Consider the following 133501-nt stretch of genomic DNA (forward strand, 5'->3'; position numbering starts at 1 on the left):
GTATCATCCGCGGCAATTATCTTGTCTATTTGCTCATTGAGGGTTTTAGTGTTATTTGTGGGGATTTTGTTGACAACGCCTGCTATTATCAGTTTTATTGTTTCACAACCATTTTTGAATGCTATTTTGACTTTTTTTACTATATTTATTGCCGGTTCATAAACGTTATTGTCAGTTTTTATTTCTTTTTCTCTGCTACTTGCAGATTCAACATTCTCTACTTTCCTTTTGGTCGAACTTTTCATGTTGAACTCTCATAATAAAAGAAAAACGGGACTTACCGAATGTGGTTCTAATAAGAAATAAATCAGTAGAGTTACCTCCGCACGTGTCAAACGTGCAGACAAAAATATAACACCTCCATACGCAACCTTATACAGGTTCCTCCTTCCCAATGCAACACTTCGCCACGCACCCACCGACAGGATACGAACAATCTGATCTATTTCGCCAAATAAATCAAAACAAAAGGGCTCGTCAAACGTTGCCAAAACAAGGTTGTTGATGTTTTAAATTAACAATTAAATTTCTAACCAAAATGGGGCTTTAAACGATACTTTAAATTCCGCTAAAATGAAAAACGATCCATCAAATAATTAAAATTACAAATTTTAGAGCTAAGCCTTTAAAATCAAAAATAACCATCTTTAAAATTTATAAAATCTTTAGATCTCAATTAAATGCAAAATTTCACAGGAGGAGCAAAAATGGCAGCAATAATTTAGACAATTGAGAAATATTTTCGCCAATTCTGCATATTTTACGATCTACGTTATGATTATCCCCCTGAACAATGAATTCCAGACAGATTTTGAGATGAGTCAACAATTTTCCTAATTGTCGACAAATTTGAGGACGTCAAAGACCAAGAACTAATGTACTTTGGCCTTGCTGATAAATGGGAAAAACAGACGATTACTGCCTAAGATTGGCGATCGCGCCAAGTCCCCAGCTATCGAAATATCTTCAAAACTTCTAATAAAGAGAAATCGCAAACCAGTGAACCGTAAAAGCAATGGGAAAAAAAGGAAATCGTATAGTTCTATACGCTTTTGCATTTATGATTGTCTGAATTAGAATATAACCTTTGATTTAGCTTTTCAAAAAGTAATGATATCCCAACAAAACATAAATGTGAAAAAGAAGTCAAGTTCGGTCGAAATGAGGTTCGGGGTAGACGGTGTCACCGACAAAAATAGTTCAGATCTAAACGGTTACCAAGTTCCATAGCAGTTCCACATAGATGTTGGATTTTCCCGTGTTCTTCAATTCATTTAGAAAACAATTTTTTACTTTCTTTGATACTGGATTTTAAACTTGCGCAAGTTCTAGTCATCGCTATTTTTTTCCCAAACTTGCCAAGTTTTAAATCCAATATCAAAGAAAGTAAAAAATTGTTTTCTAAATGAATTGAAGAACACGGGAAAATCCAACATCTATGTGGAACTGCTATGGAACTTGGTAACCGTTTAGATCTGAACTATTTTTGTCGGTGACACCGTCTACCCCGAACCTCATTTCGACCGAACTTGGCTTCTTTTTTACATTTATGTTTTGTTGGGATTTTACTTACCAGTTGTTGGCGCTCTGAGTTTCAATGAAATGACATCTACTCACTGTTCCAGAGTGATGTCTTCTAATAACAACGAAAACGTAGCTTCCGGATGTGATAACCGGGCTGTCTGGTAAATTGCATGCTATTGCAAAGCACAGTCGGACCTCAATTTAACGAACCTCCTTTTAACGAATTTTGCGAATTTTTCTTTTTAACCGAATAAAATAAAGGCATAAACCTCTATTTATCGAATAATAAACCCCGAATTAACAAATTATTTTAACAACCGATTTTTTTTTTTTTTTTTGAGCAATCACGATTGTTTATTGCTTTCATTTCCCCCTCCTTGGCGTTGTGGTTCCTTTTTCAGCTTAGACCAGGCACACCATCACCACCGCCCACCGGCCTCTGCTTTTCGCGGCTGTTCCCCGGTCCTGAGCTATCCGCTTCAACTGGTAGGAGGCGTCCATGTCCTACACACACGCACGCTCACACACATACAAACACATGACTTCACACACACATACACTCACACACGCCTACGTGCATACACACAGGTCCACGCACACACACAAGCCTACACACACACACAAACCTACACACAACTATGCACACGTAACCGTCCAGGAGGAGACGCAGGTTTAAGGGGACAGGAGCCGTTTCTAGAAACAATAACTCCAATGAGTAGGGTTCTGTAGCAGTTCGTGATTGCGAAAAATATAATTTGAATTCAAAATTTCAGAATTCAATTAATTTTTTTTTTGTTTAATTTAAGTTTGGAAATATTGGATTGTTTTCCAAATTATCTATCCATCTTTTCCGAAGCAGAAAAAGACGTTTCTTGGAATCAGTAATTTTCGACGGACGAAGGGGCAACCAATGAATAGCGATTCTAATGCAGAAAGCGATCATGAAACTACCATTAAAACTTATTTTTTCTAATGCTTTACATAACCTGAAAACTGCCAAATCATATCTCATGCAGCAGGATGTAGGCTGTAAATGACACAGTATTTTTTTCTTTCCATAAAGTGGAAAGAGAACTATTTCGAGTCAAGTATCAAGGAAATTGTCAAACACCTATTACTCAGCACTGTCAAATTTCGAATTAGCTGCGAGTTTTAAGTCGTGGAATGCTGAATAAAAAAGTGCACACTTCCTAATTGTGGCTATACAGTTACATATTAGGAACTTCAGATAAGGTAATTGCAATTTTTTTTACACCCCGATATTACGAATAATCCCGATTTAACGTATAAAAGTTTCGGCCTCTTATGATTTCGTTAAATATAGGTACTGTTGTTTCTTCAAAGCAACAATACTCGGAGACTACATTTCAACTTCGATTGGGGATCGTTGAGTTAGGAAGGGCTACTATCAAGTGGAAGGAGAAACACCTAACAAAGAAGCCGAATAGATTTTTACACTGGTAACTAAAAATGTTTTCCATCACAGTGCAAAACTGGCATTCATAGAACTTGTTGCGATTCAGAAAACTTGTTTCGCACTGGAAACTGATGTAAACTCTTGAAATCGCCGAATGTTGCCTGGAAGTAATCACTAACGGATTTTTTTTTTTTACAGTGAACAGCATGATTATTTACTGAGAATTCTAAGAACCATTCAACGTATTTTGCAACATAATTTCTTTTTAATGACTGATAAATTACACGGTAATAAAAAACGCATTAAATTCATAAAAATCAAGGAGGAGTAATGAAAATTAAATTATCCAATCAAGCAGTCAAGGTCATTACCACGTTCATCCATTATGCAAGACAACTGGTTTTTAGTATATTCAGAAACATCGCGTGATCAAGTGAGCTTTAATTCGTGAAAAAATGTGACTCATCAAGGAATATGGAGACAAGCGTTGTCGTCCGGAGCGTTAATGATGGTTTTACCTGCGGTTTTTCTGCGCAAAATATTAGGAAATAAATCAGCTTTTAAGGAGCGTTGGTACACTAAAACCTTAAATAAAATTAATTTTTCAGTTTATGTTCAAAATCTTCAAATCATTGAGAAGAGATAAAATGGGGGGAGTGAAGACTTTCATTCATGAAGCAAAGACACCACGTCACGTGATAAATTTTAAAGCAAAGTATTGGAATAAATCATGTTTCTTTCGCTTGTTTCACGCAAAACGTGTCAGCCATTCGTCGTTGTTGAGTCACGTGACTTGAGGTCTTTGCTTCCACTTTTTCTGAGCCAGTGATTGGACTTACTCCCTCCACTTACTAATTCCTGCTCTAAGGTTCAAATCAGGAGCTTTCAAGCGACACAGAATTCATGTTTATATGTAGATTAAAAGTAACTGAATTCAAATATGAAGCAAAACGCCAAATTTAAAAACTCATGCTCCTTTTTCTAGAAAACTACATTACATATTACTTTGAACTTTTCACCATAATTTGTTTATATGTTCAAAGTTATACTGAAGTGAAATTTTTGTTTTAAGACTCACAATTTTTCGTAAACAGCTGTTTTTATGGTCAAAAACGGTGTTTTTTTTTTCCTTTGATTTGAAAAGTGACTTTTGGTTTAAATTTAATAAATTATGAAATAAGCAATCCCACTATAGTGCAGCTGTGGTTAGTTGAGCTGTGACCTTGACTTTGTTTACCTGTTTTAGAGGAATTTAGTGAAAAATAGACGCGTTATTGGCTCGGATTTTAGTAGGAATATTTTTGAAAAACTACTAAGAAAGTTTCTCAACTCAATTTAGCACCAATTACCCCTCCCTATTTACCGAAAGAGAGGTAAACATTGTAAGAGTCGGAGCTCAACTTCTTAGAGCCTCACAATACATACAAATAGGAGAAACAATGCTACAAACTTTTGCTCAATAGTAAAATTAATTAGAGCAGAAGTGCGAAACTTACAGATTTAAAAATAATAATAACAATCTGGATCGTTCATAAATGAATGCTTTGGTTGTGTGAACCTGATTACCAATTTTAAAACTATAACGCATAAAATTACCCAAAATATGCGCAAAATGCAACACACATCAGTGTTGAACTGTAGTTGGAAAGAAGTTTGAAGAAAAAATAAAATGTTATTTGATTATGCCAGTGGCGTCCCCAAAGAGGAACTGCAAGTTTTTTAAATTTGAGAAGCTAAAATGCATTTTTATTAATACTACAAATATGAAAATTTTCCGGGGGAAGATTCCCGGACCTCCCCTCTTTTCCCATCCCACAACATGTAGTTAGTGAATACTAGGCTCAGGATTTGGTTCGTATATTCAATAATTAGACCTAGTAGTGACTTCCTCTTATACCTAAAATCTGAACCCCTTTATCTTTCCCTGTGTTTGATATACGTTTGAAATAATTAAGGGGTCATTGATTGATTTCACGCACCCCTTTACTTTTTTTTTTTTTTTCAACTACTCTTTTGTGTCGACGGCCTGTACATTTGCGTCTATGGCTAGCGTTCATAGTTTTTACTTGTCGTTTGTACATTAACCTATTTAAAATTTCGTAAAACTCAAATGTAGTTTCTTCATGTTTACGTAGAACATTAAAACCCTTTTCTTTCCGTCCGTAGAGGGGGGGGGGGGTCGACACGACAAATTGCCGTCTCGGGTGTAACCCATGCTAGGTTCGCCATTGGATTATGTATGTAAGTGTCTTGGATTTTTTTTGTAGAAAAATACAGTGAAACTTCGAGAAGTCGAACTGCGACGAGCCGAAAACTTCCATTAGCTGAGGTGAAACTTTATTTCCGTTTACCTGAATGGGAAATTAATGTTATTTATTTTCGATTAGGCGAATTTCGTTGAGTAGAAATATTTAATAAGCCGAATTTTATCTCAAGACCGTCGTTAGATTTTCCATGTTAAAGTAACTCCCAAAGTCGAAGTCGTTTTCTCCTTCAATTGTATGGGCAAAAAGAAAGGCTAAATTCAAATTGAGTGGAGTTTTGCTACAAAAAAAGACTAACATTCAATAAAACACAGATTTTATGGATTTTGTTGCAGTTGAAGACGGAATTCAAGTCACAGAGTGCTCTTCTGGTGAGGATATATTTTTATGCGTTAGTGAAAATAACGAAAACGTTTCTGGCGTTGAAGAGAAATAAAAACTTGAGATAGTATTAAGAGGAATTAGAAAGGCAGAACTTAGCAAGCATTTAATTCAAAACTTTACATCCCCTTTCCTTCTTACATCCTGAATATCAAACAGCAAAAGTAAGAATTAAAACTCCTTTTTACTCAAAATGGTACAAAACAGACATCAGCAACAAAGCATACAAATTGCAATTTATTAAACACACGTGCTTCGAGGTTGCAAGGAACCCATTTTCATTACGGAAGACATCAACTTACGGATGAAAGAGGATTTTCGCGTATGGTATTTCATCCATGAGCTCACATTTTCTGCATTGGAAAAAGGTTTCCTTGCAACCCTGGAACACGTGTATGCAAAAACCTGAAATTGTTGTGCTTTATTGAAATAACTTTTCAATTTACACCAAGAATAGTTGACGCAAAATGTTTTAAAAAATTAATGCACGTGAACAGATTTACGAAATAAAATTTGAAGAAACAACAAAAATACATTCATTACGAAAGACATGAACTTACGGATGAAAGAGGATTTTAGTGCATGGGTATTTCATCCATAAGCTCACATTTTCTGCATTGGAAAAGGGTTTCCTTGCAACCCTGGAACACGTGTATGCAAAAACCTGAAATTGTTGTGCTTTATTGAAATAATTTTTCAATTTACACCAAAAATAGTTGGCGCAAAATGTTTTAAAAAGTTAATGCGCGTGAACAGATTTACGAAGTAAAATTTGATGAAACAACAAAAATACATTCATTACGAAAGACTTCTTCATTCGGATGGCGTACCCGCCGCAGGCGGGCGTCATTAGGAGTAGAGGGGATACCTCTTTTACCTGGTCTCAGATAGGAACTTCATAGATAGGTTTTATAATATTAAACTGTACAGTCCAATACTTAAAGATCATCATAGCACGTGTTAGGCCCATGTTTAAGAACAAACCATCATGAGAAGGCAAAGCCGGAAGAAAAGTGCAAATGCAAAGACATTCGACAAAGTGGCCCAGAACATCCGTATCAATAAGCATAATTAACAAATTAAGAACTTAAAGGGGGAGAACGCTCATTGGAGCAATCAGCAGTGGGAAAATGCTCTCATTGGTCAAGGCGGGAGGAAAGAGAAATTTGCTCCCGATCGTCGCGCCGCCGTGCGGCGATTGAAGTCAATAGTTGCATAGTTCAGTATCATAGTGTTACTAGGATTTGATCTTTGAATATCGTTGGATATATAATCAATTTGATTTGCAATTTCGGGATTCTGATGAGGATATAATTTCGTAAAGAAATTAGTAGCAGAGGTAACGATGAACGTGGAAATTGGTTCAATTGCAAGATCTTTATGAAATGAGCTGTTTCTGACAAAATTAGGGAGATCGGTCATAGCCCGAAGTACTCTATTCTGAAAGAGTTGAAGTTTAAGAATATGCGTCTTAGCGGCGCATCCCCAAATTTCAATAGCGTAGAGAAGCTTTGGTCGGATTAGGGATAAGTAGATGAGTCTTTTATTATTCAGTGACAGGGAAGGATTTTTGAGTAGTGGGTAATTCGTAATAAAGGAGGTCTGGGAGTCCTTCAAAACATTTGATGCTTGCGTATGAAAGCGCAGCGAGGTGTCGAGAGTAATACCCAGATACTTTACAGAGTCTGAGTTTAGGATGGTATCCCCGTATAATTTAAGGGGGGGGGGAGGAATTCCAGAAGTGCATTTTCCTTTTGCCAAAGAAAATGGCTTTCGTCTTATCGGTGTTAACATCAAACTTCCAATACGTAAACCAACGCTGGAGTAAGTCAATGTGCTCATTAATCTGAGAATTTGTGGCTAAGATAGCAGTATCATCGGCGAACATAGAGATTAACGTGCATGGGTGGGTGGGCACATCATACGTGTAGATGTTATACAGTGTCGGTGAAATGGAACTGCCTTGTGGAGTACCAGCTAGAACAGGCTCTTTCGAGGAGAGGGACTTTCCCACTCTAACTTCGAAAGTTCTTTTCGTAGGATAAGACTTGATTATCTTAATCATGTGAGCAGGGAAATTCAATTTGATTAGTTTAAAGTACAAGCCGTGGTGCCAAACTTTATCGAAGGCTTTACTAATGTCGAGAAACAATCCGATCGTGCGCTCCCCATCACGAAAGCCTCTGGAGATATCGTTAACAACTCTGAGTAATTGGTGTTGGGTTGAGTGTTTTGATCTAAAACCAAATTGGAAATTTGGAATGAGATTATTATTTTCAAGGTGTGCTATGATCCTTTTGTTGAGGATCTTTTAAAAAATTTTGGAGAGTGAGCAGAGTAAGCTGATTGGTCGACAGTTCTGAGGAAAATTGGGGGCGGAGCCAGACTTGTGAATGACATTACGAAAGACATGAACTTACGGATGAAAGAGGATTTTCAAGCATGGTATTTCATCCATAAGCTCACATTTTCTGCATTGGAAAAGGGTTTCCTTGCAACCCTGGAACATGTGTATGCAAAAACCTGAAATTGTTGTGCTTTATTGAAATAACTTTTCAGTTTGCACCAAGAATAGTTGGCGCAAAATGTTTAAAAAAATTAATGCACGTAAACAGATTTACGAAATAAAATTTGAAGAAACAACAAAAATACAAACATTAAGAATCGTTTTCAATCAAAAAACAAAACTTCAGCACACAATACTTCACCAAAAATAAAAATATTTCTGGGCTCTTTCCAACATTCTAAAAAAAATCTATATCCATGCAAAACTGCTAAAGATCTAAAAATGCGAAAGCGCCATTTTTATATTAAGAAAATTAATTTCCATTCTTCATCGAAAACACTGAAGCTATTAACTCTTTTCTTTTCGCTTCATTCTGCTGCAGCAACGAAAAAAGTTGCATACTTCTAAATCATTTTGGAGCTACGCTAACAGCAAAGAAACAAGCAAGCGTAATCCAAAAATACTCACGAAATCAATAGCGATTATCTACAAATAGCATGAGAGCTTAAGTTGTTTTCGACCGATATTATCTCGATGAAGTTTTCTTAACTCCAATAACACGAATTTAGTCCGACGATACGCTTTCGAGATAATGGGTACAAACATCACAACGATTAGAAATAAAATCAGGCGAAATTTACATGATGCTCTTTTAATTTTTTTGAATTTCGCCTAATGTCATGCAAAGTGAACATGATTCTTTTATTTATTTATTTTTTTAACCCGCTGAGATGACACAAATCAATGGTCAGGGTGCAATTTCTTGAAAAGGAAAAAAAAAAAAGCGCAGGAACCCAAAAATTGTTTAGAATTATACTTAAAAAGTCAGGATGAGAGCTTGATGGGTAAAAATTCAACATTGAAAATTTTTGAACAGCAGCTGAGATCTTGTTAGAGACTGTCCATCAATGTCGCCCTTTTTCAACATTTTTAACCCCTCTCCCCCAAGTCCTTCGTTTCAAAATTTTCCGGGGGAGGGGGCAAAGTGTTGTTTTTGATACATTTTATAGGGAAAAAGCAACAAAATCTGCGTACAAAACTGACAAAATTTCATCATGTTTCTAAAATCCACGGGGGCGGGAGAAGGCCCCCACTACTGATCGTTCCATTGCAGAAAGTGTTTAGAAGGAATGTTACACGGATGAGGACGCAGTACGAGTAACAAATACTTTGTCTAAAATTCAACTTTATGTACTGCTTGACCACGCGATGGGTTGCGACTGTATAAATATATTTAGTACAGAGTGTAGAAAACGTCTTCAGAGGGAAAAAACCAAAATATGGTACTGATATAAAAATAGAGCTATAATGGATACCAGGAGACACAGAATAAACAAAAATTTTAAAACGATGTAAATATCAAACAGAGCTCACTTGTTCCTTCAGTGCTAGTTATAATTATTGATGGTAAAGGAAACAAAATTACAAAATACTATTCCCTACTCTGATAGATTTTGTCGACACATACGAGTATGCTGCCGTGCTAAGAAGCACAGATGTGGTATCTGCAGTAGAACTCAAAATGAGAAATTGACGATTAAAGTTTTACAACTCATTTCTTTGATTTATGACTTAATTAAATGCTCAACTTGCGGCAGTTGTTTCGTAAATAACTTATCTGAAAACTGTAAGAGAGTATTTTTGTAAAAATCTTAATTTAAAATTAATAAACGTAGTTACGACAAATTTTCTTTTCAAAACCTTTTTATATACTAAGCTATTTTCACCGCAAGTGACAATTACTTAGCATTTTTAGGGGTATCTGCACAGATACGATAAAAATAGCTTAATAAAACGTGCTCAAAGTATCATTAAATAATACTGAAAACATCTGCTTTCTTTAGACTTAGCTGTTTCCCTTTATTTTGTTAATACAATTCTAACAGAATCTACCTTCTGAAAGATACAATTTTCAAAACTCCGGACAGTTAAAACTGTAATCCATAACAATTTTCTGTTTTTTTATATTAGAAGAATGTGTTTTTTATAATGTTTTACTTTCTAGATTCATTTTTACCGAGCATGAAGATAATTTAGACAGCAGACGATACTCAAATAAAAATATTACTGGCCGTAGAATGAAATGCATTTTTTTTTTTGCATGAAAGAATTTGATATGAATATTTTACATGCATTTCATTTTTAAAAATTTGAATTTTAAATAAACATTTAAATAGAAAAAGCTGAAAATTTACTTAAACAATTATGCAAAGTTGTATTAGTTTTTATTATCAACCTGTATCAACTATTCAACGGTAAACTAATTTTAATATTCTGTGTTACAATAAACTGCTACATTATTAAATAGGCTGCTTTACTAAGGTATAAAAGTCGTATCTACAAAAAATACTAAGGAAAAAAGTGGTAACTGCGCAGATACCATTTTAAAGGCTTAGTATTTGTCATTTACGTTCAAATTGCCTTAGCAAACTCCGCAAACTGTGCAGTTACGACTTTTTTTCTTAAAGTGTTTTTTAATATTTCTCGTTCACAAATCGCCAAAAAACTTGACATTTAGGTAAATTAAATTACTAACGACCACCTGGTGACAATAACTTAATTTTGGTAAAATGTGCAGATACCACATCTGTGCTTAGCACGGCAGTATGGTTATCATCCTTTGCCTAAAAGTATTTTTAAGTTTTTGATGCCGGGTGCTGAAGTTGAACTCTTAAGCAATCCAACCAATTGTTCAGTTTTCAGAGAAGGCTCAGAGAGGGCTTATTGTCAGTGTTGCCAGATCGTCAAATCCAGATTTCCCCAATTCCCTTTCAACTTTTCCCCAAAAAGCAATGTTTTCTATAAAAATTCCCCAAATTCAAAAATTATTTTTCCACTAATATTTTCATAAAATGAATCGACTTCTTCTAATATTTTTGTCTCTTAAAATTTTTTTTCCCCCAAAATAGCCAAATTTTCTTATAAAATTCCACAACTTTTTTTCCTTCCCATTCCCCCCCCCCCCCCCCTTTTTTTGTCTTCTTTATCTTTATGTTTCTTATCTTTACTAATAATAAAGCTAAAAGTCTCTCTGTCTGGATATCGTCAGGGGCTCTGTGACGCGCATAGCGCCTAGATCGTTCGGCCGATTTTCATGAAATTTGGCATCGTAGCATGGGGGTGTGCACCTTTAAGCAATTTTTCAAAAATTCGATTTTGTTCTTTTTCTATTCCAATTTTAAGAACATTTTCCCGAGCAAAATTATCATAAGATGAACGAGTAAATTACCAAGTTATCATAACGTGGAACAGTAACGTGGGCAATTCAATTGGCGAGAAATTTATCGTACCTCTTTTGTAAATATACAGGGGAACCAATAGCCTTTTTAATTTTCTACTACGGGCAAAGCTGTGCGGTTGCCACAAGTCATAAATACAAGCGTCTGACCGAAAGATAAGAAATAACCAAATATTTTTTTTTCTACTCGCATTTACTACTCTGCTTCTGTATGTACATTTAAACTATGATTTTTGTATATATTTATCCCAGAACATTCTTCATCACACTTATTTTTACCTTTTCACCTATCAACTAGTTACTCACACAGAACAATAATGTGAATTCCGTAGCATAATATTCCACATAATGCGAATTCTATAAAGTTGAGCAAAGCTAAACCAACGCTGTTTGATACAAACAATGTAACTACTACTTCATGACGCGAATTTAAACACGAAAAAATAATCCTTTTTCCCGAGATTTTTTTTTCCCCCAGGATTTCCCAAAGAAAAAAAATTTTCCCCATAGATATTCCACTCAAAACCCATTTCCCCAGAGAGCCCTCCATCTGGCAACACTGCTTATTGTAAGCCGAAAAAAGCCCTCGCAGAATCACCGATTACATTTTTCACGAGTGGATTGTAACACATGTATACTACACAGATACTTACGAAATTCTTACCCCTACTTGAGAAGTAGTGGTCGTAGTAGACCCAGGCAGCTCTAAAAATCAAAGTCGCTTTCTCTAGAAGCAGTAAATAGGATGGTCGCAAGACGCAAGAACGCAGCAATAAATACTAGATGAGCAATCGTTTAATTACAATAAGTGTATGGAAGAGAAAAATGATAATTTTCTAAGAAACATCTCTTTTTCTTCAAATAAACACCGTATTTTGATCGAGTAGCCAGTTTCAATGCATTATATGAGAAAAAATCGTATCATAAAATGTTGTCCGGTTTTTTTGATGCAAATACGCAACGTGCGTTGTTGCAAATTCGTGTTTGAAGCATGTTGCCCTTTTCTCTAAAATGAAAAAGGATTCCTTAACATCCCCGTATCACGTGTTTGGAACGTTGTTGTAAATTCGTGTTCAAACATGTTGCCTTTTTCTTTAAAATGAAAAGGGATTCCTTAACGTCCCGTAACACGTGTTTGGAACGCTGTTGCAAATTCGTGTTTTAAGCATGCTGCCCTTTTCTAATTGATGACCCATTCTGCAATTCAAATACCAATTCCGTTCAGCATCATGCCATGCAGAGCTAGTAATTTTATAGCAATTACTAGCTTTTGCCCGCGGCTTCGTTCACGTTGATGTAGTTTTTTTTCAATTGATTCAAGTTAATGGTCATTACAGGCAGAGGTCAAATAGTGAAACAGTTCCCTTATAATCCCGATCTCCATCAAATACATAATATCCAGCGCTACACCGGCAATCTAAGTTATTGTATAATGTGTAACTTCTTACCGTAGAAATCGTCCCAAAATAGGGTCAACAATGATGCTACCCAAAATGTTTCCAATAAACAGTAAAAATTTGGCAATTGTTTGAAATTGTGTGCAAAGACAAAGTAATGGAAGTTTTTGCGCTGATTATGAATTTGCGAATTAGTTGGCGAATTATTTTACGTGTTAACAAATTTAAAGAAAGAAATATTAGAGAAATGGCGATATTTGGTTACATGGTGAAAGCGGAGAAACAGTATTGCGTAGTATTTAGCTTCAAAAACAGCGACAGTTGAAAAAAATGCCAAATGCCTTAGCTATTGAAATGATTCCACAAAAAAGGTTTGGCTAGATTCCAGCTGATCGACCCAGTCAATACAAATAAATAAAAAAAAACATTAATTGCCTCAAAGTTGCATTAAAATGGAAAAAAATCAGCCAAATCCATGTATTATTTGCCAATCTTGTGCAAAAATCTTACTTCAAGATTTGACTTGAGAAAAGCCTTGAACAATCACGAAAAGCAAAGAAAGTCAACAATACAACAATTGTCGCTATCGACAGGGAGTTGAGATGATACACTAAATATTGTATTGAGTTAAGGAAAGCCTTCGAACATGGATCTAAAAAGCTCATAACTCGTTTTTTATTCTACTTAGAAATTTCAAACAGGTGCCATCTTCAGCAGAAAAATCAGAGCTTTCGATGGACATATAATGTTAATATGTGCAAGTATTTTTTCATCCCCATATTAGAGAATTTATACGAAAATTGTGTTTTATTGCCCCCTAAGGGGGTTTTGCCCCCCATAATGGGACGAAAACTACCCTATGTGTTATTCTGATGCATAAGCTATATTATTGTAAAGTTTCGTCAAAATCCATTCAGTACTTTTTGCGTGAAACAGTAACAAACATCCATACATCCATACAGACAAACTTTCGCATATATAATAGTAGTAAGATACAAAAGAATGGCATTCCGTCCAAAAAAAGTTACTATGCTGAACAATAGCAGAAAAAGACTAAGATAAAATACGCTACCATTTCGAATACTCGCCTCGGGAAACGGGTCAACTTTTATTTGTCTCCGGGGATATTAATATGCATTAAAAGATATTTCATAAAAATATAATCTTACGGAAAGTTTGGCGGAAAAAATGGTGTCATACTTTCTCCAACCTTTCAAAAAGCCGATTTAATTTGATGCATGAAGAAATGAAGTGCACGCTAGCGTGAGGTTTTCTAGCACGAAAGAGCACGTGAAAAGGATACATAGGCACGTATTTTTCAAAACTCTTGGTTCATACTAAAGCCCAGCGCCACGGCTGAGCATGATAAACTCGATTTTTGTTCTTGCTTTGATTTCGTTAATAATGGGTCATTCGATAAAAAAGTCAACTGCTTTTCTCGCACAAGACGATTCATATATTTCATCTTTATCTTTATCAATAATAAAGCTGAAAGTCTGGATGTCTGTTACTCGTATAGCACCCAGACCGTTCGGCCGATTTTCATGAAATTTGGCACAGAATTAGTTCGCGGCATAGGGGTGAGCGCATCGAACCGATTTTTCGAAAATTCGATTTTGTTCTTTTTCTATTCCAATTTTAAGAACGTTTTACCGAGCAAATTATCATAACGTGAACGAGTAAATTACCAAATTATCATAACATGGAACGTAACATGGGTGAGCAAACCAATATAGCAAATTGGCGAGAAATTCATCTTCCATTATTTGTATACAGGCGAACCGAATGACCTTTTAACTTTCTACTTCGGGCAAAGCCGTACTGGTACCGCTAGTTAAAAATAAAAAGTATGTCATGATTTTAAAGGGTAATGACGAATTTTTTTGCACAAGATATCACACATTTTGTAATTTCGTAAGCAGAAAACATTTCTTCTTTAATATTTTAAAGTATTTTTAATGACTTACATGACACGTCACCTGCCGTTTTCCGTGGACAGGCCCAAATGAGTCATGCTTTACCAGGTTATTAACCAGACTTTTGTTTCGGGGAGGGTTTTGCCAAACATATTTTTCGTGAAATCCATACATGATCAGTTAAATTTGATTTCAGTCATATATACTATTGATTTTTGTTTCAATTTTCTGCAAGAGTAAAAGATGATGTGTCTATTTAATTAAGAAATAATCTGATGCGTTCAGTGCATAACTTTTTTGAACCAGTTTAAGTAACCGACGTCTTTTCGATAACTCAAAAGAATAGATGCGCATTCGAAGTAATGCATTACTTAGACGAAGTAATAATTGCTAAATTTCATATTTTTTCACAATAATAAAAATATGTTAAAAATAGAAATTGGCCCTTTAAAATTTCAAGAATTTCGATGCCTTTTGAATCTGAAGAAAAAACGCTATATTGTTTCGCAAAAAATAATACCTGCAATAACTACAAATAAATAAATAAATGATGCAGATACAAAACTCAGTCTAAGAAAAAACGCTGTATTGGTGTGTTGTTTTGTAAGAAATGATACCCGCTATAACTACAAATAAATAAATGATTCAGTTACAAAACTAAGTTTGTTCAATTTTTTACGAATAAAATTTCATTTTTCAAATGAAATTAGGGGGAAAAAAAAAGAAATTAACCACTAGTAATATTTTCAGCAAAAAAAATGTATGATTAAAAGTACTTTCGGGAATGCTTTTCAAAAAATTCGGAGGGTGTTCAAACACTAAAAACCCACCCGTGAATACTGTCTGTGCTTTACTGAGTCAAGTTTAAAGAAAAATGTATTCATTACTAATTGATGCGGCCGACTAATTTCTAATTGGGTTGTTTCCAAAATTTTAAAAGTTTTTTTTTTCGGAAAGAGCATGTTTAAAAACATAGGATCTGACCATTTTTTAAATAATTTGTTTAATTTTAATATTTTTAAAAAAATACTTAAATCGGAGCGCTTTCATTGTTTACGGCTTCTTCCGATGACATCACAAATGATGAAATGCCATTCACAGTGAAAAATATTTAATTCGCATCTTTACTCACGTGTATTGGCATTGATATGGTTGATAGCAAGCGTAGAGCGCAATATTTAATTCGCTACTTGAGTATCATAAGGTAAAAACGTTGTAGAAAGATGCGGCACACACAAAGTGCATCATTTGTGACGTCATCAAGACCACGCCTTGTTTGAAAAATCGGAAATTTTAAAAAATTAATTGAAAAAAAAAAACTGTTGGGAAAATGAAAATACTAAAAGTAGTACTTTTGACTGAAGGAAACCACTCCATTGAATTAAGAGAAAAGATTTAGAGAAGCTTAAACTGAACAAAAATATGAAAGAATGTCCTTAGTCTCTTGTATTTCAACCTTACATGTGTTTTATTTGCTGAACTGACGTAAAATTGACAGAGGAAAAAAAGAAACATCTAAATGCGAAACCAGGTCTTTTATTCGCAGAATTATACATCTAAGTATATAATAACAATGCACTTATACATGGAACGAAAATTTTTTCTTCACGAATGTAATGATTCTCACTCAAAATAAGAAAAACTAAAATCCCACAGAAAGCTTTATGTAAGTTTAAACAAAACAATCAGCACACAGAACCACTTTATACTCATTCACACAGAAAAATCAGTAACTCTCTTTAAAACAACATCCGCAAATGCTTCACTTACACAAAATAATGGGAAACAGATCTCGCTTCTAAATGCCCTTTTGATAAAAGACACAATATGAAGCCAGTATTGCAGAAAAACAAAATTCACACACATGTTTAAGACAAAAAACTAAACTTTATATCTTTCATAAACATATCTGGAGAAAAAATATTTTGCGAAAATGATAATATTAAAAAAAACCTCTTGCTGAAAATGAAATTGCTAACGAACAGTTTTGTTCAAAAAAACCCTGAACTATCAGCTAAAAATTATAGAGTGGCTCGGTCAGATTGAGCTATGACCTTGAAAATGTTTACTTCTTTTGGGGGTAATAAGGAAGGGCAATTGGCGTTGATTTAAGCTATGTTACTTTCGTAGTGGTTTCAAAAGTATCCCTCCTCAAATCCGCCCGAAAACACATCTCCTTTCCACTGAACTCCTTAAAAACAAAAAGTAAACAATACCAAGGTCATAGCTCAACTAACCAGAGCCGCATTATACACACTATAATAGTTCTAAGAAAGCAAAAGCCAATATAATGGGGTCGTTTCCAAAATTCTAAAAGTATTTTTTCTGAAAGAACATGCTTAAAAACGTAGGGTCTGACCATTTTTTTAAATAATTCGACTAAGTTTACTATTTATTAAAAAAAAAATATTTTAATCGGTGCGCTTTCATTGTTTACACTTCTGCCGATGACATCAAAAATGATGAAATACTATTCACTGATGCCATGCACAGATCACAATATTTAATTCGCTTCTTTACTCACATGTGTTGGCAACGATCTAGTTGATAGCAAGCGTAGAGCGGAATATTTAATTCGCTTCTGGATTATCATAACGTGGAAACGCGGAAGTGAGTACATCATGTGTAATGTCATTAAGATCATGCCTTATTTTCAAAATCGGACATTTTAAAAAATTAATCGTTGGGAAAATGAAAGTTTTTTCTCGCTCCATGTTATTATTATTATTATTGTTATTATTATTTTTGCTTATTCTATCAATTTCAGTGACTAAAAGTAGTACTTTTGACTGAAGGAAACAACCCTATTATTTAACAGAAAAACAATATGTCAATGAAGTATTAGACATAGACATAAATTGCATCCTTAACTAAGAAGGTTTGGCAATTTTTGTAGAAATGATAAAATATGAGACAGGGAGAGGCAAAGGGATGAAGTGTACGTTTTGAAGTTTCAAGTAAAACGCGTTCAAAGTTCAGATCCTAGGTAAGCTTTCATTGATTTCTTTTTCTAAATCACGTTCTTATAGCAGTACCGACCAGAGCTACTACTCCTGCCCTAAAACAGGGAAGAGGTTCTTATTCTTGTACCATTTGAACTGTTTATCTCCTAATTTTTCTTTTTGGCACTTGCATCCCTTTGCTACACACTGCATCATATATTAGAGCGAAATTAATTTGCTGAAATGTTTGTACGTTGGTTTTACAATTTGTGCAATACCTCCAAGCACAAATAAGTAAAAGAACATTCCGAATTTATTTTCAATCAAAAACGTTTTAAGTTTCGGAAAATAAATAAATAAACAAAAAATCCCATAATTGTCAAACGTTCAGCAATTGAAAGCTTCATATTTAGTCCTTGATCAAACATAGGTACTAAAACAGAAATTTTTTGTTCAATAAAATAAATCTTTAAAGAAAACACACACACACACATATATATACACTAAAAATAACTTTAACAAAATATAGGCATTTTTAGACACCAAATCAGGAAAGTTAACAAATGATTTCAATAAATATTTAAAATAAAAAACAACAGTTCAACAGCATGTGGTAGAACTTCATCAAAACATCAACAGAAGTTATGTACACATAGTTTATCACAAAATATTTTTGGAAAGTAAAGGTCCAATCAGAAGATTTTACACCTTCCATATTAAAGCGTGACTTACATATTGTTTAAGCATTTTGAGCGTTTTTATACAGTTTTATACACATAAGAAAGGAAAGAGCATAAGATATGGTTTTACAGATTGTTCGGTAATTGCAACACTTCAAAACTATTTAATTCATTAAATTCAGTACAGAAATCATTCAACTTTAAGCAGTTGTATTTTTATAATTTGCAATAAGGTAATCAAAAATAGATATTCGGGCCTTAGATATGTCATTTACTTTGCAAGAGCTCTGTCATGTTGGTAATGTAACAAAATGCAAAATTTAATAAAGCAGGTCTCAACTTCTAAAGCTTACTTTGAGGAATAAAACTTGATTTAGGGTCAAGGTCGCAAAAAGCCGAGGCGGGCCTCTAGTCAATTATGTCACTGCCCCCTCCCCCATAAAAAAAGAGGGAAAAGAAAAAAGAGGGGAAAAAAACAAAACTGCTTACTAGAAAACAATTAACTCTATTTTAAGTGCCACAACAGAAAATATCAAAAGGGTAAACTGAATTTTATCTTTATGTTTTCTCTAATTCAGAGGGTTACCTCCCCCCCCCCTTTTCTTCTTCTTCTTCTTCTTTTTTTTTTTTTTTTTTGCGTTTTTGCGTCAGTGTCACCGGGTCCATCCAAGGCCCGGGTACCTAGCCGCTGACTAGGCTGACATGGCCTCTCGTCAGGCCTGTTTATGGTTAATGAATCAACGAAAATCAAATTCCCTCGACTTCTCAAAGAAAGATAAGCAAGTTTCAAAGTTGTTTCAGGGCCATTCCACGAAAAAGTCGCAACTTCGCCCCGCACGAGACAGGTCATACATATCATTAAAAATAATAGTTCTAACAGGAAATTAACAAAAACTTTTGCTTAAGAAATTCCACGTATGTTTTTCAATTCCTCCAGCACAAAATTATCTCTGTTGCCCTTTAAAATTATTATTTCTAATGAAATATATGAGCTGTCACGTGCCAGACAAAATGCCCGTTTTCTCCGGGGAGTGGCCCTTTATATTTAATAACTTAATACAAATCGAATTCCGCAACCTTCCTAATGAAACTCAAATATATACTTTATGTGTTTCACTTAATTCGCGCCAGTAACACGTTCCTTTTTCACCGAACTCCCCAAAAAGGTTTGAACATTGTCTACGCCGCGGCTAAACCTATCAAAGTCACACTATAAAATGAATACTTTTAGAAATAGCAGCAACGATTCGTCTGAGCACCATGTGATTTAAGGAGTATAGTTTAAGAAACTGTGGTCCTGAAATTCCACATCAAAAGAGGTAAAATGCACCGCATAAACATAAGATCCGTTTTTCAGTGGCATGGCCAGAAAAAAAAAATGGAACGGTACATAGTTAAATTTCAGAGAAGGGTTTAAGTTTAAATTACCTTTTATGGTCAAGAAAGAAAAGTTTCTGAGTTTCAGGGAGGCGAAATTCTCGAATCTTACTAGACCCCTTGGATGCACCCTAGACCCACCAAAAAAAAACACGAAGTATTTCTTGAAAATTTACTCCATTTATGCATGCTAAGGTGTTATCATCAGTCATGTCATAATCATCTCAGAGCAGTTCAAGCAAAACAATCACTCAGTTGCATGCATAGTCGGCAACTCAAAGGTTTCTGCACACAGGGCCTGGGTTTGAATAGCAGCTGAGGCATGGCTTGAAGCCCTGGATCGTAGCATAAAAGTAGCGAAACGTCCGCCATCTTGAGGTTAAACACCGCTTTTTTCCTGTGTCTTATGTCTGCTATGGTGAAGTAGCGTGTTTGGCTTTTTAATTGTAATTTCCTATAGACTCCATGTCAATCTACTGTCAAGAAGTACCCACTTCATCATAGCAGACATAGAAAGAAAGCGGCGTTTAGCCCCAAGATGGTGGACGCAACGCTACTTAAGCTACGATCTAGACTAGGGCTTTAGCATTGATGAAGGATGATCATTATAACACTTCTGCTAATCATGGCTTAGTGGTTCAGATCCCACTTAAAGTTGCAGTTCCCTCAAAGAGTTTAGGGGCACATTTACTCGGTATTTTAAGCAACAGATACGCGCACTATATGGCTGATCTTTTGGATTGTACACTTGAGTTGTTGCCACATTGAAGAAAAGCAAAAATTGGTAACCCTAATATTTAGTCCATAACAAAGATCTACTGATTATTTTTTAAACTTCTTATTTTTCAGAAAAAAAGCGGGATGTAACAGCAGCGAAAAGCAAAATAAGAAACATATAACATTTAAAAGAAATATGTCTCAAAAATTCAAGCGCTTCAGAACACAAATGAGACGAAACGACAGTTAGACATTTTGTCTGTCCTCGATAATAATAATAAAAAAAGCCCTTTAAATAAAGTTACCAAACTTTTCTTTTTAGTTGTTTCGAACTTGATGATGCATAAAATGTCCACTGTTCACATTATGTAGTAGTATAGTGCCTAATAGTAGTAGCGCGCACAAATATCTCTCATGTTTTCAATGTGCCTACGAATAAAATCTGAAAGATAGGATTTTTTCCGCTGTTGCACCTGATCAGTAGCTTAGCATAAGATTTTCTGGAATAAATACTTGGTGTTTAATTTATCAATAAAAAATCAAGATTACGGCAAGCTTTCAAAAGATTTCAGTACTTAGAAATTATTTTTCACAAAATGTTGATAGCATGTTTCGATAAGCAATACAAGGAAATTAAGTTTTTGGAACGAAATTAAATATCACAGTGTTTTGATTAATGTATTCTCACTGGTTTTGCACAAAAAAAGAAAAGTTTTCTTGTACAAAAGCATTTGCTGATTGAATGTTCTTTTGTCAATACAACCAACAAATATGAAAATTTAATTTCAGAGAAACTGCGAAGCTTATAAAAAAACACTCGAATAGGCCTTCAAGTTAACCAATATGTGCAGAGAGAATATAGTATATAGATCGCAGTTGTTTATGAACTTTTAAGAGGAAGATTCTAAACTCCGAAATGAAACTTAGAATTTTACTGATTTATAAAGAGCATGCTTGGGAAACGTATCGAATGAAAAGAGTTGGTATTGGAGCAGCAGACGACTTACCACTCCAGTTATTTAGTTACTCAATAGTAAGCGCCACTTAAGCTACATAAAACCGCAAGCGATTTCAATTGTGCCATCTATTGAGTAACTTGATGACTAGAGCGATAGAACGCTTGCTGCACTAATACCAAGGATACATTAGGTTTTATTTATTTTTTTTAATTGCAATATGTCTTCAAACTTGCCGAATTTTCCGGCAAAATTTTCCAAGTAAGGAAATGTTCTGGGAGATCACAGCGATCTTACATCAGAACGCATTGGGTAGTATATTCAAGAAGTGAGAACAATTTTTTAACAAAAAGTTTACATCAACTTTGACAGTTCTGCAAAAGTGACCACAAGTAGAATTATAAGGGCAACAGCTAGATATTTATCATACTACATTGCAGTACACATTCTAAAAAAATCTACAGTAAATATTACTTTATACCACACAGATCCAACAACACCAATGTACCAAACTACAATTGTACTAACTGAACATATTTAAGTAATTGAAGGTATCTATGCAATTGTACATGACTAGTAAGGTTCAATAATGTTCTTCACTCCTAGAATATACGTTTGTTAAGTACATATTATTGCGAAATTTTTCATAAGTCATAAATACTGCTATAATTTAGTGGCATTTGATTAAAGTAAAATTTTTCACTTGCATTCTTGAACCAACTAAAGCCTAAAAGATTATAAATTATCTCAAAGGTAAATATTTTATTTGTAATTCTATGATAATCTATAGCCGATACGCTTAAATTTCAGACTTGATTCTGAATACAATTCCCTGCCGCGACCTAGTGACAGCATCTAAATTACTAATTCGACAATCATCTTTTGAGGTTGAAATTTTAAACTTATGAAGGGAAGTAGGGTAGTTTGACCAAAGATTGAACACATTTCAGTGAACGATTTTTTTTAAAATAAGGTTAAAAAGTTTTTTTCCCTTAGATTAATTGGCAACCGTAACTTTCTTCTACACAGTTCCATAAAGAAATGAAAAGGGAAAGTCAAAGAAAAAGAATCTACAAAAGAGAATAATTTTGAAATAGTGAAGAGAAAAAACAATAAATCACAGAAAGCAATGAAAACAAAAATAGGAGTAAAGTTGAAGCTCTAATAAATTGAAGCTTGACCTTGACAATGTTTATTTCCTTTTGGGGAGTTCAGTGAAAGAGAAAAAGGTTATTGGCGCGGATTTAAGTTGGAACATTTTCGCAAAACTACTATTGCAAATGCTACGTATGTCAACTTTGGGGAAATCAACCTTCCATGTTACCCTCAAAAGCAACCAGTTCAACTCACAGTGCCAATTATATTTCTTTGTTACCCCTAAAGAGAAGTCGTAAGCACTGTCAAGGTCATGGCTCAACTTATCAGAGCCGCACTTAAGTTTTTGAAAATGAAACTGTTATTAGCTTAGTTGTTCTTTTACTGGTCAGACTACACAAAGTTTTATTTGAAAGTGCAAGGGAATCTAAAAACTGGTGTTCAGTGGAAATTCTTATATATGTACAACTATTGATTACTTTAATGAAACTTATTTGCATGAAAATAATTTTTCTTGAAAACTAATTTTCAATAAATTTTTTCCTTGAAAATATATATTTTCCCTACGTGAACTTAGGAGCACTGTTCACTTAAAAATACAGTTGAACTTCGATTATCCGAGACTCTTTTAACCGAAACCTCGTTTGACCGAAGTCGGTTGACTGAAGTTTCAATTATGAATTCATTTTTTTGGCAAGTAAACAACATCATTTCAAAGTCACTGGAGGCAGCCATTTCTACAACAGATACAATTATTCAGGCATTTATATCACTTCTTTTTTCGCACACCCAGCAGCCACCAGTAAATTTTTAGAACACTTCTGCTTAAACTTAATAAACAAAAAATACAGTTTTAATTTTACATTGTATTTTCTGACTTCTGTGACATTCACTAAACAAATTTGGGTATCCTTACAAAGTGCAATTTACCACTCAAGTAGCATCATCTATTGAGTAATTAGACTAATTGAGCGGCGAATCGCACATTTGAAGAATGTCTACGTTTGTTTATTTTTTTAGCAAAATAGCAAAAAACACTCCCTTTAGCAGTCATTTTGAAATTGCGAATATGTTTAAAGCCAGAGTTAAATTTTTTTGTCTCTTGAGAGTCATTTTTCTTTATTCGGAACTTTCGATTTACTGAAGGTAGCCCTGTCCCTATCACGTTCGTTAATCGAGGTTCTACTCTATACAGAATTATACTTTAAGAACAAATACTTAACAGATTTCTCGTTTAAAGTAATTAAAATAAATGCAAACAAGTTTTAGGAGATAGTATTGTGTACTCCGTAAATTTTCTGGTACTAAATTTCAATACAGTATTACTGCAACTATAACTCTTTAAAAACTTCCTGTCTACCAAAATATGCAGCCCTGGAAACAAACAGATCTTTTGACATAAATGCAAACGTCAGAGATGTCTACCAATTTTCAAAAAAAAAAAAAAAAAATCATTCATCATTTGTTAAAAGTAGATTGTCTCTAAACCAGTAAATTTCCAACCAACGGTTCACATCCTAGTTCGTGAAAGGGGGGGGAGGGAAGTGCCAATCAAGGTTTACCAACATTTAAAGTTTTGAATACTGGATGTTAAAGATAATGGTAAAAAATGACAGCAGTATGGAACTTGTAACGAATAAGTTTTCTTTTTAAATCAACAGGGGCGCTACTCTACATATGCACATTAGCGCAGCCAGAATTTATCTTGGTCATTACAGACCTTACATATGAAAAATTATCATGCTCGGACTAGCAACATTTGTTAAAACCTGGGCTTCTTTTTTTTTTGGGGGGGGGGGGGGGAGACCCTGTTTAATTCACAAATAACTTTTGCTAGTCCGCAAGGGTGAATCCTGTTACGAAAAAAAAAAAATCCCTACAACAATCCTCGGCATACGTGATGCGAGCACAAACTAGAATAACCATGATTTTAGACCCGGATAAGTGTGGGAAACTGAAGTTTAAAAACGTAGTTCTAGGTTACTTTTCATCATGTTTAGAGGAAATGGGTGTTCATCACTACGGTCATGAGGTCTTTTTAAATCTGCATTTGAAGGGGGGGGGGGGGGGGTGACCTCTAAAATTGGAAATAATTTTGCTGTCCAATGGGATTATTTGAAAATAATGAAATGTTGATAGCTATAAAGATTGCGAACCGCTGGTTATAAAACTCGGCAAATGCAACAAGAATGTTACTCAAAAGGGAAAAAATTTAAAAATTAAAAAAAATAAAATAATAAAGGCCACACTTCGAAATATTAAACTACAAATAAATTTACTTTAGTAAATATCTTTTAAACTTAGGATCTCGAGAATAAAAATTTTAGTATCTAAGGGCAATATTACATGATTACAATATGTGCTAACAGCGTCTGAGCTTTTTGTGAACTTTTGCGAATGAGACATCTTTAGAACTACATACCATACTGAAATTCTGCAAAAAATTACACGTTCTGAGATTCTGTAAGTAACTATAAATCATCAGGTATATCCAATGACGTGGTGTAATTGTTGGACAGATACGAATGGATGCTTCGAGTAGAAACATGCACGATCACCATATATCACTTTGAATGACACATTAAAAAACTAGAAAAGCATCTATGTACACATTGACACCGAAGATCGAAATCCGAATATTAAAATTGAAGCGATTATGCAAAAGGTAACTAATGTTTTTGGACCTAAAATTGTTGACAATTCGGGGACGAACTATAGTGTGTATGACTCGCTTCATGAAATATTGCTTTTTCGACATGACTTTCAGATCTGCCAATCCCTTCGCATTTTGCGGAAGCTTTCCGCATTTCCCATCCAATTTAGAACAAATTTTCATATTTCCAATGGTTTCAAAAGACAAGATGGGCTGTTTTCGTCGTGAACAGAGGCACTTCTGGGAGTGCGGAAGTTCTCAATTTTTTGAATGGAACTCCAAATTTTGTTGAAGGATGATAATTTTGCCAAATCGTCAGAAAAAAAATTGTCGAGTAAGGAAATTTTATGAGGGTCAAAGTGACCTCCCGGTCGGGGTACCCCTGGTTGTGAGGCGATGACGTCTTAGTGGGAGTGGGCCTCCCTAGAGCCTCTTGAAAAGGACAGGCCGACTTATCCGACATTTTGGTTCCAGCCTTGTTTTTAGTATTTATAAATACGTTATAATATTCACTGGTTGCTATGTCGTAAAAAAAATGGATGATAAGTAAAATGCCACTTAAGGTAAATTCTAAAAAGTTAACTTAGTTTACAAATTGAACCAAAGTATATCTGGAAATGTTTACTGTAATGAACCTTATTTTCATCCCTTAATTGTTTTTAATTTGTTTTCATTGAATGTTCTTCATTTACAGAATAAATAATCAAACATCATTCAGGCAACACATCTAAAGCTTGGGCACCAGTTTTCTGCAACGAGGCTTTTGTACAAATACTAATTTTGTCCCCTGACAAATTTGGAACCAAAATGTCGGATAAATCAGCTCCCCTTATGTCGTCGCCTCAGAGCAACAGTAAGATATGTAATACCAGAAATAACACTAAGATATCTTACTGTTGCTCTGAGGTGACGATATAGTATCATTACGCCTCCCGTGAAATATTGTTGATGTACAATGAGATCACAGATCCCAATTCAATAAAATGTACATGTATGTGAACTATCCTGTTTCAAAACTTAACAAACATCAGTTAATCACGTAATTGAGAAAACAATTCTCACTTTACATAAATGCATATGAGTAAAAACAAAAAGCTTGAAATAAACTTCAACGAACCTTAATTGAAAATGCATAACATAAATAAAACACACACTAGATTTCAATTAAAAAACAAGAAAACGAAAAATCAGATCAAGGAAATTATGCAGTCAGAATGTTTCTTCCTTCAAATGAGATTATAGGGACGATTTGTTACTTGGACATACGGGGATGGCAAGTTTACTACTCCTTAAAAATGCATCTTCTTGGTGAAGGACGAGTGAATTAATCAAGGAAGTTTGAGTATTGCACAGTAGAAACTTTTTCCTTCCTCAACACTTTGCTAAATTAATAAATAAATTGCCATCTATGATTGGCCAATTCGGTAAACTTTATGGAACCCATAATATGAATTCCATTGCTCACCGAGTGACCAATCGCAGAAGTTACAATCGACCGCTTTTTCAAAAAAAAAAAAAAAAATCTAAATAAAGCACACTTAGGGATTTGCTAAAGAAAATTTTACAAGGCAACTTATCTATTCTGAAATAAGTACGAAGCTATGGAATTTAATGAAGGAACAATTTCCTTGCTGTTATTTCTAATAACAATGAGATCTTTTTTTTTTTTTTTGGTTAAAACATTTTCTGTATATGAAAGCAATTTCTTTGACACACATGAACGAGTTTTCTCAAATAAGTTGCTACTTCAAACTTCTTCACTCGAAAATAATTTCTTTTAGCATTGAATTTACAAAATATAGTATGGCTGTATATTCAAGACTACCAGCAAAGAAACAGTAACAAGTACGGATTTAAATTAAATACAAATAATTATCACTCCTTGAAAATCTTAGCTTGGACTACTTACTTATTTCCCTTTCTGACTACTTGCCGGGACGAATATTTTCATTTAAAACCAGATTTTCTCAAATGACTACAATAGTATGACTAAACAAAAATAAATAAATTATCGCCACATTCAGGTTCCGATCTTTGGCAAAAGCGGCTGGTTCAACTGACTGACTGCTGAACACAACAAATCAACAAGAGCTCTCAGGACTTGCACTTGATGGACGGATTATGGAGATTCTTCCACATCTGGATCAGCTCGCCGGGCTTCATCTTGTGGGCAGTAATCAGAGTTTTAAACACACAGGTATTGTTTTTTCCTCTTGTAAAATTTAAAACCCTCGTTATTCACTGCCTTCAGACCAGCCCTGCTGGCACAGATCCCGGTTATAAAAATATCCTCTAAGTAAAAAAACGCAGTGTTCAGCGCAGTCCGGTACAGAACGGACGCAGATTCCCTGGACATGACATACCCCGTCCCGGACAGATAGGGCGGGTAGACACGGCCCGGATACACCACCTCCGGAACATACCACTTGGAATTCCAGTCCTTTACTGGGACGGCTCCCCTGATGAGGCAACCGAGCAAAAGCCATTTTCGGCCCTTCACCTTCAGAAGCCGGAACAGGTTGGGAAGATGGACAAACATGTCGTCGTCCGTCTTCATGATGTACTGGGCGTTGGCACAGTTCTGATTGACCCACTTCAGGAGCATCACAGACTTGAGAGTGAGGTTGTTGTAGGTGTCAAGGAAATCCTCCTGGATGATGTCCGAGAACTTCTGACTCTCGTTGTAGACGGCATTGTTGAGAGACTCGTTCGAAGATTTACCCAACAGGAAAAAGACCTGAAACGGTGAAAAATTAGCCTGTTTAATTTTGGCATGTAGATACAGCTGAACATTGTTGATTTGAAAAGCTGTATAAAAAAATGTATTTCTTGTCTTTCCTTTTTTGTTTCCTCTTCAAAAATGTGTTTTCATCTTGTAACCTACACAAGTGCTAACAATAGTTGCGAAATTTTGTGCTTATACCCCTTCCACTGGAAATACGTGCCCAGCACATCAAGATGCTCTTGTCACAAAATTACCATTTTTCGCTTTACATAGTAAAATAAATTACGTGGAACACTAACGCTCGTATTCAAATGACAATTTGACCTTCGGTCAGATAGCCAAACCACCAGTCGAAATCCTCTTCAACCAATGAGAAGGCCTCAATCTGCAATTCAGGTATCCGACCGAAATTCAAATGTAGTATGGTGAATAAGGGCTTTAAAGATTCGTAGTAAGCCAGCTGGTGGCGTAATGGTTAGGCGCTGGCCTTCTACGCCTGTGGACCCAGGTTCTGACCTGGAGTGGCCAGTCAGTGGATTTTCGAGATGCAGAAAACCATCAGCGCCCATATCGTATGATTATGCGGCATGTAAAAGATCCCTTGGGTATTCGTTTGGCTTAGAATTCCCTAGGCAAAATTAAAATTCCTATTGCAAGTTTCGCATCAGAGCAGCACAGGTGCCTCCATCTGCTGGAAACTGGGCGTCGAAATTATCCATGCCATAGACACCCTCACCTTAATGGTGGCACACGAAAGACTGGATTATTGGAGGATCGCATTAGATCTGCTAAATAGCCTAAAACGAAACCCCCTTTCGACGAAAAAAAAGTTTCGTAGTGAATTGCAGAGAGTTTTGTCACGCTCACTTGTAAATTTCTTGACAGCTCAAGTGGGTAATATCTTTATTATTTGGTGATCCATATTTCCTACGCTGTAGCAAACCCTTTTCACCTCTTAAAAGATGCATGCATATGCTTACCCGCATGTTGTTGAGCTTGGCCGCGTCCTGCGCCCAAGTGTCTCTGATGGCCTGTCGCGCGTCGAAATTAGGAACTGAAGAGCAGACGAGCACCACGACAAAGACGCTGCCGTTGCAGGCGTTACGAGGCATCAGCGCCTGGGATCCGTTCTCGGGCAGGATGTAACGCCGCATGTCGCGCTGCGCTTCCATCCAGCTGAGGTGTTCCGGCAGGGGCATGGGTGTGCCGGGCCTGTAGGGCATATACACCAGGCCCCAGATCACGAACACGCTGACCAGCATGAGGCAAATCCGGCCCACCGTCCGGCAGTCCTCGATCGTCTTCTCTGTCTCGTCTCTCTGGAAGAATTGAATTAAACATAAGAGGCTGTCCATAAATAAAATCGAACTTTTCTTCAACATATTTAACCCAGTCTCCCCAGGTGTACCCCGTACCTAAGTTTTCAGGTTCGGGAAAATTCTCGATTTGCCGTACGAAACTCCAAAATTTACCGAATGATAAAATACGAACATATAACTACATCTAATGAGACAATATAAGCATGAGAAAAAAAAAAAAAAAAAAACCCGCAGTACTACACTAGTATCTCCCAATTTTGCGAATTGTAGGACAAAAAGTTTTGAATGAGAAATCTTTTGGAAGGTTTCACTGATAACTGCCTGTCGGCACAGGGTTGATCGTAGATCCGTGCATGAATTAGAATGAGGTTGAAATTAATTTCTGATGGTGTGAATACAAATCACAAAAAAAAAAAGATGACTTTTTTCACATTTGCCCTCGACGACTCACATCTTATTACTAAGGATCAACGTTCTTGAGCATTTTTGTACTTGTCGCGGGTGTGACGGAAAAATACACAGCCACAACATGAACAAATAATTATTTTTAAATACAATTTCAAAAAAAAAAATAGATAGTTGATATTTTATATTGAGATACATAATGGTTGCTTATACACAAATATAAACAAAAATTAAAAATTCAGGGGCGCAACAGTCCTACTGTACCCATCTCAGTTTACGAGACCGCAACAGTCCAACTGTACCCATCGCAGTTTACGAGACTGATGGCTCTGGGGTGCAAGGCAGATATTCTGATCGGGTGGTCAACCGAACGCAGAACGTCCAGAGTTTAGTTTCCAAGCACGCTTGGCACTCATTTTATCGAAAAGCAGAGGAAATGAGTGAAAAAAGAAAATTGAAAGTTTGAGTCGTTCGTATCCAATCCGGGTCTGCGGTGTGGAAGCGCAATGCGCTACCACTAAGCCACTGGGCTTCATACTTAAAAAAAGAAAAAAAAAAAAAAAAACAAAGTTTGAAGTTTCAAATTCTTGGATTAAAGTGCAACTATATACGTACACATGCCACACCCGCAAAAATGGACAGCGTGTATAACATTTGAGAGCCGGACCGAAGTTTGCGATTATAATTGCGAGCTGGCTCTGGTCTACAAACACACTCAGTGTTACCCTGGGTCAACATTTTATGGCACGTGAATATCCCGAAACTACAGAAACAAAACAGGGTTGGGGTTCCACTTTCGATGACATTACTTCAGTCACGTACCTGGTGCATTCATCCTTCTACTGTCAAATAATATACGAATTCTTGAGAGCTATAATCACTTACCGAAAAACATGGAAAATGTCACATCGATTTTTCAACGAAATATCTACAATTCCAAAATTGTTTTGACCCGATGACAGGAGGAGTAAAATAAATTACAGGAATAGCATACTTTGATGTTTGCACGTGTGAATGTCATTACATGTTTAAAATAGAACTTCTTGTACTTGAAGCTGCAGTAATACCTGTAAAGTTGATCATCCGCCTAAGTTAACCGGTTTTGTCAGGTACAAAATCTGTATCTCAGAGCCAGAAGGACTAAAGTCCAAAAATTACAATTTTCTGTTTATTAGTGCATTGTATGCAGGAGCCTATCCCGCATCGAGCAATGTGAACGTAATTCTTGAAAAAAAAAAAAAAAATCCTTTTCAAATTTTTTTTTTCAGGGTCAAAAGACACGATAATGTAAAAATGGAAAAAATTAAGTAAGTAGCAATCAAAATAGCATTGTAAAACATATTCATGGACGCATAAATTATTTGCCCTAGTGTCCTCGTTATCGAATTCTAAGAAAAGTCGCCAAATTTAGCGAGTTTCAGTGAGTAATGGAAGACATCTTTTTACACGATGTGCAGACGGTGAAATTGCATGCTAAATTTTTCGCTAAGACTTAAAATTTGGCGCTTTTCTTAAAATTTCTGCAAACTGAAATACCTTTTATCTCGATATCGGGAGGATTAAGGAAAATAATTTTTGCGTTAAAAATGTAACTCAATATGATCTTTCGATTGCTACCTACTTCAACTTTTTTTTCGTTATTGCACTATTCGTGTGGTTCCAGAGCCAGGACGAAAATTTAGTTGACAGTCAGATTATTTCTCAGAGTTTATTGGTAAATTCAAAGTAACAAGTCCTGAAAAATCATTGTTCTGAAAAATCTAGTGGACAAGGTTTTGTTATGCAATTATTTCTTAACTACGTATACTGTATCGTACAATTCATGAAGAATTTGGGTTTCAGAAGTTTTTTTTTAAATAGTTTAGTCACCCCCTCCGTTTTCGACAATACGCAAATAAAAAAAAAACTCTGAAACTTTCATATTAAATTTAAGTTAAATATTTATTTACAGCAAAAAAAAAAAGAAAAAAAAGAATCCATTGATTAAATCAATTTCCGAAAAGTCCCTCTAGCTGCTACACAATAAATGTATGTTATTGAAAGGGGGTAAGTGGGGGGTACAAATAAAAATTTAAAACGGCTCTTTTTGTTTCCCATTTAGATAAATTGTCATCACGTGCTTCAAAGTTCACCTGACGAGGAGAATTTCTTTTCATGTCGCCCGACGAAAGTTGCCTCTTAAGGAAGCCAAGAGTGCCAAACAAACTGATAGCTAATATAGAATTAGCACAGACCAGACGAGTGATCGAAGCAATGTTTCGGTTCAACTCGAAGATTGAAGGCAAGGCATGAAATATTCAGTAAATTACCGGCCCATTAGCCAGGGCTACAGCAGAAATACATGAAATACACCGACAGCTCAGTCATTTCCAGCCGAGGACTGCATTTTCGTGATTGCTAATTCTATATTAGCTACCACTTTGTTTGACACTCTTGGTTTCCTTAAGAGGTTTTCCATCTCCAGCTCAATCACTTTCCTATGCCGGGCTGATGAGTGCTAATAAGCACGAAACTGCAGTCCTCGGCTGGAAATGAATGAGCTGGCGGTGTATTTCACGTATTTCTGCTTTAGCCCTGGCTATTGGGCGGTAATTTACTGAATATACCTTGCCTCGCGTTCAATCTTCGAGTTGAACCGAGCCATTGCTTCGGTCACTCGTCTGGTCTGCTAATTCTATGTTAGCTACCAGTTTGTTTCGCACTCTTGGCTTCCTTAAGAGGTTTTCCATCTCCAGCACAATCACTTTACCTCTCCCCCTATTCTTACTTAACTTGCCTCGCATCCCAGCCAATAACAAAATATATCAAGAAGATTTCCTGGGATACTTTGACATTAAAGTCGAATCCCTCAGAATAAAATCATCTCCTACCCAATGCTATCGGTGCCAAGGCTTCGGTCATTCAAGTACCCACTGCAACAAGGCATTTAAATGCCTCAAATGCGCTTTAAACCATCCAACTAAAGAATGTAAAAAACCAAAAGACACTGCTGCAAAATGTGCTAACTGCAATGGTGAGCACACGGCAAACTTCAGAGGCTGCCCTAAGAGACCCCCCGACAGGGAAGTGAGAGTAAATCCTACTCATGAACAACAAAATGTGGTCAGTAATGTCACTGACTTTCCCACTTATGCTGAAGCAATACAATCTGATAACATTGTCACCGTTAATGACACTGATGCTACCCCTACCCCCTCCAATGAAATTGCTGACCTCACTCAGCTCCTAAAAAACTTTGGCAAAATCCCACAACTAATTACCAAAATCCTTCATGGCATGCAGGCCTTAATGAAGGATCTATCCTCTCTCAGCTCTGCTTTCCGTCATGATTGACACGCCCTTACTTAGAGTTTGCTCTTGGAATGCCAATGGCATCTTCCACAAAAAAGGGGAATTTGAGCACTTCCTCAGGGAGCATGACCCAGATATTTTTTGCCTTCAAGAAACACACTTATCTGGCTCCCATAAACTGTTTTTCTCAAACTATAAAATCTATCGCAATGACCGAACGCACACCAGAGGCGGTGGCACGGCCATACTTGTCAAATATTGCATTCCCCATTTCGAACGCCCCGTTCAAACTCAAAATATTGAAAACACTACCATTGTCTGTGTAATTAATGGTTCTCCGTATACTATATCTTCAATCTACCTGCCTCCGAGCTCCAAGTTAATAAACAATGACCTCAATTCTTTATTCTCCATAAATAGACAGTCCCTTGTTATTGGTGACTTTAACTGTAAGCATGAAATTTGGAGCAATGGTCTCCCTAACAAAAATGGCAAAATTCTCACCAACTACATCATTGATAATGATATTGCACTAGTTGCCCCTGACTCCCCAACCCACTACACCAAGTTCGCAAATACCACCCTTGACTTGGCTCTCCTGAATAACCTCACCAACAACTGTCGAATCGAAGCTATCACTGCTTTAAGCTCGGATCACTGCCCTATCGTACTAGACATTGGTCTCAAGACTGCACTTCCCAAAAAATTCAACACCACTATTACCATTAACTGGAATTATTTCACCCAAGTGCTACATGACAGATCAAAGGACAATCCTGTTATCAATAATCCCAAGGACATTGATACCTGCATCACTAAAATAACCGACGACATAAATTTTGCTCTTCAGAGGGCAAAATGCACCAGAATTCTTCCTGACGATTATGTCCGTCTTCCCAAAACAATTACCAACCAAATCAAGGAAAAGAACAAAATCAAAAAACTTTGGCACCTCACCAGAGACCCTAACTTGAAAAATACACTAAATAGTATGACTAATAACATCAAAAAACTCATTTCGGACCACAAGACCAAGACATTCAACAATTACCTAGAGTCTCTTGAAAACAATTCTAAAGCTTTCTACACACTGGTTCGCAAATTTTCCAAAAAGACTCAGCCTATTCCCTCTCTCCGCAACAAACAAGGGGACCTGGTCTACTCAGTCAATGATAAGACCAGTGTACTTGCTGGAGCTCTCGAAGATAACTTCCAGCTAAATGCTGACGCCTATGATGACCAAACTATCTCTATTGTTAACAAGGAGGTCAGTGACTTCTTCACTCACCCCTCTCCCTCCACCCCCCCTCCTGCTGTCTCCTCACTTGAGATAATGATTGAGATCAAAAAATTAAAAGAAAGAAAAGCGGGTGGTGAGGACAACATCAAGAACATTCATTTAAAACATCTCCCACTCAGCTCCATCTTTACAATCACTAAAATTATTAATAAGATTATGGCTTACGGCTACTTTCCCACTCTCTGGAAAAATGCGATCGTAATCCCTATCCCCAAACCAAATGCTGACCTCTCACAGCCCATCAACTACAGGCCTATCAGCCTCCTCAGCTCCCTTTCTAAGCTCACTGAGCGGATCATCCTAAACCAGATTAAAAACCACATTACTCAGCACCAACTGATTCCTAAATTTCAATTTGGGTTTAAGGAAGCTCATGCCACTACCCACCAATTACTTAGGATGGTTAACTACATCACAAAAAATATGCAAGAAGGAAAAATCACCATCGGCATTTTCTTTGATATCAGTAAGGCATTCGATCGCGTATGGCACGAAGGTCTTATCTACAAACTCATTAAACTAAATTTCCCCAGTTACATAATCCAAATTATTCACCACTATCTCCACAAACGCACGTTTCAAGTGCGCATTGGTGATTATCTCTCCAGCAAACACAACATCTTGGCCGGAGTGCCCCAGGGCTCTGCTATTGGCCCAACATTGTATAACATTTATATTAGTGATTTCCCCAATATTGATCCACACTTAACTTGCTTATTTGCAGATGACACCAGTCTCATGGCTAGTGACTGGAATAGGAACTTTGCCCAGTTAAGATTACAAAAATACGTTAATAGTGTCACGTCTTATCTCAACAAATGGAGAATTGCTATCAATCCTAGTAAAACACAGGCCATTTATTTCTCCAAAAACGACCTCAATAATGCTCCCAAACCCCTCTCTGTCAACAACGAAAACATCAAGTACTCTAAATATGTAAAGTACTTGGGCGTGAGCCTAGACAGAAAACTCACTTTCAAATATCACATTCGTGAAACCATTAAAAAAGCAAAAACAAAAATCGGCTACATGTACGGTCTATTAAGCAAGACCAACTCATTAAGCACCAAGAACAAACTCGCCATATATACTACCATCATCCGCCCAGCAATGGTTTACAGCATCCCGGTTTGGGGGCATGCTGCTAAAACCAACATGATGGGGCTCCAAGCAGGGCCGATCCTAGGGTGTCGGCCGCCCGTGTGCAAAGACCTAATGTGCCGCCCCTCAAGTGTAATTTGCATATTTTGACTAATCTTTAACGTCTATATAAATCTTTCTTTAAATTTCTATGCCAAGTTCGAATTTAAAAAGAGGAGAGGGGGAACAGAAGAATGATCTTATAAAAACGAAGAAATTTTTTATAATAAGAAACTTCTTAGGTACAATTTATATCTTTGAAGAAAGTAATAGATACCAAAATTTACTAGTCGTAAAAACGCATTTTATGGTTTTTCTTCGGTGACATCAGAGAAGGGACGGAGGAAGGGGAAGCGTGGGAGGAGGTGTCAGGGGTTCAGGGGAGGAGGATTGCTCTAAGAAAATTGTCGAAATTGGCGTATGAAAAATATTTTTAGTTAATCTTTAGTTGTGTTTGGTTGCAAGGACAAAAGAGTCAAGTATATTCGAGGTGCATGGAGAAATTTTCGAAATTGACGTCAAATATCGCAATTTTAGGAACTTTTTCGACACTTTAGGTGAAAGTAATGTTGCAGTTCTTTCCTAAAATTCTTTCAAAATTGAAATCAATTTGAAGCTATTTTTTAAGACCGTAGCTTAGGAAGGATCGGCGTTCTTCCCGAAAAATCTCCGAAACTGAAATTTTAAACCCATAATTTTGGGTTACCTTTGTTGACGTTGCAAGAAGGAGGGAGATTCAACAGTCTCCCATTGAAAGATTTTGAAATATAAGTTTAAAACGCAAATTTAGGCCGTCTTTGGTGACGGTAGGGGATCTGGCGGCTATCCTCCAGTAATTTCTCGGCACTATTTTTTCAAAAACCCGTTTTTGGCTAGATTTGAAAACAATAGGGGTAACGTGAAAATATTCCGAAACAAAATATTTTTCGGAGCTGAAATCCATTATAGGTCTTTTTCGGGAAGAAAGGGTTTTGGAGCTCTTAAGCTTTTTATATTATCTTTGGTGACGTTAACAAAATAGGGAAGCTTCTACGGTTCGGATGTTTTTCAACATCAATATCTGAAAAATATAACTATAGACTTTTGTCCACCTCACCTCGACGATTGATGGATATGCCCTAGCACCGTAAAAAATTACATAAGCCTGACAGTTCTCCTCCTGAATTCTTTAGAAAAATAAGTCCCAAAATCGTATTTTAAGCATTGTTTGATAACGATGGGACGAAGAGCGGGCGGGGGTTCGATGTGCCCTCACGAACTGTGTTTTTGAAACTGAAGTCAATTTCAGGCTAGTTTAGACAGAAAGCTGTAGTTCCACGGAACCGTCTAAAAACGAAATTTACAGGTATAGTGATTGCGTTGGAGAAAAGGGGGATCCGGGGTCTTTCCCCAAAAGTTCTTGAAACTGATGTTTGAAAGACGCAATTTTCGTTTGTTTTTCAATACTTTAAGTGAGAGGGGGTGGAATTAGAAGCTTCTCTAAAGACGCTAATTGAGACTGTCTTTGGTAGTAATGCTTGCGAATGGATTTCTGGGTCCTCCACCGCAAAAATTTCGAAAAATGCCAAAGCAATTTTATATGACTTTTGATGACAGGAAGGGCTGCCGTCTGAAAACACGTTTTGGATTTTGGAGCCAACATTTTTAGGCTATGTTTGATTAAGTTAAGGTGGAAGAGGTGAATCAGGGATTTAATTGGGTTTTTAAGATCGATGGTTCAACCAGCGAAATTTTCTGAAAGTGAAGTCCTAGAAACGCAATTTTAAGCCTTCTTTAGTTTCGTCAAGGAGGTTACGGCATTCTTTTGGATCTTCGTTTTGGAGCTACATTTAAATTTGCTTCCCAGGGCAAGGGCCCTGTCCTCCTACCTGATCTGAAACCGGGCAGTTCATTCAAGGTTTTAATCAGAAAAATTGTCGTAAAGGGGGAAAAGTACAACATTTTTGTTCGTCATTCATATATGTTACTCTCAAGGGAGTCGCAATTTTCCTTTCTCTCCACGCATCCTCGATTGTTAAACACAGAGTTTGTTACATACGGGGGCGGCAAATAGGGGGGTCAAGAGGGGGCGGTCGCACCCCCAAATTTTTTAAGCAGAATGATAGAAGTAAGTCGAGATATGTAAGTCGGAAATCAATGTTCATTAAAAAAATCTCGCTGGTTCTCAGTAACTATTTGATGAAGCTTGACACATTCCCAGACTAGAAAAAGTGTTTTTCGTTATTTGGATGATAACTTAGAAATTCACGAAATATTTTTCGGCCTTTTCACGGCTAAATGTTTCATACTTGTGTGCCCATTGTAACTATGGTATGTCCAATATGAGAGGCTCGTGCAAAGTGGTGTGGCTGCATGGTTTTCTCAAGAAAATTCCTTGATATTTTACATTCACTTTTACGCTCATTTTTTAAGCGTATATTTATTTAATGAGTGTTCATCGCTTTCTTTTGCTAGAAACACGTTTCAGCTGCTCAATGCATTATCTGCTTTCATAGAAACTTCTTAAAAATGCATATGCTTATTGAATTTAAAAAAAAAAACATATCAACAAATACCTTTTATGGGACTCTATAGTTATGCAATCTCGAAGTGACACAAGATGGTCTTCAAGAGTTAAAATCATAAAAACCTTCCTCTATAACTTCAAAGCAGTGATTTGACGACTGTGAGAATTATTGCAAAACGATTCTTTCAAAAGCTCATTCCCTTCAGCATGTATGACTTCGTTTGAATTTTTATTCAATTTGTTTCTATTGCGGAAAGTGTTTTAAAAATGCTTTACTCTATCAAAACATCTTCAATCCGCCACACTTAATTTTCGGACTATTCAAGCCACAGTTCAATCTACAATTGATCTGTGCGTTCATACTACCATAGTTCAATCTGCAATTGAAATTGAAAATAGATTTTACATAGATGCATATTTCAATCAATGGTGAAACGTTTTCAAAAAAATTCTTCCTCCGAGCCAATTTGAAAAAGGCGCTAAAAAAAGAAAAATCCACATGATGATGTGTAGTCAAACACTGATTTTTTAATATTTTGTATGAAGTAATAGATTGTTTTTCGAATAAAATTAACACAAGATTTGATGATAATTATTTTTCTGCATGGTTGGCTCTATATTATCTGGATTGGATTTTTTGAAAACGAAAAATAAAATGTTTCAATTATGAGTAAAATTTTTAGCACTAGGCAAGAAAAATTACAGGCAATATACCGACAGACCAGTTATCACATCCAGAGACTCCGTCCTTGTTGTGGACTCTTCAGTCTGGAATAGTGAATAACAGAGCTGGTGGTAGATGACATCTCATTGAAGCTGAGAGCGCCCACGAGACTAGATTATTCAATGATGAAAAATTAAGCTCCTTGCATTTTTTTACGTTGCCTGTGTGATTTTGAAGAGCAAGACATAAAAAGTGTTTTCATACATAACTTTGTTACTTCAATTATTTTTTAACTATTCCAATCAGCTCAGCTGGTAGAGAAATTTTTTTTGTTAGGTTAGAGAAATATTTTCGAAGCACAATGAGCAAAAGAAAAAAAAAAAGAAAGAAAAAACCTTTTCTATTTAGCTGTACTGGCAAAACAGCACGACACTGGGTACTAAAAGTAAGACGATTCCCTGCTCTTCTGAATTCCAAAAAACATGCATTAAAACTTTTCCAAAAGGTATAAAAACTTCAGTATCGAGATGTTTTGTATGATAACTTATTAGAAAATGAATCAGAATTTTAATTGCGTCTAAGCACTAATTTTTATTCATATTAAACCGATTTTATGACCACTTCTTGTTAGCTAATGTGTGTTTGTTACCGCACTGTGGTAATACATATTTAAGAAACTCGACCCCCCAAATGAAATGTTGAAATGCCGCCCCTGGTTACATAGTTTGTTGTTTGAAATACTTGCGAGAGTATCTAATCAGTATAGCTTTTTTTTAAATAATTTAAATAAAATATGTCTTCATTGTTTAGGTCTATAAAAGCTTGTGGGTAAACATTAGTGGCCGCCCTCGGAGCTCCTTTTAGACGGCACCATTTCATGCTTCAGAAGGGGGCCTTTCCCCTCCCCTGTATCCATGCCTGATTACCGGTTCTGTCACAAACTTTGCAACCAAATGAAGCATGTTGTTAAGAGTAGACAATAAACCAACACAATGTTCCCTAACATTCTATTTTTCTTAAACTATGCTATGCTGTCGGGAAATCGACACATCCTTTGACAATTGAACATTTAAAAATCAGAATATTTATTCTACTTATTATAAGTTATCTTGTGAGAAATTCTTGAGGAATTTTGCTTGATTATAAGAACTATATGATGCGACCTGCGGCCGCCCCTTGCTTTGGCCGCCCTTGTGCGGTGCACACTCTGCACACCTGCTAGGATCGGCCCTGGCTCCAAGTCATCCAAAACAAAATACTGAGAAAAGTCTTTAATGCACCTTGGTTTGTCTCCAATGATACGATCCATAATGATTCCCACATTGTGTATCTAACAGATTTCATTATTGACATCGCAACAAATTTCTTCACTCGACTCACCTACCACCCCAACCCACTGATACATGACCAAATACATTACACATATAATGAGGGAAATACAGGTTTCCCTTCGGACACAATGTTCATTACTTACCAACTCAAGGGGAAAAAGCGCCCCAGGCGCATTCCCCCTGCCGTCTCAGACGGCTAAATCTCTTCTCTGCCATTCCGGCAGATGGTTCGGCTCCCGAACCCTCCTTGCGGGTAGGACAGGCCTTACCCGCACTGATCTTCCATTGGATTTTCGATGTACATATTGTAAATAGTCCTTATTTATCCACTTATATTTATCCTTCGTTCTTCATACTTGTCTATTATTTCACATGTGCTTGTAAATATTGTATATACACAAGTGGCCCTGAAAAGATTCCTTTTTTTCTTTTTTTTTACATATTCCTCCCCCTCATACCTTCAATGATCTGTTCCATGCCATGACCCTATACCCTCACACCCGGCAAAAGAGCTCACGCTCTCCACCGAAGAAAAATCATGATCCGTATCCGTATCCACAATCACTTTCCTATGCCGGGCTGAAGAGTGCTAATAAGCACGAAACTGCAGTCCTCGGCTGGAAATAACTGAGCTGGCGTTGTATTTCATGTATTTGTCATCAATGTATGATGTATGTGGTATTGAAGAAACTGAGCCTGGTTAAATGTATAATTGGTGTTGATTTATGGCTGTGAATGATTTTATCTATCATTTTGGGCCAACTCCAAAAATTCCGTTTAAAAGTATTATCGATGATGTTCAATTAATTTATTTTTAATTTTTAGAGCAATTTTTTAAGTCGGTTCTATTTTTTTTTTCTTTTTTTCAAAATTATTTTATTTCATTCCTTTTAGTGTAAATGTATTTCAAAAATAGTAAGAAGTCACCATCACAAAACTTCACCTTATTTTTTCATAAAAATGTTCCATACGGAAAAAAAAGAAAAAAAAACCCCTATAAACACGCGTTAAACTTTAAGCGATTGGCACTAAAATTTATCTTGGTTACTCTCTGGGATTCATTTGTGTGCTAATTTAATTATAACCATTTAAATATTAACGTTTTCTCAAACTAACTTACATTTCACAACATACAAGATGCTTGTGATGCAATCCTACATCTCCTTACGTAGCCCCGATTATCTATTATTGGCATAGATAATAACGATAAAAATCTTAATATATAAAAATCTTCTGTGCCGGACGTTTGTCACCATAAGGCTTTTTAACGGCTGGTTCGATTTTGATCAAATTTTTTGTGTGTAATTAAGTTGTGGCATGCATGGTTTCGAAGCGCGATGGATCGAATCGGAAACGCTTTTTGTTAATTAATTAATTTAAACATTGGATGGTTATATCTCCCAAATGATTAACATTTATTTTAACCTATTGTTAAGCGAGAATTGAAATAAATGTTTAACCCGTTGCCAAAGGACAATACGAAAGCCAGCTCCGCTTATAGTAATGAAATTTCCTACTGTAATATGTCACTGAGAATAGATAAAACGTAGAGAGTGAGAGTGAAGCCTTCATTTCTTGAAAGCAATGATTTTAGGTCCAGTGATATATTTTCAAGTAAAGTACTGCAAGGTTCACGCAAAACGTGTATTCTGTCTGCGTAGTTGAACCATGTGACCGGATCTGTGCTTTAGGTTTTCCTAACCAAATGATCAGAAAGTACCGTACCTAGCAACATTTGTTTCTCAGCTGAAATCCATCTGAGTTTTTGCATCAATGTCAGGAATACTTCAAAGATTATCTAACTAATCAGTACATTATTAAAGGAAAAAATGATAGAATTTAAAGACCAAACAAATTTTATTTTCGTCCAGATAAATTACAACACTGTAGTTCAGTACACAAAAGATCAGTGCAGTGGAAGATCTTTATCTTTGTTGGAAAGAACACAAATCAGGCAATATATAAAGCTTAAAAAAATTTTGGTTCAAAAGATCGGACCACTAATCGGTCGGAGTTGGCTTCTCTTACTGATCGGCTGAATTACAGTAACGTGGTGGCTTGGCGCCTTTGGCAATAAACAATAGAGTTGCGCGATCATTTGTTTACATTTTTAACCGACTTCAAAAAGGAGGCGGTTATCAGTTCATACCGTATGTATGTTTTTCTTTTTGTTTGTCCACTCACAGCGTCTCACCTAGTGAACCGATTTTGATGATTATTTTTTTAATGGATAGAGAATGGCTCAACTTAGGTCCCATTACTTTGTTTGACCATATATGTTCTTTAGAAAAAAGGTTATGGGCAAAAAAACAGTAAATTTCATGCAATTTCCCTATTAAATGATTAAATATGAAATCCATTGTTATAAAAGTCTGGTGCCATATAACAGTAACATTAATAGTAATTGTAACGATAATTTTAAACAAAGGCTTCTCTGAAGCAAGCATCAAGTTTCTTCAGTGTCATTACTCCATAGTGGTGGTAAAGCTAACCTGGAAGCGAGGTGATGCAGTGATCAGGATCTGCTTATCCTTCACAATACTACCTAGTTATGTTTGCCTCAACTATACAGGATTGCATCACAAGCAACTGGTACGCTGTGAAATGCTAATTAGTTAGGGATATTTAAATGGTTATAATTGAATTAACACACAAATGAATTCCAGAGAGGAACAAAGATAAATTTTTAGTGCCAATCGCTTAAAGTTTAAGGCGTGCTTATCGTTTTTTTTAGTATGGAGCAGTTTTATGAAAAAAATAAGGTAAAGTTTCGTGATGGTAACTTCTTACTTTTGCTGAAATATCTACATTTACACTAAAAAGAATGAAATAAAAAAAATTAAAAAAAAAAAAAAATAGAACCGACTTTAAAATTGCTCTAAAAAGTGAAAAATAATTTTATTCTTTAAACACCATCGATAATACTTTTAAACATAATTTTTGAAGTTGGCGCAAAAACGATAGATAAGATCATTCACAACCATAACTCAACTACAACTATAAATTAACCAGGCCTAGTTTCTTCACTAACACATACATTATGCATTGATAACAGCATATTTGAGCAACGATATAAATGTTTCGTTCCTAACTTTGGATGATTTTCTGAAAAAAAATATGAAGGACGCATGGTTACACTGGATTTTACTTTTTGTTTTTGCGCCAACTTCAAAAATCATGTTTAAAAGTATTATCGATGGTGTTTAAAGAATAAAATTATTTTTCACTTTTTAGAGCAATTTTGAAGTCGGTTCTATTTTTTTTCAAAAATTTTTTATAAAGCTACTGTTAATGTAATTTATTGTATTTTTTTTATTTGGCGAAATATTTCAAATTGCAAAGAATTGTTTTTCGTTTTTAAAGAGCTTTTAGTCATTTTAGTTGAAGAATGTGTTTATTTTACATCGGGAGGGGGGGGGGGGGATGAGTGATTTTCGCTTATTCAGAGAACTGTATTGAACTTTATCGTTTTTCTAACCGATATCTTTTACATATGGGGGATGTTGTAGCGGGATTTCCCGTTTGTTTTAGATGGGTAGTTAATTTTACACTTAATATCTGAGGACGCTTTTTATCTTTTAAGTATGGCTGAAAGAACAAACCATCAAGTACGAGAGAAAAAATAGTTAATAAAACAACTGCTCAGTGGGCTTTAGATAAACCAGGTTGTAATAGATATACGCATTCTGACACCAAGCAACTTAAAACATTTTCCTTTTACTAATTTTTTTCGACAAGACGGTTCAACCACTTGATAGTTCATTGAAACTTTTTAACTTTTCAATTTATGAAGTTTGAACAGAACAACGTCTGTCGGGTCCTCTAGTACTACTATATAATTGGGGCAAAACTAACCTGGCAGCATCGTGAAGGTTGCGCAGATCCTAATCTCAGCATTACCTCGCTTGCAAGTCAGCTTTAACATCACCGTACTAGACTCTAGTGTGGTGATGCTTTAGCCCCACTATTCGCAACTCCAACGAACTATAGGGGGCACTGAAGTCACTGTCTAATGGCGGACTTAAAAACTAAAACAAACGCACATGGTAACGAAGAAAATGCTAAAAGTGTTGTGATTTTTGTTCGTACGTATGATTTTTTCGCTTTATTCTTTTAAAATTAATTTTCAAAGTCTTGTGGATATTCTGGCCCACGTAGAAAGAAATGAGAATTCAAGAAGCATTACTAAACGTCAAAGATTAATGCAAACTACGTAGTTCGTAGTTCTAAGCAGCTATTTCCACGATGTTGGATTCGATATTTATCAATTCTTGATAAAACTAAATAATAATTGTGGCCTGACAAGAATAACAATTAATGCTAGAAAATTCAATATGACATTACAAATTGTTATCGAAAGAAGATGATACTTTTTTGCCTTGCTTGGCTAGCGCTTATTGTTTCCCATTTGTAGCTGAGTTATTTCTCTCGAATTCCCGAATCGGTTAATTTAAAAATTTTCTGTTTCGATTTTTCTAATTTCTGAGTTACGATTTAATTGTGTCATGTTATGCAAATCATCAACAAAATTCTCACGGATATATGGTGGTAGTTTTCTTTTCAGTTGATTGACCATTATTTCTTTTCACTTATCGAATTCTGTAATCTTACTACCATTTTATTCCACTCATGATAAAAATTAAAAATGGTTTAACTAAAAACGGGAAATCTCGCCAAGGCTACTTTGCTCGCACTATACTAAAACTATAACCCTAAACAAATTTGGCGAAACCTTTCAGCTGAGAATAAAAGGAATAAAGTAAATTCTTTCTCGGTTATTCATTTTGTTCTACGATAATATATTCAAGAAAATATTTTGCATGCTGTCCATTCCAACTAAATGCTGCTGTAAAATATGGTAAGTTTAATTAATTTAAGATTAAAAAAACCCCCATATTCTTACAAATTCATACAAAACAATAAAAATTTTTACCTTGTATAACGTTATCTAAGTTTGTTAATCCAGAATTTTCGCTTTCACCAATTATTAAGGAAATAAGGAAAACTAACATTATTTTGAGAAGCTCGAGAATACTACTAAGGGACGAATTAATTTCTGTAGCTGAAAGCAAACTAAGACACTTCGATTGCGTTAATAAATACTCAGAACAAACTGCCTGTGTTTACGTCAACAGACACACGTGGAACGCAACGTGGCAATGTTTTAGTTTCATTTGCAGTTTTGTAAATCACCGCAAGATAGCGTATTCGAGCGCTGGAGTTCCGAATTGAGCAATGACTGAAGAAACTTGATGCTTGCTTCAGAGAAGCCTTCATGCAAAATTCGCATGAAAATTTCTTTTAATATTACTGTTGTATGGCAACAAACGTTTGTAACAATGGGTTTTATATTTAATCATTTAATAGGGAAATTGCATGAAATTTGCTGTTGTTTACCATTAAGTTTTTTTTCTAAAGAACAAATATGGTCAAACAAAGTAATGGGACCTAAGTTGAGCCATCTCCTATCCATTAAAAAAAGAATCATCAAAATCGGTTTACTAGGTGAGACGCTGTGAGTGAATAAAAAAAAAAAAAAAAAAACATACATACGGTATGAACTGATAACCGCCTCCTTTTTGAAGTCGGTTAATAAAAATAATTCAGGTTTCAACTTCAAAACGCCTAAAGCAAGCCATTACCATCGTAGCTCCTCCCCCCACATCTACACGTATCACTGTGACCAGCGCATCTACCATTGACTTTGGGGATGGTCAAATTGTTTCCCTACATTTGTGAGGTGACTTCGCTTGCAAAGCTTTCCTCGTATCACAACCCAGTCAAATTTGTCTTTGACACGGGTACAGTGCATACCGCACTTCCACACGCCTCGAAACCTGATTGGCCCAGGTTTCGTAAACATCTGAACTCCATTCACTTTGATTTTCAGGACATCAATACTGGGACTGAGCTCTATTCTTTAGTTCACAATTTAACTAATACCATTATTAATATCCATTCCAAAACCTCCAACCCCGTTTTAAAGCAAAGCTATGCTAAGGAGCTTCCCCTCCACATCAGAAATTTAATTAGGTCAAAAAAACAGTTACGAAAAACCTATCAACTCTGCAGGGATCCTGCTTCCAAGTCCGACCTCAACAGGGCACAGGAGCTAGTTAAACAAGCAATTAAAAGACACAAAAACCACTCATAGACTCAATATGTTTCCTCCCTTACAGCAGATGACACTTCCATTTGGAAAGCAGTCAAGCGGCATCGGGGGACGTACAGACACATTCCGCCCATAAAAGGCAAAACCCTTCCGGGAGGCCAAACTGTAACCGCAGTGACTGATGTTGAAAAAGCGGAACTTTTTGCCGATCATTTCGAATTGCAGTTTACACCTAACAACACCAGACATGACGATATAGAATCACTTATCAATATCACACTGCACAACTGCTTCACAATTCCACATTCTAGCTTCAGACGCTCTTCAGATTCTGCCCTCAGATGTTCTAAGCTATGCCAAAAAGTGTAAGAAAAAGAAAAGCTCAGGCCTTGATAGAATCACCAACTCTCTAATTAAAAACCTGCCAATTCGTACTAATTTCTATATTACCCAACTCATCAACAAAATACTTGAGTTGGGTCACTTTCCGCAGGAGTGGAAAATTGCTATAATAATCACTATTCCAAAAAATTAAAAAGGAACAGCAGAGCCGTCGGAATACCGACCAATCAGCTCGCTCCCTGCTCTCGCCAAAATTACTGAATTCTGCATTCTCAATAAACTTCTTGATTTTCTTGCGGATCACAACATCCTACAAGCCGAACAGTTCGGCTTCCGCAGAAAGTACTCTAAAAAACCACCAACTACTTAGAGTCACAGAACTAATCAGAGAGGCTGAAAAAAATCATCAGAAAACCATGGGGCTTTTCCAAGACATAGCGAAGGCATTCGATAGGGTTTGGATTGATACCCTAATTTACAAACTAATACGCCTTGGGTTACCTCATGCACTCAGAAACATTATCAGCTCCTACCTTATGAATAGGCACTTTATCGTTCGAGTGAGAGAAAGTCTCTCAACACCTAGACGCATACAGGCCGGGGTGCCTCAGGGCCGCCTCTTAGGCCTCAATTGACTCTTTACTCAATTTTCTCGAACGATATCTCACACATGAACAACACGCATCTTGCCATTTATACAGATGACACCTGCATACTAGCCTCCGCTCAGGGACTTTATCAAGCCTTTTCAGCAATGCAAAACCACCTAACACATCTAGATATCTGGCTAAGTGCTTGGAAAATCAAAGTTAATGCAAACAAAAAGCATAGCTACCTGCTTCTTTACAAGAACAACTGAGCTCCCTCCCATTAAACTGCATCTCTATACCGACCCGATTGATTGGTCTCAGCGGGCGAAATATTTAGGCGTAACGTTCGACCGTAATTTAACCTGGCGACCTCACATTAAAAAGGTACGCCAGAAGTACCTCCACCTCCAAAAAACCACTAAATTGTCTTCTGCACAAAAAAAGCGTTTTATCAACGGATAATAAAATAAACTGCTCATTTATAAGTCCTGCCTAAGACCCATTATTACCTATGCGGCGCCCGTATGGGTGACTTCTGCAATCTCTAACTTTAACCGAGTTGAGAACTTGCAGAGAGTGGTGGTTGGACAGGCGTGTGACCCTCCCTGGTATGTCCGTACGGACAAGCTGATGGAAGAGGTTGGCATCCCGACGCTCCACAACTTTTGTAAAAAGTTTGCCAAGAGATCCCACAGCAACATCCCCCGTGTGAGCAATCCACTACTTAACAACCTTCCAAATTACCATATATTGGATCCGGCGAATTCTCGCAGGCCTTGCGCTCTGACTAGCTTAGTTTCAAATTCGTTATCCCTTCTAGGGTTCACTTACCTCGTCTCGACACTAGTTATTGTACTGCACTCTGGCTAGAAGCAAGGTACTTTCTATTTCTATTTCACTATATTTATTTCTAAACAACATGTTGACATTGTCTTTATTTTATTTTATTATTTTTATTCATTCAAATAGCCTAGAAATCCCCAAAGGGGAAAAAAGGATAAAACTTAAAATATGTAGGAAGGGGAAAAAAAAAAAATCTTGAACTAATTTCCAAAAAAAAAACTATTTAAAATTTACATTGAAGAGCCCTTGGCTAACCATTATGGTACTCCCGTTAGAGGAAGCCACACCCCTCGTATATCCATGCAACCATCTTCTGCGTCAAAATAAAGCCATGTCCCCAACCGGGAAAATATCAACATAGCACACCAGAGGATAAGGGGCAGGGTCAGAGGTGCCTCAAGCAACGAACTTATATTTCCGTGGCATTCTTCGCTGCAAGCAAATTCAACAGTAGATCGCCCGACATACAATGACATCAGATTCTCAGAACAAGTGGATGGAGGGCGGGGAGGTAACAGACGAGAATGTCTGTTACTTCCCCGCTACTGTTTTATCTACACGCCAAAAACACCCAAAACTCGAGACGAGACACACTTGCTAAAAGATAAACTCGAACTCGCACGGCACTTTTCTCGAGTCAACCTCCCGATTCAGCCAGTGGCGTAACGTACGCAATAGAGCGGACGTCGTGCGCCACAGCCACAATTTGTTCACCGGCCAAGTCACGCAAGCACGCGAGGAAACAATCGGTGGGCTTCGTTATAAGTGCGTTCAAAAGCAAAAGCTTTACACGCATAATTAAAGAAGAGGCACAGCAACTACATTAACTAGAGCCTCTTTCGAGGGCAGGCCGACCTAATCGGCATTTTAGTTCCGAAAGAATTTTGGAAGATGATGATAATCTTGCCAAATCGTCAGACAAAATTTGCCAGATAAGGAATTTTTTGGAAAGTCCCAGTGACCTCCCATGACTCTCGTTTTAAATACAATAGAACAACAAAAATCCGAGCTAACTGCGACCATAGGCAGCTCGAATTTTCAAAGATAACCGAGAAAATAGGGTTTAGAAAATAGTATACAGGGTGTTTCAGTTAATTGTTTCACAACTCGTAAGAGGGGTAGGGCGCAACGTGAAGACTCGAAATCATATAGCAATGTGGGGGTGGTAAATGCTTTTTCGACCCGAGAAATTTGAGATACAGGGTCTATTCCAAAACTAATGCAATTATTTTTTAGTAAAGTAATTTATTGAATAGATTTGCACAAACACTTAAAATTCTTCAAAGTAATGTTCTTGGACCTCTACACATTTTTTCTAGTGTCTCTATCATGACTAGTAAGCGTCCTGAAAGACGTTTTTGGGGACCTCTCCCAAGGTCTTCGTCACGGCTGATTGAATCTCTTCTATGGATGAAAAACGGGTTCCTTTCAGGTCTGCCTTAATCCAAGGGAACAAAAAGAAGTCTGCCGGGGCGACGTCACGACTATAGGGGGTTGGCACAGCGTTCTCATCCGGTATTTAGCCAGGAACTCGCGGATTCGCATCGCATTGTGGCAAGGTGCTTCGGCACGATCTTGGCGCACAGTTTCTCATCGCTAAATCTTGACTAACAATGCGAAACACAGCAGTAGACGACATGTTCAGTTCATTGGCAACCATCTTGATAGTCAATCGACGGTCAAAGTCCAACAATTGATGAACACGAGCCACATTGTTGCCGGTTTCGCTTGTTGACGGCCGCCCAGAGCGGTGTTCGTCTTGAACCTCTTCCGGCCCTCTCTAAAGTTCTTTACCTTGTGGCGTTTTGGTAGTACGTGTGGCATGCTGAGTGGTAAAGCAAGAAGTTACCAGGGGTAAACTTAACATTTTTTTATTTACTCAGCTATTTACAAGATTTAGACAAATACTATTGATTCGTAGTTAGACAGATATCTGGAGAGCCAGAAAGCATGACTGACCTCTCCAAAGTTTTTGATCGTTCTCCTCGTTTCCAAGTCAACCGCGCCCCAGCCCCGCAAAATTCATCTCCTTTTCTTGGAAAACAAACGGAGATTCTCTCTCTCCTTTCCCAAGGATGCAGCTGGTCCGTGGATGCAGGTGGCCATCCTGGGAACGGAATGTTAAACTTGAGCCAAAACGGCCAAAGGTCAGCTTGGGGGCGGAACATAGTATTTTATGGATTTGAAAGAATTCGATGCAGCTGGCTTCGAAGCGTGGGAATGAGTAAAAAGTGTGGGAAACAGTGGCATCCGTTGACAGAAAGCATACTATGCCACAACCTACCTCAAAACTTGTGAGTAGAACAGAGAAGAGTCCCCGTAAGCCTCACGAATCATTTTGTTTATCTCCTAAATAGATTTTGTTGGTTTAGCAACAAAACTTAATCGTGTACCATTTTTTCCGTGACACGATCGGTGCTCAGAGGTTAACATTAACTGACGTCCGGCCATTTCCACAGCTCGGAGAATACCGAGACCGGTTTTCCGGAAAACCTTAGGGTCGCCCCCACCGAACCCAAGTAGTTCGATTCCACTCCGACGAATAAAAGCGGCCCGGGAAATTCAATTGCATTACTTTCGGAATACATCTTTTATGCCGGAAGCATCCAGACTCTTTCGAGTTCCATGCGCCGAAGATGTGAGGTGTGCATTGTAGCCGGTTGAAAAAACTTCGAACACTTACTTTTGGATCCAGGTACCTTTTACTTCTTTACATGTATTTAAATTTCACTTACAGTCTCTTTTCTTTGTGGTGCTTATATATACAGCACGTGGTGCTTATATATACATCACCGCTTCAGAAAAGCATTTCCGATCGCTCATTGCTATATGATTTCGCGTCGTAAAGATGCACCCTACCCCTCTTAGGAGTTCTGAAACAGTTAACTGAAAAACCCTGTACAAGTCATTTAATTGGATAAAGTGGTTATCTATACAAATATAACATAGAAAGAGAGCGAATTTTTTATGTGTATGTTCAATTCTGTATGTTTCAGGAAATCTCCTGAAATACTGCACCTATTTGAAGTATTCTTTCTTTATTTGAAAGGGTACATTCTCACAGAGTGACATAGGCTATAAATTGTGCATTGAAGTTAAAATAGTTTTTTTTAATTAATAAATTGCCTTGACTACCAGTTTCATGTTTTGTATTGTTCTCTTCTTCTATACGTGAGGGCAGAAACGATTGCTTTGTCTTTGAAATCTGTTGAAGACCCTTTTTAAACTGTATGATGCGGGTGTAGAAAAAAAAGAAGACAAATCGTCATCAGCATAAGAACCGCCAAAGTGTGTAACTTACACGCGTTTGAGGTAGCAGAGTATTGTTACAAATTCTGTAAATAGTAATTATTGTAGGAACGTAACCTGTAAATAGTTTCCCGTAATGAATATACAACCCCTTTTTCATTCGGCTAAATTATACGACCCCTATTTTCTTTCTTTTCATTGATAACGGTCTACGCATTTCGCGAAGAGGTAAGAATGTTGTGGAAAATTCTTTTCGGTGTATTTAAGCCGTTAGCGATGGATAAACAGTTTAGTTTCGATTGAGATTTTCGAACTGAGTGCATTTTTGCTCTGTTTATAGCGAGGCATTTCGCTGTGTTGTTTTCGCATTTGGAAGTAAATGCGTGTGTAAACGTTGAGTTTACGGTGTTGTGTGATAATTGCTTAATTGCTGATGAATAATTTAGCAGTTGTTGAAGATCTTTCCTGTACATAGTGTAAATAAATTTCCTGTGTTTTTATCAAGAACTGTGTCTTCATTTCAAGAAAGTGGAAGTCGCACCGAATCCGTTACAACTTGGCGCCCAACGTGGGGCTACTTCAGGACTTTCTTGCAGTAAGTGTGACTTTGGACATTTTTTCATAAAGACTTTTTAAATTTGGACTTTATTTTTATGGTGATTACTCGCGCAATGGATGAACAATTAAAACAACTGCTTGATGCAATCAACTCTGTGAAGAGTGATATGGCGGCTAATCAAGAACAATTAAAAAGTGACTTGACTGCAAGTTTTACAGCTAATCAAGAACAATTAAAAAATGATATGGCAGCTAATCAAGAACAATTAAAAAATGATATGGCAGCTAATCAAGAGCAATTAAAAAATGAATTGGCGACTAACCAGGAACAGTTAAATAGTGATTTAACTGCTAAAATTACTACAAGTCAAAATGAAATAAAAAGTGACCTAACGTCGATGAAAACCATGATGGAGAATCAACTAACCGCCATGGGAGATAAAGTTGATGCTCTGGAAGAAAAATTTGATACTGTGGAAGAGCGTATCGCCAGTGTGGAAAATAAGTTGGAAGAAGAAGACAAGAAATTTACTTCATTTAAGGAAGAAATAATTAAAGACATGGAACGGAGATTGGCGACCGCGGAAAGCAGCTCTGTACAGTTTGGCGCTCCCACATCTGTTGCTCGACCGTCCATTAAACTGGCCACATTCGATGGGAAAAGTTCGTGGCAGGTATACAAGACCCAATTCATGATAGTGGCCAGTGGCGTAGCTAGACCCGACTTTCGGGGGGGGTTACTTCTTTTATATATATATATATATATATATATATATATATATATATATATATATATATATATATATATATATATATGTATATATGTATATATGTATATATATATATATATATATATATTATGTATATATATATATAATATATATATATTTTATATATATATATATATATATATATATATAATATATATATATATATATGTATATATATATATATATATACATATATATATATATATATATATATATATATATATATATATATATATATATATATGTATATATATATATATAGATTATATATATATATATATATATATATATATATATATATATATATATATATATATATATATATGTATAATCGCTTGGAATTTTTTTCCTTTTCTTCTTTTTTTTTCTTTCTCTTCTCTCTTCTTTTTCTCTTTTTTTTGAGACTAACTTTTCGGGGGGGGTTTTGTCCCCAAAACCCCCCCCTTAGCTACGCCCCTGATAGTGGCGGAAGCGAACGGATGGTACTCTGCTACCAAGGCCTGCCATCTTGCAGCATCCCTGAGAGGTGACGCAGCGGACATTCTTCAGACCCTTCCGGACAGCCAGCGCCTGGATTTCGCCGCCCTCACATCTGCGTTGGAGCTTCGCTTCGGTGAGAAGTGCCAGAAAGATTTCAGCCGACTCCAGTTGAAGTCCCGTTTCCAGAAAACCGGGGAAACCCTGCAAGAGCTAGCGGCGGACGTCGAGAGATTGTCTCATCTTGCTTTTTGTGACTGTCCTGCGGATGTTCGAGACAACCTGGCACTCAACTACTACATCGACGGGGTTCGAGATCCGGAAATCCAGAAAGCTCTACGGATGGCGGATGTCAAAGACCTGAGTTCTGCTGTTGTGTATGCGATGAAGTTGGAGGCCGCCCAGCAAGCAACCCGCAAGGATCGCCATTCAATCCGCGGCGTGAAAACTGATGAGCCTGATCCGGTTTCGTCACGTTTTGCTGAACTGGAAAAGCAAATAAAAGAAATTGCAGGAACCCTCAAAAGGACTTCGGCTCCCAAGGACCATAATGGACAATCACTTAAGTGCTGGAAATGTGGTGGCGAGGGTCACTTACGAAGAAACTGTGAAGCTCGTCAAGGAACCAGAGGGAAGAGCACCTCTCCCTCGCAGGTCCAGGAAAACTAAGCCATGGCAATCTCGCGGGGCGGAGGTCGCCAAATTGGAATGAGCCCCATCTTAAAGTTTTCCAGATTTCATCGACGAGTGGCGGCAGTAATGGACTGTTTGTTTACGCATATGTAAACGGGTTTCCCTGCGAACTGATTATTGACACTGGAGCCAATGTTACGATCATTAGAACAGATGTGGCTCGTCAATTTGGACTCAACATTCTGTGGACGCCGCCCTGCGTTACCCTCCAAACTGTGACAGGTGACAAGATCGAGATTGAAGGTAAAGTGAACTTAGAAATTGTGTTTGGAAATGCCATTTACCATCATACCGCATTCGTTGCTGCTATCATAGACCCCTTCATTCTCGGATTGGACTTTTTAAAGAAGTATGACTTCAACCTCGACTTCAAGACTAACGAGCTGCACTCGACGAGAGAAGACATAGCAGTCTTTCCCGCAGAAAGTGATGTAAAATCCGCTCATCAAATAATTGCCCAAACAGATTTATCGATTCCCTCAAGGTCAGAATCATTAATACCCGGCTCCATTGAAGAAAGCAATAGTTTTAGATTTGGACTCATTGAATACCCCAACCTAAGCAATAACCTAAAAGGAGTGCTGGTAGCATCTACGCTTGTGGACCTTTCCAAGGATGTAATTCCTGTGAGAGTCGCCAACGTGAGTGAAAGGCCAAGGAATATCCGAAAAGGTGAAGTGTTGGCAACTTGTACTCCAGTAAACTGCATCATTAGAAGAATCAATTCCCCCGAGACTGTGTCTTCTGAGTCCTTGACATCGAAGTTAATTGGGAGTGCGGCATTATCGAAAGATCAAAGAACTGCTGCGGAACAATTGGTGGATGACTTCAAGCATCTGTTTTCATCAGCATCGGAGGATGTCGGCCGTACGAATTTAACGCAGCATAGGATTTACACTGGAGAACACCCCCCTATTAAACAGCATCCAAGACGACTACCGTTCGCCAAGAAGGAAGAGGTTGAGACCCTCCTGAAAGAGATGAAGGAGAATGATGTAATCGAACCCTCATCCAGTCCTTGGGCCTCTCCCTTCGTCTTGGTCCGAAAGAAAGATGGCTCCACCAGATTTTGTGTCGATTACCGACGGCTGAATGAAATCACCAAGAAAGACAGTTACCCTCTTCCACGGATAGACGACACCTTGGACACTCTTTCCGGACACAAGTGGTTTTCGACCCTGGACTTGAAGAGCGGCTACTGGCAGGTTGAGATACACCCTGATGACCGGGAGAACACAGCGTTTACAACTGGACAAGGCTTATGGCAGTTTAAAGTGATGCCCTTCGGCCTCTGCAATGCACCAGCTACGTTCGAGCGTCTTATGGAGACAGTGTTAAGAGGACTTTCTTACGAATCCTGTCTGGTCTACTTAGACGATATCATCATCGTGGGACGCAGCTTCGAAGAACATCTGGCAAATCTTAGGAAGGTGCTGCAAAAGCTTAAGGAAGCCAATCTGAAGTTAAGCCCGTCCAAATGTAATTTGTTCCGCCGGGAAGTGAACTACCTTGGTCACATCATCTCTTCTGAGGGTGTACAAACCGATCCAGAGAAGGTATCTGCGGTCAGGAGTTGGAGTCGTCCCGAAAACATCCATCAGTTGCGAAGTTTCCTGGGGCTCTGCACGTACTACAGGAAGTTTGTGAAGGGTTTTTCCAACATTTCACGACCTTTGCATAAGCTGACGGAGAGCAAGCAAAAGTTTGAATGGTCCAAAGAATGCGAAGATGCATTTCTACGACTGAAGGAGGCTTTAACATCAACGCCTATCCTCGCCTATCCTCAGCCTGAAAAATCCTTCATCCTGGACACTGATGCGAGCAACGAGGGAATTGGAGCTGTTTTATCCCAAGAAATTGACGGAAATGAACATGTCATCGCTTACTGGAGCAAATGCTTATCAAAGTCGGAGCGAAATTACTGCGTCACCAGAAAGGAGTTACTGGCCATAGTGAAAGCTGTAGAACACTTCCATCATTACCTCTACGGCCGAAAGTTTCTGCTTCGGACAGATCATGCCTCATTAACTTGGCTTTTGAACTTCAAAAATCCGGAAGGCCAGATAGCCAGATGGATACAGCGGCTCCAGGAATATGACATGGAGATCAAGCATCGAAAAGGGTTATCTCACGGTAATGCTGACGCTTTATTAAGGAGACCCTGTTCTGAGAACTGCCACTATTGTTCCCGAATCGAGAAACAGTTTGGAACGACTAGCCCTACCGCCTATCAGGTGACAGTGACTCCAACATCATCAGAACCTGATCCATGGAGTGATGACCAAGTTCGAAAAGATCAACTTGAAGACCCCGACATAAAACCAATTTTAGAGTTCATGGAAAGTGACAGTCGACGCCCTAGCTGGCAGGACGTTTCCATCTTCAGTCCTGCAACAAAAAGATACTGGGCTTTATGGAACTCACTCCATTTACGGAACGGCGTGCTACACCGGAAATGGGAATCTGACGACGGCAAGACATCTAGGTGGCAGTTACTACTTCCACGATCCAGGATTTCAGATGTTCTGAAAGAAATACATAGTAGTGCGACTGGAGGACATTTTGGTGTCTTGAAAACCCTCAATAAAGTTCGGGAGCGCTTCTTCTGGAGCAAGGAGAAGGATGACGTGGAGAAGTGGTGCCATTCTTGTGACGCCTGTGCTGCTCGTAAAGGACCGAAGAAGAGAAGCAGAGGGAAGCTACATCTGTACAACGTTGGAGCTCCTTTCGAACGAATTGGGATCGACATCCTGGGTCCTCTTCCAAGAACTGCTGATGGGAACAAATACATTCTTGTTTCCATCGACTACTTCACCAAATGGCCGGAAGCATATCCCATTCCAGATCAAGAGGCTACCACCGTAGCAGAGACTCTAGTCCAACATTGGATCTCGAGATACGGAACACCTTTGCAGATTCATTCCGATCAAGGGAGGAATTTCATCTCTGCTGTGTTTAAGGGCCTATGTCAAATTTTCGGAATTGAGAAAACTAGGACAACACCACTACACCCACAATCGGACGGCATGGTGGAGAGATTTAACCGCACAATCCTAAATAATCTCTCGCTTATGGTATCCAGAAATCAACAGGATTGGGACAAGAAGCTACCTTTGTTCCTGCTGGCCTACCGCAGTGCTGTCCACGAGACTACCGGATATGCCCCATCTCAGATGCTCTTCGGACGAGAGCTTCGGCTACCTTGTGATCTCGTCTTCGGTCGTCCTCCGGATGCGCCTGCATCGCCTGAGGAGTACATCCAGGATCTCCAGGCCCGGTTGGAAGACGTTCATAACTTCGCACGAGAGCGAATCAACATCGCGGCGGAGAAGATGAAGACCAGATACGACACAAGGTCTACTGGACATGAATTCAACGAAGGCGACAAGGTTTGGTTATGGAATCCCATCCGACGGAAAGGTCTGTCACCCAAATTGCAGTCGCATTGGGATGGACCCTACAAAGTCGTTAACCGACTAAATGACGTCGTAGTGAGTATCCAAAAATCACCTAATGCAAAACCTAGGGTTGTACATTATGATCGGTTAGCCCCATACTATGGCCATAGTTCATGAGTATTACGTAAACAACCATGGTTGATAACATAAAAGTTGTAGATAATTTTTGCTTTTAATGTTTAGTAATATTTCTTGTTATTATTGTGTTTTCTGTATATGTTAGTTATTATTTAATGTGTGTAATTGTGAACTTGTGATAGAAGTTTGGCACCCTTTCTGGGGATTGTACTGCCCGGGACGTGCAGTCCTTAGGAAGGGGGCAATGTTACAAATTCTGTAAATAGTAATTATTGTAGGAACGTAACCTGTAAATAGTTTCCCGTAATGAATATACAACCCCTTTTTCATTCGGCTAAATTATACGACCCCTATTTTCTTTCTTTTCATTGATAACGGTCTACGCATTTCGCGAAGAGGTAAGAATGTTGTGGAAAATTCTTTTCGGTGTATTTAAGCCGTTAGCGATGGATAAACAGTTTAGTTTCGATTGAGATTTTCGAACTGAGTGCATTTTTGCTCTGTTTATAGCGAGGCATTTCGCTGTGTTGTTTTCGCATTTGGAAGTAAATGCGTGTGTAAACGTTGAGTTTACGGTGTTGTGTGATAATTGCTTAATTGCTGATGAATAATTTAGCAGTTGTTGAAGATCTTTCCTGTACATAGTGTAAATAAATTTCCTGTGTTTTTATCAAGAACTGTGTCTTCATTTCAAGAAAGTGGAAGTCGCACCGAATCCGTTACAGTATAAAGTATAGAGCATCAATTAGTTTTAGACATTGCAAACCATTCAGAGTTGCATAATGTTTATGCCTCAACATTTATTTTAATAAATTATTACTGAGATGTTTCTGGCAAATTGAAGTTTTTGCATTCAAGTATTGCAGTCTCCGGTGATATTACTCCGAATTTCTAAAAGATAAAATTTAAAATTCATTTCGGGCTAACTATTTAGGTTTTTATTCCTACTAAATATAATACAAAACAAGCACAAACGAGGAAAGCGTTATCAGAAAAACCATGATTGTTGGACATCGTCAACTGATGTAATACAAGGTCCAATTAAAAGAAAAAGTCTAAATTTATCAATGAAGTGAAAAGTCAACAGGGAACATTTTTTGCTATCATTGCAGAGCATCAACGAAAACGATTCTGTAAGACAACACTGGTTCATGATTACAACCAACTGAATGAGTAACTCTTATAAAACCAAATCCAGTCGCACGACAGCTCATGGGGGCCAAGGCCTACTGGGGCTATCTTAGTTTTTACCAAACACATTTAAAACGAATGCGGTCGGTAAATATTAGTATATATTTGGTAAAGTTATACTTTAATTGGAATATGAATTAGTAATGTCTTGTATAACAATGATATAATTACTTCACTTTGTTAGTGAACTCGTAAAAGGGTTCACTAACAAATTAAACTAATTATATCATTGTTATACAAGACATTACTAAATTGATGCACCAATTAAAGTATAACTTTACCAAATATGTACTAATGTTTACCAATTTTCTTGATTCGAGTTCATGCTAAAGAGCGTTGAAGAGCTGTTGTCATCCTAAATCAAATAATTTTTCACACAACATTTCTTATGAAATCTATGTGATCTATAAAATTTGATTTAATTAGTATATTCAATAAACTTTTGTTACAATAGTTTATTTATATGCTACTCAAAGGACATTAATATTTGATGTCGTTTTAACAACTCAAAAAGAATAGATGCGTTATTTGAAGTCTACTTCTTTAAAAATCATATTTTAGACAGTTTTAGAGTTTGACACTTTTACGTTAAAGAATTTTGATGTTTTTGCCAGCATCAAAAAATTAAAATTTGACAAAAAACGATATATTGTTTGGTAAAATTGGTTTTTTAAATTTGGTAAAGGACGTTTGCAACAAATACAATAAAAATAAATACTGCAAATAAAACACCGAGTTCGAAAAACTCTCCAATAAAACTAATTTTATTTTTGAAGTGAAACTGGAAAATAAATAAATAAGCAAAAAAATACAGAAAAAAGTATTAGCAAAAACAATTTTTCGAACAGTTCTCAAAAATTTTGGAGGGGGTTTGAACCCTGAAAACCTACATATTAAATACGGCCCTGAAATGTATACAGAGAAAGAGAGAGATAGATACTTCTATGGTAAATATTACTTTAAAATGGAGTGTTTACAGCAGAGGGGGGAAAAATGCAGAAAGTTGTACCGAAAAAAATAAACGATTGCAGCGCCAATTGATGCACCACGTGACTTACAGTGCAAAGCGCATAACACCGCATTTCCCCTCACTTATACCTCACTCGATGTGTCCCAATTGGTATTGCGGTTGGTCAGCGAAGCTGCATGCCAATACGAAGGTCCTGAGATCGATTCTATTGCTCGCATGTTGTGTTTTTTTAACTAGTTTATTCTACAATAAAATTTTACAGTAAAATAGGATTTTACGGTAAACGTTACTGGCAACATGGATGCCAGAAACTTTTACCGTAAAATTTTAGGGTTTTTTTTTTTTTGTTTTTTTTTTCAACAGTGTATCTAAATATTGCAGAGTTATTCATATTCAAAGATTATTAATTACACTTGGCGACACATTTAATGATAACAGTCCCCAAGTGAAATCACAGGGGCAAAAAGGATTCAAGCTTTATGGTCTTCCTTCCAGACCCTTTTCCCTTTTTCTTCCAGATTGTAGTGCCAAAACTCCAGATAAACAAATCATACAAAAGAATGAGAGAGAATCCTTGCTTCAAAAGTGCAGTCTGACTGGAGAAAAAATTTCGATTGTAGTAGCAATACGATTGAGTAATTTTTCACATTAACAGACACCATCATTGCGTCATATTCAACCGTTAGATGAATTTTCAAAAGCCTGTCACACCACGCAAATGGAGTAAAAGAATGGAATGAATCCGTGCGGGTTCATTACGAGCATAAACAAGAGCTCTTTTCATCTCAGTTGCTGTCAGGAGTTTTTTATGCACTACATAAACGCTGAAGTTTCAGTCACATTTTCAAAGAGATCTCTGATCAACACACAGTTTCAGTCTCGAGAAAAAAAAAAATACAAAAAGAGAAAACACAGAATTTATGACTTGAACGCACAATTTAAATTTCAATTATTACTGAGATCAGTACAGTCATTGAAGGCAACTTTGATTCACGATTTCTATCCCCTTTCCATTCCTCAATTTCTGAACATAATGAACCGATTGAGAAAAAAAAAACTGTTAGGAAATATAAAGGGCTCTCAAAAAAAAAAAAAAGAAAGAAAGAAAAGAAAGAAAAAAACCCACCAATCATAGCTATGAAGAAGGTACGGTATCCTTCTTGAATAACTTGTTGCGATTGCTATAGTGTACTCCAACTTTGCGGGAACAAATAGCGATTTCTACTATCACTCTTTTGTTCTCCCCAAGAAACGAACTCCCTCGAGGTCAAGGCCTCATCTTATCGCAACCAAGATTTTTTTTCCCCCTTTTTCTTATTTCTTTTTCTTCTTTTTTTTCCCCGGTGGAAAAGGAAGTTTCTAGCCTAGTTAATCCGAATTTCGGTAGGTTCAGTTCGGAGTGTAATAAACTCTAATGCAGGGGCAGCCGACAGGTCGGTCACGGAAATATTTCCAGTCGTATAAGCCAAAATTATTGGACGACTAACTACTACTGTAGTTTTTTTTTTCCACAACCACAGACAGTTTTTTTTACGGTTGTGTTAGTTTTATTTTGAAGTATTATAGAAGATATAAACAGTTAATATGAAAAAAATATTTTACTTTTATCTCATCTCTCACCAAAAGACAGAAAATTCGAAAGCAGATCACGACACACGCAACTGAAAAAAAGCGTTTCAAAAAAAAAAAAAAAAGCTGTAGGACATTTACAAAAATATTTCTGGCAGAACGAACTGCAAACTAATTCACAGAAATAAAGCTGCTTATGGCGTGCTCTAGATGTGGGGGAACGTGACAGAAAAGGATAGTAACTATTAACCTCTATCTCGAAAACCTATTAAAAATGATTCAATACATACCCCTTCAAATGTCATCCATTGGGCGTCGTCTTTTAACACTAAAACTACGATAAAAGCGCTAGAACTGCTATTCGTGGGTGTGGCCCATCAACAGCATATAAAGGCAAAGTAACATTGTTAGTTGTCGATAATGGTTAACAGCGTTTTATGCTCGACTGAGCACAAAAAAAAAGGTAATCAATCTTCCAGAAGCGAGGAGAAAAATTAGACTCGTTATTACAAACATATGCTGTTTTCATTCCTCCGAAATTATTCGATTGTTATTTAGTAACTAAAATCGTAGATTTCCTTTTTTTACATACTAGAAATGTAAACAATGTTAAAGTAAAGGTCACAATTATGACAACAGTGGTACTGTCTGTTTTAATAGCGCCTCAGATTTTTTTTTTGCTGAGTGGGGGAGGTTTATAAATAATCCTTATACATAAATACAAACAAATAAGGTTTGACTATTAAAGCTCAAGGGATACATGGGTCATTCGGAGGCGGTTTGACCATAAGTTCCCCTGTCCGGTTACGCTCCTAGAGGGAAAATGTGAAAACTGTTCTGAATTTTTATTTAGTTTTATTAATATTACTCTTTTATGTCTGTGTATTGCTTTCTACATTGGATGGTTTGCTGCCTGTTTGAAGATTAATAAAGCATTCTTATTTATTATTAACAGTATTGTAGCTCTCACAACATAGAGCTATGTTTTGCAGACTGTGGTTAGCGCACGAACTCGACTCTTACACTTTGAGTCTAAAAATTCAAATAGGAGAGTTATGCAAACAACTCCACCCACAGCACAAAAAATCAATCCATCACGTGTTCACATTGTAACCTGCGCTGTCCGAAACAAGTTGTACATCTTTCAGAAGATACAGATCTTCCGTATTTCGTTTCATTTCTAAGTGCTTACACACATATATCAGCAAATATGTCAATCGGTAACCTTGATTAGAAACTACCCAAGAAAGCATGCAGCAATATCTTTTCTACAACAGATCCCTACCTTTCAGCTTGAAGCTGTATAATTACCACCTAGGTAGTAGCAAGGGAGAAGTGGTAGGTAATTCTCATGGTTATGACCCATGCCAGAGATTGAGCCTGATCGTCCGGGTGCAAGACAGAGGTTCTAATTGCACTGGACACAAAAATCAGCAGAACACGTCCAAGTCTACTTTTCAACCCCTATTCTATAGTCATCACCTAATTCCTTGACTATTCAGTTCCTATTTTTTCTGTTTTCAAATAGTTTCAGTCATAACTAAATGGGTTTTTCTGGACTTTCTCTCCCGTTTAGACTATCTTCTTAATATTGTTACAAATTCTGTAAATAGTAATTATTGTAGTAACGTAACCTGTAAATAGTTTCCCGTTATGAATATACAACCCCTATACATTCGGCTGAAGTATACGATCCCCCTATTTCTTTTTTTGTTCATTGATAAAATTTGATAACCGTCTACTATTCTCAAGAAGCGTTTGGAATCTTGTGGAATATTTGAGAGATTTCTTTCGATGTTTATAAAAGCGTCCCGCGTGATAAAAAGTTAGTTTCGATTGAGAATTTGTGCTGAGAGTGTATTAGCTCTGTTTATTACGAGGCATTTCGCTGTGTTGTTTTTCGTATTTGGAAGTAAATACGTGTGTAACCGTTGAGTTTACGGTTTGTGTGATATTTGCTTAATTGCTGATGATTAATTTAGCAGTTGTTGACGATCTTCCCTGTACATAGTGTAAATAAATTTCCTGTATTCTTAATCAAGAACTGTGTCGTCCTTTCAAGAAAGTTGGAAGTCTCATCGGATCCGTTACAATTGGCGCCCAACGTGGGGTTTCTTCTAGACTTTCTTGGAGTAAGTGTGACTTTGGACATTTTTTTCATAAAGACTGTTTGAATTTATAGACTTTGTTTTTATGGTGATTACTCGCGCAATGGATGACCAATTAAAATAACTTCTGGAAGCAATTAATGCTGTCAAAAGTGACTTGATAAAAAGTTTGGCGGCTAATCAAGAAAAATTAAAAAATGATATGGCGGCTAATCAAGACCAATTAAAAAGTGATTTGACTGCAAGTTTTACTGCAAATCAAGAACAATTGAAAAATGAATTAGCGACTAACCAAGAACTGTTAAATAGTGATTTAACTGCTAAAATTACTACAAGTAAAGATGAAATGAAAAGTGACCTAACGTCGATGAAAACGATGATGGAGAATCTACTAACCGCCATGGGAGATCAAGTCGATGCTCTGGAAGAAAAATTTGATACCGTGGAAGAGCGCATCGCCAATGTGGAAAATAAGTTGGAAGAAGAAGACAAGAAATTGACTTCATTTAAGGAAGAAATAATTAAGGACGTGGAAAGGAGATTGGCGACCGTGGAAAGCAGCTCTGTACAGTTTGGCGCTCCCACATCGGTTGCTCGACCGTCCATTAAAGTTGCCACATTTGATGGGAAAACTTCGTGGCAGGTTTACAAAACTCAATTCATGATAGTGGCGGAAGCGAACGGATGGGACTCTGCTACCAAGGCCCGCATCTTGCAGCATCCCTGAGAGGTGACGCAGCGGACATTCTCCAGACCCTTCCGGACAGCCAGCGCCTGGATTTCGCCGCCCTCACATCTGCGTTGGAGCTTCGCTTCGGTGAGAAGTGCCAGAAAGATTTCAGCCGACTCCAGTTGAAGTCCCGTTTCCAGAAAACCGGGGAAAAACCCTGCAAGAGCTTGCGGCGGACATCGAGAGACTGTCTCATCTTGCTTTTTGCGACTGTCCTGCGGATGTTCGGGACAACCTGGCACTCAACTACTACATCGACGGGGTTCGAGATCCGGAAATCCAGAAAGCTCTACGGATGGCGGATGTCAAAGACCTGAATTCTGCTGTTGTGTATGCGATGAAGTTGGAGGCCACCCAGCAAGCAACCCGCAAGGATCGCCATTCAATCCGCGGCGTGAAAACTGATGAGCCTGATCCGGTTTCGTCACGCTTTGCTGAACTGGAAAAGCAAATAAAAGAAATTGCAGGAACCCTCAAACAGATTTCGGCTCCCAAGGACCAAAATAGACAATCACTTAAGTGCTGGAAATGCGGTAGTAAAGGGCACCTGCGAAGGAGTTGTCCGGCTCGCCAAGCTACGCGAGGGAAGGAAATCACCACCACCAGAGCTCTGCAGATTTCCTCCTCTAGTAGTGGCAGTGATGGACTTTTCATTTACGCGCATGTAAATGGGAATCCTTGCAAACTGATTGTCGACACTGGAGCCAATGTGACAATCATTAGGACAGATGTGGCTCGTGAATTTGGATTGGAACTGCTGTGGACATCGCCACACGTAAGTCTCCAGACTGTGACAGGTGACAAAATCGAGATTGAAGGTAAAGTGGACTTGGAAATAGTGTTTGGGAATGCCACCTACCATCATACGGCATTCGTCGCTAATATCACGGACCCCTTCATTCTCGGATTGGACTTTTTGAAGAAATATGACTTCACTCTCGACTTCAAGACTAATGAGCTGCACTCGATGAGAGAAGACATAGCCGTTTTCCCCGCAGAAAGTGATGTAAAATCCGCTCATCAAATAATAGCCCAAACAGATTTATCGATTCCCTCAAGGTCAGAATCATTAATACCTGGCTCCATTAAAGAAAGCAATAGTTTTCGATTTGGACTCATTGAATACCCCGACTTAAGCAATAACCTAAAAGGAGTGCTGGTAGCATCTACGCTTGTGGACCTTTCTAAGGATGTAATTCCTGTGAGAGTCGCCAACGTGAGTGAAAGGCCAAGGAATATCCGGAAAGGTGAAGTGTTAGCAACTTGTACTCGAGTAAACTGCATCATTAGAAGAATCAATTCCCCCGAGACTGTGTCTTCTGAGTCCTTGACATTGAAGTTAATTGGGAGTGCACCCTTATCGAAAGATCAAAGAACTGCTGCGGAACAATTGGTGGAGGACTTCAAGCATCTGTTTTCATCTACATCGGAGGATGTTGGCCGTACGAACTTAACGCAGCATAGGATTTACACTGGAGAACACCCCCCTATTAAACAGCATCCAAGACGACTACCGTTCGCCAAGAAGGAAGAGGTTGAGACCCTCCTGAAAGAAATACAAATACAAATACAAAAGTGACGACCAGCAACAGGCTCTGGGCCTAGCTAGACTGGTCCTAGTCAATTTACAATCCCCAGTGAAGATCAATGGCCCTCTTAAAACTGTCTACTCCTTTGCTCATTACGACCTCTTCCGGTAAGCTGTTCCAAGGTTCCACTACCCTGCTAAAATAATAATTTTTCCTAATATCCATGTTAGCCTGAGATTTAAATAGCTTAAAACAATGACCCCTTGTCCTGTTTTCAGTGCTAAATTTTAGCCCCGTAACATCTTTCGTTTTAATAAATTTAAACAGCTGAATCATGTCCCCTCGGTCTCTTCTTTGCTCAAGACTGTACATTTTTAGCCTTCTAAGCCTGGAATCATAATCTAAGTGGGAAAGTCCACTTATTAGCCTTGTAGCCCGCCTTTGAACCCTTTCCAATACATTAATGTCTTTCTTAAGATAGGGAGACCAAAGCTGAACAGCATACTCCAAATGGGGTCTTACCAAACTTCTATATAAGGGCAGATGAAGGAGAATGATGTAATCGAACCCTCATCCAGTCCTTGGGCCTCTCCCTTCGTCTTGGTCCGAAAGAAAGATGGCTCCACCAGATTTTGTGTCGATTACCGACGGCTGAATGAAATCACCAAGAAAGACAGTAACCCTCTTCCACGGATAGACGACACCTTGGACACTCTTTCCGGACACAAGTGGTTTTCGACCCTGGACTTGAAGAGCGGCTACTGGCAGGTTGAGATACACCCTGATGACCGAGAGAAGACAGCGTTTACAACTGGACAAGGCTTATGGCAGTTTAAAGTGATGCCCTTCGGTCTCTGCAATGCACCAGCTACGTTCGAGCGTCTTATGGAGACAGTGTTAAGAGGACTTTCCTACGAATCCTGTCTGGTCTATTTAGACGATATCATCAACGTGGGACGCAGTTTCGAAGAACATCTGGCAAATCTTAGGAAGGTGCTGCAAAAGCTTAAGGAAGCCAATCTGAAGTTAAGCCCGTCCAAATGTAATTTGTTCCGCCGGGAAGTGAACTACCTTAGTCACATCATCTCTTCTGAAGGTATACAAACCGATCCAGAAAAGGTATCTGCGATCAAGAGTTGGAGTCGTCCCGAAAACATCCATCAGCTGCGAAGTTTCCTGGGGCTCTGCACGTACTACAGGAAGTTTGTGAAGGGTTTTTCCAACATTGCACGACCTTTGCATAAGCTGACGGAGAGCAAGCAAAAGTTTGAATGGTCCAAAGAATGCGAAGATGCATTTCTACTACTGAAGGAGGCTTTAACATCAACGCCTATCCTCAGCCTGAAAAATCCTTCATCCTGGACACTGATGCGAGCAACGAGGGCATCGGAGCTGTTTTATCCCAAGAAATTGACGGCAATGAACATGTCATCGCTTACTGGAGCAAATGCTTATCAAAGTCGGAGCGAAATTACTGCGTCACCAGAAAGGAGTTACTGGCCATAGTGAAAGCTGTAGACAGAGATGGGTAGATTCGTATTCGTAAATCCGAATCCGAATTTGATTCACATCACTTTAACGTGTCAATCCGAATACGAATACATTCGTATTCACAAGTGTGAATTCGAATAGATTCATACTTGCAAATGTGAATCCGAATACGAAATTCGGATTCATGCCTATGAATCCGAATCTATTCGGATTCAGATCTATGAATCCAAATCATTTCTGATTCACATCTATGAATACGAATCCATTTGGATTCACACTTGGATTCACTGAAAAATTCAATTTAAAAGGCCATTATAAATAAATAAATGTTTGTTTTTACCTCGCTACAGTTCGAATTTTGGGTGTTAGCGAGTTTTTGGATGTATATTTATTGGCGTCAAACTAAGTAATTGACCCGAAAATGAACTTCCTACTATTTGGAACCCCAAGTCAAATACGACTAAATCCAGGTTTATAAGTCCATACAAAGTTAAAAATCATGATTTTATGGTCATAAACGCTAAAAATTGCCGCTAATTTTTCGTACAGTCAAGGGCCCAAACTTGGGACAGTTTTGAAATTTACTTCTACTAGCATATTAATTATACGTTTTCCATTCGAACGAAGTATTCTATTTTCAGGGTGTGCCTTACTACGTCCCTTCAAGACCACCTATAAGTGTGTAGATTTGTCCCTTTAAAAATAAAACAAAAAAATGTTCATTGTCTCAAGTTAGGGACGGGGCACTTTTTATTTTGATCTTTGTTTCATGTATTCAGCAAAAGATAATAGTTTGGGACACCGACTGTCATTTTAAAGAAAATTATTTTACAACACAATAAAGAAAAAAATATCATTAGATAGAAATAATATGATCTTGTAAACTTTCAACGATGATCAGAATGTACACGTGCCTCTGAAAATATTGAAGGTCTCCCCTGCCTTCTTAATTCTTTTGAATGTAATATTTCTGCTTTCCCCTCTTGGAAACATAAAAGCAATTGATAAACCCAAATAATTATTAGCACAGCTTATTTTTAGCTTTTAATGTTCCTTATTTCACATCATTTCACATTCCTTTTCATTTCTTCATAGTAACGAATTCATTCAAATGAATTAGCCTGATCTGTACTTAGAGACTCATTTTCATTTGTAGATGTAACAAATGTATTTTTTTGACGAAACGTTTTTTGTTCATGAATAGTTTCAATTTTTGTTTTTACCAATGACAACTGTTCTGTCCTGTTATGGTATGACATATTTATTGTCATCAAAATATCACTGAATTTATAAAATTTTGTATCCATACGCTTTTATTTTAATACAATTATGCAGTTTTTTTCCTCAATATTCTTTATACACACTATTTATGGTTTAATTCCTTAACTTGGAACAGTGTCCCAAGTGTGGAACATATTTGCAATTTCTCAAATTTATGAAAAAATAAATTCAACATAATTAGTTGGGTGGAAATGAATTTGCCCAAAAGAGACACAGGTACATAGTCGAGATGAATTGTGTGAAACGAATTCAAACTAATGCTGCTCAGTTAGCGTAGATTACCAAAGTTATTTCCATACTAAAAAATTGCATATTTTTTTCGAAACGAATTGTGAAACGAATTCAAACTAATGCTGCTCAGTTTGCGTAGGTAACCAAAATTATTTCCATACTTAAAAATTGCATATTTTTTTGAAATTTTCAAACTCATAAAAATAACCCATAAAACTGATACATCAAAAGTTCAACTCACATAGCCTGCCAAGTATGGGCACTTGACTAACAAATTAGTATTATGATCAAGTTTATCAACCTTTTAATCAAGTTAGCGTTTTCATTATTTACTAGTGAGTTTACTAACCAAATGTTTCACGAAAAACAGAAAATGCGGGGAAAAAAAGGTAGATATCACAACATTTTGCGTTGCCAAGGGGACGGGAAGATACTGTTATACAGTGTGTGTTCATTCCATCAAGGGTTTATGAATTTAAAACTGTGATTTCATAAGATTCTCACATACACAATAGTGTTAACATCACACAGCAACATCAGATTAAAACTTCACATGAATAATCTGTGGTAAAATTATATAAACAAATCAAAGTTTCAATTTACATTACTTTGGTAGAATTCCACTTTTAAAATTTTTGGACCCATAACAATATCGTCCCTTTTCTTCAGAAATTCACAAACACCCAAAACTCGACCTGTAGCGAGGTACAGACAGACATTTATTTATTTATATTGAGTTTTTGAATTGAATTTTTCAGTGAATCCAAGTGTGAATCCAAATGGATTCGTGTTCACAGATGTGAATCAGAAATGATTTAGATTCATAGGTCTGAATCTGAATAGATTCAGATTCGGATTCATAGGTATGAATCCGAATTTCGTATTCGGATTCACACTTGCAAATATGAATCTATTCGAATTCACACTTGTGAATACAAATGTATTCGTATTCGGATTGACACATTAAGGTACTGTGAATCGAATTCTGATTCGGATTTACGAATACGAATCTGCCCATCTCTGGCTGTAGAACACTTCCATCATTACCTCTACGGCCGAAAATTTCTGCTTCGGACAGATCATGCATCGTTAACTTGGCTTTTGAACTTCAATAATCCAGAAGGCCAGATAGCCAGGTGGATACAGTGGCTCCAGGAATATGGCATGGAGATCAAGCACCGAAAAGGGTTGTCTCACGGTAATGCAGACGCTTTATCAAGGAGACCCTGTCCTGAGAACTGCAATTATTGTTCCCGAATCGAGAAACAGTATGGAACGACTAGCCCTACTACCTATCAGGCGACAGTGACTCCAACATCATCAGAACCCGATCCATGGAGTGACGACCAAGTTGGAAAAGATCAACTTGAAGACCCCGACATAAAACCAATTTTGGAGTTCATGGAGAGTGACAGTCGGCGACCTAGCTGGCAGGACGTTTCCATCTTCAGTCCTGCAACAAAAAGATACTGGGCTTTATGGAACTCGCTCCATTTACGGAACGGCGTGCTACACCGAAAATGGGAATCTGACGACGGCAAAACATCTAGGTGGCAGTTACTACTTCCCCGATCAAGGATTTCAGATGTTCTGAAAGAAATACATAGTAGTGCGACTGGAGGACATTTTGGTGTCTTGAAAACCCTCAATAAAGTTCGGGATCGCTTCTTCTGGAGCAAGGCGAAGGATAACGTGGAGAAGTGGTGCCATTCTTGTGACGCCTGTGCTGCTCGTAAAGGACCGAAGAAAAGAAGCAGAGGGAAGCTACATCTGTACAACGTTGGAGCTCCTTTCGAACGAATTGGGATCGACATCCTGGGTCCTCTACCAAGAACTGCTGATAGGAACAAATACATTCTTGTTTCCATCGACTATTTCACTAAATGGCCCGAAGCGTATCCCATTCCAGATCAAGAAGCTACCACCGTAGCAGAGACTCTAGTCCAACATTGGATCTCGAGATATGGAACACCTTTGCAGATTCATTCCGATCAAGGGAGGAATTTCATCTCTGCTGTGTTTAAGGACCTATGTCAAATTTTCGGAATTGAGAAAACTAGGACAACACCACTACACCCACAATCGGACGGCATGGTGGAGAGATTTAACCGCACAACCCTGAATAATCTCTCGCTTATGGTATCCAGAAATCAACAGGATTGGGACAAGAAGCTACCTTTGTTCCTGCAGGCCTACCGCAGTGCTGTTCACGAGACTACCGGATATGCCCCATCTCAGATGCTCAGATTCTTCTATATATTAGATATAGAAGAAAGCAAAAATTACTACTTTGATATTAAATTGGCCTCAATTTTAAACCATTAAAAGCTTTTTTTTTTCTTTTTTTTTTCTTTCCGTGAACAAGGCAATTTTTTATTTTTTTTTATTTATGAGTAAAATAATTGGAACTTAGCTGGGCTACTGTTTATGATTTCTTCTAGAAGGTAACACTATCATGTAAGAATGAAAAAAAAAAAAAAGGTTTCGAAATTGAAAAATATTTGCGTTCAGAAGTTACGCTTTCTGGAGAATGACCTGTATACAAATGTTTTTACAATAGTAACACATGTTTTAAAACACTATGCCTACGAAGGCAACGGGACACATGATAAGTAAAGCCCTATAGATCGTAGTTTAAGTAGTCTGCGACACGTCCGCCATCTTGAGGCTGAACGCCGCTTTCTTCCTATGTCTGCTATGATACAGTATTTTTTTCCCCCTTGGTTGTAGTGCTTCTTGTTTGTGGGTTTATATGGGAGTTAATAAAAAAACCACAATCAAGAAGCAAATCACGCGACTTCACCATCGCAGACATAAGAAGAAGGCAGCGTTTAGCCCCAAGATGGCGGACGTGTCGCTACTTATTCTACAATTCAGGGCTTTTAGTGACAAGGGGAAGGGGAAAGAAAAAAAGAGAGACTTTATGTCATAGGGGAGGAGGTCAAATTTGTTGAAAAAATGTGCGACATCCATTATGGGCAGACCTAATGGTAATTAAAGTTGGACATAAAATTTTCCCAAACAGAAGAGCTTTTAACATCCATTAACGCTGCTCTACGAAGAACTCGTCGTCGAATTTTATACGATCTAAAAAATAAGATAATCCCGCCAGCCTCAGTAATTATCTTTAACCTTTAAGACAAACTAAATCACTGCTAATGGATTTTATCTGTAAAAGGAAGCCAAGAGAAAGATAATAATCAGGAAAGAAAAAAAAATGAAGGTTAGTGTTACGGTAAAGCAACATTAATCTTCCTATCAATGTCCGGATATTACTTTAAGGAAATATGGCACGTTTTTAAAGCTCTTGGGAAGGAAATAAATATCGTCATAAGAGGTGGTACGTTTGAGAATTTAAACAAACATTCATTATCGACACAATCGAACTCGTTGAAAACGATCGGCAAGAGACCACGATATTTGCTCGTTGTAGTGCTCAGAAGAAACGAATTCGAGAAATAAAATCGCAAAAATTCACGCAAACTTGCTGTCTTTGAAAATGTCTGTTCAGTAACAAATAAGTTGATTTATTTGCTTCGATCTGCCTTAGTGTTTTTTCGCTCGTTGTATTTCATTTTGCAACTGGAGATTTGAATACTTTTCTCCACAACACCCCACCTCTTATCTATCAGCCTTAGGTTTCACCGTCCTGGGGGTTCGCGAAACGGGCGCTCCGCAAGGCTTGAGGTTTGAATACTAACTAATAAACAGGGGCGAGCACAAAAAATTTGGGGCCCGTTACGAATGACTTTCACGCCCCCCCCCCCTACATATTGTTCACCCCAAAACTTCTACATATATTTCACCCCTGACTTTAAAAATCTTAAGCCCCCTTCAGGCTCGGGTCCGGGACCAACAGGTGTCCCCTCCCCCCGCGTACGCTCCTCTCTGCTAATGAATAATTACAACTAATACTTTGAAAACTAATCAGCACCAATCCATTTGGAGTATTATGTACTCATTTTCATTCGATCCTATGTATTTAGTTTTGAGCTTGAGTAGTCACTAAATGTTGCTAAAAAAACTTGCAGACATATATTTTCAAAATAGTCAAAATGAAATTCAGCAATGAGCATTCCTAAAAATGTTTAAATCCGTCGAAATTTAAAAATCAAAAATTTTAACGAATCCAATACTTTCTTACATAACATTGAATGTAAAAAAGAGTAAAAATTAAAATCATTTTAAAGTTTGTCATGGACTATAAAACAGTAAAAATGCACGAAACGCGTTACTTCCAGTTTCCTTGAACTAATTAACAGTGGGCGAGATCATGTATGGACCTTCGACTGAGTTATCTTATTAGCAATACATGGCTGGAAGAGAAAACACAACTACGAGGAACAAGTTCCAAAGTAAGAATAAATATTTGCTGCATGCAGCGGATTACGATATTTTAATTTCAATAAATAACGTCTGAATTTCACCAACTTAATACTTGTCTCGATAGCTAAAAAATAAAACAAAATAAAATGCCCAGATATTTAAAAACGCATATATCCGCTGCCATATAAAAAAATTAGAATGTTTAAAAACAATTAGTAAAAATTGAAAAACAAAAGAAAACTCCCCTACCCCTTGTATGAATTGCTGAAAAATAAAAGTGAGTTAAGTTAAAAGCTTCCTACAAAAACAATGAAAATAAAGTGATTTTTTTTTCATGCAATTTTAAACTTAAATATTGATGATGCAGACAGACTAAAGTATTTACTTAAACCTTTACCTACACTTTTCATGTTGAGCCGTACCATGCTTGAGGACTCTCGCCTGGTGTGCTAATTAATTTTAGCTAGCAGTGCGCAGGCAATCTCAGTTTCATCAGAGGGCATTATCTGCCTCCAGCTCAGTTATGGATACTCCAGATTGATGAGCCAAAACAAAGGCGAAACTGCAGTCGCTGGATGTCGTAACGGGCTGTTAAAACTGACAGCCCGTTTTTACTTTCTTCTATATCTAATATATAGAAGAAAGTATTGGATTCGTGCAAATTTTCGAATTTCGAATTTTGACGGATTCGAACGTTTTGAGGTGTGCTGAATCCATTTCGACCATTTTTGGAAAATGTCTGTCTGTCTGTGTGTGTGTGTGTATGTGTGTGTATGTGTGTCACGTGTGTGTGTGACCAGTTTTTTGTGGCCGCTCTACAGCAAAAACTACCGCATGAAATTGAACGAAATTTGGTACACATATGTGCCCCTATGTGAACTTGTGCCCATTAGTTTTTGGCGCGAATTCCTCCAAGGGGGGTGGAGCAATGGGACGTTTTTCGAGTTACGCGTGCTTGCTATTCCTCAGGAAGTAACTGGCGGAATCAAACAAAATTTGGTCCATATGTTGGTATTAACAGGAACAGGTGCTGATTCAATTTTGGTGTCAATAACTCAAACGGGGGTTGAGCTATAGAACGTTTTTTGTCGTCAATTGTGACTGCTGTATCTCAAGAAAGAATGAACGGAATGAAAGAAAAATTTATCGGCAAGTAGCCCTTAGTGGGTATAAGAATTGATTTTATTTTTGTGTCAACAGCTAAAAAGGGGGTAGCGCAATCACCCGTTCTTTTTTTCCATTTTGAGTACCCTATCTCAAGAAGTAATGCTACGTTCTGGTTGAAATTTGGAATATATGTGAATCCATATGTAAACAGGCTTTGGTTCAATTTTGACGCCGATCGCTCCAAGAGGTGTTGATTTTTTTTTTTTTTTTTCCGAATAAAAATATTTTTGTTAATGCAACAATAAGAAAGATAAATCGTAATACAGTGACTCCCAAAAGTGTTCGTACACTTTTAAAATTTTTAATAAAACCAAAATAACGCGAAACTGAATTCGAATATGAGGTTCAATATTTTTTCACATCATTACTATGTCATTCTAAATACAACCCAGTAGTTTTTTCAAAATATTGACGGATCTTCTTTTTGAAATGGGTCAAAAAACGAAGAGACAGAGAAATAACACACCACAAAAGTCATCGTACACTCAAATATTTTCGAATAAATTCGTGATTAAAATTATCATATACCGTTTTTTCAATAATTTTGCATTGTGTTGACCCTTAAAAGTCATTTGGCTTTAATTTTTTATTTATTTATTCCTTAATATTGTGTTATTACTCTAAAATGGCTGGTATTCGTAAAAAACAACAAACACCATTCGAAATTTGATTTTTTCCCCTCCCGGTAGCGGTAAATTTGTTTAAAATGTCTCAAAATTAGATAATTCATACCATTCCATAGTAAAGTGCTAGATAAAATGCTTTAAAGAAAAGAATCGGACCGAAAACAAGGTAAGAAAAGGTCAACTGGCAAAGTTAACAAAGCGTGATCGGAGATTTAAAGTTAAAAAAATTATGAAAAATACACATTTGAGTGCTGTAAATGTTTCTACAGAGTTAAATGAAAAATTTTACATTTAATTTTCATCAAAAATTGTTCACCAAGTTCTCTGATTAGCTGGATTAAATGGCACCTCTTCCCGCAGAAATTTTCTTGGTCGTGCGAAAAACAGAAAGCTTACGCTTTTCGTCACAAAATCAATGATAAATAAGCTCAAAACGTTTTACAATTACGTCTTACTTACAGATAAAAATGAATTCAACATTTTTGGTTAAGTTGTTGTATAATTGTAAGTAGAAAAAAAAATTTGGAACTTAATCTTAAGAACCTAGTTGGATCAGTTAATCAGGACGGTGCAGGTGTTATAGTGCGAGGGTGCATATCAGCATCAGGACTTGATAGTTTGAAATTTTTTGAGGAAATAATGAATCATGCCGTTCTGTTAAATATTTTAAAACCCAATTTTGAACTCTTAGCCAAAAATTTGGTTGTTGGAAACAACTTCGGTTTTTATCAAGATAATGATAAGATGCACACGGTTTTCAACGTTTGCGTCTAGAGCCTCGAAAATTGTCCTAAAGTTAGAAAATACCCCCTCAATCTCCAGATTTGAACTTAATGCAACATATTTAGAGATATCTGGTGGCTAGATTACAAAAATATGGCTTTGAAACGAAAATAGAGCTAGAAACAGTAAGATTCAAAGTGTGGTTGAACACTTACTTAGAAATTACGCAAAAAAAAAAAAAAGAAAAGAATGAAATTTATTCCCAGGCGTTTAAAAGGTGTTGTTGATACTACATGATATTCTACTAAATAATAGTTTAATAAAAAGTTAAATTATTCAATAAGTGTACGAAGACTTTTGTGAGATAAAATTTCCGGCACTTTTTGGTTTTTTATTTTTAAAAAATTAAGTTTTAATGTTTTTTAAAAACTTTTCATGTAGTTTTGTTAAGAATTGATGATAGATCTTATAATTAAATACGTATTCTGAAATATTAATTCTAATCAATGGATAGGGGCCAATTTCGTTGAAAGTCGTAGGTGTACGAAGACTTTTGGGAGCCACTGTAGATTGTCGTCTGCGTATTTCTCGTGATTTTAATTGTATGGAAATGATAGAAAATATTATCTCAATGATTTAAAATTTTTAACTGTTGCCATCTTATGTTTGTTAACAAATAAAATATTTGTAATTAATTCAAGCAAGGCTTTTAAAATAACTTTCAATTTTCGCTCTTGCAATAATCTCAATCAATTGCATCTTTGCTTTTGCAATAATTCAGACATTGGGATGGTCGTCAAGTTTTTGCATGTGTAATTTTGTTTTTGTTTGGAATATTGCTTCCTCGTCAAGCATGGGGAGGGATCAGAAAAAAAAAAAGAAAGAAAAATATAGAAGAAAGTTTCGTGATGGCCACAACATACTAGTTTAATTAGTCACTATCAAACCATTCATTTGGTCTCATGCAGCTCGAGAGCTAAAGATCTTGCATATCAGAGATTCCAAAACTTTTTTCAAAGAGTTTTACCCAGAAAATAAAATAATTTAAAAAAATCCAGGCAGATTGACGAATTTATATTTGAATTTTAAAACAGTAAAAAGTCCTGACATGCGAAACTTAACTTCAAAACAAGATTTTCAGGACTATTTTCTGTGAATTCCTTTATAATTGAAGGGCTCGGGTCAAGAACGTGATAAGAAACACTTTTGAAATTGAACATTTCTGGTTCTAAATGATGCTTTGATAATTAAAATAAACGTGACAATGGATTATGTCATTGTCAGAAAAACGTATCTGGTTTTAGTATTGCAGAATATAGAATGTATAATATCTATAAAAAATATTTGTAGATTTTTTTCAAAAGTTTGAAATTAACTTACCGGAAAAAAATTCATTTGGAATAATCACATTCTTGCCCCGAGCCCTTCAATTAGTTAATTTATGTCATCAGTGGCGCACACAGGAATTTTGCAAGGGGAGGGTCCAAGATCGAAAGCCTCATTCTCATATCATACCCCAATACGCCGTCAAACATATTAACTTGATTTTATCGTTTCTCGAGAACGAAAAACAGTAAAAAATAAACTGTTGAATAAATAATTAGCATTAATTAATGAACTATACTTAAATACATTACCAGAAAGCAAAATAATATACGCATTAACTTTTCTCATAATTAAAAAAATGATTCAGCAAAGCAAATTCATCAATGCAGAAGCACCATATGATTAAAGAAGTTCATAAAATGTCATTTAATATGATCTGTTATTACAAAACTAAAAACATGGTTATTATAGTGTATTCATTTATAATCACCATTGTGCTTGTTATAGGCAATTTGTTATAGGAAAAGTGCTCAATATTTTTTAAAAGTCTTTTAACATGAAGATTTTATTTTTTCACTTATTAAAACTGAAATTATTGTTACCTTTTGTTTGAAATCATTTTAGGCACAAAATACATAGAATCATAATCAATCGGGGGAAAAAAGCAAGACCTATGGGAGGGGTCCGGACCCCCTGGACCCCTCCCTTGTGCGCCACTGTATGTCATAATTAAATAAGTACTATGTAAGTATATAGGTAAAATTTACATCTTATACTTATAATCACCCTTTTTTTTGGTTGACATGGACCCCTTGCAGTTTGCATGTGAATAATCTCAACATAAATTGTCATTAAACAGGAAAATTTATGTAAGGTTTTTTTTTCTTTCTTTTTTTTTAAATCGTTATAAGGAGATTATAACTTACATTGAAAAAACAATGCTCGAATGTCGTCAAAAAACGATACACTTAAAAACACTATCATGTAACACGCATTGACATTGTCAATATTATTCAAATCATTAAATTAGCTGCTGGAATGTAGAAAATTTTCAGTAATCGACCTGGTTCGAAATTCCCTTTGTTTTTAGTGGAGGATAAAACTGACACTCATACATCAAATGAAATGCTTTTCCTGGTCACGTATCATGAATGTGTACTTAAGTAATTCTGTTTGCACAAAAATTCAAATTATTAAAAAATAATAATGCCGGATTTTTTTTTTTTTTAATCTAATTTTAAAAAAAAAGAAACGTTTAAGATGCACCTAGGAATTCGTTGAAAAATCAAAATACACACAAATACCGAAATAACATACCTTTTTCACGACATTTTTCCCAGGTGAAAATACGTAGGTCTTGTTAAAAATTTTAACACTCAGATATGCTACATTGTCAGAAGAATTAAACGAAATTTGCAACATTCTTTTGACGGAAGGCAAAGGTGACCCGACTTCTTAAATTTCGCCTTATTATACTGATGAGAGGAAAGAGGCAAATAAATTCGTTCCCGCAACCTTCAGGGCCATGGCGATGGTCACAAGGTGGCTTGAGTTACAACGGGATTTGCACGGATGAGCTTTTATTTACGCATTCACTGATAAGACCCAGAAATTGACGCATTCTTGCAATCTCCGTTTTACTTTTGGTTTAAGGCAGAGTTTCCTAACTTTTCCACTATCTTACGTCCCTACTACTGATACCATAGCCCCTACAGAAATCGTTCCAAGCCTAAAATTACCAACTGTTAGGATATTATGACACAGTTCTGGGAGGGGGAAGGACAATCGAAGCGCTTGTAATTACCCTAATTAATCAATCAAAACACAGATAAGGAATAAGAGTTAAGGGTAAAATCTTCTTTTATTCAATGATACCTCTAAGGGTGATGAACAGGGGTTGTCCGGGCCCCTGGTCTGGGTCAGAAAGATTAGGATGCAAAATGAGAATTCCAAACTGAGCTGACGCCCAGCGAAAAACTTTCCCCGGCGTTTTCACTCTAACGATCAATGGCCACCTATCTTGTCCCACAAACTGAAAGTCGCATGGCATTCCCAAAGCGACATGCTAACAAGTTTGGAGTAAAGGGGAGCGGAGTGGAGAAAAACAGGAAGAAAAGGAAATATTGAAGTCTCATTCTGTTCAATTACTGAAATGAAATTTTGATTAAGGGCCCGTCGTCATTTTAAACTGAAAACTAGGACATTTTGATTTAATTATAACATGTTAGTTTACAGGTCGATTGTATTTTACAAGTACGAGGAAATTATCTCGTCCTAATCAGGGCTCCTGCTGTTTAGGGGCCCCAAAATTGCTTTAGCCAGAGGTTAAAATTGTAAGGTTTGACAACAGGGGAGTGGGGGGGAGCAATATTCCTTTCTTCCAATATCTTAATCGGACCCTAGAATACTCTGAGGAATGACCTCATTAAATGAGGCTCAAAACTCACCGTTCCCCCCTTTCCATTTTAAAATGAACCAGCATGCATTGTTGGTTTCAATGTATTGCTCGTTTGATTCATTAAATGAAATCATTTTTTCCTCGGAGTATTCCTCTAAATTTATGTACCCTAGTCGCCCTAATAGAAATAACGTCCATATGGTTCAGTACAGTTCTCTCGAACTGCCCTTGCACTGGAGATGGAGAGCTGAGAAAGAAACCACGTGGCGTACATTCAATATTCTTTCTTTGGCATAGTGGTTAAAATATGTTAGCAATATTGTAGGCTCAAAACTCACCATTCTTTCCATTTTAAAATGAATCAGCATGCATTGTTGGTTTGAACGTATTGCTCGTTTGATTCTGATATTGGTTGGCTTAATTTTTAACTTGGAACTTATACATACTAAAGCACATAATTCCGTTGCCAAAATCAGAAAGTATAATACAAAGCTCAAAATTATAAACCTGTTTCATTATAAGCACAGAAAGGCATCTCAGTTTATTATTTAATTTTTGGAGCCTCAGTGGCAAGTGGTCAGTGTTGGTTTCACACACTTGAGGCGGTGGGTTTGACTCCCCTCCCCCGAGGATGTACTTTCCCTACTTTACGCTATAAATTCTTTCATATACGAGGGCTATTAGAAAAGTATCCGGTATTTATTTATTTATTTATTTATTTATTTTGTTTTGTTTTTTCGCGTGTGTGCATGTGTGAAAACTTAATGAATATGAATTCACTGCGCTTGCATGAGCTGACTTTGAACCTTTGAGAGCATGCATGATTTTTCCTCCGTCTGACAATAGCGTCAGTCAGAGTTTGATCGGAGCTCTCGTCGGATTTTTAATTTCAAGAAAAGTGCAGGAACGACTGGAGCAACGCTCCTGCATCACGTTTTGGCAGACACTGGGCGACAGCCAAGTGGAAACATTTCGAAAGATGCAGACGGCTTTCGGCGACGATTTCTCAGCACATTTCTCGTACCTGATTTCGACTTTTTTTTGTGAAAAACCAGACTCCGGTAGTTCAATGGGCTCTTTACTCTCTTGATATGGCCTCCTAAGACTTCTAACTGATCCCCAAACTGAAGAGGCGATTGAATGGTTAGTTCTGCTCCAGTCGTTTGGTCATTTTACTTGAAATCCGAAGAGGGCACTACACTTTACGTCAGTCAAACTCTGTTTGTCAGCGACTGACGCTACTGATAGACGGGAAAACATTTACGCATGCGCAGACAGGTTCAAAGTCAGCGCGCTTGACTTCTATCTATGAGGTTTTCACAAAAAAGAAAAAAAAAATGTTTTTTCTAGTAATATATACTTATCCTCGTATGTGAAATTCTGTTTCAATAAATTGATCTAACCATAAGTAAGGAAGGTGAGACACCGAGTTCGTCCAGCCCTCATTATAATCTGAGCAACAACTTCAAATGTAATGTAACATTCAATTTTCGCATTTTAATTATTAAAATGCAGGTTTTATGATATAATTAATGTTCTGAATGTTTAACCAAATGTCATTGCGTTACTGATGGAATTTCCCAATAGCTCTTTCTGCCGCGACTAGATTTCGGAATTCTTGCAACAGATGATCGTAGCTTAAATGGGTTTCAAAGTAGAATCAACTTCGAAACAACAACTACTGTGATTGTGTGTACATTTTTGCACATATCGAGAAAGACGCGACATTCTCCGATCTGAGATGATCTTATAACACTGGTGTGCCATAAATGAGATTAAGCGTGAAGCACTAAATTGTCGACAGCGTGGCTACTATTTATGGCATGGTGTTGAAGATCCCTGAGTCAGGCGTATAGTTAGGACCAGGGGCGTGCTTAAGAGTTTTAGCGGCCCTGTGCGAAATTTGTTTTAATAGTCGATAAATAATCATTTTTGTGATTTATTTATTCTCTCCCAAAACATAACCTGCTTTAGTGTGTCACCCAGCTGTATAAGTTGGTTCGAGATTTTTAAAAGTAGTTACAAAATTAATGTGAAAAAATATGGTTACAAAGAAAATTTTTCGGATCCAAAAGAGATGTAATTGATAAAATAAAGACTGGTATTTAAATTGCGTTGTTTTCAGCCCGGGGGCGGGGGGGGGGGGGTATGAAATACGAAATTGAAATCTAATTTCAGAACAACGTTCGGAAAAAGGATGAAAAATTTTGACCTTTTTCTGCATTTTTAATTATTCTTACTACTAGAAAATAGAGTCACTCCATGTTAGGTGACCTAAGGGTCCCCGTTCGACCGCCTCCGATTTGGATGAAATTTTTTAGAGGTGAAGAGATGCCTTTGAAACTAGCCTATGCAAATTTTCAGCTTCCTAGACCCAAATCCTGAGGATCTACGATCTCCGAAAAATGTGATCCAAAACGTCAGATCAGCTTTTTGTGCCAAACTGCCAAGTTTAGACTAAGTTTACAGAAAATTTTATCACACTGGAAGCCTGAAAATTTTGGCGCTTAAGAGCCATTATTTTGAAATTCAGACAAAAAACGGAAATTTTGGCAGTGAACATTTTTGATTTTCCTAATTTTTTTATATGTTAAAGTAGGTCATAAGAAGTGAACATTCTGAAATTTTTAGCTTTCCAAAAATTTTCTTTCGCTCGTTAAAAATTCCCAAAGTTTGACGATTTGCAGCGCTTTTTTAGAAAAATTCTATAAGTCGCATTTCAGTGCGCTATAGCTCTTTATAGAAACACCACCTCAAGGTTATGTTTATATTTATTGGTTGTACTGTATCTAGTGATGATGACTTCATAGTAATTTTGGTTGGGGATTCTTGCTTTCTTCAGATAAGGGGTCGCAAAGTATGGATTTTATCCGTTTTCGCGCAAGTTTAACCTGCAATATTTCCATAGGCGGATTTAGGACTGAGTTCCTGGGGGGGGGGGGGGGGGCAGGTTTTTTTTTTGGAGCAACATTTTTAATTCCCCCCTCCCAAGTTTTTGTCTGTTTTCTGCGATGCGTAAGGCCATTCTTTACTTTTTATGTGTCGTTTTCATTACTGTGTGTAATCATGCTGTCCTTTTTAAATTGACCTTAAAAGAAAGGGGGCTGGTATTAAGAGAGTAACGCAGTGCTCCCTTTTAAGTGGGATATAGAATATCTCCAATTTTAGGGGGCCCGGGGGTTACTCCCCCGGAGGAAATTATCTAAAATGGATATAAAATTCTGCATTTTGAAGTCTTATAAGGGTTAATTGGAAATAATAGGCAAATAATTTTTTTTAAAGATATACGCTTTAAAAGTGCTTTGTGATGCAAGTTAATACTTTTAAAGAAATGGTGCACAGATTTAGAGAATAGGTATCAAGAGAGTAACATACTAACCATTTGAACAATTCTTAATTTATACACTTGATAAGAAATAAAATTGAAGCACACTTTGCTTAGGAGTTTCAAAGACTTGTCTAATTATTTTCAAGGTTTGGTTGGTTAGATTGGGTTTTTCATTCAAGAGCCCTTGTAGGCTATACTGCGCCAATTCTTTTCAGGGTTTTTAGAACCTATCAATAATTTGCACTTTCTAGCCACTGAAATTGAGTAGTAGATTATACACTTGTACAGTATTGTTCAATCTTTGTAAGAAACGGCTATTTTAAGTTTAAAAGAAAAAATAAACTTTAATTTCCTATTCAAAAAAGAAAAAAAAATCATGATTTTTTTGTTGTTGTTGTAAGATTTTGGAAGATAAGTTGTTACTATATAAACTCTTCCCAAAACTGGGGAGCATTGTCCCCTTTGCCCCCCCCCCTATAAATCCACCCATGCTCTTCTGAACTATTCAAAAACGAAAAAATTATGATTTTTTTTTAATTTTTGGAAGATGTGTTGTTACTACATAAAGTCCTCCCAAAACTGGGGGGGGGGGGGGCATTGCCCCCCCTCTGACCCCCTATAAATCCGCCCATGAATATTTCCCCCAAAAAAGCCACCCCCCGAAAAATATGTGACATATACTGAAAGTTTATACTATGAAGAGAGTAAATAGCACAAAATTTGTTTGAGGTTTAATTTTTTTAGGAGAAAAATGCCCTGATATTTTTCAAATTTTCAAAAATTGTGCTTTTTTGATCGCAATTAACTCAAAACAGCATCACTAGGAAAAAAAAAATCTTTTATATATTATGGTACCTGGCTATGTGTAAAACATCATGAAAAAGAAAACAGCATGGGATCTCTTCTAGTTTTCTAGAAAATAATTTTTTTGTAGCTCATTTTATGCGTTTTCTCGTGCGTAAAACGTGTGTCCAGTATGCAGATTAGATCTGCTAAAACCTAAAGAATGTAGTAAGAATGTATATATGTATGTATAAAGAAAGAGAAAAAGACTAGCACTACATTATTTTTCTGATTTTTACAAATTGATGGTATTTTAATTGCAGGTAAATCAGAAAACGATAAATCGATATCATATGTGTGTATATATATATATATATATATATATATATATATATATATATATATATATATATATATATATATATATATTTGATAGCAATATAAGGATTGAACAAGAGAAATTCTTTAATTCTTTTAAAAGAACGAAAAAATGAAAAATCCCAAAATATCCTGGGGCCTCATCATGGGGTATCCTCAAGGGTATCTACCCTTGGGGGATACTATGATACTATCTATCCCCAAGGGGTCTACCAGTATCATAGAGCAGCCTATGGCGCCTATTGAACTGAGTAGTGAAGTTCATTTTGGTTGAGTTGTCCAGATTATAAATACAGTATATGATAGTGTTTCTTATATATATATATATATATATATATATATATATATATATATATATATATATATATATATATATATATATATCGTATCAATCCCAAAATAATTCTTTCTTATTTATTTATTTATGTCCATAGCTATGGAATAAATTTCATGAACAATATCTGCTTCACTTTCCTCTAAATGTCTATTTTTTATGTTATCTTCAAATACCTCTAAAAGGCTGTCGGTTCTTGATAAATCAGTATTATTTGCTTTTTTTTTTTTTTTTTTTGCTTTGTATATCGGTTAAAAGCAGCTTGAATTTGACCTTTTCTCAGATATTGTTCGGTTGGAATATTTTTATGTCTTCAATTATCTCTGTTCTCATTGCCATCTACTTGGTCGGGCGTCTGATTTCTCCCGGTTTTCCCACCATAAAAGAACTTTTCTTAAAGATACTCTCTTTGTTTCATTGAAAATCGTGTACTTTTAAGAGCTGGGAGAGCCCACCCCTCACATGAGATTGACAAAATGTTTTCTTCTTTGTTTTCTCCTTGTTGACTGGTAGATGCCTGACCAAGACCATAAGAAACAGAACTCTGAACAGGTATTTGAAGATGACATAGAAAATAGACATTTAGAGGAAAGTGAAGCAGATATTATTCATGAAATTTCTTCCACTGCTATGGACATAAATAAAAAAGAATTATTTTGGGATTGATACGATAAATCAATATATATATATATATATATACATCGTTTTCTGATTTACCTGCAATTAAAATACCATCAATTTGTAAAAATCAGAAAAATAAAGTATTGTTAGTCTTTTTATCTTTCTCTAATCACACATATATACATTCCTACTACATACTTTAAGTTTTAGCAGATCTAATCTGCATCCTGGACACACGTTTTACGCACGAGAAAACGCATAAAATGAGCTACAAAAAAAAAAAATTATTTTTTAGAAAACAAGAAGAGATCCCATGCTGTTTTCTTTTTCATGATATTTTACATATAGCCAGGTACCATAATATATAAAAGGTTTTTTTTTCCCAGTGATGCTGTTTTGAGTTAATTGCGATCAAAAAAGCACAGTTTGGAAAATTTGAAAAATATCAGGGCATTTTTCTCCTAAAAAAAATTAAACCTCAAACAAATTTTGTGCTATTTACTCTCTTCATAGTATAAACTTTCAGTATATGTCACATTTTTTTCGGGGGTTGCTTTTTGGGGGAAATAACGCAATTCAAACTTGCGCGAAAACGAATAAAATCCATACTTAGCGACCCCTAATCTGAAGAAAGCAACAACCCCCAACCAAAATAACTATGAAGCCATCAACACTAGATACAGTACAACCAATAAATATAAACATAACCGTGGGATGGTGTTTCTGTAAAGAGCTAAAGCGCACTGAAATGCGACTTTTAGAATTTTTCTAAAAAAGCGCTGCAAAACCTCAAACTTTGGAAATTCTTAGCGAGCGTAAAAAAATTTTTGGAAGGCTAAAAATTTCAGAATGTTTACTTCTCATGACCTACCTTGACATATAAAAAAAATAGAAAAATCAAAAATGGTCACTGCCACACCTTGTCTGAAGTTCAAAATAATGGCTCTTAAAGTACAATTAGCTGTTAATACATTCAATTTTTTTTTTTTTGAAATTTGAGCTCATTAGATTTTTTATATCACGCGTGTAAACTCGTGAAAAAGCGCGGCGGGAAAATTTTTTCTTGGACTTTGTCATAAAACTATAGCTTATTACAAAAAAATACGTTTCATATGTTTCAAAGCATTTTTGTCAAACATGTCATTAAAGTGCACACTGAAGTTAAACAATTTATCAAATAATGTTTCAAGAAAGAAGCAAGCAAGAAATTAAAAGCATGCAGCTAACTTCCGTTTGACACTAATTTTTGCAAAGACGTTTGATGTTCGGCTCTATGCCGGAAAGAGCTACACGAAGTTCTTGATCCAGGCTCTTTAGAGATGATCTCTTACTGTTTTTTATAAGTGCGAAAGCTGAGAGGTTGAGTTCGCAAAGATATGTAGTTGAAAATGGTAGCAGCACATCAATAGCAAGACAAGAGATAGTGAGTTACTCATTTTTAACTAGCATCCAAAATTCGTCCAGAGGCACTTCGCTCAACTTAAGTTTAAGAGTACGGTCGCTCTTGAGGTTCATAAATTCTTCTCGCGCCTTCCAAGAAAGGTCTTTAACTGATGCATCCGCAGAAGAAGAGAATGAATCGCGAATCCAGTCATGCTGTTTTATATTACTATTCTTGAAATAGTGCTTAAACTTGTCCTGAAGTATGACTAAATGTTCTGCCACCACATTCAGCAGCTTTTTTTCCATGCCATTTTCTTCACATACCGTGTTGACGGTCCATTTGAACATGTCCAAGGAGCCACGAACCACTTTCTCTCCACAGCTGAATTTTTTATTTGAACCCGTTTGGCTTGTCCATATATGTAACCCGAATTCTCTCCTTCTCCTTGCATTTTTCGATTCAATTCGCTAATGTTTTCAAAAATGTCAGCCATGTACGCTAGTTTTGCCACCCTATATTTGTCTTGCAACAAACTGCCGTACCGCATTTCGTTTTTTAAAATCAAAAACTCGTACCTCGTCCTTCAATTCAAAAATTCTTGATAGTACCTCACCACGCGAAAGCCAGCGAATCTCTATATGAAGAAGTAGGGAGTGGTGATCTGCCCCCTATTTCTTTACAAAGTACGGAGAAAAGGCGAGAATTACGCGGCCTCGATTTTATGAAATTCACGATTTTCACGACTTCAGCCAAAGCTGACTTCAGTTCATCTGGTAAGTTTTGCCATAAGAGTTTCACGATGGAGGAAACTCGTGTATGGTTTTAATTTCTATTTTACTAAGTCTCAGAATCGAGCTTTGAGAAACTACGATAAAAGGAAATTAGTATCGGAACTGGAAAAGGGGAAAACAAAAGCTAAATCTGGGGCTAAAAATTCCTGGGGTAGAGGACGATACTCCCGTTTGCGAAAGATTTAGAAAACATTCTGTATAATTAGTTGATTTTGTGGAAATTAAAATCCGTTTTTAAAAACTGAAAGTAATAGGATCACAAGAAGTTTAAAAGAGGTGGGGCAGCAAATCCCGCCTCTCCTCTTGTCGGGTATGTCTTATTGCACATGATCGACAGGGTGAATTGAGAAGTTACAAAACGATACAAACTCTATTCGATCGTAACTTTAAACTACGACAAGGCTCTTTTTGTATAACTACGACAATACCGTGGCACACCAGGTTCCTTGTCGCGGCGCACCAGTGTGCCGCGGCACACCGGTTGCGAAGCCCTGAAATAGAGGACGCCAATGAAAGCAATTGTTCTTTACATATACTTAAGTAGCGATTGCTACCCACTAATACCGAAAGTTTATCCATATTATTATTGTATGTACTGTGTACTGTTTTAGACAAAGCTGCGCAAAATATCCGATTTCGTCTGCAAAGAATAATATCAGACTCGTTTACCCCCAAAATCAGTTCGACTCCAAAGCCCTGGTTTCAGCAACTTGGTTAGTTTAGCGTAAAATTTTTCACATTTCCATGATATTTGTGTTAAACGTCACTTCACATGAATGGATCGACGGAAGCAGATTTTTTTTTTTTTTTTTTTTTTTTGACAAGAACAACAAAATTTTATAGAAGTTTTTCCTGCTGATAAAACAAGGAACGTCTAACAACCACACACCAAGAAATGACGTCGACATTCATGATGTCATGTTTTAAAATGCCTTCGGAACTCTATAAGTTGAATCGTGCGTCATTGAGATCAAAAGTTCATAACTTTGAAGCAAGCGATTGGAACGAGGAATAACAAAAGAAAAAAAAACAAGTTCATCATTCTTTGGAAAAAAAGAAAACCAATCTGTCAGTCATTTCTCGAAAAAGAACATACCCAGTTTTTGTTTTCTTGCCCATAATTCTTGCTTTTAGCAATTTAGCCTATGATTGAACATCATTAAATATGCGCACGAAATGTACTGTTTTAAATCTACCTTCACGCTTATTTAGTATTCAGTTCGCGTCGTCGTCTGCGCCTACGCAGAAACAAACCGCGACACAATATAACTTTCGCTTTCATTCCTGCTCTTCGCTTTATTTCCGTTTTACCTTCTCGCATTGTCAAAGCGTTTCATATTTCATGCCGATTGAGTAACTGGATTTTCTCTTCAGACAGCCGTTTCTCGTTTCCAGCCATGATACTTCGCACCTGCAAGTTAACACAGGCGTGAAAACTTGTCAGAACTTCATGGTGTTGAAATTCTTGAACACCACAATTTTGTGAACATTTCCAGGAATTTATCATTCAACTAATATTTTAACGGAAACGTGGCGACACCTAAAAGCCAAGTAAAATTAAGCATCTCGTTTAGAGCTAAAAGAGCTCAACAGCAGCACAGATTTTATGAAGTTAGTACAGTAGAATCTCGAAAATCCGAGTCTCAAAAGTCCGAGGTTCCGCTTAATTCGAGCTATCAAAAAGGTTGATTTTTTTCCCTCACTAGTAGGAATGATTTTTTTCCCCCTCCGTTTTGTTTTGTTTTTTTTTTTTTTTTTTTTTGATGGAGCAACTACATTTTGGAAAAACACATATTTTGGCATATTCCCTTTTTAGATGTCTTAAAAGAAAAGGCAGCAAAAAATTTAGTAACGATTTAGCAACCAATTTTTTATACACTTTAGTTCCTTACACATTTTTAGAGTAAAAGAAAGCGATCTGGTTTGTAAATTACATTAGGTCCTTTCTTGTACGCCTATTAGTAACAAACATTTTTAATAGCTAAATATGATTTCTGTCATCAACAAATTAATGGTTTTTACTTATTATAAAACTTCTTTAACTGCTTATACAGTAAAGTCATAAAGAACGATTGGAATGGCTGTGTCCCCAGCCAGCACTCTTCAGGAGACGTGAAATTTTAAATTGACTAGAGTCGAAATAATTCAACGAAACTAACTGAAATGAACTCGGGGGTAGACTAGTTGGATTTTTTAGTTGCTCACACGTTTAGTAGACATCTTGAAAATAAGAGTTATCGGTTATTAAAATGGAAAAACAGGTGAAATCTTTTCATCCCTACAATATTCCCCATATACTTTGTACTATGAACTGAAAATATGTACGTTCTTTTGTAGTTCAAATACTGTAAAATTGTAATGGATAAGATTTTTCCGGATAATCAAGTTTTCAGTAATCCGAGGTGGCGTCAGCCCCAATTACCTCGGATTTTCGAGACTCTACTGTAATCACATAGTAGTGGCGGCGGCGTACTGTACTCCGTGGCAAGGTTGTCAGAAGTAAATCTGCTTTAGATACGAGAATTTAGAAGAAAAAAACGCCAGATAATTTTTTTATTTTATTCATTATTTATTTATTTTGAATGCCAAAGAATACTTTTACTCTGATGAATCATGTTTTATAACTTACGTATCAAATATTATTTTAACGTAATTTCTGTGCCTCAGAGCCAGAGGAACGTAAGTCACATTATGATAATTTTACAGTTAGAGAGGAAAATCTTTTTTCTGGCGTATGCAAAGGATGGTACGCGCGCTCTTTTAACCCTGCTAAAAAAAATGAGGAGGATTTTTTTTTTTTTTTTAAAGAATTACGTTCGCAAGGCTCGATGCGGGATAGGCTTCTACGCAAAATGCACTAATGAACAGAGAATCGCAATTTTTGGACCTACGTCCTTCTGGCTCTGAGATACAGATTTGAGATTTCAGAGTCAGACGGCATATACGCTGGAAGCATATGAACAACCTTTACTCAGCAGGGGGGCCCATCTAGAAAAAAAAGGGGGGGGGGGGGTCATGGCGCAGACTGCGCCATTGAAATTTTTAGGGGGAGAGATGTTTTGACGGGTATTTTTCTCATTTGGGAGGGGGTCTTCATGATATTTAAGGAGGGGTGGGAACCCCTGTACTCAGCAAGGGACCTTGTCATAATTTTGGGACATCTGATTGGCCAGCAGATGCAAATGTAACGGCCATGTGCTTTCTCATCCAACGTATTGAACGATTTCCGTTCCTCGGAAGTTTTCCACAGATTCAGGGGTGCCCACCTAGGGAAAAGGGTCATGGCGCAGACTGCGCCATTGAAATTTTTAGGGGGCTGTTTTGAGGGTATTTTTGTTATTTTTAGGGGGTGTTCTTGCATTTGAGGGGTCTTCGCGATATTTGGGAGGAGGGGTACGCCCTTTCCCTTAGGGGTGTAGGCACCCCTGCACAGATTTCAGTAGTTTTTGCATACCTCTATTGCTACAAGAAATATGGTATTTTGTTATTTTGTAAGCCATTGAATTTTGCTAAAAAGGGCAGACTCGCAGTTTTTGACAAAGCATAACTTGAGAAAAAATAAAGTTAGATCCTTTCTGTAAGTGGATTTTAGGTCCTTAGGTATATATTTTTCCTCATATGAAATTTAGAAAACAATTAAAAATAGTCCGGGAACTTATGTTTGTCTAAATTTTGTGAACTGACCAGAAGTACATTTTATGATTTGGCTGCACAAAATTAAGACGCATATCGGAGACTATTCTACTCTCTAATACCTTTAAAATCAGAACTTCAGGAGCATTTCGAAAATTCAACAACCTTAAAACGCACATCATTCCGAATGACAAATATTCTCCAAGCTTAACCACACACTAAATTAAAAATAATAATAATAATAAATATTTTGCTGAAATGAAACATCAGATCCATCTTGCATTTAATCGAATCATACAACTAATTCTTTTTTTTTTTTTTTTAAAAGTCCTAAAAATTCCAGGAAATGAAAAAGCTTATACTATCACAATAGAAGTAAAACAATATGCAAATACTTTTTCTTCACATTGAAGAAATGTTAATTCAAAGTATCCAGCATCCCCTGCATCTCACCCACAAAAATAAAAATATGAAGTTATTCCACTAAGCTTTCATAATTTAGTATCCTTTGTCCACCCATTTAGTAATTCGTCAGTCAATTGATCTTAAAGAAACAAAAAAGAATTCTTTTTTTTTTCTTTTGAACCCAAGGTCCTTGAATGATTGTTTAACAAGCGTAGATACTGGTTGCTAAGAATTGGATATAGTTGGTTGAGCACATTATGAGTAAGCTAAATTTAGATTTGTTAGGGCACACGATTAGCCCAGTTGAATTAAACCATTTTTTTTTCCTTTTCCCCCTGCCGCGATCATGCGTATTTTCTCATTCTAATAATTCTTGAACAAAATTTCGTTTGAAAGTCTTACAGCAGATTTTTTCATATTCGGTGTGTTTTTCAGTCGAAATTTGGAACAAAAATTTGGATTCCTGCGGTTTGTACCAGAGAGTTTTTTTTTTTTTTTTAATTTCGAATTAGCTTTTTGTAATTAATTTTTTGGCTAAAATTTCACATAAATTGTCTTTTCAGGGGATGAAAGCTTTCCCAAATCTCTTAACATTCTTCGTCATTCAAAAGAACTACAGTGGTCGCCACTTAAATGAATCACGTTTGTTCTAAACAGTTTTGATTTTTTTTAAGCGGCTGATTCAATAAAGCGGCTAATTCAATAATGCTGGATTTTGTTCGGTTTTTGACGATTTGATTCATTAAAGCGGTTGATTCAACAAACCACTGATTCAATGAACTGTCCACTGTATTTCAAAAGAACTTTTTTCAGTAGGAAGTGAAGATATTTTAAATTTTCTGAATTAATAAGAACGGGAAATAAGAGTTTCTTTTAAAAAAAAGGGCATAGGCTAAACTCCTCGTCATGCAAAAGGTCATGCCTATTTAAGTGCACTTTATGTTATTAAAAGTTCAATTTTGAGCAACAACCAAAAAAATAAAAAATAAATAAATAATTAAATAAATAAAAATAAAATAAAATACTAATAAGTAAATAAATACAAAAAATTATGTTTATTTTTATTTTCGTAATTAAAATGAATTTTAGAAGACAAATATTAAAAAAAAACTAAAACTACTCTCTGAAAAACGCAACACTTCAAAGCTTCCACACATTGCTGGAATCGAGATTCTTTTTTCACTTAATTATTTTATTTATTTTTATGAGAACATAGTTCAAGCATGATGACTTCCTAGAAAAGAAAGTTCAAACCAGGGTTGCCAGATTTAAGAACAGTAAATACGGGACAGGCTTCTAGGAGTGAGGGGGGGGGGGTGATATTTTTGAGGTTGAGGGCACTGGATATGGTGTATTTTTAAGGGGTGCTTTCCAACGTAGAACGTATCTTCATGATAAATCTGAAATATTCAATCGTATTCGTAATAAAGCATTAAATCTTACAAAATGTCGCCGATCAAAGTATAAAAATTGTTTTCATTGCGATTGACGATATATTTCCAACATTAGTCAATCAGCAAACAGGAAGCAATCATTCGGCTCTTCATGGTGTGCCACCAAAACAAAAATCAAATTAAAACAATAATTTTTGTGTTTGCTGCCACATGATTTTCTTATTGCTCTTTATTTCACATTTTTTGTTTTACTTTATTTTTTCCCTTAAAATAACGCCTCGTTTTGTTAAATATTGTTATTAGCTAGAATACGGGACTTTAGTCGTCCCATATGGAAGTTCCCCGGGACGCGGGACAGTTTTTCAAAATACGGGACTGTCCCTTGAAATCCGGGACGTCTGGCAACCCTGGTTCAAAAGGATAGAAAGTAAAGATCTTCATCGAATAGAGGTATCGGCTGATAAAATAAGCCAGTAAAAGGTTTGTTTTATAAAAGGTCAGTTTCAATGGCTTTTTGAAAAATGTTTGTCAAATGATAAGAATTCCACCCCCCCCCCCCTTCAAAAAAAAAAGTTATAAAGATTTAGTTCCTTTTTTATGTGTATAGAACCAATATCGTCAATTTGTCTGTTTAGTGACAATAATATTGAATTGAGCAAAGTGGTCTTGCATTATCTATATATATAATTCTCTTACGTGCCGGCAAATGAAGGGGTGAATTTCTAAACCTCTGTTGGCAACACTTCGCCGATAAATCATGTAAACAAACTTCTACGTTGTTTTGAAATCTTGAATCACAGAATACTCAACGAACTTTTTTTTTTTTTTGAGATGAGTTTGAGTCGGGCTGTGGCCCATTTCAACCTTAATCAGCAAAGAAAAGCTCAAAGAAGGCAGGAAACCGTTCTTGAATCCAATTTAAGACGAGCCATTTCCAGAGTTGTATTCTCTGATTCGCTGCCGATAATTTTTAGCGGCTGGGGAATTTTCAGTCAGCAGTTCCTTCAACAGATCAGGTGCGTCACACAATGCCGGTAACCGCACCTTTCCGTCATGGCAACATTTAGTATATTTATTTGCAGTATTACGCTCTTTCTGCCAATAAAGAGCACCACAAAATTCGCATTCTTCACACATTGCTCCACAATCATGTTCATCGGCAATGTTGTTTTGAACGCGTAGGCGCTTTGAGCGTCGTCTATTCTCTGCTTCAGTACGACAGTTCAGTTCAAAATGAATAACCGAGAAAGAATTTACTTTATTCCTTTTATTCTCAGCTGAAAGGTTTCGCCAAATTTGTTTAGGGTTATAGTAGTTTTAGTATTGTGCAAGCAAAGTAGCCTTGGCGAGTTTTCGCGTTTTTAGTTAAACCATTTTTTGTTCGTGACGTGGCAAGGATTCAGAATAACAACAAGAAGGACAAACGTTTGAGAAAATATGTTTGGTGCTCTCTGAGCCTGTTTTTAGTCATGGCCAGCTCTATGTGGCATTATCAAGAACAAGATCTTTTGAAGCAGTGTCAGTTGTGGCTCCCAAACGGGACATTTTTAATTGTGTATATGAGGAAGTTTTCTCAGATTAGAATATATAAGAGTGTAAATATGTAAATATATAAGAGTGTAAATAATGTAAATACATCCCTCGGGGGAGCCTGTAACCCCTAGAGGGCGCGTCCCCAGGTGGCGGATAGGGGAATGCCTTCATTGGTTTTCCAATGGGTGGTAGAAGGGAAATAAAATACCTTCCGCGGACCAACAGGTAGAAGTGCAATCTCTCCAAAGCAATGACAGACACTTTTGTATCTATAATGGTAAAGTTGTGCACATTGCCAAGGCAGTCATCTTACATACAGCAAAGTTAAACTGTCGAAAATCTGGCTAAAGCAGACAAATTAACATTATGAACGTAATTTTCATATTGGTTAAATGGATGGTGACCTAAATGCAATTACCAACTTTAATTTTTACGGAAAATTTTAGCTAGGCTAATGTATTGGCATACAGCGAGCGAGCGAAGCGAGCATGGATCGCGAAGCGATCCACAGGGAACTGCGTAAGCAGTTCCGGGGGTTGGCGAGCGATAGCGAGCAGGGGGCGATAGCCCCCTAGTAAAATTAAAAATTATACCTTTATGAGGGGTGAAAATTGACATGGGACGAAAAGACGAACTTTTCGGCCTGTGGGCTTTCCATTATCCACCGGTGGCAAATTCCCTTTTATGCCATTTGGCAGCTATTCAATTTGCTTGCAAATTAAATTTCCTCATATCATCGTATTCAAACTTTGAAATGTCACAATTGATATTTAAGTTGCTGTATCTCATTGTATTCGAATTTATTAGAATTTATTGTCGCATTTCCCTTGTGATAAATTTTCTACAAAATTTATTTCATTGTAAGAAATTGTACATTATTAGTAATCGAATGAAGACAAAATTAAAACAACAAAGTATAGCAAGGACACAAAAGTAAATAAATCAAATCCGTTTTTCCACAAATCTTAGCGATCTGGAGAGACGAAACAGTCACTATGTTTCATAAACACTACATATCTAGATCATTTGTGATGATGAAGTACGTACTTACGATAAGCAACCAAAGCATTTTTTATTGCTTTAAAAGCGATATGATATTCTCACAGCTAAAGACTGCCAAATTTTCAAGTAGATTGAGTAGGCAGCTGCTGAGGACGGATTTTTTTTTTTGCTTTTTAGAAATACTAGGGGGCTCCACCCCCTGTTCGCTGAAGCTCACCCGAAGATTGCTTTGCAATCTTATTTGATTCGCAAGAATTTAAATTGTCAATTAAGAAGAATCAGATGTAACCTCGTTACGAGTTCCGTTTGAACAAAAAAGCACCCCTTTCGCGGGTTTTAAACTATATTGTATGCACGTTTGAAAAGTTGCTTTCAAATTCGAGGTCTCCACTAGTACTATATTTTGCTCTTTAGCTAAGGGCTTGAATTGAGTTAAGCCTAAGATTTTCCGTTAAAATAGAAACCCTTATATATATGCTGTTCTAATTAATCGAGAAAGTTGGAGCAAACTTCATTTGATGCAGGAAAAAATCTCTTTCGAACGGCAAAGAATTTTAAGGGGTGTGGGAAATCTTTCATTTCTTTAATAGGCAATTTACGTGAAACTTTAGCTCAAAAAATTAATTATAAAAAACTAATTGGAAATTGAAAATGAATTGACCAAAGTGTAAGCCCCCGGGGCTAGAAGCAATTTTGTACAAAATTTCAAGGCTGCAGGTGCTTTGGGGTCTCCTGGCTGCAAGTCCCCCCCCCCCCGTCGCCACAGACTTCCTTTCACAATTTCTTTGCCGTTACTTTTTTTTAACATATAAAGATTATTGAAAAAAAAAAGTGAAAATGTTTTTTCCGATCACAAAACAGGGGTATTTCTAAATAATACTGTAATTTTTATTCGTCTTACGAAAATTAAATATTTTCAAATTTAATTACAAATAAGGTAAAAAATGAAGCGACGAGAAGACCCCTGCCATTTGCAACAGCAAAAAAAAGCAATGCGCTAATGCATGTAAGAAATGTGATAGAGGTTCTTTTATTGCTGCCGAAATCGGTATGCAGCGCCATGGAAGATGCACAAGATCGGAAGAATTTCGGGGAGGAGGAATTGGTTCATAAAAATCTTCATCAAGAACCAACCGTCCCCATATTTGTGAGATTTACTCGAAGCCAAAAGTTCTGGTGGTTCACACGTTTACTCCCCCCTCCCCTCTATCTAGAGATGCCCACAAAAGTGGGGGGTGGGGATCATAGTGCAGAATGCAGCATCGAAATTTTCAGGAGGGGTGATTTACGGGGGATTTTAATCTCATTTTTAGGGGGAGGGGAGCTTGCTACGCCGTTTCAATTGAAGGGGTGGGCCACTGGTCATGGGAAGGGGGGGCATCCCAGCTGTATCTCTTGTACCCTGAGCAGAAAAACTTATTGAAGTGGACTGCTGTGTTGCAAATTTCTATTATTCGATAAAATCTTACTACAAAAGGCACGTTCTTGAAAGAAAAAGCAGCAGAGCGTGTTTTAGAGAAAACGGTTTTCATTCAAATAAAAAAATGTTTCCGATATTGAATGTGAAACTATGTTTTCAAATGTTCCACGGATGCGAAGTGACATTTCTCTGGACTAAAACAAAACAGAAACTTTACTGTTCGCATTAATATTTGCTAGTTAAAAAACCAAAGCATAAAAATAATGATTAAAAAAAAAACGATTTCAATTACTTTGAGGAGTTTTTTCATGAGGAGGGGTTGAGGAAAACAAGCTTATTAGTAGAGGGGCTATGGTAGAAAATATAGCCGGAAACTGCATTTTGTGATAAAATCATGAAACTTGGCATGCATGTAGACAATGTACTAACAAACATTTTTGGAAGGGGAGGCAATTCAAAATCCTCCCCAAAACCCCCCTGGCAGCCATTTTTGGTCCAAAATCCAAAACTACTTTTCTTTTTTATTTTTTGAAAAATACCCACTGTATCTTCTTCCGGGAGTTCTATTATGCTTACTAAAGAGTAAAAAGTCATTAAAATATTTCTAAACCTCCTAATTTTAAAATTAATTTTAAAAACTTGATTTTTTTAAACAAAATTTTAACTAATTAAAGTCTTTAACATTTCATGAGGGATCGTTTGAGAAATGTTTTTTTTAATGCATTTTAAAGCACTGTGTTAAGGAAAATCCATTCATTTACAGTAGAACCCAATAATCCGAACCCCAGAAATCCGAAACATCAGAAAATCCGTACCTATGTTTTAAAGTTTACTATTAAAAATTGATTACAAAACTAAAAATAAAACTAGAAAATAAAAACCATAAACAAAGCTAGTAATTTTTCAAAACTTGAAACAAACATTTGAATTGTTGTTTAAGAATAAATGCAGTACTTTGATTAGTTAAAACGAAATCAATTTTCATTATCGGTGAAAAAAAAAACATCAAACACTTGGAAATGAAGTACGCAATTTTTTGGAAGTTTCACTCACATTCTGCAGTTTTATCAGTCATATGTGCACTTGAAATAAGGGGGAGGGGGCACGGACGTTGTTTTTACAGAACTCCAATCTTTATTATTATTTAACGCTTTAAAACAAGTTTCAAGTTTTTTCTCATTAGACGATTTGAGGCGTTTGTTCTATGTTTTAAACGATGTAAGAGGAAGAAATATTTAATTACTACAATTAAAAGTTTAGTGCTATGTTAATAAAGCTAGCAATGTTTTTACTATTAATAAAATTGTTATTTATTGAAATATAATTCACTGTTACAAAAACTACAACTAAACTGCAATACAAATCTGATTAAGTGATGCATACAACGATTATATAGAAGGCAATTTAAAACGTTTGAATTTACAAGTAATTTTCACAAGTACATAACATTTTCCATTGCAGTATTTACACATAGGTGTTTAGATAAGTCCATTTTTGAAGCATTCACAAGTTATTTAAGAGCAGTTTTTTTTTTTTTTTTTTTACATTTGCATAACGTAAATTTGCTTTCAGCAAGAACTTGAAACTTCGGGCAAACTCAAACAAATAAGAACGTGCTTTTCATCAGTTACTGTAAAACCCCAATCATAAATTGAAGTTAAGGCTAAATTTTTGGACATACTGCCCCACTGATGTCCACCTTGATAAGCACTAAATAACTTGCCTTATTGCTTCAGCTGTGGGTGGTAAGTTATTCATTGATCATTGTTCACTAGTGGAAAAAAAGTTTCCAGCTTCATTTACGGACGGCAATTTGCATGCAGACGAGTAGTAGCAAAGATTAATAAATCGCTAAGATATTTGAAATTTTTAATTAGGTGTGCATTCTTTTAGGTTAGGATATATATATATGAAAATACACCAATAACATCAGGATAGTCTTTTCATCATTTCCACATCGTCACTTATCTCCGACCTGCAAGAAAAGAGGTAACCATGAGAGTTCTGCTGAGAATAAGTGGAATTCTCTTAGAACAACTGACTTTTGCTGACCGAATTTGTACGCTAAGTTTTGGACTAGTATAAGTCGAAAGTGTTTTCCAGCACGAAAATCTTCTTTATCCCCTTTTCTGTACAGCTGATGGAAGCATCGTAGTGAACAGTTCCAACGAATATGCTCATGTGTCCTCTCATTGCAGCATGCAAAACATGAACGAAGATCCAGAAATTAGCTTCCTCGTGATTTTATGGCACTAGAGATGTCTTATTCGATGAAAATTACCGTCACATCATTAAGAGCAAACATAAGATCATATAGCTAGTGCAGTCCTGGAAAACAATTCTGTCTTATCTGAGTTTCGTAGAAACTGAACCAGTTCTAAGAAAGCAAACCATTTTCTCTAAAATGATATCTTTCTCTTATTTTTCTTGTATGTCTTACTTGTTGTATCCAGAAAAGAATGCAGATACTCCACCGGAAAACTTTCTGTCCTAGGTCGTTTTATGTGAACGATGAAAGAACCATCATAGACAATGGCGTCACAATGTATCTCCATTGCACTTATTTTAAAATTAGCATTCATCATTTGCATCTTTATCATTCCATCTTAACTCGTTTTCTTCTTCTCTCGAGTTGTTTTCATCAGTAGGAATACTACAATTTAACTCATTGAGCAGGAATGTTATTCACCAGACTTATTTCCCGTTCAAAGAGCTCCATTAATTGAAATCGATGGAGGGTGAGGCTGATTTTCATAGAGGAGAAATTCAACTAGGTTGAAATTTACGGTATTGCAAATAATGAAAAGCTTTGAAAACGAATCTGTATCGGATTTTAATCTTTTCAGTAAAAGAGCAGACTTACTGATTTTTCTAGAAAAATGAAATGCTGAAAAGTTATTGTTTTTCTACCCGTGAACATAAAGTGACTTTTGAGAAACAACTCTTTTTTCTATAAATTTGTTGCACTGTTTTTTTTTCCACAACTTTCCCAAACTTCATCAGTTGCTCCACATATTCTTCGTCTACTGTTACATTCGTCTCCAAATGAGAACAATTCTTTCCATGACTAAAAAGGGATTCTCATGTTTAGCTATTTCCCTTCAAGACCTTTCTTGAAAACATGCTTTGGAAACTTAACATTTCTTCATTGCGCATATACAACCTTTCTTTAAATCAGCAGAGGTAACTTTTTCAAACTGTGTAATTACATCGATAATTTGAAGACCAGCCAACATCCATCTTCTTAACGCAATTGGATCAGTGAAAGGCCAATAGCCCCACCATCTCCTTTCACTATCGCATTGTTTTGCTAAGCATGGTCCGATCCAATTACAGAAAACACGTTCATTGTCTTTTTTACAACAAACTTTCCTTTTTCAAAGGCTTTGTGTACGTCGGGAAGGTTTGTGGGTTAAAGAAAAACATCTTGAATAAAAACTGGTAACCATCCAGCATAGTTACCAAAGTATATGTACAGCGTGTAGCAATGAAATGAAAAAAAAAAAAAACACACACACACACACACACACAAAATCAACTCCTTCAAAGTTTCAGTAAAGATACTAAAATTGGTTGAAATCTATGATCTAATAAACTTTAATTTTAAAAGCACCAGCTTTAATACGGTGCTCCAAAACTTGAGTTTGTTTATATGTATATGTTTTTTTTTAATTATAAAATGAGAAAAAGCTTACTGATGATCAATTGGGTGACGGAGAATTAACAGCAACAATAGTAATAATGATAATGAACAGAAATTTAAAATTCAACTTTAAATTTCTTTCTATTAGAATTATGTTGTTTTGAAATTAATTTCTCCCTTTTTTCTTCAAGTCCTTATTCTATTATACCCTTCGCAATTAGTTTCAATTATGCGTGCTCAGTCATTTAAAACAAGGGGCATCATGACCGGATAATTGGACAGTTCGGGCAATTAGAGTTCGGATAACTGGAACACTACTTTGATACAACACTAATGTAATGTATCTTTAAATTCAGAAACCTGTAATTCTGTTATGGGGGGGGGGGGGGCATTCACTTCAGGGAACTCACAATTTAAAAATATCGATTTTGTTTTTAAAAAACCACTTTTTGTGAAGTTATTTCTGAAATTAGACATTTTTTGGAGTTTGAAATAGTAAAAAATGTAATAAACATCCATGGAATGACACAACCAATGATTTAAAAAATTATAATAACGAAAATTTAAAAAGAATCGCCGTTTTTGGTTTTGAACCAAAAATGACCGCCAGGGGTTTTTTTGGGGGGGATTTTGGAATGCCTCCCCTTCCTAAAATTTTTGTTTATACAATGTCTACAAGCATGCCGAGTTTCATAATTTTATCACAATTTGCAGTTTCTTCCCCCGTAGCCCCCCGACTATATCAGCTGACTTTCACGGGTACACCTGTTTTATCATCCACCCAATAATATCGATTACGAAGCTTCTACAGTTGCGAACTAATGCATAAACAGTTTTATTACTCAAAGTCATCTGTTTGAAATATCAGAAATATTTCGTCAACCGTGTCATAAAATTCACGCTTACATGAATCAGTATATAGACGAAGTTACAAAAAACATTCACTTTCAGAAACTGATAGGATTCTTTCCGATTGGTGATTTAATTATTCTATATTCACAAAGGTATAAAAAAAAACGAAAATGAGCTAAAACGAAAACTATTCGCTTGTTCCTCCCTAAATCCGGCACAGCGCGAGCCAACAATTACGCAAAACAATCAACACAATTAAAAAACGAAAAACCACAAGCCTACAACGGTCCTTTGTTTCAGGTTTTTGAAAATCTTATCCTATTACTTGGTTCTGAATCCGATAGTCCGATTATTGTTTCCTCATCACCTCAGGATGTTTCGGAAATCACGAATTTCAAACTAAAAATAAACGATAAAAATCGACTTAAAAACTTAAAATGCTCTTGAAGTTACATATTTGTTCAAGCGTTGTTAGTTAAAACTTCAACATCGTAAAGAAATGGAAGACAAATGAAAGTTACATAACTTTGGTGATAACACCGAAAATGAGCGTCCGTTTCGTGATATTTTGCGAGGGTACCTATAAAACATCATGTTTATGCCTAGATTTTTCGTGAGAAGCTCTTTAAAACTTTTTTCTGCATCTGGTCGCAGCAGTGTAGAACAAAGACAATTCACTCTCAACCAAATACAACTGTCATCAGTTCCAACAAGAGATTCCAATATCTATCTTTAGTCTACTCCAGGCATGGGCTTAGCCAGGATTCCCGGCAGGGAGGGGCAAGAATACGCACAACAAGATAGTGGATTTTAGTTGCCAACCCCCTACTACGGATCTCGGATATTGTTGGAAATTTTTGGCCTCCTCTCCCCCTAAAAAAACATTTAATGCCATTTTTGTTCAGATGAGGGAAGAAAAAGAGGACATGTTGCTCTCCCCCGGAAATATTTCGAAATTGAAGCCCTAAAGGTTCAATTTAAATTATCTTTCGGGACATTTGGAAATTGTAGGAGTCGAGGGTTCTCTTCTAGGGAGGGGCAGTAGCCCCTCCCTGCCTCCCTCTGGCAACGCCCATGAGTCCAGGAATTCCATAACTGGGTGCCGTATGAAGAGCGGAGGGGTGCCGCGAAGTGTCCATAACCTTATATCGTCATCAGAAAGATTAACTGATGATAAAGCACTATTAACAAGCAGACTTTAAGTACCAGTCAACAGTGTAAAAAAAAATATTGCAGAAGAGTGATGTCAAAACTACTTGATCTAATTTTGCAGTAAGTTTTGTTGCTGCACTGTTTAGTAGTATGAAAATAAAATGTGTTTATCGTTCTTGAAGTCTAATTTATCTAGCTGGGAATTCTTAAAGAAAAATCGTCATGTACCTTTTTTTTTTTTTTTCGGATTTGATAACCTAGAAAAGAATATTATCGACCAATGAGGCCATGGTTCGCTCAAGGCTCATGGTGTCTCAAACTCACACTCCAGGGTCTATCGCAACTCCACTATTGGTGGCTTAACTAGTTGGATGGGACCCTGAAGACAGCTCCCTTTTTTTTTTTTTTTTTTTTTTGCCAGGCCAGAAGCCAGGCAACGGTACAAACTCTGAGTAGGGATTAATTCTCTCCCTCCCCCCCCAAAAAAAATAAAGAATTAAAAGTTGATAGAATCTCTGAAAAAACAATTGATATTTCTCCTCGCCATGGATTTTTGATTGACGAAGTGAACATGGACTTGTCTATTTTTCTTTCTTTTTTATTCAGAGGTTATAAAATGTGTTTATATTTTTATATCGTTAATTAAGATTTTTTCAATTTTTTTAGTTTTATAGTACTTTTCGGCATTTTTTTTATTTTATTTTATTTATTTATTTATTTATTTGTTTTATTCTCTGGTGCAAAGTAAACCTCGCCCAGACTAGGGCAAAATCGCTTTTCTCTGCTAAACTGCTAAGCAACAAAATTGAAACTTAAATTTTCACTGGCCTTATTCTTTTCTTATTTTTCATGAGTCATCTCATGAACATGAAAAAGCTGGGGCCAAATCAATAATAAATGAGAGATATTGGGTTGTTAACCTTAGGGTGGCCTTATTAGGCGTACTTAGATTATATAATAGAGATGGACTAGGATGACGAGAGAAAATTCTGATTCTGCAAAGGGAGTTGAAAGAGTTTGGGAACCCCAGCTCTAGTCCGCATTCTGAATTGAAACCGACACCAGCCGATTTTTTCTTCTTTTTTTCGGCTTAGTTTAGCTTTACAAGGGGGCCATCACTTGCTGGAAAACAAATATTTTTAACGGGGGTTTTAATGAAAGAAGCCCACCAGTGGGGGAGGGGGGGGGGAGCATGGCGTTGACTGCGGTATTGAAATTTTTAGAGGGGTGTTTCAAGGACTGTCTTTCTCTTTGTGAGGAAAGTCTCGGTTTTGAGGCTGGGGTCTTCATTGTAGTGGGGGGGGGGGGGGAATGCGCCAAGCGCAATTCTTTTTGAAGGGGATGGTGACCCATGAGGAAGTTTTTACTACATTTGTAGTATTATTTAGAATAGAATAATTGTTAGTTATTTTTAAATATTAATGCAAAATGGTTTCTCTTTATTTTGTTCACTTTATGACACATGTATGTTTAGCTATGCTTCTAAACATATTCTAAAATATTTTCCCAGTTATGTCAATCAAGCATTTTGAAGCCTAAAAGTCATTTATGCTGGATTTGTTTAAATGCTAATTAATACATCATTGTATTGCATACAAAAAATTATATCAGAATGCGCTTGATCACTTTGGGATGAGTATAGTTTGATAACAATTACTGATTGATAATGATAGCCTAAGAGAATCCAAGACACACATAATAATGATTTTTTTAATTCAGAAGCTTATTTTTATAACTAAATTATAATTACAATGACTTCACTAAATGCAGTTTTAAATTATAAATTAGCAGAATGGAACAGCTCTTTTTGTCCCCATCAATGAAACCATCCCTCCAATGATACAAAGCCTTTTTTACCCATTTTAAAAACAAGATCTCCTGCTTTTTTCAGAATTAATGGGCCATTTATTCATGCATCCTTTTCCATGACATTCGTAAATCAGGGGTGCCCCCCCTCCCCCCGCAAAGAGCAAGAATGCATTCTCACCAAAAAAAGCAGAATATCCCCTAAAACAACACCCCTTAAAAATTTAAACGGAGCAGTGTCTGTGCCATGACACCCCACCCCCCTCCCTAGGTGGGCATCTCTATGCAAAACAGTTTTGAAGCAGATTCAACTTCACCACCGTTTCCAGCACGGTTTTGCTTGTTGCTTAAATTTTCATTCAGCTTTACTTTTTTATTTTTTTTTTCAGTCTAGTTACATTTTTTTAGTAACTTTCAAAGTAATGGCTGAGAAATGTTTATTTGTTCTGCAATTTCTTTGACTTAGCACGGTTAAATTGTCAAAGTATTTTAAAAATTAAAATTTTTTCCTTGACAGTTAAATTATTGCGCTTTCCCACCAAGGCTAAACTGTTTGACCATTTAGAGTGAAGTTTATAATGTAACTGAACAGGGAGAAAAATTCCTCTGCAAAAATTAATATACAACTGTTCTGGGACTTTGTGATTCTGATAACATTAAGTGATTGATAACATTAACAGTGATCACATTAAGCGGCGATTGATGTAAAAATAAATAGCTTATTTGTTGAATATAGGGGCATTCCACGGTATTTTTAAAATTATGTAGAGTCCGTAACGTGACCTTTTTTTGCCATAACTGTTTAATTTACCGTTTGATTTGCAATTTTTTTAAATTTGAGCTGGTGTGTTGGTAGGAAAAGATCAAAATAAAATAATATGCTAATCAAACAGTAAACTAAAAAGTTATGGCAAAAAAGGTCACGTTACGGACTCTACATAAATGTCAAAAATACCTTGGAATGCCCCTATAATGATTTATTAATCAAATTAATCAAAAAAATAAATCTAGAGGTTTAACAAAACAAACTTTTAGCTACTAAAAAGTGAAATTCAAAAAAACCCACACATCGACATTGACAAAGTGTCAGTAAAAAAGAGTTTCGGACGATCGAGGATCTATTGTATAATGAAAAGTAAGCTGATAAAATTTCTTACAAGACAGTAAGATGTAAGGCAGCAAATTTTACTTTACACATACATCTTTTAATGTTCTTGAAAACAAAATATCAAGAGACTTTTTTCAATGACAACACTGTTGTGGGCAAGTAAAGGGCAGTAACTGCACATTTTTTCATTTTTGTAATCTATTGTACGCTAACTTAATTGTACAAGCTTGCTCGTTTAGTTTCCGCTGAAAAAAAGATGCAAAAATGTCTAATTTCTACATTTCTCTCTTGTTAGTATGGAAATAAAACACATTTCTTCAAATATCTCACAAACTTATTTCTGCAGATACTAGTTTACCTTCCCATGGCAGAATATGTCTTTTTTTTTTGGAAATATTTTTTTCAACCCATCTCATGGGATGTAAATATTTTCGAGTTGAAAACTAGAGTCATTGTAAAGTCAAATGAAAGTAGTGTGGGCTGTCGCAAATTTTAGCCTGGTTTTTTTCTTGCTTCTTTTAGAGGGAAAGGGATAATAAGAAAGAGAGTCTGTAAGGATATTTCAAATCAGCTTAACAGGCTCAACACTGAAAAGGAAATAGTGATTGTTTAAGCAACATGTAAATTATCATGAATTAGTTGTAGTATGTGAGGTTCACTGTAAAAACTTTATTTATAATAGATGCCCCCTCCCCCCCCTAAAAATTGTGTTGACCCCTCCCCTAAAAAAGAGAAAAATACCTCTTAAAACATCCCTCCCTCCCATAAAAATTTCAATGGTGCAGTCTGGACCATGATCTTTGCCCCTAGGTGAGTAACTCTGGTTTTACAATTTGCAATAAAATCTTAACCATTTAGAAACCATAAGCTTTGCAGTAAGGTATGGACTTTTTATATACAGAACTATCAACTGGGCAATATAAGTATTATGTATGTCTAGTTTTGAGTAAATTGATTCAGTAGATGTTGTGTAATTTGATGGGACATATGTGTCTATACTGTAGTTCATTACAGATACAAAGTAGCATCTATTTTCCGAAATTTTATCACTTTATCATTCAACTCAGAAATGTAGCTAATGACATAACTTACATTCAATGCCCCACCAAAAGACAATCTTAATTAAAAATAGAAGCATAGTAGCATGAATGTAATACTTTGAATCCATACATTTCATTTATGATGTTTTCAAAATAAAAGTAGAGTACATTTTTTAAAAATTTCAAAGAATTAATTTGTTTTGCTAATTTTGAGATCCTGATGTCTCAATAGCACAAAAACGGTATAAGTTATTAATTATTTTTACTGATAGTTCAAAAAAAAAAAAAAAAAAGAACTTAGAGCTTTGGGGTTGTGGCTTGATCCTTAAAGGGTCAAAATTATATAATTTTGGAAGAGAAAAAAAATGAGAAAAAAGTAGCTATTCTAAACTTTTTACGCTAATATACTCATTTGAAATTACGTTTGCGAGTTTGTTTACATTCAAGGATCATTTAACGTAAAAATGAATGTATAAAATGCGATAGTTAAAATGAAATCTTCTGAAACGAAAAACACATAAGTAGATTTAAGTATTGAACAGGTATGAAAGAATACTTACCTTTGGTTTACGCATGCTGAAGATTGTGTCAAAAAGAAATCAAGTCTAGAAGTGTAGAGATGCATGAGTAGTAAACAATAAGCCAGAAATTTACATTTCATTGAAATGTTATCCGGATTATTCCATATTTAATGAATTTCACAAATCACGAATGCCATGTGTAGACTGAGAACTATCGAGATTCGAAAACATTATTTCATTTCGAAAACTCTCCCCACCTCCTTTCTCAACTGACACCAACATAACTGAGATTTCTGCTCCATTCATTCGTTCGTTCCGATTTCGAGATTTAAAGGTCTGCAATGTTCACACAGCTTCATGAAATGCGATTTACTTTCACTTTAAACAAGATTTTATTTTTAAAATTATATTTAGAATTTAAATTATAAAATAAGGATGCAAAACGTGTTTTGCAAAAGTTTTATTGCGTTCATTTCAGCTTCTATTTTCTATAGAAATTACATAGTTTTTATTTCTAAAAAGAAACAACTGTGAAAGAGTAGAAGCTGTGTTATGAAATTTGACCGCGGTTATAGTTGTCAAACAAAAATATTAGAAACGAAGTGGCTATTGCGCCTTAAATTTTAAGGTCCAATAGCACTCGCTATTGCGCCTGTATCGCATATATACATGTTTTATCGTATCGTAATCGATATGTATGACGTCGTAGAACCATTTTGAAAGTTCCTGACTGTTGGACGTATGTATGTAGCGTGTGTGCAATTAATTAAATTAAGAGTTAATTATCCAAAATTTCATTTAAGTTCGAGCTGCAAAGAAGATTGTGAATCGGGATCAATTCACAATTCGATTGAAAGAGAAATTTGAAGTATGTAGGTAATAGTTTAAATTTTTTTTTTGTTTGTTGCCGGTAACATCGCATTCGTTCCAGAATGTGAATATTGCTATGTAATTTTTAAATAAACATACAGTTTACGTGTTATTTTTACTATGATGAACAAGTACCTTAGTTTTCTGCACGTTAAGGGCATTTTTATCATGTTTTTAATAACTTGTTGTGGTGTGTTTGTTGCTGTGGAATTTTGTAATTGATTTTTAACCTGCCCTCCGATGAGCTAGAGACTTAAAATTTAGAATTTTTTTTCCGTATTTGTATCACTAGGCATTTTCCAGAGTGTTCGAAAGTTAGTTAACAGCCATAAATTGCATGAACAAGCTCTCTTCCATTAATGTTTTGTGTTTCATATCTTTGGAAAGTCCATAAAAATTTACACGTGAGATAATTTTTTCGTAATTTATGTGATGATAATACGAACGCTTCAAATATTTATTTTAAAAACGGTTACTAAGCGACTTTTAAAGGTTTAATGTAAACACAGAAAAATTTTTCTGCGTGCATTGAGCTAATTTTGCTTGTACATAGAAATGTAGATAATACTAAAGCTTCTTGCTGATACAAAGTCCCAAACAAGTTTAAAAAATCTGTTTCATTTGAGTAAAATTTCCAAATTAAAACTGGCAAAATATGGTATATTTTCTAGAATAAAATGATTTATGCATTAAACATTGTTAAAATACTGGTACTTGTTGGCTTAATCATGATTGTAAAACTGAAATTCATTCATATTATTCAGATTCTTAACTTCCTGAGTGATAAAACAGTTTCAAGCAATCATTTTTCATGCCAGTTTCTGCTTTTTGGAGGAATTATGTAATTCTGAAATTTCAAAATAACGAAATTGAATCACCAATTTTTAAAAGATCTATCAATCATGCTTGTAATTCTTGAATTACTTTCAGACAAATAATTTGCATGTTTGATTTTCATGGTTTAAGGATGATTACTGAATTTTTAAATAAAAGTGCACAGTTAATTTTTAAATAAAAGTGCAAAGTAAAAAATATGTGTGCACAAGTAGCAACAACAACAGCTGTTGCTGTGAGCAACAACAAATGCCCCATTTTACAAGTGTACTTATATGTCAAGGATTTTGCATGTTTGGTATATTTGTTTTGATTCTTGAGATTTTTTTCCCTGTATGCAGAAAGATGTCCATTGTCCAATTTGTTTTAATTTATTATAGTACTATGTTTTGATGCTTTTCTATATTGTTTGTCTGTGTAATTAGAGTTTATTCCTGGACTGTTATGAAACTTGATTCTCAACTTGAATTGGTTTTGTATTGTGCTATATTTTGAGAATTTTCCTGTAATAAGCAGGCAATGCATTCAATTCTTGAATAATTTTCGTTTTAATGTGTCTTACTTCTAATCTTAATTTTATAAGTCTCTTCTTTATTATGAAGCAATCGTAGCAAAGTAATTTTTTTTATTATAGATGGTTCCACTGTAAGTGACAACAAAAAAAGTTATCGACAATAAGCTATTGCTAACAGCTAGTTAACATTTGAACCTATTTCAATTCCAAACATGTTGAGAAACAAAATATATTAATTATTATCTGAATAGGTTGGATACATATTCCGAACTATTATGTGCTAATCCAAACTATCCATTAGCATTGTAATAGGGTTGCATTTAGATTTCACATTAAGTCTTTTCTCCTCTATTAAGTTATAATGCAACATGTTTATATTGAACAGTAAAGTAATAAATGATAAATGATTTCTCTAAGCTTCTTGCAGATATAAAGTCCCTCAGAATTTCTTACTACTAATTGTCTGGAAATTTGTAATTGTGAGTTTTTGATGACTATAAAAATAATTACCAGTATTGAAAAAAAACAAATCATGCACATGTTCTACATAACAATAATTAAAAATGATAAAGCTTAAATCTCTGACTAATTACAAAGCAATAAAATTGATTTTTAAATTATAATTGCATCAATTGTCTAATGCGAGTGCCCTTTATTTTTCCTTCCAAAGCTTCAAGTGTTTTGATTACTATTATGAACTCAAAATCAAAGTTTTCACAGTCTATTGCAAATTCTGAAATTTTATTGTGCTTTGAATATGCATTAAATTCGAAGGAATTATATTATTTTTTTAGTTTGTTTCAACATTATGGTTTAACTTTTTATGCCATCAATTCTTAAAAATTTTATTCTACATGCTGTTAACTTGTTTCAAAAAAAAGAATATTGAAATTCGATGTTCTACGAGTGATAGTACATAGTTCATTATTATGTAAGCAGTGTGTAACTCACTGCTGGTTCAGGAGGAGGTTGGTTGCCAAGTCCCCCTAATGAATCCTTGCCCTGTACAAAGAGGTATGCAAATTGTTCATTTCTCTCAAGTTTTTAAACATAACATTTTAAAACGGCTTTGCACTGTCCATCTCGAAAATTATTTATGTCAAGTGACACGCAGAAGGTAAACATTTAAAATTCTGCGATTACAGGAGAAGCTTTTAAAACAAAACCCAGTATTTTATTTGTTCATTATTGGAGAAAAAAATGGCAACAGATCTTTCGTCTCAATGATTTTCTTCACGCTATAAATTTTAATAAAAGCATTGTGACAGAAAGTTGAGATGAAGCACTGAATAATAATTTGAATGGAGGAAGAATTTTGTTGAAGTATTTCTGGTGCTAATTTCAAACCAATTGTTTAACTACTGCGTTTTTTTTTATCTAATCCGTAACTAAGACAAACTAGTCTTTATCAATGATATTAATGCAAAAGTTAGTGCATTTCAAATTATTGCCACTGGTCAGGTCTCTTATCTTTTTTAAAAAAAATCTAGGTCTCGAAAACGGGAAATTTCGGTGTTGTGAAGCTGTATTGAGGAACAATGGGACAGCATACTGCCATGCTAAGCGCAGACTCCGTATCAGCAGCTGAGTATGTTACTGGACATTTTCAAGTTTTGAGTAAAAAGAGTTGAGAAATAACTGCCTAGGAGGCTTCCATTGATTTTTTTTTCTAAATCATACTATACAGCAGCATCTACCACAGCTGCAAGGACAATCTCTTACCCCAAGAGAGAGGTGATGTTCACCTGCTATTTGTACTGATTATTGCCAAATTTTAATTTTGCCACTTACATCCCTTTGCTTCTCACTGCCTCAAATAACCGTAAAATATTGTATTCAGATGAAATGTGTGACACAGAACCACCCGATGATAGTAAGTCAAAATTTGACAAAAAGTGCAAACACGACTTCAGCGTCTAGCACAGCTATTTATAATGTAGTTAATTTAATAAATAGCAGTATGAGAAAAGGTATGCGATCTGCTTTAATTAGACCATGTACTTTTCACGACAATTCTAATAATGTAAGACTAATGTAATAATGTAAGACTCTAGTAATTTACTTCCTTTTCTTTTCCAATGTTTAATCAAATACCATTGTATAATTGAACTTGATATAAATAATATTGGTTTTATCTCACTTTGCAACAGAAATCAGGAGATCGGAACCCCTATCTGATGTGGAACTAATGGGATCAAGGAGATCTATGTGCTGCAGACAAAGCCAAACAAATGGAAGCAAGACAAAAAAAAAAAGAACTTCCTATTCATGACAAAACCGCTGTTGCTGCCCCGCTTGTGTACCAATGGAACGGAGCAACACCATGGGAGCCTTCACTGGACCATCAGATGGAGTGTTATCTCTGACATTTTCATCTGTACTTGTATCAGGCAATGCCTCTGGTAAGGGGGATTGACTAGGCTATACCCAACCAGCCAGCAACTCCTAAACTTGAAGCAAAATTGCCTTTCAATCAGAAGACATGGACCTTCCACCAGTCAACAATTGCCTATACTTGAATGCAAGTTTACTTGACAATGGTAAAATAAGCTGATGCCAAGGGAAAGAAATAGTTCCTAGCGCCTTGGCTGACATTTGGGTAAAACTCTGCTCTTCACTTTAGAAATCGGATTAGTTAGTTAAACACACACATAAATAACCTTTTTTTTTTAATAATTTCTCTCAATCGTTAAATATTATCAATCAACCAGCTGAGCATTTTATCCATTTGAATCAGACGTGCCAACCAATAGCAGCTCACAGACTGATGATGATTATTTGCGAAGTAGGTAGGGTAGGGAGCTAGTAAGTGTGACGTTTTTTCTGTTAACTCTGTTTTTCTTCGCCTCTTGTGACATCATTGTCAACTTCTTTTGCAAGCAACAATTTTTGCTTATTGTTCTCACTTGACTGTTTTGCCGTCCTATCATTTTATTTTCCCGCCAGCACCCTCGGCAGCATCGCTATCGACCGGCTCCTCACAATGCTGCTCCTATAGCGAAAACCGTCTCCAGGTTGCATCTATATGCTACACACATGCGCATACATACACAAACGCATACACACAAACACATACATACACACATACGCATATACACAGATGCCTACACATACACACAACTACCCACACACTCATCACACTCATGCCTGCACACAAACACATATGCCTACATACACATTTCCCACCATACACAAACACTCATACACACAACTACCCACACACTCATACCTGCACACAAACACACATGCCTACACACACATACAAATACCCCTACATACAAACTCGCACACACATAAACACTCATGCCTACATACACACACACACTCATGATTGCGAAAAACATTTGAATTCAAGAGGTCAAAATTCAAATTAATTTTTTTATTTTTTTTAAATCTTATTTGTGTCTTACCAGATAAAACGTCTTGTCTGATAACAAATAAGATAAAAACAAATTTTGTTTTCAAAATCTTCTCTTCTTAGTTATGACTAATTTGATTTAGTTAATTTTGCGTAAAGTATTAAACATTTTTTGCTGAATGATCTGATGCTTGTTTTTCTAAATATGATTGATCTGTGAGTTTTGAAGGCACTGCCTGTTTTGAAATTGCTTATGTTTAAATTTGTTAATTATTTGTTATTTTAGGCTTTGTAGTTTTTTAATCTTGCTGAAAAAAGTGCAGAGAATTGAATGCTGTCTTTAATACTGAATAGTATGCAGCAGGGAGATTTAGAAATTGATGATTAAATACACTGCACTAATATTTTAAAACTTGTGCAATTTCTTTTTTAAATTTATATTTTTAATACATTCTGTAACTACAAAAAATTGTCGTTTATTGCATTTAATTCAATTATTGCTCTATATTTTGAATACTTTCTTTTGCACCCATGCATAAATGTCGAAAAATTTGGTTACTATTATGAAAAGAAAAAAGAAACATGCATACAAGTTGAAATTTTAAATGAAGAATTCAACATTATTAATTAGATTAGAATCAGCTGTATAAATAAGTTACGTATATATTTGCACTTGAATGTCCACCATTGAATAAATATTCAATAAAAACATAATTTTGTTCTGTTTTTTGATATCTTCTAACAAAATACATTTTCTCCAAAAATGTAGGTTTTTACCCTGAGGTTCAAAATCTTGTCAACCCTGGTTTGTTGGTATCCAGGCTAGTAATGTATGATCCAATTAATTTAGCATGAGGTATTTGATATTTGACTGCATGTTTTGATGCCTATATGAGTATGTGCAGTTGATCTGTGAGTTTTGAGTTTAATTAGCTTGTTATTTGTTTATTTTAGGCTTGCAGATTTTGTTTTAGCTGAATAAAAGGGCTGAGGAAAATTTTTTGAGGAAATACAAGGGTTGTTAGATGTTACTTCCCCCTTTATATGGAGTAGCAGCCAGATACTTCACCACATAAAATGAATGTTTGACGATGCAGCAAGAGTTCCCTAATCAAATATTATTAACTTCAAGATTTAGATTTTAGACTGAATAAAATTTGTGTGATGCTATTAAAATACCTTTTATAACTGCAAACGTGTGCTTCTGTCTTTTCTCAGTTTTATATGTCTGGGTTTTTTGTCTTTTTTTTTAATTTATTCTTTTTATTTATTTATTTTTTTAATTTTTATTTTATTTATTTTTTTGTGCATAACAAAACTGAATATTTCTCTTTTAATTTTATTATGTAGTTCATATATTCTGGAATTTTGTGGACTTTCTTTTTCTGGAAAAATTAGGGAATTAGTGGAAACCTGATTATTTCCTTTTTAGTTATTCCGTGGCATTTGATTCTCAGCCGTAACATACAAAACTGGAACCAGCACTTATTTATCTTGTAAAAATAATTTTGGTATTAAATGGATATACATTTAAACCCAAAAACTAAGTTATATATGAAAAAAATCCTCAAAATTAAATACATCGTTCAAGCATACAGGTGTAGTATTGTTAATTTGTTATGCTTGTACATGAGGCACAGTGAACTGCTATTCAATGAACCAGAAAGTGCAAAATTGGCAAAATATTAAAGTCTGGTTATTATAACAAGCAGTTGAAAATATTGGAAGAAAAAAATAAATAAATAAATTATTGAATATAATTCATATTTCAGTAGTAGTAGTAGTACAATAATTATTCATATAAAAAATTAATAAATATTTAAATTATATGATATAAAAAAATATTTCAAAACAGCATTAGATAAATAAAATAGTAAGTTCATTACTAATTTTTTTAGAGATGATATGTATAAGGCACTGGAATTGTATTATAAGATCTTTGTCGGTTCACTTTATTGAAACAGCAGTTAAACTATAATTGGAGCAAATAAAATATAATCTGCAGCATGATAATGCTGTGATTTGAATCTGCATAACCTTCACAATGCTGCTAGGTTAGGTTTGCCCCTACTATAGTTGCTGAAGAAAAGCATTCTATATGTTACATCATTTATGTATTTTCCATACATTTTGGTTATTTTACTTCATGAAAATGTTGTCATTGTGTTCTTTCAATTAGAATTGTATAAAAAGACCTAACAAAATAGTACTATGTTTGTTCACTATAAATAAAAAAGATTGGTCAACTATACTCCACAAATGGGACACAGTGGGCCACTTTGTGTGTACGCAATTTATTGTTTTATTCATAGTACATTGGAAATATTGTACATAATTTAGAACATGAGAAGAAAGCCTTATAAAATGTCTGGCAAATTTAATAGTACATTCCTTTTTTCCTTTTTCATAAAAAAAGTGGAAGTGGTACATTGTGCTGCATATGCGTTTGAGTGTGATATGTATACCTCTTAATTCATGCAATTAAATTAAATTTTAAACGTACTAATCAAACTCTATGAATCATACAAAATCATGATGAATTCGATAAAAATAATTCTGAAGAAAGTGGTTAATTCTCTAGTTATGTGGTTAGACGGTCAGCCTAACGCGGAACCCCCGTGTTTGGTTCCCAAGTTTTTGAAAGTGGTACCAAGATTTACTTCTGTTACCAGAATCAGCTAGTGAATGAGGTAAAAAAGTTGGGTAGAATATCTTTGAAACTTCAATGACAAAGTAGAAGTAAATTTCAGTTATTTTTAGGCTGATCAAGAATGATCCACGAAGAGGACCTGTTAAAAATTATTATTCATTTATACTATTAAAACCTGTTAACTTCTTCGTGTATCTGTGTGTCTGTAACCCTATCTCCTCCAGATTGTCATTGATGTATACCAGGTCAATACTTCTTATACTGTTAGATACAGAACATCCAGGGAAAACTATCCAGTCTCACCTATCACCTTTCTAAACTTTTAAGTACTCTTGTGATAACTTTTAATTGTTTTCTGTTTTTTCCCCTCAAAGATTGATTTTCTTACGTATTAATAATTACAATAATTAGGGGAGAGTCGTGAAGAATTGGACTGAGGGAGAAGTGGAATAGCTGCATTTATGTAAGTCGAAATAAAGTGAAAAATTATTTCTACATCTTGTCCAGTAGATGTTATAGATGTAGAGTTGAATCAAGCGAGGGTCTAAAGCTGCTACCACTACCGGACTAGCTAAAAATTAATTTTTCTCATTTTACTTCGGCTTATTAATGCAGCTGTCCCATTCCTCCTGACTCCCACCCCTCTACCGCACTTGTCTCTGTCTTAATTAACGTATTGTTGTTTGCAAGCCTGGATTTACCTATAGCTAAACAAGTTAAAGCTTAGAAACCCAACTTTGTTGGGAGCCTCCAACTCCCGAAAAACAACAGGAGTCGTTCCTAAAATAAATGAAAAGTTTGAAGAAAAAAAACTTTCATTTTCAAGTGCTCGAAAGCTTTGAACATTAGGATAATGTATTGCAAACCTTGAATTTTATTATTCTAACGAATGTGAGGGGTCTCGTTCGTAGTCGGGAGGGGGGATGACATTACTCTTGCGATGGTCATCCCTATAATTATACATTGATTAATATTTTTTAGCTGGAAGCCCCGCTAAAAGTCTTCGCCCAGAGGCCCCCATAAAATCTAGGACAGCCACTGACCACTACATTGGCTCCCCAAATGGCAGTACTCAATGACAGAAAACGATCTTATTTTTACTTGCAACATACATTTTCCTTTTCGCACTTGCTATATTAAGTCCCCACTCCTTAAAGAATGGATGGGATTGCCCGTTTGGAAGATTAAACCCTAACTCAAATTTATTGGAATTTTTTCTTTGACAAAAAGTAAAACTCCTGAAAAGAATGAACTAAAATTATTTGCGTTTCTGATATCTAAATTGCCTTTTTTCTCCTTATAATATAACCGATATTTCATCGGAAAATAAAACCGAATCTGGTTCCGAAAATTTTAGAACCTTCAACTCAGTGCCGGATCCACAGGGGGAAAAGGTACATTCCGGAAGACCCCCCCCCCAAATACATCACAAAAAAAACGCCTACAACTATTCTTGCGACTTCAATTGCAAAAAATTTCCAGGGGAGAGTCACTCTAAAATGTTATCAAAATTTTGGAATTTTTGCAGCCTCAATTTCGAAGAAGACCCTAGTTTACAAAAACTTAAACGGGAAGACTAAAACCTTACCACTTCCTGACATCACAAAAAAATCTGGGCTGCTTTTAAAACTTTAATATTAAATATTTCCGGGGGAAAGTTTTAAACTTCATGCCTTTGGTCAATGTCTTTAAAGATGGTCTTAAATTACGTTTTATTAGAGACTTCAATTCCGAAAAAAATTCTGGGGAACATCAATGAAGATCCCCTAACACTGCATGTTTGAAGCTTTATTATCGAAAAATTGAGGGACAGCTCCCGATGCCATCCCTTCCCTTAATGCTATCAAAGATGGTAAACAAGAGCAGTTTTAGGACTCCAATTTCGAACAATTTCTGGTGGAAAGTTCCGAACCGCTTTGCTTTTTCCAATGTCATAAAAGATGACCTTCAATTGCGTTTTCAGGACTTCACCTTCGAAAATTTTCCGGAGAAGTTCCTATTACATCATAACATTCCTGGGGAAAAGTTCTGAACTACATGTCTTTTGCTATGTCTTCAAAGATGTCCTCAATTGCGCTTTTAGGGGACTTCAATTTCGATTTTTTTCCGGGTGAAAGCCCCCGAAACCTCTTGCTTTGCATCATTTTAGATTTCTGAAATTGCATTTCTGCTGTCTAATATCAAAACGCAACAAGAATTTCTGAATCTGATCCTTTTCCTTCAAGTCACCAAAGATGGCAAACAATTCTGTTTTTGAAAATATACCCTGAAATTTCCAAATTCTTTCGGAGAGGGTCCTTTAAACACCTCATATTTCTGTTAACTACCAAAGAACGTCTGAAAATGCGTTCTGAACAAAAATATTTGGTAGAGAACCCAAAAACACTCTTACTTATGCAAGGATATTAAACTTTTTTAAATTTTATTTTCGTTAGTCTCTTCCCCTCCCCTCCCACATGCATTAGTCATTCGCCACTCCTAAAAGGATCGTCTGGATCCGCCACTGCTTCAATTCCGACTCCTTTGCCCCAAAATCAGTCAGGGGCTCCACAAGCAAGGGCCGGGTTGCGCCGGACTTGGAGGGAAAGTGACTGACTCCGATTTCGACTTTTGAATCTGTAAATCTTAGAACCTTAGAGTACTGACTCCGACTCTTTTGCATTACCAAAATCAGTCCGACTCCGACTCCGCAAGCAGTGGGAGAGTTGATGAGGACTAGGAGGGAAAATGACAGACTCCGGATCCAACTTCAGTAAATTTAAAACATTCGCGCACCGACTCCGACTCCACACATGCAATGACGGAGTTGCGGACTTGAAGCGGAAATGATTTACTCCGATTCCGACCTTTGTAATCTTAAGGGGACACTGGACGTTCAAAAAAAAAAAAGAAATCTTTGTCAAATTTTTGAAATTTTTATTTTTTGAAGTTATTTGAATATGAGGACAATTTTGTGAGTTTTGTTTTATTTATTATAGTATAGAGAATGACTTAAAATAAGTTTCAGTGTTGTGAAATCAAATTAATTACGCAAGGGACTTTTCAAAGTTTTGTTAATTATCGTAAATTCGGATGAATTTACGATAAATTAAAATTGAACGAAAAATTAAAATTGAACTGAAAACAGATAGACGTTGAATTCTCGTAAAAAGTTCCTTTGCAATAAACGAAACCAATTTTAAATTGTTCACAATAGTAGATATCAGGGGTACCCACACCCCCTATGGACAAGGGCGCATCCTCTTAAATTTCGCGAAGACTTCCCCCCGAAATGCATCAAGAACCCCCTTAAAGTGAGAAAAATACCCTTCAATCCCCCCAGAAATTTCAATGGCGCAGCCCTGACTTTACGCCAAAACCAGCCCCAAGGACAACGGCGCATCCCCCTACCCCACCATAAAAATTTCAATGTCGCAGTCTGCACCATGCCCCCGCCCCCGTTTAGATGGGCACCCTGACTTTACCACAAAATCAGCCCCAAGGACAAGGACGCATCCTCTTAAATTTCGCGACGATTTCCCTCAGAAATGCAAGAGCCCCCTTGAAGTAAGAAAAATATCCCTCAAACCTTCTTAAAAATTTCAATGGCGCAGTCAGCGCCATGCACCCCCCTGCTTAGGTGGGCACCCCGGATTTTAGACCAAAATCAGCCCCAAGGACAAGGGCGCATCCCCTAACTCCACCAAAATGCAAGAGCCCCCTTAAAGTAAAAAAAATACCCCCCTTAAACCCCTCATAAAAATTTCAATGTCGCAGTCTTCACCAGGCCCCCGCCCCCGTTTAGGTGCCCAGGTCAAAATTCATGCTAGAATTTCTTTGCTAGCATAGCGTTACATGCTTATTCCCAGCAAGTAAAACAGCATAAACTAGCATGAATTTTTGCTAGTTCTAGCAGACTTGCTAGCATGCCATGCACTGTTTTGGCCCACTTTTTATGCTAGCTAGCAAAGGACTTGCTAGCATGCCATGCACTGTTTTGGCCCACTTTTTATGCTAGCTAGCAAGGGACTTGCTAGCATGCCATGCACTGTTTTGGCCCACTTTTTATGCTAGCTAGCAAAAGACTTGCTAGCATGCTATGCACTGTTTTGGCCCAATTTTTATGCTAGCTAGCATAAAATTTCTAGCTTGTGTTGCTTGAATGAGTTGCTATTCTAGCAATAATTGACTAGCACCACTTGCTGCTATTCTAGCAGTAATTGACTAGCACCAGATGCTATTTTTTCATTGCTAGATACCATTCATTGCTTTTTTTTTTTAGCGTTTCTAGCAAGATTTCTACCACATGTTGCTTTAATTTTTTGCTAGTTCTAGCAGACTTGCTAGCATGCCATGCACTGTTTTGGCCCACTTTTAATGCTAGCTAGCATACAATTTCTAGCTTGTGTTGCTTGAATAAGTTGCTAGCCTAGCAGCAATTACTATCACTACTTGCTGTTATTCTAGCAGTAATTTACTACCACCGGGTGCTAATTTTTCTTTGCTAGCAACCATCCAGAGCTTTTTTTTTTAGCTTTTCTAGCAAGATTTCTACCATGTGTTGCTTTAATTTTTTGCTAGTTCTAGCAGACGTGCTAGCATGCCATGCACTGTTTTGGCCCACTTTTAATGCTAGCTAGCATACAAATTCTAGTTTGTGTTGCTAGAATAAGTTGCTAGCCTAGCAGCAATTACTATCACCACTTGCTGCTATTCCAGCAGAAATGTACTACCACCAGATACTATTCTTTCTTTGCTAGCAACCATCCATTGATCGTTTTTAAGCTCTTCTAGCAAGATTTCTACCATGTGTTGCTTTAGTTTTTTGCTAGTTCTAGCAGACGTGCTAGCATGCCATGCACTGTTTTGGCCCACTTTTAATGCTAGCTAGCATACATATTCTAGTTTGTGTTACTAGAATAAGTTGCTAGCCTAGCAGCAATTACTAGCACCACTTGCTGCTATTCTAGCATAAATGTACTACCACCATGCTATTCTTTCTTTGCTAGCAACCATCCAGTGCTTTTTTTAGCTTTTCTAGCAAGATCTCTACCATGTGTTGCTTTAATTTTTTGCTAGTTCTAGCAGAAGTGCTGGCATGCCATGCACTGTTTTGGCCTACTTTTAATGCTAGCTAGCATACAAATTCTAGTTTGTGTTACTAGAACAAGTTGCTAGCCTAGCAGCAATACTAGCACCACTTGCTGCTATTCTAGCAGTAATTTACTACCACCAGCTGCATTTTTTTCCAGTTACCTTCCATATCAGTTGCTTTCCTAACATGATTTTTAAAATCTGATGCTTTTAGTTTAGGCTTTTCTACCATTCTTTTCTCGTATTGTTTTTATGTTTAAGAACTTTTTTTTTGTTGGCTGCTGGTAAGATAACTTTATTTATACTTCTTCAAAATTTCCCCAAATTATACTTCTCAGTGTCGGCTTTTTCATATTGTCAACATTAAAAGTTAAAAATTAGTTTTTGAAAAACTTTTAAATGTGTACATTTCTTATTGCAAAATCTACAATAATCTTCCTGAAAATAAAAACATGCCTCTTTTCATTTAATGTTTGCTTACGTTTTTAGCTCCAGAAGGCTGGAACTTTATTTGTTTTGATTATTAATCAATTCATAATTTGTTGAACTGTAAAATATCCTTGTTTGAAATTCCCCTGCAAAAAATTAATTGGTTTTCTATTTAAAAAAAAAAAAAGTCATACCAAAAAAATTTGTATTTACTTTTGAATTCTAGTTTTGAAGAAGAAATGAAAATGTTAACCATTTTTTTTTTGTTCTTTTGAACTACTCCTGGTTCTTTATTACTGCTATGTGTATATGACTTTGTAACATGAATATAATACATTTTCACTGTACTCTCAGATCATTATCTTGAAGCTTAGTGAGTAGCATCCCCATAAAAAAGGCAGAGTTGTATAACACTTCCTCTCCTTTTTGTGAAGATTATTTTAATGTATGAAACAATTTTTTTGTATATTCATTAAAATATCAATAATGAAACTAATAATGCTGCATTACAGCAATAAAAAAAATATATATTTAAAAAATAATAAAAAGGTTCATGTAAAAAGTAATTAACGTTTAAGTAGTAACTGTTAACAATTTTTTTAAATTTCAACCTTCATGTATTCTTTTATTATATTGGAGCTTAATAAATAACTTTTATTCTTATCACAAACACTAAGTTATCAAATCCATCCTCTATTTCATGATTTCACAATGCACATTTAATGTAAATTATTTAGTAACGATTTGCATTGTTTAGTGTTTCTTTTGTTCTAAGATGGCCTGTAGAAATTTTACCTTACAAAAATGCTGCATTAGGCCTGAAAAAAATCATTTAACAACATATCAGTATCTACTTATCAGTAAATCAATAAAATTAGTGTTGGTCTTGTTATACACATATGGGATTTTATTCAGCAAGTTGAACTCAATCTAAAAAAAGACTAAAAAATATACACACCAATTTATAAGAAGAAACATTTATTTCTGAAACAAGTAATACAGAAAATATATATATTATAACGGGAAAAAGATAAAACTCATAATCATGAAGAGCCAGAAGTTACACCACTTAACTTTTCTGCACCTTTTGCCAATCCTAGATAGATAAAAGAAACATATGAAAACAAACAATTAATTCAAATGCCTTGAAGTATAGTTATAAAGGAATGAGTGGATGGGGAGGGGATGAAACAACTTAACTTTCTGAAAGTTTATTTCCTTTCAGCCCCCCCCCCCCAAAAAAAAGAACATGTTTTGTACCTAACAACATTTGGCTATCTTTAACAAATAAATTTGCGAAATTGCAATAAATATCTCAAAAAAGTATTTGTTACAGCCCTTATTAATAATCATTAAACAATTAGAAAAATCATGACGCTTATTGTTTGCTGCATGTACAAGCAATGTACTTCCATGCTTCATAAATATAGGGGAAAAAAATTGCGATGAAGTTTTCTCTGTTTCATTAACATGGTTACCACTCAAGTCCGGGGGGGGGGGGGATATTTCAAGTGTTTTCCCTATATGAATATGCAGTTTTAAAATGAAAGAACACTAATATTAACATTTATTTGCTGATAGCTTCATTACAGGGGGGAAAAATAATTAAGCATAACTAAAGAAAAATTTATCATATTTGAAATAGCAGCATGGTAAATGACATTTAGGCCGAACTTTTTATTTAAAAAATTTTTTTAACCATGTATTGCTTACATCTTAAAAGGAAAAAGTTAAACTGAAGAGAATAGACAACTTATCTCAATCTCTTTGAATTAATTTTGTACAATTCAAGCAATATGTCAATAAAAACATAATGTAACCTATTGTTCTTATGATTGACATTTTAATATTTACTTAGGTATAAAAAAATGTAATTTTTTATTTCATTTTCATTATTTATTTATTTTGTAGTTAATATATTTAGACATTGCGTTTAGCAACTTAAATTTCTAAAATTGGAAATTTCTATTGGAATAGTAAAATTTCCAATTTTAATAGAAATTTTTAAAGTTCCCTGAATTTTCCCTGTCTAAAATTTAACTTATATGAGTACAAAATTTAAATAGGAAGCCAAATATTTCAGTATTTTGTTAAAATTATAAACCATCTAATGTAGTCTAAAACCTTCGAAACAGAGATTTCGATCGCATCAGCTGCTGCATTGAGAAAGGAGATAAGATGCTTTTTGTGGTAAATTGTAAGATTAATTTAATATGATAATTTCCAAATTATCATATTAAATAATTTCCAAATTTCCCCTAATCAAAAGGTAAATAAGTATTCCAAGAAGGCACTTTATATCACCACAAAGAATTTTTTAGTACAATAATTCAGTACACTTGGCTTGTTATATTATTGAAGTGATATAACAGTAAAATTGAACTACCATCATGTTGAGAGTTGAACTCAAATGCGAAATATAAAAAACCCAGGATTTTGTTCAAATTAGCCGTTATTCGTAAGAATCGTGAATGAGTGATAACTGAAAAAAAAGAAATGCTTTTAAAATTATTACTACTAATACCTATTGTAATCTAATTAGTCGTACATTCAGAAAGTTGTACATACATTTGAAAAAGGAAGGTGATAATGGATAATCGCTGAATAAGTTGCAATTTATATAAGTTGAAGATTTATCTTTAAGTAAATTGAAATGCCCACAGGTAAACAAATGGACGGGCCTTTAATTTTTTTCTCAATATACAATGATGCTTCTACTACCTTACAAAATGTTGTATTATTTCTTAAAAAGGAAATTACAGCATTTAATCATGAACACTTTAAGTAAAGAAGTCAAATTTTTGTTCATCTGAGCCAAGACTTTCAATCAGTGGTGTTTCCATAGGGTATACTCCATATGCCCTCAAGCTTCAAAAATTTTCAAATTATGCATATGATCGCATACACATACTGTGTATAGTGGATTACCGGGAGTTTACCCTCAGAAAAATTGATGGTAACATCACTGCTTTCAATTTAATGTATGTATTACAATGAAATTTTTAATTTAAATAACTAAACTTAACCTTATTAAACAAGTTCAACTGTATTTGACATGCTGACTCTTGAGACACATTGTTTTAGATTAAAATACACTGATTAAGACAAATAGCATCAAATTCAAATATTGCTAAAGAAAAAAAAGATAACAGCACTTCACTGACATGTGCAGGACACTAATATGAATAAGAAAATAATAATCCAATGACTGGGAATACGATTCAAAGTTAACAAACTCAAAAACACAAGGAAATAAAGAATTAAAAAATAAAAAAGATGTATTCAATTTTTACAATCTACACAACTATAATTAAGATAAAATCTACTGAAATACAAAATTCCACTCTAATTTGTATAGCGGATAAAATTTAATAGATTTTATAATATCGAGAGTAATCGAGCAAATCAGATTGTAAAACCTCAACACGAAATATTGTATCGTAAAAAATATAATTGCACTGAATACCATATTCTGCAGAATAAATACCAAATACTTGTTGAAATTTTTTTTGCTTACATTTTACAGCAATTCAAAATTGAAAATATTAATCCATTTTGGGTAATGTAAATTAATCTACAATAAATATAATTATTACTAATCATTTCAAAAGAAAAAATAAATTAATACTGTAAATGGCTAATTTGGTTTATGTTTATCTGCATCCGCATAAATGGATAATTACTTTCTTTCCTGATATACAATTTGGTAACTGTTAATCACGATAATATGTTATGTCATGCTGTTTCCTTACAAATACAAATCCAAGTTGCTTAAAATATCAATAAATTACATTTCTTTCAAGTAATTTTCTGATCTGTCAATCTTTTTGGTAACTGATAAAGTGTTATTCAGGGTTGGGTTTAGGACAGACAGGTGGTTTTTAGTCTATAACTGACAACCAAGTGTTCTCCTTTCTTTTTCTTAGCTGTGTATTTTATATAAAAAGTTAAGCAATAAATTGATTTTGCATATTTATAACAACTTAACATTATGATTTTTTTTCTGGCTAGTGTGCAATAGTTTTTAAAGCAGTTAGTACGGCTAATGTAATGTGTCATAAGATTTTAAAATTTAACATATATACGTTTTCTTTTTACATTAAATTTACTTTAGATAAAATTAATAAGTAAAAATGTTGTATTGTGATTTTTTCGATAGTAACTTTCATGTATAAAAAAACATGTTCGTTTACGAATTGTCGAATATTTAAATGTTTGTTGTTTGGTTGCAAAATATTGAATTGTGTTGGAACCGAATATTCGGTTAGTAGGGTCAGGTGGGGTAAAATGGGTAAACCCATGGCCTACTTTTGGATTTTGACTCAAATATTTTTGTCAAAATATTTTGTTTCTTTTTCTTTTTGTGTTATGTATACATGACATATGTTATGAGTAGAATTAAATGATTTTCATACATAATTTGATAAAATTTATTTTTTGAGAGGAGTGTCGTTTTCTATACCCATTTTACCCCATGCAGGTGAAAATGGGTAGCCTGTGGGGGTAAAATGGGTATTATAAAGTCTAAGAAGCGATAAAAACGCATACTATTTGTTCATTGCAGTGTGATAATATAGACTTAAGAGTCAGTTAACAAAATTTAACTATTTAATTTAAAAAAAATAGTGCTAACAGTAAATTTGACAAAATATTAATAAGGTTTCTTTCAATGCATGATATCCATACTTGTCATTCTTAAAAAAAAGTAATGGCCTCTATAGTTTTATTCTGGCCCATTAATTTTTTTTATTATTTGATGTTTTTCAATGAAACCCATGTTGTCTACATCAGGAAAAATAAAAAAAAAAAACTCCCATCTCGGATTTCTAAAAAATATTTCATCTGATAATATTTCCCTCAACTAGGGGAGGACAGGCAGGGCTACCGCCCCGGGGACCCCGCAATAAAGGTTTTACAAAACATCCTAACTTTCAAGGGCCAAAAAAATCAGATATATATATATATACATATAAAAATATAAGGATATATATCAAAGTATCAGATATTTCCGAAACTATGATGATCTTTTCGAACCCTGATTAGGGGCTTCCACTGCTTCGTTGTCCCCACACTTCCAAATCTGGCCCTGCCCTCAACAGCCATATATTTGCCGATAAATTCTTTCTTGCTTGTTTCCTCTAGGCGTAATATTTATACCCAGGCACCTGTGGTTAAACTTTGCTTCATAAGCATATTTTTAGCAGTTTCTATTCCAGATACTTCCTCTGAATAGAATCTTTCTTTTCCCACTATTTTTATTTTCTTGTTTTTCAATTCATTATTTTTTTCAATTTCAACTCTTAGCCTTTCTAAAACATCTTTGTCAATATTTCCTGTATTTGCTAGCATACATTTAAGTTGTTTTAAATAACTCATGCAGGTAGTTGTCAAATCTGAAGCTCTTGTTGAAATTACAGACAATATTGCACTTTTCAAATCTTTATAAGGTGACAAAATGGTGCTTTGTGACGTATATTTTTTGGATTGAAACGAGGATGAGTTCTGAGAATTTAAACGTGCATTAGAGAAATTGGTAGCATCTGATTGCAATCAAATACAAATGTGAAGACCAGCAACAGGCTGGGCCCAGCATATTCTGAAGAAATTGTTATTTTGTGCGCAGGTGCACACAAGCTTTAGAATAAGTATACCGCTGGGTTCTAATTATTTGTTATGATGGAGCGAAGTTTATTTCATAAAGTCATGGCATTGCATACTTTTATGTTTAAATCATTTTAAATTAACCACAAATGAATTAATATTCATTTCAAAGAAAATATACTGAATCTTTTAAAACAACTTGCTGGAATGATAAGCCTAACCATATACCCATTTTCAAAAGATGAGATTAAAAATAGAAATTTTTCTGAGCAATCACGATTACTTATTGTTCTCACTTGACTGTTTTGAATTCCTATCATTTTACCCCCCCACCATCACCGTCGAACGGCTGCTCACGATGCTGCTCCTATAGGGAAAGCCATCTCCAGGTTGCATCCATGTCCTGCACACACGCGCATACATACACAACTACACACGCGCATACATACACAACTACACACATGCACACATACACACTTATATCAGCACAAACACACAAACACACATACCCCCTACACCACATGCCTACACACAAACACACGTCTACATACACACTCGTGATTGCAAAAAACATAATTTGAATTTATGATGTCAAAATTCGAATTAATTTTTTTCTATTTTTTAATATTTCTTTTTTTTTTCTTTGCTGTAAGTTGAATCAGCAACAAAAATGCCCAACAAAAGATATTATGACACAGTAATAAAAATTTCTAAAAAATCAGGACTTGGAGATAGAAGTTTAAGTAGACAACAGGCGGCTTGAATTTATCTACTTCAATTTAAAGTGTTACCTCCCACTAAAAAAATAATCTATTGATAAAATATATTTTGTGAAATAGAATTCAGAACAGTCAAGTATAATGTCCAACTCAAAAAAAGGCAAATTTAATTCAAAATAATTTGTTTTTCTTTTTAAATATCTCCTCCCCCTTCAACTGAACAATTCTTTCTTGAATTAAAGTTTACATACAGAATTTTAAACTGACCTGAGAGAAGTTTGTTGACTTGTCTTATCTCGTGCTGTGCAGCATCTGTGGTCACTCGAGCCATTCACATAAAACAAGGAAATTGAAATAAATTAATTGATAAGAAATGTTATTCTGATATTTCACAAGGCAAAATAAGTAATTATGACATGGATACCAAGACTAAAATTTGTTATAAAATTGTTAAAAATAGAGTCAAAAATGTTTAAAATAACAGTCCCCCCCCCCCCCAAGAACTGACTATCTACTATGAGTGTTTGTTATAACTCTGGTTATTATATATATATTCATAATTTATTGAATAAAAATGATTGTAACAAGAGATAATTTTAAGGAAGTAGAATTATTTTGACATTCTTATAAATTAAAACCTAATATAAATTAAAACAAAAAATTTTAAATTTTTTTTTTTGTTTTTCAGAGGTTAAACTATAGATCATAATAAACAGAAATAAACTAGTAGATAAACACTTGTAACCAGGGTTGGCAAGGTTTTGGACACTATGGTAAAAACCCTGGTTTTACCGTCCTGTCCAAAACCCTAGTGTCCGAAAGTGTCTAAAACTACATTTTATATTAAACATTTATTCAATGTGAACATTCAACTTATTTATGCAGTTGATTTTAATCTACTTAAATACACAGAAGTTGAATTCTTGACTAAAATCTCAATTTGTATGCATGAGTTTATTTTAATTAATTTTTTTTTTTTTTTTTTGATAATAGTAAACAAATTTCGATTTTGCTTATGCATGTGTGCAAATGAAAGCAGGGTTGGCAAGGTTTTTACTGTCCTATTCAAAACCCTTGTATGTATCCAAAACTACATTTTGAGGAACTACACGACTGGCTGGTTTTAAGGGTTTTTTAGATGGTATCATTCGATCTTTCTCATGCTATGAATAAATGATTACGAATTAGGGATCGTAATCTAGGGTAATAATAAATGACACAAGCAGATAAAGTTAAACTTTTTATTTCCTACATGTTTATATCGAAAAGTTACTTTCGTAAAAAGAAATACTTGGAATGAGGAATAAAAATTAGAACATATCGTTGCAGTACGCACAGAAAAATTAAATTAAATAGCGCACGATATAAGACTAAATTAAAAAAATAAAACACATCGCACATTTATGGAATATTCCCCCGTCATGTTAATTGGCCGTGGGAAAAAACACACACACATTAGTAAATTAACTGACGTAATGAAGAGATTTTTGCGAGAATTATGATAGAGATTGCAATAACTGTAAGTAAAATAAATTATAAAACTTACCTCCTAAATAACGTAATTCCACAGGTAAAGCGTAGAGAGTCTCTACGAGAGACCACGTGCTCGCTCTTACTCCGCGCGCTGGTGGCGCCAGTGAAAGAAGAAAGTTACAGTTAATCAGTGAGACGGGAAAACAGAAAAGTCTCAAGTTTTTTTTTTTTTTTTTCAACATCCACGTGCAAACCTAAAATTTCTTTTCTGGATTCATTTAAGTGTTTCATTTTTCAAATATGTGTCAAATTTAATTTACTTTTCCCTTTTTAGTCAAGGTAAGCGTATTTTTGAACCTCAGTTTGGGGACATGTCCCAGAATTCAGGAACGATTTGGGGATACTTCTAAATAGTTTTGGGGACATATTGTGTATTTTCTTCAATATAATTGCGTGTGTATTCAACTTCGTTTTTTGTTAAGGCAATTGGGACAATTCCTTGTAACTTTTGCGTAGTTAAAAAAACAGGCACCGGTGTCACAGCAAGCATTCTTAAACGATTGAGTCCCATCATGTTTTAAAATAGGGACTCAACCGCAGACTGCGCCATTGAAAGTTTTATGAGGGGGGGGGGCTTTTGCTTTGGGGGGGTCTTCGTGATATTTCTGGGGGGGTGCGTCTTGCCCTTAAGGGGTTGGCCACCCCTGACTATTCATAATTGTTTCTTAAGCATTTTCGTATAAAAATAGGGCGATCATTTCTGCTACCTTAGCAGTTCTTTGCATTGCATCGAGTTGCAATTTTTTTATTGGTTTTTAAAAAAAATCTTAAATGACAAAGGACAATATTTTATAACAATACTAAAATAAGTCAAACAGTTCATTATAATTTATTATGATGCAAGCAATGATTACTTATGGACTATTTTTGGACATTAACCAAAAATTTGAGTTATCTTATAACACCAATAAGATTTTCTTGTCAGGAGCGGACTGAGAACCACAAGAGGGCGCCAACCTGGGCCTCCAAAGGACACACACAAAAAAAAAAAGCGAAAAAAAAAAGTGTAAAGAAAAGGAAAAAAAAGGGTGGGGGGAGAAGCTAGTACACAGGATTAGGGGGTTATAGAAAAAAAATTAAGTGAAGTCGAAACCGGTTTGTTTGCTCAAATAATAATAATAATAATAATAATAATAATAATAATAATAATAATAATAATAAGGAAGTTGCTCCAAAAAAGAAAATAAATTTGAATATTTTTTTTTAGTGTTTAGACGTGAGGGCAAAAAAGGCGCATTGGCGGGAGGGCGTATCGGCCGGCGGGGCGGTCCTCCCCTGCTTCTTGTACGAGCCAATTTCCAACTCCCTCCGTACTAATACAAAAATTTGGGACACAGCGTCAAAAAAATTTGAATTTGGTAACCGACGCTAAAATTAGAAGATTTTGTGGTCATCTTCTAACTTTTTTATTACGAAGTTCATACGATTTTCAGAAACAGAGTTCATATTTATTTATGTAGCATAGCGAAACTTTAATTAGTTAATGAACATTAAAAGGCAAGTTTTAACTACGAACGCATTGTGTGATGAACGTGTTATTGAAATAATAATAATAATAATAATAATAATAATAATAATAATAATAATAATAATAATAATAATAATAATAATAATAATAATAACGTTTAATAAATTAAATATACTGGAGGAAATTTCCGAATTGAACTATTTATATTTTACGTAAACTCTATATACATTTTGAATATCACTCGGCATGGGCGTATCCAGAGAGGGTATAGGGTGGCTGCTGCCCCTCCCTTCCAAATAGAAAATAATTAATATAAAATCAAAAAGAGGGAAATTTAAAAAAGAAGAATAAAGATAAATATGTGGTTTTTATAAATTTCTACACCTATCCATGAATTCGGTTGCAGTAACTTCGTGGCTGATTTTAAGAAGAAAGAAGGAAAGTTCTTTCTGTTTATTTGGGTTAGTACCATCATGAAGGTAACGCAAGGTTAATACTATTGCACCTAAAGTACTTTCTGCGAACTCTCCAATTAAAAGTGTTCTTTCCGCCCAAAAGTGTGTTCCTTCACGCGATTATCCCCCCCCCCCCTTTAAATTGTAAAAGAATTTAAATTATAAAAAGAGATCCGCTTTGGGTCCGTCATTTGAAAGTTTTACAAATGGGAGGGGGGGGGTATATACTCGATGCTTTTTATGGGGCAAAACAGGAAAATACACACACACATACAAATTAGGTGGTTTCCAAAATCAGCGCAGAGGAGGGGGGCAATTGATACCTGTCTCTTGATTGCCCAAAAGTCAGATATGCCCTTCTTTCACGCTTTCTTGCTTTCTGGGTCATTTCAAATTTTTGCTAGGGGGGCGGGGAGGGTATACTCAGCATATTATAGCGAGAAACAACAAACCATGTGCAGATTTTGGAAATATAAATTGATTTCACAAAGTCGGGGGGGGGGTGGAGGAGGCTCAATTGCCCCTCCTGACCCCCTAAATAACGGGCCTGCTTTTGTGCTCCCTTTAGGGTGTAGGGCCCCGCATTACAGGGCCTGTGGGCATGAAGATCCGGGACTGATTCTGTGGCTATCCTTGATCTACAGAAGATTGTGATGTAAATGAGCATTTCTTAGTGATACAATAGCATGTCATGCTGCTTTTTTCCCCAAAGCTTACAGAAACTTTGGCCAACTAAGCCTGTTAAGTTGGCAAATATATATATAAAAAAAACATATAATAGCTTATTAAGGTTTCTACCTTTATATGCTTTCGAATCAGATCGAACAGCTAATAATCACAGAAATGCTTGAATCTAGCTTGCCATGCTATTACCGCACAAGCTAGCTCCATAGCAATTCATGTTTGCCAGCATAAAAAAGCATATAGTAGCTTATTAAGGTTGCAACCTCTACATGCTTTCGAACAAGCTTGCACAGCTAGCTAGCATATGATGCTTGTACATAGCTTGCCATGCTATTACTATGTAAGCTAGCTGCATATACACTCATGCTAGCTAGCATAAAAAAAGCATAAAATAGCTTATTAAGGTACCTACCACTATTTGCTCTCGAACAAGCTTGCACAGCAAGTTAGCATATGATACTTGTACATAGCTTGCCATGCTATTACTTGTTAAGCTAGCTGCATAGCAACTTATGGTAGCTAGCATAAAAAAGCTTATTAAGGTACCTACCACTACATGCTCTCGAATAAGCTTGCACAGCAAGTTAGCATATGATGCTACGACATAGATTGCCATGCTATTTCTTTGTAAACTAGCTGCGTAGCACATCATGCTAGCTAGCGTAAAAAAGCATAAAATAGCTTATTAAAGTACCTACCATTACATGCTCTCGAACAAACTTGCACAGCAAGTTAGCATATGATGCTTGTACATAGCTTGCCATGCTATTACTACGTAAGATAGCTGCACAGCAACTCATGGTAGCTATCATAAAAAAGCATAAAATAGCTTATTAAAGTACCTACCACTACATGCTCTCGAATAAGCTTGCACAGCAAGTTAGCATATGATGCTTGTAAATAGCTAGCCACGCTGTTACTACGTACGCTAACTGCATAGCAACTCATTCTTGCTTGCATAAAAAAGCATAAAATAGCCTATTGAGGTACCTACCACTACATGCTCTCGAGCAAGCTTGAACAGCAAGATAGCATGTGATGCTTGTACATAGGTTGCCATGTTATTACTACATAAACTAGCTGCGTAGCAAATCATGCTAGCTAGCATAAAAAAGCATAAAACTGCTTATTAAGGTACCTACCACTACATGCTCTCGAACAAGCTTGCATAGTAAGTTAGCATCTGCATAGATTGGCATGCTATTTCTATGTAAGCTAGCTGCATAGCATATAATGCCAGTTAGCATAAAAAAGCATAAAATAGCTTACCGTATTACCCCTCATTATCCGGCGTGCCGAAAAAAAGCAAGGTTCACCAGTATGCTGGGAAATTCGAATTTTCCGGCATGCCGTATGATTCGAGGTTTATTTTGCAACAAAACAAAAGTAAATTTCCCCATTCAGTTCCAACCAGAAAGCAAACCACTTTAAGGAAAAAAATAAATAAATCTCGAAAGTAACCTTCTTTTTAAAAAAATGTATTGCCTATAATATGTGCTGCTTATTTATGGTAGGTCATTATGAACTGATTAATGATATGCCAATAAAGTAATCAAATTCATAAGCAATAATCGTCACTGCGACTTGTTTATATATTTTTTCAAATAAATTATTTTAGGTTCCTTTTAGAGAAGTATGTTTATTTTTTAGTTATTGAATAGCTATGGTAAATTCTTTAGCGGGAGGTAAATTGCTGCTTAGATGCTTGCTTACTTAGTTTTAATATAATTTTTAAAAATTATTCTTTATTAAATAATATTTTTCTTGTTAAAATAACAAATGACGGTGTTAGTAAATATTTTTGCAAAATTAAAATGTTTATTAATACTAATAAGATATGTATAGAACTTATATTTAATTTTTATCTGAACATATATCTTTTATAGTATTTTTTTTTTCCTAACCTCAATTTTTCCGGCATACCGGAAAGGACCAGGCAAATGTTACTGAAAATCTGGTGACCCGCGAATTTTGCGGCATAACAGATTATGCCGGGTAATACGGTATTAAGGTACCTACCCTACATGCTTTCGAACAAGGTTGCACAGCAAGTTAGCATATGATGCTTGTGCAAAGCTCACCATGCCATTACTATGTAAACTAGCTGCATAGCAACTAATGCTAACTAGCATAAAAAAGCTTAAAATAGCTTATTAAGGTTGCTACCTTTACATACTTTCGAACAAGCTTGCGCCGCTAATTAGCATATGATGCTTGTACATAGATTACCATGCTATTAATATGTAAGCTAGCTGCAAGGCAAATCAAGCTAGCTAGCATTAAAAAGCATAAAATAGCTTATTAAGGTTGCTACCTTTACATGCTTCCGAACAAGCTTGCACCGCTAATTAGCATATGATGCTTGTACATAGCTTGCCATGCTATTACTATGTAAGCTAGCTGCATAGCAACTCATGCTAGCTAGCATAAAAAGGAATAAAATAGCTTATCAAGGTACCTACCACTACATGCTCTCGTACAAGCTTGCCCAGCAAATTAGCATATGACGCTTGTACATAGCTTGCCATGCTATTACTATGAAAGCTAGCTGCATAGCAAATCATGCTAGCTAGCATAAAAAAGCATAAACTAGCTTATCAAGGTACCTACCAGTACATGCTCTCGTACAAGCTTGCCCAGCTAATTAGCATATGATGCTTGTACATAGCTTGCCATGCTATTTCTATGAAAGCTAGCTGCATAGCAAATCATGCTAGCTAGCATAAAAAAGCATAAAATAGCTTATCAAGGTACCTACCAGTACATGCTCTCGTACAAGCTTGCCCAGCTAATTAGCATATGATGCTTGTACATAGCTTGACATGCTATTAGTATGAAAGCTAGCTTCATAGCAAATCATGCTAGCTAGCATAAAAAAGCATAAAATAGCTTATCAAGGTACCTACCACTACATTCTCTCGTACAAGCTTGCCCAGCAAATTAGCATATGACGCTTGTACATAGCTTGCCATGCTATTTCTATGAAAGCTAGCTGCATAGCAAATCATGCTAGCTAGCATAAAAAAGCATAAAATAGCTTATGAAGGTACCTACCACTACATGCTTTCGAACAAACTGGAACTGCTAATAAGCATAAGATGCTTGTATATAGCTTGCCAAGCTATTATTGTGTAAGCTAGCTCTCTAGCTTGTGATGCTTGCTAGCATAAAAAAGCATATCATAGCAGGAATATCTAGCAAACATAGCACAAAATAGCAAAAACTAGCATATTTTTGTTGCTAGTACTAGCACAAATTTTGACCTGGGTGGGCACCCTGACTTTACCACAAAATCAGCCCTAAGGACAAGGGCGCATCCGCCAAAATTTCGCGAAGATCCCCCCCCGAAATGCAAGATCCTCTTAAAGTAAGAAAAATACCCTTCAACCCCCCCTTAAAAATTTCAATGGCGCAGTCGGCACCGTGCTCCCCGCCGCTTAGGTGGGCACCCCTGACTTTACCCAAAAATCTGCCCAAAGGACAAGGGCTCATCCTCTTAAATTTCGCTAAGACTTCCCCCCGAAGTGCATCAAGAGCCCCTTAAAGTGAGAAAAATACTCTTTAACCCCCTAAAAATTTCAATGGCGCAGTTTGTGCCATGACCC

At 35.8% G+C, this 133501-nt stretch overlaps 1 protein-coding gene across 1 annotated transcript; it reads right to left on the reverse strand.

Moving 5' to 3' along the window:
- Nucleotides 1-26556: 26556 nt before the first annotated feature.
- LOC129227642 (beta-1,3-galactosyltransferase 1-like) lies at nucleotides 26557-105976 on the reverse strand. The gene is made up of 3 exons (XM_054862233.1): nucleotides 105748-105976; nucleotides 28769-29107; nucleotides 26557-27800 (listed from the first exon to the last, which is right to left on the reverse strand). Exons 1-3 carry the CDS (start codon nucleotides 105760-105762, stop codon nucleotides 27249-27251), a joined length of 906 nt encoding a protein of 301 aa, XP_054718208.1. The 5' UTR covers nucleotides 105763-105976; the 3' UTR covers nucleotides 26557-27248.
- Nucleotides 105977-133501: the final 27525 nt, after the last annotated feature.

This window comes from Uloborus diversus, chromosome 8 (genome assembly GCF_026930045.1).
Source record: "Uloborus diversus isolate 005 chromosome 8, Udiv.v.3.1, whole genome shotgun sequence".
NCBI lineage: Eukaryota > Metazoa > Arthropoda > Arachnida > Araneae > Uloboridae > Uloborus > Uloborus diversus.

Coding starts and splice junctions, on each gene's coding strand:
- LOC129227642 (XM_054862233.1), bottom strand. Junction 27,801..28,768: donor CCAAGCTCAACAACATGCGG/GTAAGCATATGC, acceptor TCACCGTTTCAG/GTCTTTTTCCTGTTGGGTAA.